The sequence below is a fragment of the Thalia democratica genome, chromosome 5 (assembly GCF_965202585.1).
Source record: "Thalia democratica chromosome 5, ktThaDemo2.hap1.1, whole genome shotgun sequence".
Taxonomy (NCBI): domain Eukaryota; kingdom Metazoa; phylum Chordata; class Thaliacea; order Salpida; family Salpidae; genus Thalia; species Thalia democratica.
Window position 1 is genome coordinate 47,762,099 of NC_139169.1, and position 123,878 is coordinate 47,885,976.

Consider the following 123,878-nt stretch of genomic DNA (forward strand, 5'->3'; position numbering starts at 1 on the left):
AAGCATTAAAACTTGAATGCTTTAATTTCACTATATAAATCAATTATATCAATACAATATTTTATATCAACTACAAATCTATAAAATAAAAGCAATTAAATATTCAATTTTTTTTTAGTTTATAATAAAAAAAATAATTATATTTATGTATTTATAAAGCTTGTTTGAAACAAAGTATAGTTTTAGAATAAACATAACATTACTCAAGTTAGACACACATTCGAATACAAGTTCTATATTCGACTTGCCCCTCCATTACTCACTTTAATCTTTGAAAATCCTTTTAATATTTCGTACATACAATTTAGAATTGCAATATAGAACTTGTGTTCAAATGTGTGTCTAACTTGAGTAATGTATAAACACAATTGGCTTTAAACATAGATATTTAGCCTAAAATTATGACTAAAATAGACATTGAAAATAATATAATTTCAGTTCTATATTGTTGCAACATCATGCTAGGTAATTACCTTTTTTTAATCAAATAGCTTTAATTTCTGTTGTAAACCAGAAGGTTACTTAAAATAGTATTTTTAGAATATACTTTACTTTTTTTAGTATGCTAAATATTATGTTTATGAAAAAAAAATTATTTCAAAAACCGATTGTTATTTAACAACTATAACACCTCTAAATTGAGATTAAGATTTCAATTTAAATTTTTGATATATTATTAATAGTATCTGTGAGTAAACCATAGAGCTTTATTTATTTTACTATTTTTTTAAATAAAAAGGTAACTGGTTGTCACAATAACTCAAATCACAAGAGAATACTACTTTAAATGAATCTTTATTTAATTAATAGTTAAAAATATTTCTAAGAGATTTTCACTTTTGTTAAGCTGCTAAGAAATGTGATTACTGAACTAAGTAATGGTTTTGTTATTGAGCAGAGCAAATGAAATTGTTAGGTATTCAAAAAGTTAAAAAAAACTTTTGTTTAAACAGGCTCGTATCTAAATTGATAACTAGTTTAATACAGGTAGCTTCAAAAACCTGCAACTAACTTGCATATATCAAAATAAGGTTTGATTTTTATATATTTTTTAATGTTAACTTTAAATATTAAGTGTTTTTATTTATTTGTAGTTTGTTTGGGTTACGTATGTTATGGTTAGAACTATAGACCAGGGTTTCCCAAAGTGGGCCAAGTGGCCCCTTTTTGGGACTATGACAGAAATTTAGGGAGCTATGAGAAGTAAAGGGGCCATGAAGTCATTATTTGAAATTTACACTAGATATTCTGCAATTGATGAGGAAGAGCAAAAAAGGTCTTAGGTGATTTTAACTGTAGTTTTTGAGTAATTTTGTTGGAGAGGGCCATAGCTTTTTAAACTTTCTTTGGCCTTTTGAATAAAATTTTAGGAAAACCCTGCTATACCTAAAGAAAATTGTAAAATATAAATATACATAATAGACTGTTTTAATGGGAACCGTTCAGTTCCAACCCATGTACAAATCCCACTCGATCGATTCCCTATGCATTTGTGTTTTAACAACATAATTAGCACAACGTAATAAACGAATATTACGTTAAATCTACAGCTGTAATATCTATGTTGTTTTACATTAGACCTTCCGGCATCTAAATTATTACTAGGCAAGGTACATCCTGCATACACAATGATCTGACGCGTGACGTATTTTCCCTTGAATCTAAATTTAAAAATATATAATTAAAATTTTGGACCACACATATTTTAAATTATTCTCTTAATTCAATTTTTTGTACAAAATTGTGATTATTTAATACTTATTTATATAAAAACTCGCTTTTAAAAAGTTTTCATTTTGTTTTTTTAACTAGTAGCGTATTTTCATAATGACAACACCCGCTGAAACACAATATAACACGTCCGGCTTGCAAAAGACTATTCTGGTAAAACTGGCTCATAGACAAAAAAAAAGTATTCATTTACAAACAGACTAAGATAAATGAAGACTAAGAGTTCATTTATCAAGATCTACAGACTAAGAGCGAAAAATTGTAAACGTTTCAACCACAAAATTAAAAAGCTAGATTTTTAATGACTTTGTTACAAACTCATAGTCACGACAGTCAGCACTCAGTAATCTGACTCAAACTGTTAAAATGTCAACAATTATAGGTTAATAAAACTTGGGTTTTGATCTAAAAAATAGTTTTAAACAATCTAAGATATATTTATACTTTTTTACTAGTTTTGTGTCTACATTTTTTTTGTGCAACTGAGTAGTCGTCAAATGTTTAGGATTTAGAAAAATAATCAAAAGTGTTTCATATCACTAGAACTTATTTTTGTTAACTTTTGAAATATATTTTTTTAACTACAAATATAATAAAAAGTATCTATTTATACACAAATTAGTTTCAACTCTATATATAACTTTCTCTTTTTTCACATTCATTCTGAGGAACATAAAAAATGTGTTAGAAACATAATAATTTTATCATCAGCTTTTGTGACTTTTAAGGAATTTGTTTAAATTTATAGTCTTTTTTTTATTTAGAAGTAGTTGTTTTTAAATACTTAATCAATTTTCTTAACAAAGTTTATAAATAAGTTGATTGCTATTTGTTTAACTCAGTTTCGTCTTCAGTTTTGAACACGAGTTTTAAAAATAAAAAATGTATAATACAATTAGTTTTATTGTTGTACTTTATTGAACGACAAAAAAAGACGCTAAAATATTTGGTCCTAGGACCTGGTGCACAGAGAACCTTTAGGTTATCGAGTCGCACACAACGGATACCTTTTAACATCTTGTCCAGGACCTGTCTTGGAACGGATACCCAGTAAAGGTGATAACTAAATTTTTGTAAAAGTTTAAACTACTTTGATCTAAAAGGCTTATAACTTCTTTAGTTTAGTAAATACAACTATAATATTTTTAGCAATGTTTAAGATAAACTGAATTTAAATACATATAGCTAAAATTAAGCCTAGAAGTTATAAACATCAAATATATATGAAAAAAAAAAAAGATTTTTTACGACAAAACATTTTCGTGTTTGTAATATGTCTTATTTTAAACTAAAATCAAAAGTTTTGCCTTTTAATATATGTTTTAAATATGTTTATTAAGAGATGAAATAACTTTGTACATATTTATAAAATTGATTCAATAAGTTATTTGATGGTCTTAGTTTTAAGCATAGCGGTGAATATGTAATGCTTGATACATATATTTATAAAGTAGAAACTAAAAGCAAATAAAATTAAACTTTAGTATGGAATTTGGTTTAAAAAATAAATAAATAAATTGAAACTTTTTTTGATGTACATTAATGATTTTAACTTAACTTGGTATTTTAAACAAACTATGTGGGTGAAACATATTTTACAAATGAATCGATTCAAGATTAAGATTCATGTATCAAACATTTTGATACTTACTGAGTTTCACCGGTAAAACTCAGAAACTATCTGAATTATTTAATGAGTTTATTTAACTGTTATTTCATTTCACATAAATACAGTTACACCTTCTATAAACTAAAATAAACACCAGTCAACCGAAAGTTTGTGGTGTGATAACCCTAATAGTACGATCAAAACTTAGTGTTAATTAAAGCTTGTCTAACGGTACATGAAATTTAAGACTTTAGCTCTGATGACTCTCGTCGAAGTTTTCCATGATTTCTTAAACTTTTACAGAATTTTCCCAGCCACAAAATAAAAATTACAGGAATATATCGGAAAAAAAAATCAAACTTTTTTTTTACTTAATGGCGGGTATTACAAATTATCTGCAGAACTGTCTCTAAAAAAACGAAACTAGTGTGTGATAAGATATATAGATGAATTTTATATGATTGATAATGCTTTTCAAATTTTATTCCCTTTTTTAGTCTACATGTTTTTAATTTGTAACTTAACATGTTAGGAAGTTTATTAAATAATTGACTTTATAACGTTAAAGTGATAATGGTTCTATAGTTATTGTTGTTAGAGTATAAATAAACTTGAATTTTTAATTTAAGTAGTAAATCTTTCTAGTTAAGTTGTAAAGAATAGTATGTTTTAAATGAATTGTTTTAATTTTATTACATGTTTACACAAACAAACTTCCTCATATAGGAAGTTGATGGATATTTCTATCAAATGCTTGGATAGTTATCTTTGTTGATCTGTAATTAAACAACTACTAAAAATAGGTGCTTTCACAGTAGTTATCATAGTAAAAACTAACAGTTAATTCAGTTTCATTTAAGAATAAATCAATCGGTCAATTATTGTTATTTTTTGTTTGTTGTAGATGTTCATTTTTATATATGCATAAGCTCCGTAACAAACAAGCAAAAATCAAATAAACCCTATAAATTTACCAGTTCTAAAACACATTACTACTTCGACCTTAGCTTGTTTAAATTACAACTATGACGATCTAAGTCTAAAAAGCCATAGCATTAAGAGTAGTTAGATTTACAAAAGTTCAAACTATTTATGTTTCCTAAGCTAAATTGAAAATATAAAAAGAGCGGTCTATTGTACTAAACTTACAAATAGATAAGCTGAAGTAATAGTGTAAAAGACAAATAGTGTAAATGTCAGTAATCTTAATTGATAGAGAACAATCTGGCCAAAAAAGGCTACTTTCTAACCCGATCATATTTTTAAAAAGCTATATTTAACTAGCGAACATATTAGTTTTAAAACAGTTTTCTCAAACATTTTATTGAAAACTTAAGTCTATACTTTTTTGTTCATCAGATGTTGCGTTATTAAATAGTTCACTGTATTTCATTCGTCTAAATATTAAACAAAGTTTATCATAGAAATTTGTATTATGACTACTTATTGCATTTAATTTAGATCAAGTCTTACAAAATGCAATAGTTTATTGTAGTAAGTTTCTTCCCTTCCATGTAGCTAATAACACAGTAGTTGTTTACACTAAAAACTAATAAGACTATTAGTAAAAATTGACTAAAGTTTTGTTTTAAAGGATCATTTTAGGTTTTCTAAAACAATTATAAACTGTAACTTTTTTATTAATTTCCAACCATAAAACAAACACTCAAGAAAAAATAAATTGTTTTCAATTTCTTTTTTACTCCACTAAAAACTCTTAACAAATTTCGGGTACCAATAATTGTAAATTTTCAATTGCTCATTATAAACTATTGAAAATTTACAAAAAGTTTTAATTTATACTAACCTTTAGTTATGCTACAAGACTACGAGTTAAGTATTTTTTAAATTTAATTATAAAATGAAATTTAAGAATTTAAATTTTTAACAAGTTAGTCAAGACACAAAAGCCAAATAAAACTGTGCAAGAAAATAATAAGTTTTAAAAACAAAAATAAAATCTTTTATATGTGTATTACATATATCTAATCATTAATTTCTAGAAATATTGAATATTTTAAATGTATAATGTGATTAGTAAAATATATCTTACAGTTGAAGTATATAACTACTTTAATTATATTTATTAATTTTAAAACTAAATCCCGACACCTTTTGTCTAAAAATATTATAATAAATAATTTTGGCATACTTCTACTACTTTTTAAGTTATAAAACTAATATTAAGTTTAAAACAGACAATTTTTAAACTTAAGTGCTTTGTTTATTAGAAGCAATATAGTGAAGCGTAACACACATTCCATAAAAAACAAGGTAACAAAATTTAATATTAATTTAAGTAAGGATAGTTAAATAGAAAAAAAAAACGTTTTAAATAATTGCAGTCTTTCATTCAGGTGAAAATAAGTAATTATTATTTGTACACAGTTATAAGTTATAAACTACAGTGGTTAACATAGTTTAAAACTTATAGATTTAAAGCAATATTTTTGTTAGCCTTAAAAAAAGATAAATTGAAAAAAAAAGTTTGACTCCATTACTATTATAGTAAACGATTTAAAACTTCTTTATAAAACTGTGATAAACCTAATTGATTTTAAAAACATGATTTATAAGAAATTTACATGTTTTTTTCTTATTAAATTAAAAAACTTAACATTATTTTGTGACATAAGGTAGTACAGTAATAACCTGTGAATCGGAAACATATCATACTGCTAAAATATTACAAAACAATACAAGCGCTAAAGCTAAACTTTATAATACAGATATAATATAGTTGACTTCAAAATTGAATTGCACAGAACGTTACTAGCCACTATCTTGAAGTGACCAATTTGTTAGCAGGACTCCAAGCTGGTCTTTCTTCCACGAACGAACTTGGTTTCTTATCTGGTTGCTGGTTCATTTTTTTATTCCACCATTTTTCGTACCTTTCAACTGCTATTCGTTCCTTCTCCTGCTTTTCTTTTTCTTTTTTCTTGCTTTCTTCTTCAGCTTTTAACTTTGCTTTCCGTTGATCTTCTTTCCACTTTTCACCTCTGGACTGATTCCACTTGGCTACCTCCTTCTTGCTTTCTTGACGCCTTGTTTAAAATAAATAGAAGTCAAAAAGTCTGTGATTTTCGAAAAAAAGGTAATCCTAAGAAAATTAAAACAGATTGCTACAAGAAAGTTTATAAACTTGGTAAAATAAGCTGGTATGGTTGTAAATAAAAATTTATTAAATGTTTTTCATTATATTTTTGTGCTTAAGTTTTAAGAAACATCTTTAAATCTTTTAAGTGGTCGTAAAGTTTTCGTAAAATTTAATTAACTAATTGCAGAAACAAATTTACTTATATCAAACAAAGTTTTATTTTAAGGTGTTTAATATTAATTTTGTATTAAAAAACATTTTAACTAGTAGAACAACAATATTACATCAATTTTTAATTGATGTTTTCGCAGTAATTTTAAACTGTTAACTATTATAAAATCAATACTCAAATATTAACAACAATTTCCAAAGTACTTAACTTACTGAAAACTATCGTCGTTTCTTCCTGTAAGTTAATAACACAGTTCTACAGAATTCTAAAAGATTTAAGAACTCTAATAAATACAAGACAAAGAGTAGAAGATAAATGAGTACTTTAAAAACGTATAAACAACAAGTATGGGTGTGCCGATGTAAGAACTAAAAAAGTATATAAAAATAAACATTATCTAAAGTTTTCTAAGACGAGTTGTCGAATGAATAAATAAAAGGTTACATTGTAAGAATTTAAAATTATTTTGATTGCAAATATATCGACTTTTGTCTTTTTAACACGCGTTAATTAATAAAACTCGCTGTGGTGTTCTTTACTTCTGGATTTCGTTAGGACCTATCTACACATAAGTCGAGTTCAAGTCTAGTATAATAAAAATAATATCTACGTCGTCTAGTGAACAATAATGTGTCTACATCGCCTAGTGAAGAAGAGAATATATACGCAACCAGAACATTTAGTTTCTGTCTATGAATATAGACTCTAAGATGCAAACACCAGGAGTACCTTTGTAGGAACTAGTTCGTCAAAACTGTTAGTCGTCTATCATATTTCTTACAATCGTTAACACTTTTAATAGCTATTAATTTTATTAATTAATAAAGTACTTGACAACGATACTATAATATATTATTTATTACTTAAGATTATAAGTTACTAGTGAGTAAGACAAACATTTTTTGTAAATTTATTATGTAAGCTACTCCTAGGATCAGTTAAATGTTAGTAGACCACACCACAGTATACTTTAAGGGCATAGGGGGGGGGGGGGGGGTATACACCCTTTTTTGGTTTTTGATCTTATTTTATTTAGTTTTTACTAAGCTACAAAATGCTTTTTACAGATTAAAAGAATTAAAAATAATTTTTGAGATATAGCCGGTCAAAGTCAGAGGCAACAATAGGTTCCTTATGGGAGGCCTAAACTAAAACGGCAAAAATAGACTATTTCACTAAAAATCTATCTTCTCCCACATTTTTTAAGATAACTTCCTCAAATTTTCAGGAAATGTTCCTTGATATATTTAGAAAATTCTGTCGGAAGGAATTTTAAAAAAATTAAAAAATAAAAATTTTATTTAAAAAATAAACAAAAAAAACAGTTTTTTTTTTGTTTTTTTTTGTTATAAAATTTTAATTTTTTAATTTTTTTAAAATCTGTTTTCGACAGAATTTTTTAAATATTGCAAGGAACGTTTCCTGAAAATTTTAGGTAGTTATCTCAAAAAACGTCGGAGAAGATAGATTTTTAGTGATTTCTAGTTATTTGCTGTTTTAGTTTGCGCCTCCTATAAGGATCCTATTGTTGCCTCCGACTTTGACCGGCTATATCTCAAAAATTAATTTGAATTTTTAAAATCTGTAAATGCATCTTGTAGCTTAGTAAAAACTATATAAAATATGATCAAAAACCAAAAAAGGGTGTTTACCCCCCCTATGCCCTTAACCCATAAATAGTCCTGTGTTTATATGGGCAAACAAACTAATTACTGTAAAGTGTAAACTGTATTAATTACATACAGTATTAAAATACAAACATTAATACTCAACTAAAAAACATGAAACAATGTATAACAGTAATATTATTGAACTAAAATAATTACTTATATTGTTTATAACTGTATTGTTTAAAACGATTTAAATTAAAAGTTAATATAAACTTGTTCTAATGTATTTAATGCTTGTGTGATAAGTTTGGAAAAAAATAATATTTGCGAGTCACAGTTATAGCTTTACTTTTCATTACAAATTATTATATATATAGTGTAATTTCAAATTTCCAAGAAATTGTACTCAAGACTTCTTTTTTGCTCTTTATTTCATACCTCAGAATATCTATATAAGTTTTCAAAGTTTTCTTTCGCCGGCCACATTAGCGTGCTCTTGAGCCTTAATCCCATTTAAAATAAAAAAATGCTTGCGGGCTGCACTTTTAGCCTTCATAGGCCGAATTTGGCCTGAGGGCAGTAGGTTGCTGACCCCTTTTCTTTACATTAATAACTAACAATTAATATTTAAAAATTTATAAAAAATTGGTTTCTATTCCTCTATTACCACAGAAGCCAAACTGTAAATCTTGCATTGAGCACACTACTTCAGAATTAAATAGCTAAAAGCGATTTTAAACTAGGCTGGTAGTTATAACAAGTATGTTGTGTATAGCTATACGTTTGTTTTCCTTATGTTCTGTGAGCATTGGCACGTTATCTCTCCTATTCAACTGAGGATTTTGTTGACAGAGAAACATGTTTTAAAAGAAGATATCGTTTTTTAAGCAGACTAAATTTTTTTGCTAATTTAATCACGAAGTAATTTTTTTTATTCGGTTTATTAATTAAGTAATTTCCTTTGCACATAACTGTAATATCTGATTTTTTAGTTTAAGGTTTATATATTGATGTTAAACTTTAGATATTTTATTTCTATAAATGCTCTACAGCTAAAAACAATCTGAACAACTTACAGTTAAAGATTATAACATGAGTATAAGTCAATATCGAACATAATAATGTGTCTAATAAAAAAGTAGGTCATAAAATATGTACTCATTTATTTTTATGTCCTTCTATTTTTTTCTATGGTGTTTCTAAATTTATTTTTACAATAGACCTTAAAAAACCAATATTATCTTTTTCCTTTTAATTAAGCTCAAATCATTCGTTTTAAAACGTTAAGAAGGTTTGTTTATAAAATTTCATTTAGTTTAGCCTGTTAATACTTTCTAAATATTCAAATGTGCATAATGAAAAATGTTTCTTCTTTTTTTATAGTTTTTAAATGTAAAGATATAAATGTATAACAAGTTTACATTGTAAGCATTAATTTTGTAATGAAGTTAAAACAATATTTATTATATTTTGATTTAAAGTCGAGTTAAAAATAGGCGCTTTTAGTCTTTGTCAGCTGTTTTTATATATTCTGTTCTTAGCTAAAAGAAAACTATTGAGATGAACAACCTTTTAGTCAGTTCTGCAATGACAACTGAAAACATATACAAGGTTACTTAAGTTTTTTGTCTTTAGAATCCTTCCTTTTCAACAAAATAAAAGTCAAACATATACAGCTTATTACAAACAGAGCAATTTGATCCAGTCTAGACAGTAGACTGTTTGACAAAGAATTAGATAACACTTAATATTACTTTAATACAGACAATTGAGGCAATTCAGACTAAGATGACTAGTTTACAATCTTTCGGCCCAGATCCTTTTAACAAATTTTAGAAATATAATTTTCATACTAGTTTAAATTTTTAGAACATTTTAACTAATTGTATAAGCTAAACGAAAAATTAATCTTTAAAAAATGGCTGATTTGTGTTTAAACTTCGAAGTAAAAGTAAGCACCAAGATTAAAACTTTAAAGAACTATTTTCTTAAAATTATTTATTTGTTTAAAAACTTAAATTATTTATAGTACAACTGAACATATAAAGGCAACTTACTTTTTCAATTCATCTTCTTCTTTTTGCATACACTCTTTCCTTTCCTTTTCTAATGATTTGAGTTTGTCTCTTCTTGCTTTCTCTAAGGCTTTTCTTCTTATTGCATCACATTTCTTTGAATTTCTCCATCTATCTTCCTCTTTTTCTAATATATCCTTTCTTCTTTCTTGCTCTTTTCTTCTTCTTTGGCGATCCTAAGTACATCGTTATTAGTAATTATCAAAGATTTAAACTGATTTGCTATAAACTACCCTTAAACACCAAAAATTAAATGACATAAAAATTAAAGCTGCCATATTGTTTGTATTATCAATATGAAATGAAATTATTTAAGAAACAAAAAATATAATGATAACCTTTCTTTGCTGTTGCTCTTTTTTTGTTTTCTCCCAATATTTTCTGAAAAAAATAAAGTTACAAAAGTAACTAAAAAAGTTTAAGACAAATATTCACATACCTAGCTGCTAATGCATCTTCATATTTTTCTTTTGCTTCAAGTTCTTTCTTTTCTTTTTCTTCTTTAAGCATCCTTTGTTCTTGGAGTCTTTTTTCTTTTCTTTCCTTCTCTCTTTTATCTAACCACTCTAAGTAAACTGTTTGCCTAATGTCACGTGTAGTGCCTAGATCGGTTGTTTCAGGTCTTGGGCTTCTAAGTGTTTTGTGAGCACTTAATGATCCTAAACCAGTATAGTTTTTAGGCAGTTTTGTTTTTCTCTTTTTAGACGGTTTAGGTTTTTCAGAAGTAGCTGTGCTTGCAGCTTCAAGCTCAAGTTCTTCGTCAGTTTTGTTTCTATTTATTTCGTTGGTTTTTGATATTGCTTCAATGGCCGTTTCATTACAGATGTTTTGAGTAGTTTTTGCAGTTGAAGTAGTCTGATTATTTTCAAAGTCTTTTTTGTCTTTTTTTATTTTAAAAGTTAACTGGATATCTTCTTCTTCTTTTACTCTTTCATTACTAAACATATCTAAAACATTATCAATTGCTGATTGATTTTTAAATATTAGCTTGTTTGAAGATAAACTACCATCACTATTTAACTCTTGACGTTTACTTGTAGGTTTTTCTTTTGATTTTAAGTTCTGACTAACTTGTTCTGTTTTAGTTAATGCATCTTCCTTCTGACTTTTAATTAAAGAATGATAAGATTTATTAGACTTGATAGATGATTTTCTACTATGCTGTCTAGATGCATTAATTTTAGGAGAAGACCCACTACTTTCACTTGAAGATTCTTTTCTTGCAGTTTTTAGTTCTTCTTTGTTTTCCTCGTTAGTTATTCCATTTAGTAAAGACTCTATCAAGTCATTTGTAGGTTTATTATTAAATTTGTTTTGATTTTTGTATAATTTATGTGTAGGTAAGTTAGTTCTTTGTTTAGGAACTGGTTTATTTTCAACTTCAGTATGCTTAATAAAGTCTAAGAGTGGAGATCTTAAAGTTTTATTAAAACTTATTTCATCAGTATCAAAATTATTTGAAGCTTGTAATTCGTTTTTTATTTTAGGCTTAGGACTTAAACTGTTTGAAAAATCATCATAATAGTTTAGTTTTTTCTTACTAGTCACATCTGAATATAACTTTTTTGAATGCTTTGAGTCAGAAAGCAATTCATCAAGTATTTTGTCATCGGAAAATTTAGCTGATGTCAATTTTTGTTTTTTTGTACTTTTTAAAATCTCTGAAAAGGAAGTAGGCTGTGCTTGAAAAGTAGGGCTACTGGCTTTTCTTGGCTCAACTTTAGAAGATTTTCGTGAAATTTTCCCACTAATTGATGATTTGTTACTAACACTTTTAGTTAGCTTGTTTGGTTTTGTTGATTTCATGAAAATAGAATGATCAATATTATCACCACTTTCACTGGAATAGTTATTTGAATTAGTTGCAAATTGTTTTAGTATATCATCACTTTCACTAGAAACTTCGTTATCAAAATCATCACTGTAGTTGTCTGTGATTATAAATTAAATTTATATAGAATTTGATGAGTTTGAATATGAGTGCTTATTAAATTAAAACAAATTTAAGTTCAGAGAGTTTTTGTTTTAAAATACTTAAAAACAAAATATTAAAAATTCCTAGACATTTTAGCCATTGCACAATGTTTAAATATAAAAGTGTGCAAATATTTATTTTCTATATAAAAATATAATTTTTTTATACTTATTTAATGTAAAAACAAACAAAAATTTAAAAAATATATACGTAGGAACAAAATACTGTTAATGTTTAAACCATCATTAATTACTGCTTCATCATCAGAAAACCCTGTACCATAACCACCTGATCTTCTTTCTTTTAGTTTAGCATCTAACTCTTTTTGAAATGAAGTTCTGCTATTTCTATTATACACTGTCTTTGTAGAAAACATTGTAAAAAACGTTTTATTACTCGACTAGAAATTAGTTGAAAACATTTAAGTTTTTTAGTTAACTACATAAGTTTATAAAAGAATGTTTACAAATATATTAGTAAAGTAATTTAGGGAAATTATAATACATTTTGGTCACATATAACGTTTTATTGTTACGAATTTTATTTTATCAGCCTTTAAATTAAATAAATATTTTGATAGTAACTTAATTTAACCCTATTCAAAAAAGTATGATAAAGACTTTTTTAGAGAAGAATCGGTGAGCTTGTGATGAATTGAAAAATAAATTATGACCATTAAAAATATATTCTAACGAATAAGAACTTAAGATTTTTTAATAAACAAAAGATCTCTTACAAGTGTTACTGTTTTAAGGATTGAGACTTTTTTTCAATAGATTTTTAACAAAATTTTATTATTTAGTATGGTAGAAATTTAACACTACATTTTCAAACTATGATTTTTTATTATATATGTTAAAAATCAATACAAATGTAAATTACTGAGTTGATTTTTTTTGAAGCAACAAAAAACCTAAAGCTAGCCTAAGTGACTACAAACTAGTCTGATTTGTCTTGAATTTATAGGTTAACTTAATAAAATGTTTAAATTGTTACTACAGTAACCTAAATGTTGAGCACGTATTTCTTATGTACAAACTTTGAGCCAAAAACTATTTGTTCAAAATATAATTTTCTATTTAGATTTGTACTTCTTTATACACACTTCCTGATGTGTACACATTTTTTGGCTATCTTTTAACTGCGTACTTAAAGAGGAAGCTTAACTTTTTAGTGATAGCTGCAAACTTACATTAAATTCTAAAATATAATACTATTAAATAATGCAGTTAACATAACTTATAAAAACTTAAACAAATTTCTTAACTTGGGTTTTATTTTTTAGAAAAAAAAAAAAAATAAAGTTTTAAAAAAACTGTTCAAGGATTTTCAAAGTTTAAAACTAGGATGAGTTTATTACAAACCAGTAGATTTAACCTGTGTGAGTGACAATCTTGCTAAATTTGTGATTTATGATCATCTTAAGTATTAAATCAAAAAGTATTTTTTTAAAGATTACATTATATATTTCTGTAATTTTTTTTTTTAAATGTCATTCAAAATAAACTAATAATAACTTTAAAATTAGACATAAATAGGGAACAAGTCAAATATGCATATAGAAATTAAATATAGCAAAAAGAAAAATAGATATGAAAATTTTTATAAATATGAGTTTAATGTAATTACATGGGAAGGTGTCAAATATGCACAGAAGGACACTTTACACAAAGATCAATATTGCACTAGAGGTCACTTTTTCACAAAGACATTTTTGCACTAAGGGTCACTTTTGCACAAAGGGACATTTTTCCAGAGAGTAAAAAAGTTGATAAAATAAAAGAAAAAAAACAACAGATATTAAATTTTAATTAATAAATTAAAAAGTTACAGACCAGGATAAGGGTTAGGGGTAACAGTGATGGTAAAAAAAATATTAAGAACTTATTAAAAAAAAAAAAGAATAATAAAAAAAAATAAAATAAAAGTTACCAACCAAGGGTAATTGGGTAACAGGGAAAAAATGAAAAAAAAAAAAACAAAGAAAAATAAAAACAAATTTCATCCCGTGCAAAAGTGTCTTTGAGCAAAAGTGACCTCTAGTGCAATATTGATCTTTGTGTGAAGTGTCCTTCTGTGCATATTTGACACCTTCCCACATAATAACATTGAACTCATATTTATAAAAAATTTCAACATCTAATTTTCTTTTTGCTATATTTAATTTTTTACACTCTCATTGTAGATTTTATGATAAATATATCGAAGTGCTGTATTACACAATAAATAACCAATGTAAAGTGATCATTAGTTAAAATAAAATAGTATTAACGAAAAAAAAAAAGGATGATTTAAATAAAAAAGACATTTTGTAATCAAACTCTTTTTGTTTGAACAGTTCTGGTTTCTTTAAAATATAGAGATAGCCTCAGATAACTTAACGAGATCAAATACACTATTAAATCTAGATATCTCATATTTTCTAGCACAATCTCTATTACTTATCAAACGTTCTGCAACTGAAAATCTTTTAGCTGCGTTTTTGGTTGACGTTGTCTTAATTTTAGGTTGTTTTTCAATAAATTTTAACACGGAAGTAGACAAATGTTCCTTTATCCTGATTTTAAAATGCCTTGAAGTTTGACCAATATAGCTTCTTTTCGCAGAAACAATTAAATTTGTATACTACACAACTTTTGTTTAGATCTGGTATAAAATCATTCAACTGCACATTTAGTAAAGGTTTTGAGAGAAATATAATTCTTGGACTAACTTGATTGTAAGTTGTTTTTGTTAAACCTTTTACTTTATTCTCAAATACACGCGATGTTACTCCAATATATGGTAGTTTCAAAAGTGCTGGGAACTTCTCTGGTCCGCATATCTTAGGTTTATTTAGGTTACTGTCATGTAATTTTATAACCCTCTCAATCAAATCTGGTGGTATCCATTTTTTATTAAAATTTCTTTTATTCTCTCCACCTCAGAATGTAGGAGTTCTTTAGAACAAATCTTGTAGGCTCTATGGTATAGTGTTTTTATTAAGTTTACTTTTGTTTCTTACTTTACTTACTTCACTTTTTTATTAAAATCATGTTGTCTACTACAGTTTCTAAGCAACTGTTTTTATAAACCTATATTTGTTCTTAATTTGAAAGAATAAACCAGGGTTTCCCAAACTTTTTTTAAATGGCCCTCTTTACCTCTTTAACGAATTTAAAAAAGCTATGGCCCCCTCCAACAAGATTACTCAAAAATCTACCACTAAAAACACCTAAGACCTTTTCTTCTTTTGCGCTTAATATCTAGTGTAAGTTTAAAATTATGACCTCATGGTCCCTCTGTGACCACTTTACTGCTCATGGCACCCTAAATTTCTACAATAGCCCTGAAACCCTGGTATAAACAAAAGTAAAAATAAAATATTTTTTGATTATTTTTTTTAAATATAACAATTATGTTATTATCGTGGTCATAAAACTTTAATTTTTTAATTTTTACAGTATTGTCTGTCTATTAATGCAAAGAATATTTTCAGAAAATTTTATGGTAACTGTTGTTGTAAACAAGGTAGTTAGTTAAGAGTTGAGGGAAAAAACTTTAGTTTATATAATATTCTAATAATCTAATAGTAATATTCTTATTAGTTTTGAGAAAATTGGAAATAATTTTTTTTTCTATTCACTTCTTTCTAAAAATCTATACTTAGTGAAAATATTCAAGTTTTTTATGATTATAAAATTGTTTATAGTATACAATTTAAGATTTAAAATTACAAACAGTATTAAGTTTTGCAAAAATTTGGATCCACGTATGGCCTTAAACTGGTATTGTTGTGCAAATCATTAGTATGGAAACAATAAACAGTTTTGCTGCTCCTGAAGCCAAAAAATCAGCTGGAGTTAGCTTGAATTTATTTGAAAATTTTCAAATAATGTATCAAAAGTAGGCACACTTAAGCCACTCAAGCATTTTTTAGCAAATACAAATAAAGTTATGTTGATTTATAATTTAATATAGTGTTATATTAAATTTAACTTGTTATCAACCAGTTGATTTCCACTATAAGCTTAAATTATAAAAAAAAATGTTTAAATTTGGGCAGTTTTTATATGAATATTTATATAAATATTATATATAGTTTATATATTTATTTTTATTAACAGAATAAAAAATATTTGTTACAAACAGTATTGTATATATGCATGAACAACATTCTAGTAAATTATTGTGATATATAAGATAGGCTTCTTGAATGCTTTTAAAATTCTTAATTCAAATTTTAGTCACAAACTAACATCATAAACAATTGTTAACATAATTAAAAAATGGTCTAGCATGATAAAAAGTAAAACCAAAATAATACTATGATTTTGAATTTTTTTTATTTTTATTCAAAATAACCTGATGATTTTTATGTAAATTTTAAATTTCTAGTGAAACCCATGAAAAACAAAGAAAATTCAGGGAAGGTGGTTTAAAGAAAGTTACCTTTATATACTAATTATTAAATTCATAATAGTGTTGATAAATTTAATGGTGCAACATAAGTTTAAACAAATGTATTTTCATGAATATTTTTTAAGAAAGGAAATTTTAGGTCAATGAACTGGTGTAGCAAAAGACGTTTCTGTAATCAAGCAACAAACCATTTAATTTGAAAACATAGTTTAAGAACTAATAATTCAAACTTTCACAAGTGTTTATTGAAAAAAGTGTTTTGAAAATACACAAAATTAGAATTAAAAACAGGTCCTCCCACTAACACAAGGATTTAAGATAGGAATGGGCAACTTTTACAATCTGTTGAACAGATTTAGAAACATCTTGTTTTATGCTGGTTGTGTTTATTAACATTTATATTATAAAAATTGAAAAACACTTTTAAAACAAAACTGTAATGATTTTATTTTTGTTTTTGTGTTGTCAAAAGAGTTTAAATCTTGCAACTTTTAAATCAGAGATTTTATTATAATCCCTACACAACCAGGCCACCCAATTAATAAGAACTACATTGTACTTTGTACAAAATTAAGAACAACTCTAAAATATTTGTTACTGAAAAAATAACAATTTAGTTGCATAAGCTACTTTTGACCTAAAAGACACGTTGTGGATCAGAAATCTATGATGGCAGGCCTTGGTTGCCTACCCCTAATTAAAACTTTAATCTCTAATTGACTATACATTTATTAGTGCTTTGAAAATTTGCTTATGTAAACAACTACTACTTAGCTTCTTAGTTACTGATCAAATACTACTAAGACAAACAATTCCCTATTAAGGTTCTTAAATAACAACAATAAGGAGAAGACTTGCGTTTAATAAACAGTATTCTAAATTAGGGGTGGGCAACGTTTTTCAATTAACTAGCCGGATCTGGAAATATTTTGTCTTTTGCGGGCCGGAGCATTTTGAATTAGTTATTTACCGGATCCAGTCGAATAATGACTTTTTAGAAACGAATCCGACTAGATACTAATTTTAAGTCGAGATCCAGATCCGGTCGGATTCCAATTAAAATATAAGCTTTGGATCCGGCCGGAATCTAGTTACAAGAAAACAGTGGATCAATTTTTTGAATCCTTAAAATTCACAAATCTTTCTCAAGTCTGACAACTTAAGATATATATTGAGATATGTCAGATGTTAAAACATTGTCTACAAATATAATTGACATTTTAATTGACAAAGGTACGTATGTAAAACATCATACTTAAAAAACACTTTGCTTGGGGTATTTTGACAAAATGATATTCCAACTAAGTTAAAACAACACAAAGTATTAGGACAAAATGGTATATTTATTAGAACACATTAATTTACAAAGTCATTTTTTAGCATGTTTTTGAAGTCAAATTCTTACAGTTTTAACTTTTAAAAATATGTTGGAAAGTTTTATAAAAACTTAGTAGTATTGACCCTTCGCGGGTCTGTACTTTCGCTTGCGGGCCGGTCATTTTCATTTACGGGCCGGATCCCATTAAAGTTTAAAAAACGATTGGGGCCGGTCATTTTCACTCTGCGGGCCGGATCCGGCCCGCGGGCCGTACGTTGCCCACCCCTATTCTAAATCTAAGGTCGGTAACTGCTCTAAAACTGTTTTTGACAAAAACTACCACAAAAAAGATGTTTCTTTTTTTATAAAAAAAACTATCATCCTGTGTCCTGGACAAGACGTTAAAAGGTATCCGTGGTGTGCGACTCGGTAACCGAAAAGTTTTTAGTGCACCAGGTCCTAGGACCAAACATTATGAGCGTATTTTTTTTGTCGTTCAACAAACTATATTATATCATGATCTAGAAGAAGTAAACTATAAGCTTTATAAATTTTCTCTTTGTTAAAAAAATTGGTCAACTCAATGGTGTAAAAGAATTGAACCATATTTTTTTGAAGAACGAAAAAGACTTACGATAAAAAGTAATCATTGAACACATTAAAACATAAATTACTTTGGTTATCGCTGTACTTTTGAGTAGTTTTACATTTTTATAGAAACTGTAAGGTCAATCTTGTGATAAAGTTTTATCAGCAACAATCTAAGCGAAAGTTTGCGACCTAGACTCGGCAGACTCTTCAGTCAGACATAAGGATTGACATATACATCTAATTATTGCTTAATATAGCCGATGTGTTGCTAATATTAAACTTTATATATTAAATACAATGCCTTTAAATAGTATCCAAGTGGTGTATGACTCGATAACCGAAAAGGTCCTTCGTACACCAGGTCTTACAACTAATTATTTTGTGCGCTTATTTAATCTAAATGTTTATCAATTAGTCAAGGAACATAAGTTTACAAAGTCTAAAGATATAGAGAGGTGAGTTAGCATTTAAAAACATATTTAAATTTAAAAATATACATTAAACCTAATTTGTGCAATATTAAAAAAAAAATTAATTCTAATTTTTTAGAATTTTTTAGAATTCTAAAATGCGTATCTAAACGAGAGTGCGTAACGTCTAAAAAGCGTAAAGATGCGAGAGGTTACTATACTGTAAAACATTTCTTTGTTTGCAATATATTTTTACTAGCTTTGAACGTTTTATTTGATATTTTTTATGTTACCTAGTAGTTTCAATACCCTATAATTTACTTAAACATAAACAAGTGTACGTTTAATAAAACACGCAATAAAATATTAAGTAAATTTGTTAAAAATTAGCAGTTCAGGATCAACTTCTTCTTAAAAGTGTTTAAAATCAAATTTCCAAAAACATACATATAAAGCTTTATATAACCTACATACATAATATATATAACATATACATACCTTTTTTATTAATAAAGCCCTTAAGGTGGGCTCAGTGTGAAAGATTTAATTTATCAAGTTAAATAACTTAATTCTATAACATATATGTATAACATAGAACATACATATAACCTGTTGTTATTATTGTTTACATGATTAAACAATAATCCATTTTTAAAAGTTTACATATTTAATAGTTATTTGTTTCAGGGTTTATACTTTTAATTAAAAAAAAACATAGTTGTTTTGTACAATAGAAGTTTCAAACTAAGTTAAACGCATAACAGAAAAATAAAAATAAGTATGTCGTAAAGATAAAGTAAAAACTTTCTTCACAGGTTTTAAGTAGATATGAGAGATACTTATCTGAAAAAAAACTAAATAAAGTTAAACAAATTGCATGGGATTATCAGCTCTATACATTTTAAGATAATAGTAAATAGTAACTAATAGTTTCGACTTGGTTAAAATAGCATAGATCTAATATATATAGCAGAGTTTAGTATAATGCTTTTAATAAGTATAGACTATTAGTAAAAGTTATATTTAACAAACTAAAATTTGATTTATGTAAAAAAAGTTAGTAACTACTGATATAGTTTTATAAAAAAAACTTAAACATTTATTGTAATTTTTGATAAACTAGTTATTAATTGTTTTTTTTTTGTGTCTATTTACATTTGTGATTTACTAGATCAATAAACAGTATTTTTTAAAGTTTTTCTATTCATGAAATTTTATAAACTCTCCTAAAATACGCCTAGGACCTTATTTTTAAAACATTAACCATTAGTTAGTAAATCAATAAAATTTAATAAAACTTAACGACGCTGAAGGCAATAAAAGTCACAGAAACTCGATGTAACATGTATATTATATATTGAATGTTTGTAATGATTGAATCAAATTTATATAGAATTAGGAAGCAGATTTAGTTAAAATGTAAAAATCAAAAATGAAAAAATTAAACTTTAAGGAAAAAACAAAACACAAAAAACATAATTGTTATTGGGCTTACAATGTACTAACCGATAATTAATTTACAGCGACATACATAAAATCATAATGACCTAAATTAAATATATATTGTATTTTATAATTAATAAAATAATTAATTGGTAAAGTAGGAGTCGGCTGTTTAATTTAAATATCCCATACAGATATTTTATATATTTAATAAGTAAATTGTGTTATATATGAAAGGTAAAATGTAAAACAACAAGGTAGTCATATGCTAAGTATAAACCTGCAGTAAAAAACCTACTAGCTCTCTTGGGCGTAGTAGGTAAAAAAGCACGTTTATCTGTGATTTGAATACAGGCTTCCAATTAAACTTGGAACTTAACATATAAAGGTGTGAAGAATTATAGTCGGAGGGTAAAGTGAATATATGAAATTTCAGAGAAAAAGATATGAAAAAAAATATGAAATAGAAAGTGACTTGTAAGAAATAGATATAAATAATAAATGAATAAAACTATATGTTACTTAGGATACATAATTATATTAATATATGTTAAGTGAATGTGTGTGTGTATGTGGAAGGTGAATGAAAAGTATGAAAGGTGAGAAGGCGCCATGGTGTTATTTGAAGAAGAACCGTCGGTTGTGTGCACAGTTGTTTGAAATATCACGTCTTTTATTTAGTAATTATTTACTATCTTCTGCTAAAATTGCCATTCGTTCAAGGTTGCATATTTGGCAGATCTTGCTCGCGTTTCTGATGTTATTGTTGGCGTGGTGGAGAATGCTCTATTCCATAGTTAATTTTATAATTATTTACACAGTTCAAAAAAAATGCTTAGATTTTTTAAATTTAGTAGCACAATAGTTCAAACTTTTACCACTTTATCGATTTTTACAACTTATAATAAGTTAATAGGCGAAATATAATAGTTTAAGCTTTTTTTAAATCACTTTCATACAATACATTTAATATATTACCGAAAGATCTTCCAATACATCAGGTCTTACGACTGTATTCTCAAGCGTCAAATACTTTATCGTGCTTAATAAACAATGCTTATTAAATATTATTGTAATTAATGTTTTTTTTTGTAATTTAGTCTTATTAAACAAAATAGTTGTAATATCAAAAAAAAAAACCCTTTCCTTTATTAGACATTGTTTTATGAAAATAGTTTAAAAAGCAGTAAAACGTAACTGCCTGTTAAGTTAAATGCTTTTAATACAAGATCAGCTTGTTAAGTAGTACCTTACTCCCATTTCCTTAACTTGATGCATATAGTAATTTACTACTTAAATAATACTATGAGTATAAAATATTATCATAATTTTACAGTTAGGGGTCGGTATGTTAAAACACGCAAAATATTGGTCTGGAATTGACTAATTATTAATATATGAACGATAGTAACCAGAAGAGGCTTTTTGTATAGTTTAAAACGGTCATTGATAAAATACGCTACTTGAACGAAGCTATAAGTGCATACCTTAAATGAAATGCACAACTAACAGTTTGAGACAAATGTCTTTATCTTCATACTACATAATAATAACTAATATTAATTATATTAGGTACTAATATTAGTCATTTTCAAAAAATCGATCTGTTTTACAGTTCAGGAACCTGTCACCTAAGTACGCAGCGAAAGTGCGTATCCAACTGGCAGTGCGTAACTAGGAAAACTTAGTATTTAATTACCTTCTTAAAGCCTGATACAAAAATATTAAATAATGTAATGTTTATTGAACGATAAAAAAAAAGACTGGTGCGCAAAAAAACCTTTCGGTTATCGAGTCGCAACCACTTGGATACCTTTTAACGTCTTGTCCAGGGCTATACTAATAAAATACACTAAAATTTACAAACTACTATTTAAGCAACTTCTTAAAAAACCAAAGCATATTTTTGAAAGTGTATTAGAAGTCTTGAGTATTTATTAATTATATGTACTTATGTGTAAATATTTATTTATGTATATTTGCATTTAACCCAAGAAGTTTTTTAATTTATTTTTTATTTTCTTATACTATCAAAATTTAAACAGTACATATAGTTGATAATTACTTTTAGATAAATAAAGATTTATTAAAACATTGATAATTTTTTAATTAAATTGTTTGATTTTTTTTAGTTTTATGATCATTAAATTAATAAGAGAATATTACATCAGATGAAGATGAGCCAAAGGATGTTTGAATAAATAGCCAAAGTTTACAGGCTAACAATATTCTCGATAACATTTACTCAAAGTCTGTCATTCCAGAAGGAGAGCTGTCTTCAGCAGAAACGCAAATAGTTACTGGTAACAACTATGGAAAGCTACAATCATCTTTTACAACTTTCAAAATATTTTTTAAAGAACTAACAAGCAAAAAAAAGTGTTTTTCATCCCTAACGACAAGCTACACTATAAACATATTTTAAATAAATATTAATCGAAATGTCTTTTAATTTCATTAATACCACTTTTTAAACTTGAATCATAAGGTCTGTTAAGTGGTTTATTGAACAGAAACGAAAAATTGGTCAAAATTTTTTGGTTCAAGGACCAGGATACGCAAAAAGACCTCTCGGTCATCGAGTTGCATACCCATCTTAATCAAATTTATAATGAGCTACAAATGAAAAAAAGAAAAAAAAACTTTACAGTCAAAATTTCAACTCTAAAACGAAAAACTCTATCAAAATGAGACTAATAAACTTTACAACATTAAATATTAAAAAAATATATATACACAACATTTTTGACTAAAAAGTAGAAAGACACACTTAATTTGCCTACTGAGTATACAACTCTTAAGAAACGTTGTAGAGTTCTGGACAAGACGTTAAACTGTATCCAAGTGGTGTATGACTAGATAACCGAAAGTTTTTTTTGAACAACAGGACCAATTATTTTAAGCCCTTTTGTTGGCGTTCATTAAATAGTAACTAGATAAAATATAAAACAGTGTAGCTGTCTACAAGTATAGACTTTAGTACTTAAATCTTAACTTTATAGTATAGATACATAAAAATTTACTCAAAAAGATGTATACAACTATATGAATCGCAGTTGTTGAAATTCAACATTTTTTATTTTGCAAAAATAAACAGCTTTAAGGTTTTCTAAATGTAGTAACATTTTTATTTTTAAACTTATTTTTATAATTTGAGTAAACAACTTAACAAACAATTGTTTCATTTGTTATCAATGTCAAACCTATTGACCAATTTAAAAGGCAAAATTTAAAACAGTAAAAAAATATTTGTTCCGTGGTTTAATATTCCTTTAAATTTTTTTTTTTTTTAATAATAAACAATGAACTTTACCGCAAGATCAACAACAACAGCATCCGAGACAATCCTACGACCGGTTTCGTCCTTATTAGGACTCATCAGGCAGGAATAGTCGCGAGAAACCGCTATTGTGATCTTAAACAAGCGGGCTTAAGTACGAAGTACTGAAGCGATCGTTTGTGGGTAAAGTTTTAGAAACTTTTTTTAGAAATTTTTTTTTTTTAGAAACTTTATAGAGCACTAATTAACTATCATAGAAATTAAGAATAACTGGAAAAGACTGTGAATAAACAATTAATAAAAGTATATTATACCAACAACACAGACAAAATATATCAAAGTAAATAAGAACTGTCATCACTAAAATAAATTAATTTAATAAAATATGTTAAAAATTAACCTATTAAAATTTCCTAAAAACAAAAAATATTAAAAGCTGTAAACATTTACAATTTGAATGATGAGTAAACTACTGGTTTTAAATTGTGCTAGTTAAAACTATTAGTGTTCAATTCTTTTTTAGTGATTCAAGTTCTTTCACTATAACAATTTTAGATTTAATACTTTACCAATATTTTTTTAGAAATTCAATTTTAAAACTTTTATAAATATTTGCTAGTGTATTCTAGGAGAATTTTATAAAAAAACTCATAAACAATATGAATTTTGTGACCAATGATGAACAAAATTTCTACAAGTAAATCGTTGGCTAAAACTATACAGATGCTTTAGTCTTTTTTAATTTGAATCAGCCTTTTTGTAAAAAGTTCTTTCAAAACAGGAACAAATTCTTCACATTCGACTTTGGTGAACACTTCCCTGTTGTTGTGGATCTTTTTCAAAAACTGCAAAGCTTCTATAGGGAAAACAATTCTTGGCAACTGTTTTAACAAATTGTTTATGTTTAAAATCAATGATAATTTTCTTAAAAAAATTCGGCTTGACAAAATTGAACATGCACTTGCATTGGTCTTAAATAATATTTTTAAAATAGATATTAGAACTTTAGTTTAATACTTTTCATATCACTATAGTATGATCTTTAAACAAATAATTTAGTGATAAAACTTAACTTTAAATGAAAAAGTATAAATAATATACTAGCTACTAACCAAATTTTTTTCAGAATTTTTTTTTTTCATATTTATCATAATAATGAACTGTTGATAAAACAACTTAAGCTAAATCTCGCAGAAAAAAAAGCTTTTATACTTTTGGTGAATTTACAAAAATCTTATCAACAAAACAAACATGTTCTAGCCGCTTAGTTTTAACAAGATGAGTCGATCTGTCATTGGACGATGAATAATAAACAACAGATTTTTCTTCTTCGTCTTCACTTTCCTCATCACTGTCGCACTCGCTGTCTGCTGCTTCATCAAACTTCATTATCAATATATGATTTGGATATCGAAATCTAACTTCGCTCTTTCCACTCAGTTCCAAATCTGAATAGGTGTCAAAAAAGTTTAAAATTTCACTGACTTTCAAACAATGAAAAATTATTTCTATACTAAAATATATTTTATTATTCTAAATTAAGATTCGTTAAACGACAACTACGCAGTTACTTTAATATTTTTTTGCGGGTTGCCACTTATTTTTGAAAATTTCTTCCAGGTTTTTGGGTTTATTTTTAGTTTAAAACTAAGTTTCAGGTAAAAAACTTTGTTAAATAGTATAAGATTATTTAAAAGATACTGTAAACCTACTTTAAATGTGTTGTTAAATAAATAAATAAATAATATTAGAAAAGTTTTTTGTCTATATGATAGTTTTTCGGGTCTAATCGAAATTTTACTACTTAACATGTAAAAATAGCTTAATATTCCAGGTTTTTCAAGGTGTTTTAGTGATTTTTGTTCAAAGTTTTAGGTTTTTCCAGGTTGATTTAAAAATTTCTTAAATTTTAGGATTTCTTTAGCCTAAATTTAGGTTTTTCCAGGATTCCAGGTTTTTTGGTAACCCCGTGTATTAGTATCACAAATTGACTTAATAAATTGATTTATCATTAAAGTAATTATTTACGATTATTTTATAAGGTTTGTTTAGAATATTTGTTGAAGAAATAAAAAAGTATAAATATATTACATAATAAAAAAGGTAATCATACTCATGAGATTTATAAGCAATAGATTTATAAGGATGTAATAATTTTTGTCATAACTCATGAACTAGACTAGATGAATGCAGATTAACTTGTAGATATTTTATGAGGGGCTTCGTACTATACTTAAAAATAACAGTTTTTTTGCGGTTTAAGACTTATAAGTTTATTTATAAACTATTAACTTTTTTACATAAAACTATAAATTTGAGATTGGTTTTATATAAGTAATAAGTTTAAACTAGAATAAAATCTTTAAATTTAAGTTGAATCAAAACTAAGAACTAATATTCAAAACTAGCTAAGAACTTTTCAAGAAATACAGAGATTCAGTACTATTATAGGAAGTTTTATATTTAGATTTCCATACATTTATTTTTGGATTTCTATTTAAAGAACAACCTACAACAACGCAATTTGTTAAAAAATCTACATTAAAATAGATACTTTAATTTAAATGATCTACTTTGCACAGTTTGAAAAACTTTTTTATCAATTTTTATTAAAACCTACTCTTTGTGTTGTATAAAAAGTTTAAAAAAAAAAAAACATTTTAAAACAGCAATAACTCTAAGGAACATATTAAAAGTTGTTTTATTCTACTTCAGCTAAATTTGTCTAAGAAGCGATTAAAAATAATTTGACCCAGGTTTAATTAAGTTGGACTTCTTTAGACTTATCATAAGTAATTTTCTTCACACATTTAGACAAAATAACCGAATGATTGTTTAAAAAAATATACAAATCTATAACAAACATAAAAGTTCAAACACTTTCAGGAGTTCTACTCAATTTTTCAATAAATTTTTAATAACATTTGGAAAACTAATCTTAAAATTTTTAGAACAAATGATTTTAGTGAAATCAAATAAAGGTTATGAAAAGAATCTTATTAGAACTATAAAAATTTTTAAATGTCAAAAGAAATCTGAAACAAAGATAACGTTTGTATGAATATACAAAATATGTGCGTAATTAGAACTTAATACTTTCCCCTACCAAAACAAGCTCAGAAGCAAGGTATTTAATTATATAAAAAACACTTCTACAACACAAACTATCATAACTAGAAATGAGGCAAACCTCCATGCACATTAAAATAAAAACTGACTAATTTGACTTCATATATTATTTTTCATCTGTTTTAACAACAACATAGCGAAATTTACAAAAACATTTGAAATATAATTTGATGGCTATGAATTAAGTGATGCAAACGAGCATAAGATGGTACGTATTTGGAAGTGATTAATAAAAAAACCTAATTAGGTTATTTTTGTACTTTTATATCAAATGTTTTATAAAAAAAAATACCTTTTACCATAAAAACCTTAATATTTATTAGTTAACTTCGTCTAATATGTGTTTAAGTAAATTATAGAAATCGGTGTTTTTTAATAGCTTCAGGATAAAATTAAACTACTTTTTGAATAAAAATTGTTTTGTTTAATTAAGTTTTTGATCTATAAATTTTTATTTTGCAAAACCGTAAACCTTATCCATAAAAACATTCATAATATTATTAAATCTATTTACAGAGCTAGTAAACTTTTATTACAGTTACCGACCTAGTTTATCTTCAGATTCATCATACCAAGGAGGAAGGCGGTTTGAAAAGAAATCTATAGCAATATCGTCAAAAGGAAGCTCTTCATGGCTAATTTTCTTTCTCACTAGATCCATTGCTTGGTCAAAACTTTTAACAACTTTGTTCCTGAAGGCTGCTTCGTGGCTAGGCTATTTATATTTTTTAGCACAATAGTCTTTTTTTTGAACTCAGTTATTAAAACAAAACTGTCAAAAGCTTTTAAGAACTAGTAAAAAAAGATTTTGAACTGTTTTACAACTATGAAATTAAAAAAAAAATTATTGAAATTCATTCTAACAATGAAAAAATAAATTAATGTTTAAATATTAAGGATGGAAACTTTTGCTAAATTGTATTGCTATTCAAAAGTAAAACAAACCCCACAAAAACGTTGTATGGGTAAACCATTGCGCATTTCATCAGTCACATTATGCAACATATCAGTAACAACATCTTGCAAGTAGCTTCCACAAGTGTTGTGCTGAAATGTGCTAATGGTCACGTGTACTGATGTCCCGGCACCTACAAAAAACATGTTGCCAAACTACTAACATGCTTAGGTAAGTTAACGATAAACTACAAATAGGTTTTATTTTAGTTTTAATTTTCCAAATACATATATATATATATAGAAATAACATACACAAAATAAATTTTTGCTTGGTACAGCTGTTTCTGCGTTTAATACCCGTCTTCAGCCAAGTTTTATTCAATGAAAAACAAAATTGTAAGTACAGCAATAAAATTATACAAAATTAGGTATTACGTAATAATAGATAGTTGATTTTAGACAAAATTATTAAGAAAGTTTTTAGATGAATTGTTTTCGATAATGTATGCAGCCAGTTTGTAATTCGTTTCTTTTGTTTAGAGATTCAGATTTTTTAACTTTAAAAATTTCGATTCTTTCCGCATTGCACAATTTACATCCGTTTTTAAAACTGTATTTATTTTTCGTTCATGTTAATATTTCCCTTTTAATTTTAAAATTAACTTTATATGTATATAAATAAAGGTTTATTTCAAGATTTAAAACTTAAAGGAAATAAACCTTTTTATTAATAAAGCCCTTAAGGTGGGCTCAGTGTGAAAGATTTGATTATCAAGTTAAATAACTTAATTCTTTATATATATATATATATATACCACAGTGTGTCAACACTTTATTCCGACTAACAGCGTTTCACTGCTCTCAAATAAATTTAAGAACAGATTTACGGAGTCTATAAAATATAAACACACATTAGAAAAAAAACATAAGAAAAACTTATTGATTAATTTGTTAAATTTATTATGACGTAACATTTCTGCACAACTTAATTCATATTTCATTTTAAAATACTTGCCTATTCTTAGAGCTTTTTTGAGGTTAGTATATGCTTTTATTAAATTTGTAGTTTTGGCAGACAATTTTATATTTTTATGTTTTTATTCTAAACTTTGTTTTTAAACCATAAAGTTCGTTTATAGTTAGTACTCATATAAATATTATACATAATTACACATGCTTTTTTTCTAATGTGATAATATTTTATAGACTCCGTAGATCTGTTCTTAAATTTATTTGAGAGCAGTGAAACAACGTTAGTGGGACATAAAGTTTTGACAATTTGTGGTATGTATTCCGATAAGCCTAGCTTATCAGGATCTCTAGAAATTAACGCCTTTTAACGTTACATCTTATATATATATATATATTGTTTATTAAAAAAACACGATTTTAAAATACTAGTACATATGTTTCATAAAGCTAAACGGTTTAATCATCAGCTAGTAAAATTTAAAATTACAAGCGCTAACTAAACAGAGATGCAAAAGTTATACAAAAAACAGTATGACGTAATATTGTGCATTACAAAAATTCGGTACAAAAATTGATCTTTCCATCTAACTAATCAAACAACTGAAAATTCACAAAAACCACAGTTAAGTGACTATAAAATACTTCGGAATTTATTGTATTTTTTCTAGCTGATGATTAAAGCGTTTAGCTTTATGAAACATATGTACTTGTATTTTAAAATCGTATTTTTCTAATAAACTATTTAAAAGCCCTTCAAGTGGGCTCTTTAGAAGGTATTCAAGTTTGAATAACCACGATATTATATATACATATATTGATAAAACAAAAAAAAACAACTTAAGTTCGTATTGTTTACTATAGTCTCTTCACATAACGCGCTTTATCAAAACAATATCAAAGCAGACAGCAAACATTTTTTAAAGAATCACAAAAAAAAACACATTATGACGTTTTAAATAAATTTCAATTAGCTAATCTTAAAAACAACTTCTGTACAAGTTAACTTATGTTTTTTTTTGAATAGTTTATTCTTATTTTTTAGTTTTTTGTTGTTGCTACTTTTGTTATTGATTAATGTTTTTTGTTCTTTTCGAATACATGTTTTGGTTGTGGAAACAGGGTTGCTGTCTTTCTTTTCTATTACTAAGTGATAACTATTACTTAATTTTTTCGATTTCATACTTTTCTAGGCTACATAAATGACATCCATGTTTTGTTGCTTTTCGGTTTTGTTTTACTTTTGCAGAGTATTTCCAATTCAAATTATGGTCTTTTTTTGCGTCTTTTAGTTCCCATATGTAGTTAAATAACACAGTATTATATTTTTTTAATTTATTATTAAAACTTGCTATATGATTTCTGTATCAATTTTTGAATGTTGTGCCTGTTGAACCCACGTAAAATTTTGTTATGTTGTTTGTTTTTATAGTACCTCGGTAAATTATACTATTTGCTAGACAGTAATTGTCTTATATATATAAGACAAAATTTTAAAAACTTTATCCAAAGTTGTTGTTGCACATTAACTTAGCTTCCGAATACTAGAATTGACTAGTAATAAAAGCTTTTCTTTGAAAAATAATTTTCAAGTGAAAATACAAATAAAAACATTTAATTTTCAAAGGTTTAAATCTTTCAGTAAAACAATCAAAAGTTTGTATAGTTAGATTTTTGTAATCAATAAGGAAAATATTATACTAGGTTTTACTTTTAATATGCTAACACTGGAGAAAATTTATTTTTAAAACAGTTGGAACAGCTAATGCATCCAATATACATCTTAGATTTAAAAAATTGTTATATAGGTCTTGTTTTTAAAGCATGGCATTTAAAAATAACTGCTCGTTTAAAACGAAGCTGCAACTTTTTAAAGAGTGAGCAGCCTAGCTTTTTAATCCAGTCTGTGTGACTAAAAACTAAAAAGTTTGTTGTATAATTGAAAAAAGGAGCGCGGGGTAAAAATGGAAAGTTTTTTAGTCAATCATACTTTAAATATACAGTAAGATAATAACTTATCATTTATATCAAGAAAAAAGTCATAAAATCTAGCCAGAGACCAAAGTAAATATCCAAACTAGCTGGAGTTAAAAAATAAAATACTTAAATTTTTTAACTAGCTAGAGTTTTTGGAAACCCTGAAAATAGTATGGTTGGACAATAAAATTAGCTACACACCTGGCAAGACTCTAGCCTCATGTACTAGACCTCGGGGCATGTATAAAATATCTCCCTGTTCTAATGTTACTTCTTTAATTAACTCCAAACTTTTTCGATCGAGATCTCCACTACAATCAACAGGTAGTACTTCAACTGGTTTATACAGTCTCCACACCTTACTTCCTTGAAGTTGAAGCACAAACACCTGCAATCAATATTGTAAAATAATCAGAAATGATTTAAAAGTAAAATTATATACCTAGGAACATTTTGGTGTTTTGTTATTTAAAATAAGTATTTTAGGAATTAAAAAAAACTTATTTCATACACAATATCATTGTATTACGTTTCAGTAATCTATAAGCTTAAGGTAACAGCTTTTAAGTTAAATTAATATAGTCAAGAACTAAATACAAAAAGTTGGTTCCAAAAAAAATGCATTTAATGTGATGTCAAAAATAAAATAGCTGACCTACTAATTTAAATTTAGGTATGATTGGAAACTTAAAGCTATAAAATAAAAACTTTGAAATGTTCTAAATTTTAAATGATTTAGGTGTAAGGGAAATAAAATACTATAAAAAAAGATAAGTTTTAAAAAAATTGGCTCTTTGGGACGATCTTGGCAAGCCAGGAGGAGATATGCTGTAAAGGTTTAATTTAAGTTACTTGAACTGGATATTCTGGGGTTTGTAATGAGTAGGGACAGTCAGATCATATTTATAATCTTTGGGATTGTAAAAAGGGGAGATGGGAAACCCAGGTACAAAATATTTTCTTAATTTGATTCTTAATTAATTTTCAAAGCCCAACTTTAAGGTGTCTTTTAAAAATATTATTGTCAATGTCTTTCTAAAAAAACATTGACTTTTTATCTAACCTTCATGTTTGTGAGACAACATTTATTTATTTGAGTAGTATGTTTATAAAAAAATTGTAATAATAAATTATCATTTAAAATTTAAGCTGAAGAGTTGTAATTGTATTTTTTAATTAAAAACCAATGAAGTAGAAACCCTGTTTAAATGTTAGATCTATTAAATGTATTAACTTTACCCATAAAACTACAACTTATTAACTATTACTAAAAACTATAAAAAATAAATAGCTAAAAATGTTTCTACAGTTTTTAAACTTCAAGATTTGATTTATCAAACTATTTTTACAACTAAAAAAATTGTAATAAGAAAATAAATTATAACTTAATTAAACTTTATAAGTAATGAAACAAACTTCAACATCATCATGATGAGGAGCAAGTCCCTGTGAGTTTTGTGGAGTGATATAAACATTACTGCCAACTAATGATGCAAAGAAACATTCAAGATGATGCTGAATTTTCCATAACTCATTGCAAAAACGTTGTGGCTGGTGTAGTTGTATAGTAAAGTTTTCATTCAGAGCTTGCTGTATCCCTTTGGCACTGTTTATTGTAAATAAAAGGTTGAGTTTCAGGCAACATTTATTAGTAAGGCCTAATGTTTTTGTTAAAAACTTATACTGTAAACACAACTTTAACATACAACTAATTTAGCTATTTTTAATAAATTGTGATATTTAGGGTTGCCACTCTAATTTTAAAAATATCAGTGTTGGAAAACAATATCCATTGAAAGTTTTTTGAATTGGAGAGACTCAGATTTTTTAACAGATTTTTAATTATTTTATGTGATTTAATAATTTTAATTATAGTGACAAATACAAATAAATTATATTAAAATAGATGATTTAAAACAAATGTTTATTATCAAATATCTAGTGATCATTTTCTTCAGTAATCTGCTGTGTACAATGAATTAGTCAAGCACTGCCTAAAACTACTATTCATATTTAAATTACACTAACTTTTAATAGTAGTATATTAGTTGATACTATTGTATTTTCTCCATGCTAAACTTAAAGACTATTTTTACAAAAAACAATTTTGCTTTTTAAGAATTGTTGTGAATACTTTAAATAGATTTTAGCAGGGTCAGCAGCATTTTAGGAGGGCCAAGTAAAAATTTCTCATCAGCCGCACTGTATATAAAAGTCTTCTGCAGTAAGTGATTATTTTAAATCATTCTAACACAAACAAAAAAATCTAGTAACAACAAATCAGAAATATGTTAAAATAAGCTATAATAAAACACTAGTAACAACAAATCTTCAAATTCTAAGCCTAATTGTAATTAATTTCATAATTCTTGCTGAAATAAACAACGCAGCCCCATTTTTCTGGGATAGGTGTCAAAAATGCACAAAGGGTCACTTTTGCCTAGGAGTCAATTTTTTACACAAAGAAACTTTTGCACAGGTTTAAAGTTTTTTTTCAAGTTTTTTTTAAAGTTTTTTTTTACTATCATTGTTAATCTTGTTCTGTTTTCTTATTAATATCTTTTTTTACTATCACTTTTGCCTAACCCTTGTTTGTTTTTTTTTGTTCATTTCTTTTTTTCTATCACTGTTTCCCTTAACCCTTGGTTGGTAATTTCTAATTATTTTTTATTAATTTTCAACTCTTATGCAAAAATGTCACTCATGTAAAATTGACCATCTGTGCAAAAATTTCTTTGAGCATATTTGACTTGTACAATAAAACTTACCTAATAAGATTATACACAAGGGTTGCCACTCTTTGAGTCAAAAAAACTTTCATAAGTGACTAAAAACTGGTCCTGATTGACCTTAAACTGTCTTGAGTTTTTTAAACCTTAAAAAAAATATTTCAAAATCAATAAAAATCAAGCTCTTCAACAAAATTAGTTATAAAATAAAAAAAATATTGAAACTAAATTTCATTTGAGTTCTAGAAAAAAAACTGACCTTAAATTTTCATAAATTTAAAACTATCCTGAGTATTTTATAAAACAACCAAACTATTCAGAGTCTGCCTTAGGTTTAAAAAATCACAATACCATGAGTTATCCTGTAAATTTAAAAAAATTAAAAGTATCCTGAATGTGTGGCAACCCTACCATGTACTACCACTAGACCAAAGTATTTTCAGCCTTAAAAATCCATCCTCAAATATGCAAACTTTTGCAACTTTTTTGAATGATTCAAAACAATGACAACTTTCAAAATTTATTATTCACAAGTAAATGAAATTTCTTTATTTCAAAGCAGAAAGCATACAACTAAACAAGAAAACATCTTTTTTAACATAGTAATAAATAAAAGAAAAAATAAAGTTACACACTGAGGGTTAGGGGTAAATGTGATAATAAAATTAAAAGATAAAAAATAACAAATAGAAAATAAATATTATCAATAAAAAAATTTAAAAAAGTTACCAACCGCGGATAAAAGTTAAGGGTTACAGTGAGAGTAAAAAAAATAAATTTTGTTTAAAAACATTGAAAATTGTAAGAGTAAAAGATTTTTGAAAAGAGGCTTATGCTCAATAGAAGAAGTTTATTGAAAAAAATAGTCTAGTTTTTAAGTTAAAAAAAAAATTCCTAGCATTTTTATTTGAAATAAAATTTTTATTTATAATCTATAAAGCAATCTCAACCATTTAACATGCTTTTTGTTTAAAAAAATTGAATAATGTAAGTGTATAATATTTTTGAAAAGAAGCTTATGCATAATAGAAGAAGTTTGTTGAAGAAAAACAGTCTAGTTTTTAAATTGAAAAAAATATTTTTCCTAAATTTTCTATTTGAAATAAAGTTTTTATTCATAATCTACAAAGCAATCTAAACCATTTAGCATGTTTTTTGTTTAAAAATATTGAAAATACATGTTATTATGATTTTTTTTTTCATTTTTGAGGATAGAATTTTGAGGCTGAAAAGAGCTCAGTCTACCACTAGAACTTAAATAAAAAATACTTAAAAGTAAAAAAACTATTTTCATATGTTAGAAAAAAAGGTATTTCAAAATATATATACAAATTAATTTCATACTGCATTTTATAAAACAAAACATTAATAAAAGCACAACCTGAGCTTTAAGTTGTTTTTGATAACTTTCTTATCCTTAGATATTTTGCATGCACATGCATCAATATCTTTTTCTAATGAGTGGTTTGAAGCTATTTCCTTTAAAATTTCAACATTGAACAAACTTGAAAAATATTGCTTAAAATATCCTTCTTTCTGGGAAAATTTTTTCTCATAGTTAAAAACTAATAAGTTTGCAAATAGAAAAGATTATATAACTAAAGATCTAGTTTTAAACTTTTTATAAAAAACCTTTTTGACTTATTTAGTAATATAAAAAAATAGAACCTTGGTAGCATTTTTCATTACTAAATGTTCTTTTTCCCAGTAACATTCAAAAAACTGTTCCAGCGAGAGGCATGAGTTCACAATTAAAGAAGTCAATAGGCTTTTAGGACTTGAAAAGTTTAAACTGCATTTTGTACTATCTGATTTAATGATAGATTGAATTTTAGCTTTCTTTTTTGGGGGTTGATCTCCAAGTGTTTTCATATTTTTACTTTTAAACCTATAAAACAATTAAACAAAAATAATATGAAATAATTAAAAAAATGATAAATATAATTTAAAATATGTAAGTTTAGGGTTATTCAAGAAAATTTTGAAAATAACACTTAGTTATGAACAATAAGCTGATGTTTAATTCTATTGCATAATTAAACTATCTAAATTTGTCTGAAAATTATAAGTCAGGTAAAAAAAAAAGAATATATTAATTTTGTTACAACAAAAAATAAACTTTTTTATACTACTCTATATTAAAAGTATAAAAAACATACGAGCATAAAGTTAATTTTATAGGAAAATTTATTAATTTTTCAAAAAACATAAAACTTTAATGTCAATTATTTTCCTTATCTTAAAAGCTATCTAAAAATTTTATTTTTATTTTAGAGAACTCACCTTTGTCTTTAATTTAAAAAAAAATTATTTGGTTTGGGGTAGGAATTATTTCATGGGGTCCCTCCAAAAATAAAGGTTTTTTTTTTGGTTTTTTTCATCAAATGGTATTTAAACCAAAAATAATTTTTTTTTTTTTTCTTTTTCCCTTAGTTTGCATGTTATTTAAACTCTTAAATGTTTATTTTATAAATAATGTTAATATTTTTTACGATTTGGCCCCAAATCAAAATGATGTATACTACACTATCATTTGCCTTGGCCATTTCCTAGATAAAAAATTGATAAAAGGAAAAAAAAAGTTAATAAGAATGTGAATTACAACAAATTTAATTAAATTATTTTATTTTAATTAAATTTGATGTAATTCACATTCTTATTAACTTTTCTTTTCCTTTTATCAATTTTTTATCTAGGAAATGGCCAAGGCAAATGATAGTGTAATATATTACATTTTGATTTGGGGCCAAATTGTAAAAGATATTAACATTATTTATAAAATTAACATTTAAGAGTTTAAATAACAAGCAAAATAAGGAAAAAAGAAAATAAAATATAAAGAAAAAATATTTATTTTTGGTTTAAATACCATTTGATAAAAAAAAACAAAAAAAACCTTTGTTTTTGGAGGGACCCCATGAAATAATTCCAGCCCCAAACCAAATATTTTTTTTTTTAATTAAAGACAAAGTTGCGTTTTCTAAAATAAAAAAAAAATTTTTAGATAGCTTTTAAGATAAGGAAAATAATTGACATTAAAGTTTTATGTTTTTTGAAAAATTAATAAATTTGCCTATAAAATTAACTTTATGCTCGTAAAAAACATACATATGCAACTTTTGGACAACTTGAGTAATCTTAGTATAAATTTAGATTCAAATGCTCAGTTTACTATTTCACCTATTTCAGTGTTCATCATTCTTAACAATAGTATTCAATTCATACAGAAGAAAAGCTAGAAGAAAAAAGAAAGCTACAGATAGCTTTTATTACTATTATTGTTGTTATATTGATTTTAAAACCTAATTGAAATTTAAACTTTACCTTAAACTCAATCTTAATATCAAAGTTTAATTTGTTTAGTTTTTTAAGTAAATATTTTGTTAATAATGTAACTTGTTTTAAATCAAACAATTTAAAGTTCTCGACTTAAATGTCTTTAAGGAGATTTATATCCAATATTTATTTCAAAAGTTTATTACAAACAAAACAATGTTTCACTCCTATACTTGCATATAGGAGATCCTCAGTTGTTGTAAATAGGTCTGAAAAAATTTTTTTTTGAACAAAATAAATGGAAGTGAAACAAAAATAAAAACTAAAAAACTAATGGTTTAAGAGTAAAAATAAATCTTAAGTATACTAAACTTAAGTAAAAATTTTTTTAGTTTATGTTACGCTTTTAAGAATTTTGTTGGTAAGATAGACAAAAAAAATATAGTGCTATATACGTTAAAATAGTAAAACATGACTCACATTGAAGTTAGTTGCCAGAAAAAACAAATAGAATACTAAACACAACATTTGCAATTGATAATGCTATAAATTGACTGTTTAAACTTAAAGATAAAACACTTTTAAAAATAGATGGTACAACCACAACAACAGTTTCAAAAATTATAAAGATAACGGGACCGAACTAGCAAAATACATTTGGCATTTTAAACATAAAAAAATCACCTACGACATAAAATGGAGCATCCTTCACCACATTGGGGAAATTAAAAGCATACATAGCATCTGCAAAACCTGTATTTTAGAAAAAATAGAGATAGCCAATGCTAAGAAAAAAGTCAACTTAAATAAGAGGTACGAACTATTTGCAAACTGTCCACATTTCCAAAAGCTCTGCTTTAAAACTTAAACTAGCACCCGCTGATTAGTAAGTTAAATTATTTGTAATTCTAAAGAGTTTTTATCGCCCATGTAAAAATTGTTTCCTTTTTTATTTACACCAAAGCACGATACCAAATTAAAACTTTTGATTACATAATCTTTATTCAATAAGGCAATTTAACAAAAATTTTCTAACTTTGTAACTAAAGTATATTAATTCAAATTGATAGTTACGTCATAAACCTAACTTTGAAATTTTTATCTTTAAGTTTAAACAGTCAATTTATAGCATTATCAATTGCAAATGTTGTGTTTAGTATTCTATTTGTTTTTTCTGGCAACTAACTTCAATGTGAGTCATGTTTTACTATTTTAACGTATATAGCACTATATTTTTTTTGTCTATCTTACCAACAAAATTCTTAAAAGCGTAACATAAACTAAAAAAATTTTTACTTAAGTTTAGTATACTTAAGATTTATTTTTACTCTTAAACCATTAGTTTTTTAGTTTTTATTTTTGTTTCACTTCCATTTATTTTGTTCAAAAAAAAAATTTTTCAGACCTATTTACAACAACTGAGGATCTCCTATATGCAAGTATAGGAGTGAAACATTGTTTTGTTTGTAATAAACTGTTGAAATAAATATTGGGTAAATATTTTGTGTAAAAATTTGTTTTTATTTTAATTTAATTGTTTAAATGCTATTTTTATGACTGTCTCATATTTTTTTAGATTTATTTAAGCACTGACGAGGTCATAGACCGAAACTTAGTTCGTAAAACAAATTTTTGAAAGAACAAATTTATTCTTAATAATAGTTATTATATCATTTAGCAAAATCTTTAATGGATTAAAAACTCGACAAAAATAAAAAATATATATGTTTTCAGACTTTTCTAATTAGCTGTTTTTAAAGTTAACAAATTCGCAATTTTTTAATTATCTAGATTGAATTTTTTTTAATTGATTTGATTTTACTAAATTTAAGTTTATCCATAAAATTAAATACTTTAATTGCAAAACTAAAACTACTTTTTGAAAAACTCCTTTTGTAAGTATTAAATTTGAGTCTGACTTATACAATGATAAACAACACAGTTGCGGTTTCAAAATTAATTGTCAAACTTAAATTTTTTTAAGAGTCGAGTTGTTACAAATGAAGCCTACCTGACTAAGTCTATTAATTTTAAAGATATACCGTTTTCAACGAAATTTTTCAGTCCAAAGTAGGGTTACCAGAATACTATTTTACCATGGCAATAGAAAATAGAAAAGCAAAAAAAGTATAAATGCAATAACCCTGATAGTTGATGACTTCTAAGAACTTAATAATAATTTGTTTACTAAATATGCAATAGGTTTTTTTTATAAACAATTTAAAAAAATAATTAAACTTTAATATATTCGAAGTATATTGACAATTATTTGTCAACAAAAGTTATGAATAAGAAGTCAATGGATTAAAAACACTTATTTTTACAAGATTTTAAATCAATGCAACATACAACTTGCTGTACAATCGCGTTATTTATTACAATGGAATAGATGATTTTACTGTTAAGAAATAAATAAATCAGCAGTAAAATCATTAGTCTTTTGAAAATCAAAACTTGTGAAAAAGGATTTTATGCTATAAACTATTTTTACTAATAATTAGTTCCAAACTTTTTGTAACTATATAAACCACTGCATTAGGTTACAATTTATTTAAATAAAAATACTTGTTTTTCATCTAATTATTAAAATTAATTCAAAATTTTTATTTTTTAAGAGTTTTAACGTTTATTGGTTCCAATAGATAATTTTAAAAATGGAAAAATTTTCTAATTAGCGGGTCAGATTTACCATTAAAAGTCATTCCCAAGCCGAAATTGTTTCAAAAAGTCTAAATAGACCACGTAGTTTGTCAAAACAGTACCATAAAAACTAAAATTCTTTAGAAGTAATTTGTTTTAGATCGTAGATTAGTTAGGACTTTACGGTTTAATGTGTTACACTAAGTTTTGAAAAGGTGAGTCATCACATAGTAAGTTTTTAGACTTTTCATGAAAAAATTTAAACCTCAGAATTTTTATTCTAACCTTGATAGTTGATGACTTCTAATAAGTTAATAATAATTTGTTTACTAAATATACAATAGGTATTCTTTATCAACATTCAAAAAACTTAATGAACTTTAATATACTCGAAGTATAATGACTATTATTTGTCAACAAAAGTTATGAATAAGAAGTCAATAGATTAAAAAAACTATTATTTTAAGTTTTTAAGGATACATAGTAGTAATTAAAAATGTATAAGTGATCATCGATGGAATTAATAACTTTTTTTAGAAACTAAAGTGCACTAAATTACAAAGTTTTAAATTAGCAATTAAAAATATGACTAGACATATCAAAAACTTTTGTATATGGTCTTGTTCTATGTAAAGTTATTAAAATAAGCATATTAAAAATTATTTTTACTAGTGTTTAAAAATTACAGTAGTTCTTAAATAAACAAAAGTCACAAAAATAATGAATGCTTTAAGTTTAGCTAGTTTTAAAGAACAATTAATTTGCTAAAAAACATATATACATTTTTAAGATATAACTTAGGTGGTAACGGAAAAGTTTGGAATTTTTACTTTTAAGACAACACATAGTTGATACTTGATAGTTATAAATTAATTACTTTTTTTTAATAAAATTCAATTTTTTGTTCAAAAACTGTTGATATTAGACTGAAGGCATGTAAGTTTGCTATTAAACTAACAAATACTAAGCTAGACCTTTATTAAGTAGTATTGCTTATGTTTAATAGTACTAACTAAAAATATAAAATTCTTTAAAACTATAATTCAAGATAAAGCTTTACAAATTAAGACCAAACTGTAAAATACGAGTCGGACCCTTGTGACCTTACATGATGAAAAATTAATAAATAATTATTAGTAGCTCTTTGAAGCATTTAAAAAAAATATTATTATTCTATTTTATTATTCCAATTACTCATTGAAAAATAAGTTTTGTTAGCATTCTTCAACTTAACTCATATAAAAACAAATTCAAAATTTTATTAACAATACAATGTTTCACTCGCTTTAACCTAGTCAAACGAGATCCTCAGTTGAATAAAAATAAGATTTTATTCAACTGATGATCTCGTTTGACTAGGTTAAGCGAGTGAAACATTGTATTTTTAATAAAATTTTGAATATGTTTTTATATGAGTTAAGTTGAAGAACACACAAGTTTAACAACATAATGTAATTAAGTGTTTTAAAAAGTAGAATGACCAATGTTTACAAAATAAAAACACGCATAAATTAAAACTGACAATCTAAAAGGTAACTTTCAAAAAAGTGACAATAAAAATAAAAGAGTTCAATAAACTACCTTTATTAAAACTAAAACTTTCCTATATTTTTACAATTAAAGATCTATAATTTAGATAAAAATTGTTGAGCTTATATTTTATAGCATACTATTTGTCTATAAAAGTATAACAGAACAAAATTATGAACAGATCTACACAATAACTACAGGTGACACAAACAACTTTTATATTTGAGACTTCTTACAAAGTTGTTCCAATAAAAAAAATCAATAATAAGTCCGACTCTACTATATTTTACATGTTAAAAACGTTTCTTTTTCTTAAACATAACGTTTACTTATAAAAATTTACTTTTATGCATTGTATAGTTTTTGAATTTTAGAAAGAAAAACTTTGCATAGCATTTAGGACTTTTTTGTAATTTATGTATTTATTTACTATATCAAAACTTGCACTAAATCAACAAGTTTATACAACATCAATAAAAGTAGTTTGTATTTAAAATCAGTTCAATAATTTCAGTAGACCAATATAATTAGAATAATACTTTAAATGTCATTTGAAATTTTTGTTTTAAGTACGATGCTAATTTTTTGTAACTAGAATACTTCAACTTTTTCCTCGGCTAATTACAGTATAAATTGTTCAGTTAATATACACACTGCTTAAAAATAGTTTATGTATTGAATATTAAAGCGTCAAAGTTGTATTAAATTTTATTTGCAATGACAAGTGGAAGCAGTTAGTGAGAGTATATGTTCACGTTAAAAATTAAAATAGTATGATTTAAAAAAATCAAAACTAAAATGATAAAAAAAGTTATTTTTATTTCGATAGAAGTTGAAAAGCTGTATGCATAAAAATATAACATTTACATTAAAAATACAATATGAACACCAAGTACTTATAAAATAAAAACTTAATGGAAGCAGTATCAAATAAAAATACTGTTAAACATTTATCATGTCTTTGTTAGAAAATAAATATATAAAAAAAGGAAAAGAAAGTGTCTTGCATTTAAACTATGTTGAACTTTATTGCACTGTTATTTTCAAAGAATTTTGAAAAGTCAAGGAAACGTTAAATCAGTAAAGTTGGTGCTGAAGCTGTTCTTAAACTGGTTACTGGTGTCATTTTGAGGAGGGACAGAGGTTGGTAAAATAGGGGTGGTTGGTATGAGAGGAGGGGGCATTTGGGTTGGTTGAGTGGAAACAAGCAAACTTTCAAAGAAATCATCAGCGAGAGTTTCAGCTGACTTGGGTCCTTGTTGCGGCACGTCAATTAAGTTGTGAACAGAAGGTTGAACTGAAGAAGCTTGAGGGGTTCCCCCGTGCTTTTTACTGCCCCTCCGCGACGCAGGAGGAGGCGGAAGAAACACTGGGTTATGGCAGCCTCTGTTCAGCGGAGGAGTTTGAAACTTTTTGACTATGGTGTTTGGAGTTGGGGGCTTTGGAGGGGCGCACCTGACTGAGTTCCTGCTGATGGGTTGAGCCGATGGCTTTGTGGCAGCTTTCGGAGGAGGTGGTGGTGGCGCTTTTCGCTTATTCTTCTGTCGTTTCGGAGGTTGCGGAGGTGCAGCAGTGATCTGAAAATTGACATTTAAGTTTATAAACGTCATTAAGTTTGAAGCATGTCGAACCTTGTTTTTAGAGTTTTATCTTAACTACTGAGAGATTTAGGTGTACGACTATTTATATTCGGACAACTCAAATTAAAAAAAAATGTTTAAAGGGCCAAAACTTAAAAAGTAATGTAATATCAAAAAAAAATATAAATAGGTATTTTAGATCTCATCAATATCTACAAGCTATAATTTTTTGCAAACTTTTAAATTTTTTTTTGTGATATGTTTAAAATAAGTTTTAAAATATAGATATTTTTTAAAAGTATTTTAAGTTTTGCAACTAACAAAAAATGGTTTGTAGATATTGATAACACTTAAATACCTATTTATAGTTTTCTCAATACATATTTAACTTTTTGAGATATGGTCTCTTAAATATTATTTTAAAAATTTAAATTTTCATGTAACCGATAGATTTAGATTCTACAAATATTTCAAATTTAAGAGTTATTGTATACAAGACAAAAAATCAACAGTATTTTTAAAATATAACCAATAAAACCTTATAGTTTAACCTAGTAACAATTTCTAAAAACATTAAAAGAATAAAATTTTAGTTTTTTGTTCTCTAACTTTCGTACAACTTTATAATAAAAATAGTTACTCTCAAGGTCATTATAAAAAATTCATTAGCGAAATTTAAATATTTTTTGATTTGTATAAAGTAAGGAGTAATAATTATTCTTCTTGATTCAGAGTTTTCATAAACAATATACGTAAGTTAATACTAAAAGGTAAATCATAAACTTTCTAACAAATAAAAAACTTTAAATAAATATAGTTAAGTATTATACTCCCGTCTAAGTAAAAAAAAGAATTTAACTAAAACCTTTTTTATCGTAAAAAACAGATATTTCATCAAAAAACTAACTATTTGCGCAATTTATAGTCATCGTTTAAATATGAAATTGTAAGTATTTATCTAGTATTAGAATATGATTTCAAAATTTTATTATATATTAAACTAAGATGTTATTTATTTAGTAACTTATTTTCATCATTACAAAAGTTAAATTATGTTGTAGTATTTCTAGGATGTATTTAAATTATTTTTTCAAAACTTTTTAAATGAAGAAAACTTTCCTAAACATAAATTAATAAACAATGAACTTTACCGCAAGATCAACAACAACAGCATCCGAGACAATCCTACAACCGGTTTCGTCCTTATTAGGACTCATCAGGCAGAAATAGTCGCGAGAAACCGCTATTGTGATCTTAAACAAGCGGGCTTAAGTACGAAGTACTGAAGCGACCGTTTGTGGGTAAAGTTGAAAACAGGCCGAAATAAATACTGGCTAAAACTGAGCGCAGACTATAATCTCACAACAAGCTGACAATGTCTGAGACGTTGGGCTGTGAATGATTTAGCAGTGTCATTTTTTCAACTTTACCCACAAACGGTCGCTTTAGTACTTCGTACTTAAGCCCGCTTGTTTAAGATCACAATAGCGGTTTCTCGCGACTATTCCTGCCTGATGAGTCCTAATAAGGACGAAACCGGTCGTAGGATTGTCTTGGATGCTGTAGTTGTTGATCTTGGGGTAAAGTTCATTGTTTATTATCGATTGCATAAAACATCTCAACTTCGTTGATGATGGCCGAAATAAATACTGGCTAAATATAAATTAAAAGTTTTATATTTACTAAATGCATATAAGATTGCTAAATCGAGAACTAACGATCAAAAACCATATTGTAAACAAAATAACAGATTCGAAAGATTTCATAATAAACAATTATTTTTTCAAAAAATATAAAAATAATTACGAACTGAAACGAAAAAATATTAGCAGATATTTGTTTCAACTATTACCAGAAAACAACAACTGATTGAATTCCAACATTTGTTTTAATTCTTAGCTAATTTAGGACTACTTTTTAAATACTAAAATTATATCAAATTAGTTATATTAAAAAAATACGAAACTTCTATACATAGCATAAAAGAAACAAATATTCATTAATAAACATAATACTTAATTATCATTTAACTAATTAGCAGTAATCAAAACTAACTTTTTACGTAAAAAAACGTCATTTGGCAAACAGTTAAAGCTTAAAATACCAACATTAAAAATTACTAGTTTACTAAAACAGGGTTGCCACGCAAATTTTGTAAATTTAGCCTGACTTTTCAAGATTTAACCGACTTAGCTTGACTTTTACCTTCCTCTTAGGTACGCGTTCAAAGTACGCAATTCCAGTTAAATACGTACTCTGCCTACGCATACTTTGATAAGTACGTATTTTGACAAATACGCACTTCTTATTCAGTACACATTTTTGAACCAAAATAAAAATTTTCTTCCAGGTTTCATTTTTATTTAGACTAGTATTTCTTAGCTACAAACTTTCTATTGAGTAGCTGCCCTGTTCAGAATGTGTATTTCAGCGAAAGATAACTGTAATAATAAGCTATTGGAATGTATAAATAAATAATAAAATCTTAATTTAAAAAAAAAATTGCACTGAACTAGTTATATTTTTTCTTACTGGTTATGTCTTTGCAAAAAATCTCTAAGTGTCACAAATGTGAAATAAACTACTAGCAAAGAATTTTAAACTGAAATACTCAAACTAAGTTGTAATTAAATCTGCAAAACGAAAAATGGTTATAAAATAAAATTTTTAATAAACTTCGTTAAAACTTAAAAAAAATTATATCGGATATAGAATTATAAATATATTTTTGTGTATAATCAAAGTTTCACTATAGAAGTGTCCTTGCCACAGATCATCAATACTAAAAAAAAATACATACAACAACTACTTGTTTAAATAGGGTAATATTTCAACATGTTTCAAGGAAAATTTAGCATTTTTTATCTGACTTTATAAAAGATTTTTTTATTTATTTTTACCAGTTGAAAGCTTTGGAATATAATGATTTTGTAAGTAAATTTTATGGAAAATTTTGCACTTTTAACTTGGCTTTAAAATATTTTTGTTAATTTTTTACCATTTTAAGACTTTAAGGCTGAAAATTAAGGAATTTTATAAATTACTGAAAAATGCTGACATTTTGTCATTTTGACGTAAAAAAACAGTCTTTTGGTCATTTTGACCCCAAATAAACTGTCTTAACTTGACTTTTTCCTAAAAAAAACTAACTTAGCCTGACCCGTGGCAATTCTGTAAAAATTTTTTAAACTTTAGGAAGAACAAAAACTTACATGTATGTTAGTTGTGTTAAGCTATTTAGATATCTTTCTTTTTACGTTAGTTAAAAATATTTTAATTAAACTTTTCTCTTGAATTAAAATATCAAACTCGGTTTACAGGCACATATTTTAATGTCACAGTTTTATTTTACAAATCCTTTTTTCCTTTTAATATAAGTTTTTTGCCCTTATATAATGTGAATACACAACTTGAGAAAAAAAGGATGGTTGTATTTAAAGCTTTAAGTCACTAATAAAAATATATTGTAGTTTAAAATATTTTATTTTTAACATAATTGTATACTTATTAATTTCAACTATATATCATATTAATGTTGATATTCCAAGATAAAAATGTTATTCAAACTTTAAATAAAATGCTTGTATTTAAGATTCAGCAGACCTTGGCTTGGCAAATTTTTGAAAAGCTAAAAAAACTACAAAAATACGAAGAACAATAAATACTATTACACTCTATTTGTATTAGAATCCTATTTTGTGTAAGAATTTTTTAAATTTATAATAATCAAAAGACATATTAGACTAATTAAATTCAAGCTGCATATTACAGTTGTAGAAACGATTAAACTTTTAAATTTTAATAAAAAGAAAAAAATAGGACATGTTCCTTGAAAAATAAAAATCATTTATTGAACACAAAAAGTAAACGCTCATAAATATGGTCAAGGTAAAAAATACCTTTCGGTCATTGATAGATACACTACACACTGATCAAATCTTAGACTTAGCTTGTAAGCTTTTCGTTCAAAATTTTTGATTAATATACTTTAACCTTTTTTAAACAATTTTTAAGAAAACTATAAAATCATGAAATCTTAAGTAACTGCTGTTCATATTCTATGATAGCCTAAGCTTTTTCCTAAATGTCCCAAATCCAATGGTATTCTTTGGATTTTCTTAAAACTTTCACCTTTCAATGAACTTACAACGGTATTTCAAAAACTAAATTTCAATAGTAAAACTGAGAATTGTTATGGTTTGGTTATATATTTTTGTAAGTTTGTAAAATGTTATTTTAAGCTTATCAAATATTACAAGCTTTTGTTGGCGCAATCTTAAGCCCTGCGCATAAATTCTTAAGGGAATGTAGAACTGACATACTTTACTACTCCAACAAATAAAAAGGTATACAATTCATTTTGATACAGCGCTTATAACATAAACCATTGTTTCTACTTCTGAACTAAAGACATAGTGTTAGATTAAGTTCATGGATGGTACTACAGAACTTAAAACAATTGCCGATAAAACTTTACTAAATGTTGAAATTGCTTTAGAATAATTTGCACACACTGTGTTTTATGAAGACTAAATAATAAACATTACTTAATACTTTTATTATAAAGATTGACAAACTGATAATATGCAGAGTAACATTAGTTAAACAATTGTTTTAATAACAATTTTGGTAAGTACGTTATGAAACAGCTGTAGCAACTTCAATACAAGGTTACTTAATAAAATAATAATTTCACGAAAATCTTAAAGTCAATGCAATTTTACAGCAACCAATTACTTTGCTACACAACTAGTACACTCATGTTAAATGTTCATATTTTAAATTGTTTAAAACTTTAATTAGTAGTTACTAAACATATTAATAAAAAAGTATTTAAACGAAACTCACGTGGTCACCAAAATCATTTTCATTTTTCTTTGCGCGTGGCTTCAAAGGGGGTGCGGGTCTGGCGGGGACAGTCTTTGTAGTTAATCCGAACGAATCGTCCAAACCGAAATCAGAGGGAATTTCAGGAAAACTCAAATCAGAGAAGCTGGTGGCAGACTTGAGAGGGGGAGGGGGAATTTGCGGAGGGGAATTTTCTTGGGGTGGACCAGGTCGCGATGCTACTGATGGTGGCGGGGGAAGGGGCGGGCGGACTGGAATGACAGATGATTTTTGTGAAGTAGCAGCGGGAGGGGCAATTTTCTTTTCAACTACTTCTAACCATTCAGATGTTAGATTTCCTATAAAGTCATTAGACATAAGATACTCGTTTTGTGAAAGTTTTAGTTAATAATTTAAAAGACTATCAAAAACTATGTTATTAAAAAAATATTAACTATTTAATAAAAACAAAATTCTTAAACTTCTAGGTTTAAGGTGTTTGTAAAGAAAAAAATATACAAATGTTGTCATTAAGCCAACAGCTAATATGAAACAACATAAACCAGTGTATGGAGAAACACGCATGACGTCGTTAAAATAAACACTGTTATCAAGTTGGATGATTTTGTTATAGTGTTCATTTTCTTTGAAAGCAACCAGAACACCATAGGGAAACGATCTATAAAAACGAAGTATTATATATTACAAACAGTGTAAAAGTTTTATAGAGTTTCGTACAATGTAATCTAATCAAAATATTTAACAATTAAACAACATAATTACTTAGCTAGATTGGGTCTTTCAATCTCACTGTGCTTCAAAAAAGAGTAATAAAATGAATCGTCTCTGAATGCTGATTGTTCTTTGATGTGAATGAAAACAGCTTGGTGGCTCGGTTCTACTTCATTTGTCACTTCTTCGTAAACACGACATCTTTCTGATTCACTGATTATTGATTTCAAATGTACATCTAGTAATGCCATGACCGGCCTGAAATTAAAATAAGTTTTATAGAAACTAAAAATTCAGTTTTAAAATTAAATAACTAAATATTTAACAAAAAATAATTAAAAATTCAAAAATTACTAAACATATAATTTCAAATATTATTTATAACAACTCTTTTAAACTAAATATTACTTCATACTATCTTGGTTTAAATAAAAATTTTAATTTTAATTTTTTTAAACATTAGAATTACTAGTAGTAGTAACAAAAAGAATATATTTCTTAAACCTATGATCTGAAGTTTTAAGCTCGGCTCTGGTGTAACTAATAATTTTGTCATCAACCTGACTTGAACTAATTTCCAGTAAAGTAGAGTCCTAAAAATGTTACTATAAAAAATAAACTATAACTTTACTATCATTGGGTCTTCGATCAGAATCAAGTTTATAGTGTAAAATTGAAAAAACGTTGCTGAAAAATTTATAGCAAAAGTTTTCAAACTAAGGAGCAATATCGCCAATTTTGAGAAACCCAGGTTCGTAGTAATTTCATGCTCTTTAAATGTTATAGCTTAATAATTTCAGGGTAGGTGTCAGAAAAGAACAGCTTTACTTTAACACGGTGTGACATTTTAGCACGGAGTGTCACTTTAGCACGGAGTTATATTTTAGCACGGAACAATTTTAGACAGTATAAAATGTTTATTTAAATGATATTCAATTACTTAATAATTATTAAGTTTAATAACAAATTAGTGCAAAAATAGTTCTAACACTTTTAAAAGTTTTGTCTTAAAAAATTATAAATAAATTTATTACTAGTAGCACATCAAATAAAGCTGTTTGTAAAAGTTTCAAAACAATTAAAATAATAAAAAAGCTAAACAGGTAGAAAAATTGTTGAATTAAGTTTATATACCCTTGTAGTAGTCTATGTATAATTTTCATAACACGTATGTATAAAAAAAAATTGCGAGACGCGTGCATGTAGAAATAAAAGGAGCTTTACATTTTTATGTATCATGACATTAAAAGCTTTATGTATTTTTTAAATGAAGTAAGTAAACTTTTGTTAGGCTATAAAGTTATCAGAGATTGTAAAAAAGAAAGGTAAATTGTTTATTAATACTTATTAACCTCATATATCTCACCTTTTATTTGAAATTTACGCTTAAAGTTTAACCTAATTAGAATTAATTTAAGCTTTTTAAAAAAGTTTAATGAAACCTAGAGCTTGTGTGTATTGCTAGGTTTATAAAAATAGTTCTATGTCGAAAATATGAAACTAAAGTGTCAAAATAACTATTCAAAAATATAAATTTAAGTTTTTGTTAATAAAAGATCCTAGTGAAACAAGTTCAGTGGAATATATAATAAAAACAAACTATACAGTACTTCTTTTATTATACCGACATATGTTTCTGTGTGTTAACGGATAAACACACTTCAATTAGGTTATGAATGAAAGAAGTTCATAACCCAGTTGATGTGTGTTAATCCGTTAACACACAGAAACATATGTCGGTATAATAAAAGAAGTACTGTATAATTTGTTTATATTATAAGTTATATATTAAAATAAGTTGATAAACTTTGTAATTTTTTATTTAAAGCTTAAACTTGTAACACATTTAAAGCTTGCTAACTTTGAATTTACATGTTGCATACTTTTTTTTTCTAAACAAATTATTACAAACGTTATTTAAGCATAGAAAAAAAAGCAAAGTAAATTCTGTGCTAAAGTGTCACTCCGTGCTAAAATGTCACACCGTGCTAAAAGATCACTCTGTGCTAAAGTTTCACTCTGTTCTAAAGTAACGCCGTGCTTTTCTGAATCGTTCCCATAGTTTCATATTTAAAAAGGATAAAGTTATCAAAGAAAACTATAACTTATTATTTTTAAATTAAAATTGAAACACAAAAAAGTTAAAAAAAATTAACCTGACATTCAGGGTTATTTTTCCAATAAACAACTCTGTCAGTCCAGGCAGGACATCTACATTTTTCACTAGTATCATACACGTCAGAGAACAAGTCATACTTGTATGTTGGTGCAAATTCTATGTCTCCTTCCTTAAATCCCTATTAGAAGTATAATACTATTTTTAAACCGGTTTGCGAGAATAGAAAAATATTGTTAAACTTATTTATAATACTTTTTAAACACAAAATTATTAGAAAACGGAAATATCTTTATTTCAATTATGAAGATTAAAACGAAAAATTTCTCAAGCATTATATTAAACAACAATAACTATTTGTAATCTCAATTTAATAAAACTTTAAAAGTAACAAAATCAAAATTTAATAAGCTCTTACTATACTATATTTTTTTATGATATTTACAAAAATAAACTTGTTACCTTAAGACAGGGTTGCCCCACTAGTATTTGAGAAATTTCTTCCAGGTTTTTGAAAGTACACGTTTTTGGGTCTATTTTTAGTTTAAAGTTAAGTTGAATGTTAAAATATGTGTTAAGTAGTATAACAACATTTAAAATTAAACAAAATTAACTGTAAGGCTAAATTAAATGTGTTTTTTTATAAAAAAATGTTTGATGGTGACAAATAATTTTTATCTTTATGATAGATTTTTGGTCTGAAATCAAAATTGTACTACTTAAAATGTACAAACTATTTAAACTTCCAGGTTTTCTTAGTGATTTTTTTTCAAAATTTCAGGTTAATCCACGATTCCAGATTTTGTGGCAACCCTGTTAAGATCACATCAGAGAGTTTTTAGTTTACAATAGAATCTGAACTTTATACTAGCAATAAAAAAATAAAACTAATTCGAAAATTCAAAGAAAAGCTAGCGAAAATGTTTAAAACCTTAAAAACATTTCCTTGTGCCTTTTCCTTGATAAGTTGGTCATGAGCCTTTAATTCATTCCAGTTTTGTTCAACTACAAGTTGTTTAGCAGTATTATTTGGTAAATCTATCCTATAATTGAAATCTCCACACCAAAACACATAGTCATGATTAAAAAGTTTTCTTCCCTTAACATAAGTTACATTATATTAGTAAACTTCGAAAATGTACAACTAAGAATTTTTGAATGCCAATGGAAACAAATTAAAGTTCAAACGACTTATAAAAAATGCTTGACATTAACACAAACGTAAATTGTAATTAAATTAAAAATCAACGTTTAAAATTTTTTTAAACATTGGTTTACAAATGTACCAAAAACTTATTTCAAACCTTTGCAAATGTCAGATTGTTGGAGATGTCAGAGTAGTCTGAGTTTCTCTCACTAACTTGCGACTGACCAGCTGCTAAATGTGAACAAACAAAGCAAATTGAACTATTACGTAACAACAATGAAACTGCAACTCCACCCTTGTTTCCTGTTGTTCCCCCTAATCCAGTTTTTCTTGTTGATATTGAAATATCTCTGTTAATTATATAATTATGATAAAAGTCCCCTTCAAAACGTGAATAAAAAATCAGAAAAAAAAACTTTTCATGTAACGAAAAATAAAAAAGTAGTTCAAACTAAAAATATCTATAACCTTTTTTATTCAACCATTTATTTTTGTAAAGGCTTAATGATAACTTTGAAGTCTTTACAAATACTTTTTTTTAAACTTTTAAGTAATTTTTCTGACTAAAACGCTGAACAGCTTTACACTTTTCGTAAGCAAATACGAGAATAAGAAATGTTACTAACCTGACATGAGGATAAAGTGGTTTACTGATAAACACGAACAAGCAAACACCAACAAGTTGTTCGGATGCCAACAACGAATACTCGTCTTTAGTTTCTGATTGGATAGTTTTTAATAACTCTTCCTCCCAGTCTTTCTGGTTGGTTAAACTAAGATATTTTTAAGTTTAAAAAAAAAATATAAAATATTTCATTAAAAACTTCTACGTTCATAAGTTCTGATTAAAACAGTTATGATAAATACACATAAGACATAAAAAAATAAATAATCTTTAAACAATGAAAAAATTTGTTATCATTACGAATTAAATTAACTTTAATTGATACTATATTAATATTTATACTGTGACAAAAGTAAAAAGTAAGTGAAAAAAATTATGTTCTAATAAAAGTAATTTGAATAAAATTAATCAGTAACGGTATATTAAACAATGTTCTTAGAATCTAACACTTGTAAAAATTGTTGTTTTTTGCACTTAATTCGTTAAGACTAGACACATGATGACCGAAATGAAATATATGTTAGTACTTACAACCGCTACATTTACAAAACGCAAACTATGAAAACTATGCTTGTTAATTAAACTACCTCACAACTTTTTACCAAGGAAAATATTTGCTGAATTTAAATCACAACTGTACTAGGTAGTTCATATAACGCGAAAACAAAACCACTACCTGTCAAAGATCGTACTGTGTTGAGATTTATCTAGAACAAGTATCGGCAAACTGCGGCCCGCGAGCATGTTTTTATTAAAAATGGGATGCGGCCCATGCAAAGTATACCTGCGGCCCGCAAGCATGCAAATTCGGCGTACGAAAGAATTTTTTTGAAACTTACACTAGATATTCCGAGGTTTGATGTGAAGAGTAAAAACAAAATAAAAAATAAGTAAAATTTACGGGAATATTGAAACTTATTTTGAGTCTGTTATGTAAAGTAAAAACTTAAACTACGACTGCGGCCCGCGAATATTTTCATTTCCGAAATTTGACCTACGACCACCAAATGCCTGCCGTACCCTGACCTAGAAGATAATGTGCAGCAGATAGGAAGTATAAAGATCTCTAAATGAAATCTCTTCAAATCTGAAGCTTGCAGAAAGTGATCCGTATGATTTGGATGAAGAAAAAGCTACCGGTTATTTTTATTTAAATCTTATCCAGCAACTTGTTAGTAAAATAACCTAGACCTAGATTGTGCAGTAATAAAATCTAAAACTCATATACATTATGTTTAGTTTACTGTGAAGGATGTATCTATAAAAGATTGGCCTTATCAGCGCTTGCAAAAAATATTATTGAAATCAAGAAACAAAAAATGGTTTACTTTTTAGGCTTGTTTTTATTTCTTCGTAATTTTACTGTCACTTTTAATGTTGATGAGTTTTGCTTTAAAATGATAAGGTTTTAATTTGTTATAAATATATGTAAAATTAACTAGCTTAATTTAAAATACTTTGAACATTAATACTCTTTAAATATTAAGTAACCATAATCATAAATATGATGGTTTTTATTAAAATACATCAATTGTCTATTTTGTTGTTTAAATATTTATTAAGTGATTGTGCATATTTAAATTTGAATAATGAATAAACTTAAAGTATTGCAAGATTCGTTTTGCATGTGTAATCCTTAAAAATATATTAATATTTAAACGTGTCGTTTTCAAAACTTAAAAATTATATTAACTTTTATGAACTACTTGCAGAAATATATTTAATTTAAATCATAAATTTCAAAACCCACGTATCAAAACTTACAACGTAGAAAATAGAATAGACAATTAACCTGCTTAATTTCATTAATATTTTATTTATTATGTTTTAAAATAAACAAAGCATGTGATTAAAATCGCATAAAGCATACTTAAAGAAACTTGTTAAAATTAGGGGTGTCACCTTCAAGTAATTCTAAACTTAAATAGCATATAACAGTATAAAACCTCGTGTTGACAATATTACCAGCGTTGAGTTCTACCATTTCTTCAAATCCAAGTGCAAAAATATCGATTGAAGGGCACAACTGAAATTTGTTTTCTTTTTAATTCGTTTGTATGGCGGTAAAACTAATATTCAATTTACAAAAATAATTTTTTTTACTGTCAAAAAATATGAAATAGAAAACTAGAAGATTAAAATTTACATTTTTGACGTGATTAGCTGGAAAAATGCCTGTAATTTCAGCATCTTCACGCCAAATTTTCCCGTTTAACCAATCATCATGCTGGCTTGTAACATCTACAATCTAAATTTTATTTAAAGAAAACTAATTTCAATGAAAAAAAGCAAATATTTATGTACACTGAAAAAAAAAAACGAATTTAACAATATATAGACTAGTAACAGGATATTAATTTTAAAACCTATAAAAAATGATATAATAAATTTTTTCTTTAAACTGTAAGAACAAAAAATAACCGACCTTATAGTTGTAAAGTTTTCGGAAAAATGTTGTGTTTACTTTAATTTTCATATGTAATTAATAAAAATCGTTTAAGTAATACTTAACTATAAAAAAGGATTAAGTATTTAAGATGCAAAATATAATTAAATTACATCAAATAAGTTAGTTTATGGAAGAGGAAACGCCGATAAAAGACGCTTGCTTTAAATATTATAAAAAATCAAAGTTTTTTTTAATGTGTATTTAATGCTTTTATCTTTTTGTTTTTATTTAATAGTATATTCTAAAACGTTAAACAATTAAGTAAAAATCTAAGGCTATTTTATCTAATAAATAATATTCGTACTTTACATTTATTAAAATTTTAACATGTAATTATTTATTTTATCCTTTAAAATTAATCCAGCAGAAATAGTCGCGAGAAACCGCTGGTTTTGACTTTACCCACAAACGGTCGCTTTAACGCATAGCATATATACCTAACCCCGCTTGATTAGACCTCAGCGGTGGTTTCTCGCGACTATGCATGCATGATGAGTCCTAATAAGGACAAAACCGGTTATAGGTTGTTTCGGATGCTAGAATTGATGGTAGTGTGGTGGAGTTCATTATTTCTCAAAAATTATTAAGAAACTTTATTCAACGACAGCTTAGAAAGGTAAAAAATTACTATCTTTTAAAAAAATGTATTGATTTTTTGGGAGAGTACTTTATTGAAGTAAAACTATATATAAATCCTGAGTATAATGAGTAACTATTTTTATTAATCATATTACGTGAAACTAAACTTTTATTTAAAGATAAAGCTACAAACATTCTTAACATATAAAAGTAGTTTATGATAAGTAAATTTAAATAATTACTTTAAAAAATTTAAGAAATTTAAATACATATTTTATCTATAAAAACAGTAGTACTCTACTTTATTAAAAGTAGAAACAAAAAGTATATTTATAATCCTACTATCTATCTTTTTGAAAACTTTGACTTATTTCTAAAAACTGTGTAGTAAATACAGTAAAGCTACTTTTTGAGAACTAAGTTGGGGTTTTACAAATAACAATAAATTAAGTAAAGTGTCTGTAACACAATAAAATGCGTTAATTTAAAAAAACACAAAAAAAGCAGAATGACAACATCAGAAACACTTCTGGCAAATACAAAAACCGAATACAAACTTTACATTATCTCTAACTGAATTTTAAAAGTGCATTCTTTATTTTTACTGTACTTTTTAATTTATTTAAATTTATAAATTTATAGTTTATGTATCTGAATTAACTCCTATAAAATAGTATAATAAATAATAATTGAAGGAGTTAAATCTAAAACGATAAAGATTACATTCACACTTTAAGGTTTTAACTAGTATTTAATTTTAGTAAATATAAACATAATAGTAATAATAGTTTTATAACGTATATACAAACCAGTATCTTATTATAGTTAACCGAGTTGTACTTTATAAAATGTTTAAAATAATAACATAAACAACCTACCAGTCTTAAAACTGTAACTAAAATACTTCATACATATTTCTAAATAATTATAATATGAATCGTATATATTATTATCAAAAACCTGATATACTTAGTTGGATTTTGTATAATATATTATTCAAATATACTAACATTTATCAAATACATCAAACGTAAGATCAGACCTTACAAATAGGGTGCTTAGACATCAGTTAACACAAATTTTTACAACAAGACTGCTTACATCTCCTTCGTACAACTGAAGATCGTCGGGCTGTTCTGCATCGAATTGATGAAGAACGACGTGCGGTGACGTCATAACTTTTACGTACGCCGAAGGAAATATGCCACTTTTTTCATCTATAACGAGATTGCACGCATCAGTGACTTTTCGACCTCGCAACCAATCGCCACCCTCCAAAGCTTCATCAACTGTAAATAACAAAATAAAGATTATTTCATATTTGCGTTTAGGTTAAAAAACGACAGTGATTAAAGAATTACATTTATATTTTAAATAAAATTCATTCAAAATTTAGTATCAAAAGCTATTGGGTTATTTAGAACTTTAGAAACAATAATATTTAATTTAATGAAGTTTAAGTAAGTTGGATTAACTAACTTATAATTAGTTGTCCAACATCAAATTCAAGATCATCATCTTGTTCAGCAGAAAACTCAAAACAAGCAACACAATATTCACTTTCTTTTAATGGAAATAGCCAGTCCGTTAGATTCTTTAAATTAAATAACTGAAACTTAAATTGAAAGTGTTTTACAATATTATTTAACTATTTAAATAGTTATTTAAAAAATAATATTAGGACTAATAAAAAGTTACACTACGTTATACTAAATTAAATTTCAAAACATAAACAAATGCAGTCAATAAAGTCAATAGCAACTTAGTATGTAGTAATAATGAAGACTTGTTCAAAAAACTTTTATTATCATTACTTTTGTTGTCTACTGTGCAATATCATCGACAGTATTTTATCAACAGTTCACAAAAACTAATTTGGTCTGAACATAATTGAATATAGAACTTTTTTATTACTTATTTTTTATTTAATGACATTAAAAACTACAAAAAAACGCTACAGAGCTGTTTAATAAACAATTTTTTTTTAAACTACCTGATCTTTACATGTTGGCAACCGGAGCTGCTTGCCTCCGTTAACATTCCAAGTACCAACAGCAACGCGAATTTTCTTCATTTCAATAAATTCCTCAGCACGATATACTATTTCCTTAAGTATCTTACCTGAACCTGAAATAACATTATTGTATCATAATTTGTAATGCAAAACTAAACAAAAATAAGTCTAACGGTATATGCACTCGACGGGTGGGTGTCACTTTTGCACGAGCGTCACTTTTGCACGAGCGTCACTTTTGCACGAAGGGACACTTTTGCACGACTGTTACTTTTGCACGAAGGGTCACTTTTGCACGAGGGGACACTTTTGCACGGCGACTCTTTTGCACGAGCGTCACTTTAGCACGAGGGGACACTTTTGCACGGCGTCACTTTTGCACGCAGGGTCACTTTTGCACGAGGAGACACTTTTGCACGGCGTCACTTTTGCACGAGCGTCACTTTATCACGAGGGGACACTTTTGCACGGAGGGTCACTTTTGCACGAGGGGACACTTTTGCACGGCGACTCTTTTGCACGGAGGGTCACTTTTGCACGAAGGGACACTTTTGCACGGCGTCACTTTTGCACGCAGGGTCATTTTTGCACGGCGTAATTTTTGCATGAGGAGACACTTCTGCACGGCGACATTTGTTACGGCAGCATTGTTGCACAACGGTACTTTTGCACAACGTCACATTTTTACGATGAAGATTTTGCCCAGCGACATTTTGGCACAATGATTTTTTCGCACGGAACATCAATTTTTCATTTTGGTAAAAAGTTCTTTAGCTAGTACCAAATTTTTAACATACTTATATTAGAGGCAAAAAATGAAAGATTTAAAATCTTAAACAGTAAAAGTTAATGTTAGAAACAAACTAAGGAAAGATAAAATATAATTACTTATAAAAAAATCATACCAGGGACAAAAAAAAATAATTAATTTAGAAACTAGGATAAAAAATACTTTGAGTGTAAGTAAGTTGTTCTAGTTTATTTTGAACTTTAATATATAAGTCAACAACTATGTCATATTATATATTTTACTACACAGTTACAAGTTTATTGTCCATATGATGGACCTGGGCATCAAAACCTAGACCACTTAAACTGAAAGAAACATTATAAAAAAATAAAATTAATACAAGAAGTTTATTTATTAAAACAAAGATAAAAACATAGTTTGATATAAAACTTATAGGTTAACATAAAAAGCAAAATGTTAAGCACAAACTTATACTTATTTACACTTTGATGTATAACGATGAACGTCAAATATTAAAACGCATTGATGAACAACAAGAATAAAAACCTAACGCTCCAAAGACATAAAAAATAGACTGGCTAGATGAGTAATCATTAAATACATTGAAAAAGAACTCATTATTAATAGAGTAAAGGTGCTGCTGATATAATAAATTGAATTATAAACTAAGCTTAATCTTAAAATTAAATCAACGGTTGATAAAAATTACTTATTAATTTTACTAACACAAATATAATTTTGATAAAAAATTTTAACTTCAATCAAAATTCTTTAAAATTTTTGCAAGAAACTAATTCATTTGTAAGTTTGTTCAATATTTCAACTGACCGATAAAAAAAAATTCTGCCAAGCCTCATTATTGAAATGTTGCAGCGGTTGAAGACTAATATGGTATATTTTCTTTTAACATAAGTTCAAACTTCCAAATGTTACTTTCTCTTTGGCTTATCATGATCATGCAAAGTTATAATGCTGAAATAATCCAAGTTCAAATCATTTTATTGCTCTTTTTATTCTCACGCTAAATTAAAGATTAGACTGAAAAATAAACGTCAAGTAAAATCTGAAATACCTTTACAATTCAAAAATTAACTAAATCTTTTGTTTTATTTTAACAATCGTTTAAAATTAAAATAAATTTTAACCATTTGTTTAACAACTATATATTGCTAATTTTAACATCAAGAGAATATAAATAAAAAATAATACTCAAGATTCGTGTGTCAAAGCCTTACTAAATTAAGGTTATCTTTCTCTTTAAAATTTAACAAGATTCAGATAATTTTTATTTAAATTATTCAAAATTGTTTGTTATTCATCTAGTTTATTTTGATTAAGATTATAAATATGAATAAATGAATTGTGGTTCGTAATTATATTGTTCTCCGTAAAACTTAAGACAAAAACTTTTATTTAAGAAATTTATTTAAGCACTGACGAGGTATTAGACTGAAACTTAGTTTGTAAAATAAATTTTTGCAACAATAATTTCATAAAAACTTTACATTTTAATTTCATTAAAAAACTACAACATTTTATTGATTCAAAACAACTTGCGTTTAAGAGCGAATATTGACAAAAAAAAAACTATTTTTATTTTTATTTGAGAAAATAAAAATTAGAAGCGTGCAAAAGTGAAGTTCCGTTCAAAATTGACTGATTATTTAAAATTTTGCAGTTCATAAGTATACCCGTGAAATTATAACGCCGTGCGAAAGTGACGCTTTGCAAAAATGTCGTCATGCAAATGTAATGTCGTGCAAAAGTTTTGACGTGTATAAATGTCGCCGTGCAAAAGTGACGCCGTGCAAAAGTGTCCTTCGTGCAAAAGTGACCCTCCGTGCAAAAGAGTCGCCGTGCAAAAGTGTCACCTGGTGCAAAAGTGACCTTGCGTGCAAAAGTGACGCCGTGCAAAAGTGTCACCTCGTGCTAAAGTGACGCTCGTGCAAAAGAGTCGCCGTGCAAAAGTGTCCCCTAGTGCAAAAGTGACCCTGCGTGCAAAAGTGACGCCGTGCAAAAGTGTCCCCTTGTGCTAAAGTGTCGCTCGTGCAAAAGAGTCGCCGTGCAAAAGTGTCCCCTCGTGCAAAAGTGACCCTTCGTGCAAAAGTGACGCTCGTGCAAAAGTGTCCCCTCGTGCAAAAGTGTCTTCGTGCAAAAGTGACGCTCGTGCAAAAGTGACCCGTTCCCGCACTCGACATAACAGTTTTATCTCTTGGATGTAGAGTTATAGTTAACACAAAAAAAAAGTACGAAAGTTTAAAAAGTAATTATAAAATATAAAACTTTAAAATAGCCCAGAGAGCGGAAGTTTAAAATGAAAATAAAATTCGTTATGGGCATAGAGGAGGAAATAAGGGAGTACATATGATATTTTATGGAAGCCTAAATTATAAACTATGTCAGCTTTCAGAAAAACAAAAGTTAAGAGATATTGAAATTTCTGTAAAAGTTTTCAATAAACGTATAGATCGCAATTGTTTAATGTCAATATTCTTGGAAATTTGAATTTATGAAAAACTTTCTACTTTTTATTTTTTAAGCTAAAGATCTAAAAGTTTAAGCAAACATTTGTAAAACAGTTTAAAATATTTTGAATGTTGGAACTTTCAAAATTTTGAAATATTAAAATTTTATAAATAAAAAGAAGAGTTTTTTGACAATATGTTTTTTCAATTGAAGAATTTCCTGTATTGAAACGATTCAAATATTAGTAATGGACTTTTAGAAAATTAGATAAAAAATGGAAATAAACTTTTAGTAAATTGGTTTTTTTCCACCCTTTAAGTTTGCGCATTCCATTAAGAACCTATTGATTTTACCGACTTTGATCGCTTATATCTTAAAATTTGCATGGAATTTTTATAAGCAGTAAAAAATATCTGATATCTAAAAAAGGCTCTACAAAATAAAATCAACTTGTAAAACACAACATGTACCCCCCAAGGCCTGTACTAATGTTTTTAAACAAATACTTAAGTAGATTAATTGTTAGAAATAAGTAAAAGCTAAATAAAACTGTCAACACTTTAATTATCAATACGAAATTACACATGAATTTACAACAAAACAGAACTGTTGAGAAACTGAGGGGTAGTAAGAAGATCCCTGATGAGAAAAAGTTGGTTGACATCATGTATTGAATCTTCATGAATTTGTAATTTAAGTAGCTGGTGGATTGCACCCTGCTTTCCCTGGTCCAAAAAATTGTTTTGAATTGCCCGAGTCATGGACTTAGCACCATCTTTTATCCTGCCAACCTGACATATGAAAGGTTTTATGAATCTTTTATTTTGAAAAGGCGCAATCGGTATACAGAGCCAGTTATGTGCACATAATTAGAATATAAAACAAAAGTTAGTAAAATCAAAACCAGCGACTTGATTATTTAAAAATAATACAAATAATTAGTTTAAGTGAACTTTTATAAATTTAAAGCGTATATAAATTAAAAAGAATAGAAGGTTACTTAAAACCAGGGTTTCCTAAAGTGTTCACCTTGGGGGCCATTTTAGAAATTTAGGGAGTCAAAAGCTGCAAAAGACAAAGGGGTGCTGAGTCGTAAAGAGGCCATTATATAAATCTTACGCTAGATATTTTGGAGTTGATGATGATCAAAAAAAAAGGTCTTAAGCGATTTTAAGGGAAGGGTTTTGAAACTTATACTAGATATTACGGGAAAATTTAAGAAATTCCGGAGCCATAAGCTGTTAAAAGGGGGGCGTAAGGACATAATTTGAAACTTACACTAGATATAGATAACAAAGATAGGCGTATTTCAAGGTAGTTTTTTAGGAAATGTTAGAGGATTATAGCTTTTTTAATTTCTTCAAAGAGGCCACTATGAAAAAAGGAAAAAAAGATTTGGGAAACCCTGCTTTAAACTATCCCTAATATAAAACTTGTTTACTATGAAAGTAAATATTTATTTTATACTAAGCAACAAACTTTATCATCTTTACTTCCATCTAAAGCACCTGTTCCAGCATACATTTTGCTAATAAGATCTCCTGACTTCTGCCAGTTCTGCTTCAGTATTTCTATTAGTTTTGATTTTTCACTTTCATTAAAACCGATCATCTTCAACTGGTAGGCCGATTTCTTAATATTTTTTACGAAATTAATATAAAAATTTATAATATAAATTTTCATTATAACACATAAATAATCTTAAGCAATCTTAATTATTTTATTTTTAAGTTAATGGTTTATTTTGATTTTTGAATTAAACCAACTTTATGGAAAAAAGAAAACGTTTTTCAAAGCATTAACATTTTTAATAGTAGTTTTTTTAACTATATTTATTATAACAGCGTATAACAAAAAGTGTGAAAAAATTAAAAATACATATAAAGTATACATATAAAAATAGATACTAACTTACAACTAAGTCAATATAAAACAGTTATATGTATCAAACTTGAAGATAACTTTTGCAGAAAATACTAAAATCAAGTTATAATTTAAAATTTTGTACTTTATTTAAACTACGGGTCAACTGTTGTTTGTTTTCAAAAACAAAAAGACAACTAAAAACTACGATATATGGGATATAATCAGAGTTTGAATCTATACACTTATGTGTTTACATAGTTATGTCACAAAACAAACAAATTGTAGTAAACAATAAAATTAAACTCAAACAAATGATAGTCTTTAGCAAAGAATTTAAACATTTAGATCTTGTTCTGTGTAAAAATCTTAGTAGATAAAGTATGTTTTGGTGCATGGTTAGGATTAGTTTAGTAGTTGAGCTCAATTGTAGAGTAAAATAGAGACTTTAAGTAAGGCCATAGAGGCCAACTTGTTTTTTAAAAGTTGATTGTTTTAGATGGCGTTTTACTTTATTTATCAGACACTTTTTATTGCTAAACAATAGTCAAAATATATTTTGAGAATTAAGGAATCAAAGTCGATGGGTCAATGTGTTCTTTAAGGAAGGCATTACCAAAAAAAAAATCCTAAAGTAAGGGGGCGATATCGCCCCATTCGGGAAAATATTCAATTTATATAAAAAGTTGGTTATTCGTCAATGATTATTGCTCCAAAAAGGATTAATTATTCTGTCTTCCTGCAACTAGGATTGGTATGATTTGTTTTTCAGCAAAGTTGGAGAATATTTAAAACAATAAAGTTTTATAAAAAGGGGGCGGATAAACTCTCCTAATCGCACTCTTACTTTGGAAACTATCGGCTTAATTTATGTCAACCTTGGCTGGAAAATCAATGATACCAATACTGGTTGCAAGAAAATAAAATAAGTGATTCCTTTTTGAGCAATAATCAATGAGGCATGACTAATTTATTTTACAGATTGAATGGTTTCACAGAGGATTTCTGTCGCCCCTTACTTTGGGAAATACGCAAAAGGCAAAAAAACCTATTTCATTCAAGATCTATCTACTCCTTCAATTATTAATTATTCATCTTAAAGTTTTTACAGTTAATCCATTACTAATACTTAAATAGTGCTCCTATATATACTATTTTTAATTTTGTAAAAAAAAGTTTGTTTTTGTTTTTATTTTTTATATACAAGTTTCTTTTTTCTAATGTTTTTAAAGTTCATACATGTATTTTTTTAATTATTTAAGAGGTGGTTCCTGAAAATACGAAGTCTCTAGATCAAAAAAAAAGTACATAAAACTTTAATGAACTTTTTTATTTTCTAGAGACTTGACTGTAAAGAAAATTGTGGTCCATACGTTTGTATCAGAAACGTTTTATAAAACCTAATATACCTCAAATTGGTAATTTTTATTTTATCAAAACCAATTTATAGTTTATACTTAAACATATTAACATAAAACCAAATTTTTGTAAGAAAAATGCTTTCACCCTTATAACGCTATAAAAACTTTTCTAGTTAAAACTACGATCTTAGGAAATTGACTAAACCGAAGTATGGTCTTTTGTTATAAAAATAAAAAATATTTTTAAATATATCAACTAACAAGTACACCGATGTAAGTTTGAAGTGAATTAGTCCTGTCTAGACAGTCCAAACAATTTACTCTTAAAACTCCATTTTGATTTGTACTTTCTCCATTTGAACTTGCTAAATAAACACCAAATTCCTCAAGATACGGAAGTAATAAACCTGTATACGTTTATTTAAATAAGTTTTCAAATATACAATAACATATTTAAAAATAATTGGTAGAAAAAAACCCTATTATAGAACTTTTTGTTAAGTTTATTTTCATTAAAATTATTTGACTTTTATTTTGCTAAGAAATACATTTTTGTCTTTAAAGTTAACCTATTTTGCAATAGTATAAATTGAAAAGAGTGGTCTACAGGATTTAGGATCCGGACTCCCGGCCAGATCTAGTATTGTTTTTTTTATCCGGATACTGATACACCAACTTTATGATACAACCTCCGTACAACTAATGAATTAAAGAACTTTTTGCAAAGAGGTGAGTATATTTATCAAAAAAGTACAACTATGGTAAGGAAATTATAATATCTACTCAAAAGAAAGATAAATCTAAAAATACTTTCTGAAAACATAAGTTTTAAAAAACATTTACTGACAAATACTTGCATTTTGCCAATATTGAATTAATTTTAGTAAAATTAAGGATACAAAAACCAAATGATCACACCTTATAATTTACTCAAAAAAGAAATTCTCATATTTTCAAGCATTTGAAATGAAAAAAACTGATTTTTCCAATCAAAAAGAAAAACAATTTAGCCTGGCGCGCAAAAACTCTTTTAAAAATTGAATATTACAATCATCTTAGATTAATTTTATGCCAGTGAGAGATTTTTTCTATACAGTGCCGCCGACAAACAACTTTTTCAAGGAAAATTTGCCTAAGAACTATAAAATGCTGCAAGGCTGCAAACTTCTGATGCAAATATATAAAATCATACAAAAATTAGTTTATTCCTAAAATTTGTAACTAAGCATTTAATGTATCTAACAAGTTTAATCATGACGTTTGAGCAAAATCGATATACAAAACATATTTTGAAACGAAAAACATAAAAACAAACAGTGGCTTGCGTTTTTACACTTTCATTGCATTACAATCTATTGAAGTTATAATGCCAAGTGGTCAAAAGTCTACAGATTTTCTGGTACAATAATAAAACGAATGGACGAGACAATTGGGGCGATTGGCCAATCTAAAAAAAGTTCCTAAAGTAGAAGAAAACTTCCCAAAGTTGATACTGAGGTTTTATCGAAAAAACTTTGAAGATCCAATCGACTTGACTGCGCGAACGAGGAGAATCTTTTAAAAGAGGAGAAGGTGATAGTGGAAATAGTCGCTCCTATAAGATCTCCAAAGCGGTGAGGTCAAGTAAATCGTCGAAGAAGTAAAAGTCAGATCCGACGAGATCGTCGTCAATCTGGACGACGTTTTGTCATTCAAATCGACGTTCAATTCGACGCTTTCAAATCCGTGGTCAAAGGAGGAGGTGTCGCGGCTGTGCAGGCCCCATTACGGGTGCGACCCGGAGATTATCTTCGATGCAGATTTATTTTCGGACGCGGAGCTCTTCAGGCCGTGCGCGACCACCACGCAAAGCGCGTATCAAAGTACTCCAAACCAAAGAAGCAGGGAAAAAGAAAGCTGTGCAAAATGTAGCGGTTTCTTCAAAAACTCCGATTGTTGCAAAGCGTAACATTTGCGATTTCAACAGGAGCAAAAAGAGCCTTCGAGAGTTTTTTGCTAACAAAACTGAATTTAAAAATTCAACACCAGTAGAAGTAAAGCTTGTAACAATTTGAAAGTTTCAACTACAGTGAAAAGGCAGCCGAATTTCAAACACTTTCAGTCGCCATTCAGAAAACAAAGTTCCAATCAAAAAGTCTTGGAAAAGATATACAAAAAATGTCGTTTTTTCAAAGAATAGTACAATCTGAACAAACAGATGACGAAATATACGAGTCATTAAAACCCTAGCCAGTCTGATTTCACTTGCCGGGAAAAAACGAGGCCTAGCGGTTTTAGCCCACGAAAACAAAAATGTGAATGGTTAGAAGAAAGAGCTGAAATAAAGCGTGCTGTTTAAAATAAGTTCAATTCCCAGGCAAATGTCAAACAAGCTTTTACAAAACCGATCGATGCAAACTATTAAAAGAGCTTGAAAAAGTTTATGGATAACACTGAAGATTATTTGGTCAAAGACCAGAAATCCTCGACAAAATTGATCGGATTCGTTCCTCTGAACAATTCTCGCAAGCGAAAACTTGAGTCTAAGATCTGGTTCAGAAATCACAAGTTAGTTAACGTAAGTTTTTATTAGACTTAAGAATAAATATTTCACTCTGCAAATACAATTGTTTTTTTATTCTAGTTTTTTGTTCAAAAAAATAGTTCTTAAAAAAACTCAGGCATGTTTAATGGTAAGCAGTTGTTGTATATATTTTCAAAGTTGATAATATTTTAGAGTTAGTAAATTACTATTCTTTACTTATCTTATAAATCTTATTTGGCTAAACAAAATACTTTGTAGTTAAATATGCTATTTTGTTTTAGATAACCATTTTTTATGCTGTAAGTACAAGAAAGCACATCAGAGTAGATTTTAGGCTGGGTATTTTTTTTAGCCGATCAAAACAAAACTTCTTCTTCAGACTAACTAATTTCCTTTTTTTATAATCAAAGTTTGTTTACTATATATTAAGTGTTTTAACAACCACAACAACTTAAAACTTTAATTTAAACTGAAATAGTTCTCAAATAGCTTAACTAATTTTATACAATTCTGCAAAGAAAATACTTTATCTAAAACTGCTTGTTAAACACTAGTGTTTTATAGTTTATATTAAAGTGTTTGTATTATTTTTAAAAAATATTTTTAGTCATGCTATAAAGAACTGTAAAAATATTCTATTTCAGTTTTGAGTAAAACAATTAAGAGAATTTTTTATTTGTGATATAAGTCTTATAAAATGTAACGTTAAAAGACGTTAAATCCTGGAGATCCTGATAAGCTAAGCTTATCAGAATATATACCACAGATGTTTTTGTGTCAAAACTTTATTCCGACTAACGGCGTTTCACTGCTGTCAAATAAATTTAAGAACAGATCTACGGAGTCTTATGTTATATAAGTCTTATGTTTTTTGTTCATCAGGTTTTCTTTAAATCTTTGTTTGTTTTAGAAGTTTTACCTAAAGTAAAGTTTACTATTGTTGATTGTTTTATTGAGAGGTAGAATGAAAAATCAGTTATAAATTAAAAATTGAATCGTTTATTTACTTATTAGTTGTAGAACTAATATTTATGAAAGGCATAGGGAGTGTCCACCGAGTAAAATACTTTTTATGTTAGTGTCAGGTTTAAAATAACTAGTTTATGTCAATTTTTTCACGTTCAACTTTTTAAACTAATATTGTTTAACCTTAAGGTCAGGTTTAAAATTTTTGGGCTTTTTTAAGTAATAACTTTATAGTTACTGTCAGTTTTAATATAAGAGGTTGTTGTAAGTAAAGTATTCGATACTAAGTTTCAGTTTAATTTTTTAGCTCAGGTAAAGTCAGGTAAACTTAGGTAAAGTCAGGTGGTGAGGTTTACAGCTTTGAAATACAATTAAGGTATTAATTAATATCAATTAAGGTATTTAAAACTGTAAAAATGCAAACTGAATAACAACTGAAAATTACAAAGTATGTATCAAGTAACTTTAATAATTTGCAATTGTTATTATTTCCTTCACGTGGTTATTCGTTGTAAGTAAAGTGTTACAAACATAAACTAAAAAGATCAAATCTAAATGGTTAATGCTTTTGGACTTGAAATAACATTTAAAACTAAAGTGCACAATTATTTGTTTTTAATTCTTTAAGTACTAAGTTTAAAAATGACTTTTCTTAAAGTGTTATTTTAAACTAAAAATGTACTAATTATGAATAAAACAAGTTTTTATCATATTCAAATTCTGGTAACTATAGCTTAGGTTATCAGTTTTGGCTTTCATAAGGTCAAACTTTTTTTTACAAAAATAATGTTGGTTCTTAAACAAAATTGTTAATTTTTAAATATTATTCTGTTTTTAAAATAATAAAAAATTCATGAAATTTTGAGATATACAGGTTTTGTGCACAAAATTTTTCAAAAAAAACTTATTTAACCTGACGGGCAAAAACTTTGAAAATAGATTCGAATCCAGGCAGATCCTAATTTCAAAAATAGATCCGGGTCCGGAAATAACCAAATTCAAATTTAAAAAATGGATCCGGATCTGGACTGGCCAGATCCTAATTTTGTGAGTTAGGTAGATTACTAATTAAAAAATTAGAAAAAATACGAACAAAAATTTTTGTATGAGGTTTAAAACTATTTTATTTAATATCATCAGGGTTGCCAAACGTTTTTGGCAAATTTTCTTCAGATTTTTAAAAGTACTTTTTTTTGGGTCTATTTTTAGTTTAAAGATAAAATTAAGGTAGAAAACTGTGTTAAATTGTATAAAAACATTTAATAATAATAAGCTACTTTAAATGTGCTTTAAAAAAAAACTTTGATGATGACAAAAGTTTCTTATCTACATGATAGATTTTTTGTGTCAAATCGAAACTTTACTACAGTAACCTCTCGGATCTTTACGCACTCGTGACGTTACCCACTCTCGTTTAGTTACGCATTTCAGAATTCTATAAAATTCAGAAAATAATTTTTTTATTTTTTTTGATATTGCACAAATTAGGTTAAATGTATATTTTTAAATTAAAATATGTTTTTGAATGCTAACACACTTCTCTATATCTTTAGAATTCGTAAATTTATGTTCCTTGACTAAATGATAAACATTTAGTTATACCTCAGTATATCAGAAATTTTGTAAACAATAAGAGATTAAATCAAAATTCTGAAATAAACATGACTTTTTTTAATAATGAAAGTATAATGAAATAATGAGAGTTTAAAACACAAAGAAATAATACAGCAGTCTTGCATTATATATTAATAAACACCATTTTATAATTGTAAAGAAATGCTTAATTATAAATTGAATTTGCTAAGTAGAATAGAATATAAATGTCACATATGAATAAAGATAAAGAATATTTCTACTTATTATTAAAATAGTAAAATTATTTCTACTCGTATTATTATTTTATAGAAATTCAAATCCTTTTTTTTAATATATGTATAGTTTTATCTGTTATTTTCATATTTATAAATAAAGTAAACAAATTGTTAAAAGTGGGAAAGTGCCCAGTCTGCTTTTAACTAGAAGCAATATTAAAAAACAGCCATTTTAGTGAGTATACTTGGTACCTCTCGTTTCTTTGCGCACTTTTTCTGTGGACACAATGTGCGTAAATAAGCGAGAGTTTACTGTACTTAACATGTTAAAATTATTAAAAATTCCAGATTTTTTTCAAAATTTCTACAATTCCAGGTTTTTTAGCCTAACTTGTCAAATTCCAGGTTTTTTCAGGTTAACCGGTTTTTTGGCAACCCTGTATCATACACAGCTTACAAACTTTAAAAAATTTTAATTTTAGTTTATCAACGAAAGAAAAACAAACTTTCTATCGTTTTATAACTAGGATTTTTTTTGCTTCTTATCTCAGCATGGTAATCATAACTAATGAGTGGAAACGTTTGTTCATAAGATGACTTTTCATGGTGTCCCTGGAAAGTGTTGTTTGATAAAATTAAATATACTTAATTTAATCACAATTCAACAATACTTAAAAAACAATTGTATACTTCTTATTCAGCTTAGAAAATATCTTAGAAATTAGACTTGATACTTACTTGATACTTGTTACTTTAAATATTTAAGTTTGGCGAAGTATGCTAAACTTTTTAAAGATACTTCATATAAAACTAATGGTATTTTATAAGCGAAATTTGCATAAATTTTATTATCAGTTTAAATTTAAAAGTCATTATTTTCAGAAGAAATTTGTAAAACCTGGAACGACTTGGTTAATTCTGACTCTCCTCCTCTACCTCCAAGCAAATTAACAATGCAACATTTTCCATACTTGTCTTCCAGACTCATCATATGTCTAAAAAGAATTAAATTTAGTTATAAAATACAAACACTCAGCATTAAAAAAGTGTTGATCATTGTCTAACAACAATTTTTGTTAAAACTTATACTTAGTATACTTTTGACAGATGTTGGCTTATGTGTAAAAAGTTTTTAGTAATATATTTTATTCATACAACACTACATTGGCTTTGACTTATCCTTGAGTTATTTATTAAAAAAAAATATTGATTCTTATCAACAGCTGTACAACGTACGTACATACTATATACAATTTTTAAACTATTTTTGCATAAAACATGCTTTAAACCTTTATCAGTCCACTAGATATAGAGTTCTTATAATACCACTTGGATCATCAGACTACAAGCTCCAGGTAGTCTGAGACAAGGGTTTCACTTAAAACAAAACCCTGGTCTAAGTCTACCGGGAGCTTGTGGTCTGATGGTCTTAATTGGTATGATCAAAACTTTATGTAAACTTGAGCTTGTCTCACGGCATATGAAAGTCCAGACTTTGGCTCAGATTACTATTGGCAATGTTTTTTTTTCTGATTAGTGTATTTGAGAGCTATTTGGAAGTTAAAACTATTATAGATAAATTAATCATTTTATTTTGAATGCTTACACAGATTTACAACACAATAATCGTCTCATAAATATTAGACTAAGATTGTTTTTATTTTTTCTTAAGGTATTACAAAGCAAACAATTTTAAAATTTTAAACAACTATTCAAATATAAAATATGGGTCACTATTATGTGCTCAAGACTAATATGCACGAAGACGCTTTTGCACAAAGGCAAATTTTTGAATGAAGACACATTTTCACTGCTCCAATTTTGCACGAAGACACTTTTGTAGGGGTTGAAAAATTTTTAATTTTTTTTTTAATTTTTAATTTTCATTATTCTTTTTTACTACCACCCCTTACTCTTACCCTAGTTCAATATATAATTTTTCTTATTTTTCTTTTTTTTATCAATTATTTTTTTATTATTATTGTAAGTTTATTGTCATACGAAGGACCCAGGCATCAAAACCTAGGCCACTTATACAGAAAGACATACAACAAAAAGACAAAAAATTATTTTTATTATTTTCTTGTTTTTTTATTAAGAAATTTTATTAGGTATATATGTTTTTTTTCTATCACTGTTACTGCTAAACCTTACCATCGGTCGGTAACTTTTTTTTCTCTTTTTATTACTTTGTTTATTTTTCCTTTTTTTTTTTTTTTTGTTTGTTATTTTTTATTGTTTGTTTTTACTGTTCACTGTTACCCCAAACCCTTACCCTCGGTTGGTAACTTTTTTTTAAAATAATTCATCTTTTTTTTCTTGTATTTTTTTAAGGTTATCTTTTTTTCTTTTTTTTTCTATTGTGCAAAAATGACCCTTCATGCAAAAACGTCTTTGAGCATATTTGACACAGCCCCATAAATATAGTTTATTTATCATGCTTTTTTCACTTCTTTTACAGTGTATACAAAATTTTTATTATTACGTCATTACACAATAAAAATTATATTTACAAAACATTGCTTATTGGTGTGAGTTTAAAGTTTTGATTTAATTATTCCACCAGCTTTATTACCATCTAAATCAATTAGTTGATAGGAATTTAAAGGATGAGAAATAGCTCAGATGATCGCGAACTAAAAATAAATGGCACCCTTTAATAGCATTTTTTTCGAATTTTTTAAACGGAAGCAAAAAAACTACTAAATACAGATTTTTGTGCACACTAGGTAAAAATTTTCAACAAAAACTACTATTGTTTAAATCTTGACGTATACTTACATTAAAAAAAAAAAGGACAACATTGAAAAGAACTATGAAAACCAGTTTTTGTATAAAGATAATTTGAACAAAATATTTAATTATTTGAAACATAGTTTCACTATTCTTCTGTTCAAAAAAATATGTGTACAATAAATTAGTTTATGACACAGGTAAGGACTTTAAAAAACATTGATCTTGCTTATTAATAAAGTTTTTTGGCTTGACAGAGTTCTTGTTAAACAAATTTACTGATCTTTAAACATGTATGAAAACAGAAATATCGCGAATTGCAAACATTTAAAATAATCCATTAAACACTCCTAGACAACACCGTCATAATTGTATATTAATATAAATTATAAATTAATTTGATGTTTGATGAAGTTTGATCAAAATCAATCACATAACTAGCTTAAGTCATTTACGTAATAGCAATAGAGTTATAATTTTTAAAACATTTATGAAATAAGAGTAGTAGAAGATAACAGTTGGTCAAGTTTATTTTCAATTCTAACTAATTTTCCCTGAGATATTTGAAGAAGATCTTATTTTATAAAAAATTAAACATTCACAGCTTAATTTGAACAAGTTTGGTTATCCACAATATATATCTAATTAAGTGTTAATAGAGTGACTAAATAAAATATAAACAAAACCTAATTTTTGCTTTTAGATGAAATTATAAAAAAATTTCCACTAACATTAAACACAAACAATCGATTTTTAAATCAAATGTGCTTCAAGTATAATTTACAAACTTATCATAAACAGATTGAGAAATATTCCGATCGAGAGATATTTTAACTTTGTGAGAACCGACATTCAGTCCTGGCTGCTCCCACAGTAATGGAACTGAACCTCTTATTTGAGTAAAGGAGCAACATTTTTCATTGGCTATTATGATCTTTAAAATTAATAATTTCTATTATAAATAAAAAGTCTTAATATTTTATTTAATAAGTATCTTAAAAAGATAATACTAAATTATTTTATGAGAAACTTTATATGATTTTAAATTTTCAACCAACTAAAAAACAGTTTAAGAAACATAAAAAATACCCAAACTATTTGTAGTGTTTATTTAATTTTACTTTAAATAAGAAACAACTTTATTAGTTTAGCTTTAAAGTTGATACAAGTTAAAACTGTTTAACAGAAAACTAACAAATAAGGTGCTTAAAAAGAGTTAATAAGTTAGTTTTTTTAAACTGAAATTAGCAAAAAATAAAAACAATACTATGAAAAGAGTTGGCTACAAATTAAATAAGAAAATGCTTTGAGAAACTATTGATTATAAATGAGTATAACATTTTAGTTTGGTTTGCAGAGAAGACATTTTAATAACACGTAAAAACAATAATTAGAAATTTGCTAAAATTAAATAAATTTTTTGTTCAAATCTTAATAGTTTTTGAAATATACTTTAAAATTATATCACAATATTTCAACTAACTTGTTCACTTTCGACAAAATTCGCAACAAAACCATCATGATCAGCTCCTCTTGTGTTAAACCTTGTGCCAACTCTGTTGCAACTCAATCTTGATATAACTAATATCCTAGCCTGTTTAAATAAGATTTTATTCAAAATAATGCAAAATATTGTACAATAAAAAAAAATTATCAAAAAATTATTTACAATGTACCTTCAGTAATCAATTTATATTTAGCCTATAAAAAATATATATCAAGCTATGAACAAAGGATTTTGTTTTACCATTTTTTCAAATGAAAAAAACCATGAGAATAAAATTAATTAGCATAAATTTTAAAGAAAAAATTTCGAGTAGTATAAAAACACTATAGTGTTTTTTTTTGCTAAATAACTAATTTTAAAAATAATAATTGATTAAACACCTGCTTGCCACCCATCAAGTAAGCAGTTTTTATGCTGATCCCACCACACATAACATTTATACACCATTTGGAAGACTGAAGCCCTCTTGATGTGAAATACTTAAGTAATTGTCGATTCCTAATAAAATCATGTTATTTGTTATTGTAGGATGGTTTTCGTAGTTAATAAAAACAAAACAAACAGCATGGGTAGTAATTTTATTTATATGATTAGTTGCAAATCTGATCACTTTTCACTTATAATTTTTTTTTTATAAAATGTTCAACTATATATATGATGTCTTAACAGTCGTAAACTTCAATAAATTGCTTTTTAAACTAAAACTACTAATTTAAACTTTTGTATTTAGACACTCTTATTTCAACATAAATATTGTTTTCTGGTCTTTCATTAAAATAAAGTCTTTGAAAAACAACATACTTGAGTAAAATTAATCTTAAAAATTTACATGTGATAAAATTGGTTTTTAAAAAACATATTCAGATATCAATCGTTCATATATAAACATTTTCAGTTATGTTGAAAATTATTTGCATTTAGAAATAATTAATACATGCGGTTTTAGTTTGGAAATGTTTTATAAAAAATTATAACTTAATTTTATTAAAGATAGTACTTAAATATGTAAAATTGTTGAACAACTCACTGTAATTTATAGCTTATACCTATATATTCAAAAATGAATAAAAAGTTATAATAAAACATCTTTAAATCTAAGTAGACAAATTATCACTTGAAAGTAGTACTTTACTGTAACTAAGGTAACTAACTATAAACAATAAATGTTAATAAAAATTAAAAAATCCCCTACAACCTAAATAAATGAAAAACTTTGTATATTGCTTGAGTTATTGTTTAAAAACATTGTTTGAACTTATTGTTGATTTAGTTTTCTGAATCCACAGAATCTAAGTTATTTCTTATTGATATCTTTAAAAGTTGTATATTACATGTTTCTTCTTTTTTTTTTTTTTGTATGTTTTCTTTGAGAATTATTTTATAATCAATTACCAAAGCAAATTGGTCTGTATGTTCATAATTTGTTTTGACTACATAACTTTTCCAAATGTTTCTATTTGTGTTCCATCGTTTAGTAAAACTGTTTATTGTTTGGCCTATATATATTTGTTGCACCATATATTCCATAACTCTTGCAATTTAATTTTTGTTTTATTTTCAAATTTTTCATAGTTTTATTTTTATTTTCAATAATTGTTTTGGTGTCTTATGCATTTTTTACACTTAATTATTTGAATGTGTCATTTATTTTTTTTTTTCATTGAAATTTGATTTATTAAATTTGGTTTTCAGGTTGAACATTTTCATAGCCTTCTGTTTTATCATTTAATTATTTGGTCTGTTGGCTCTGAATACATGTGGTGGGTGGCCAAACAATAAACAGTTTTACTAAACGATGGAACACACACAGAAACATTTGGAAAAATTGTATAGTCAAAACAAATTATGAACATACAGACCAATTTGCTTTATTAATTCATTATAAAAAATTTCTCAAATAAAACATACCAAAAATAATTGAAGAAGCATATAATGAACAATTTTTAGAGAGGCTAATAAGAATAATTTAGATTCTGTGAAATAATGGTGGATTTCCGAAAACTAAATCAACAATCAATTTATACAATGTGTTCCAACAATAACTAAAGCAATATACAAAGTTTTTCATTTAAGTTGTGTTGTAGGGGATTTTTTTATTTTTATTAACAATTATTGTTTACAGTTACCTTAGTTACAGTAAAGTACTAAGTTTTAGTGATAATTTGTCTACCTAGATTTAAAGAATTTTTATTGTTTTTATTTTATTATTTTTAAATATAAGCTATAAATCACAGTGATATGTTCAACAATTTTACATATTTAAGTACTATCTTTAATAAACTTGAATTTTAATTCAACATTAAAACATATCCAAACTTAATTTTTTTTTATAAATTATCTCTAAATGCAAATAATTTTAAATAAAATTGAAAATGTTTTTTAATAAACTAAAGATCTCTGAATCTATTGTTTTTTTTAAGAGTTGAGACAGTTTTTTTTTATGGTATTTTAAACAAATTTTATTACATGTAAATCATATCATTCGAAGCTACCCAATTTCTACTATAAAAAAGGCAGACTACCTTCAAACATTTCACTTTAAACTTTACAGAATCAAAAACTATAAGATATACTTTTTTTGATAATCTTTTTCATTATCATTATTGCACAATTATAATAAAATCCATAAACAAGCATAAGGTTGAAAGAAGATAATTTTTATACACAAAAAAAAAACAACAAATAACCAGCAAAATTGATTACAATCTACATCATGCTGGTATTGCAATCCTCTTGTTAAATTGAAGTTAGTGTGATATTGATTTGCTACTTGTGATAGAGCACTTGCAAAGTAAAAACTTCCCGAAGTTAACAATTTTTTTATCTAGAAAAACTTTGTTATCAGGTTTTTAATATGACATCGATTAAAATAAAAAATCTTAAAGTTTTATTAAATCTAAGCAACACTATTTGAAAAAAATTAGTTTGTTCTTAAACTATAAAAATATACAAACATTGTTTTTACAAGAAAAAACTCGAATGTCATCGACATTAAAAACAATCAATATAATTTTTTTTCAATTATATCTTAGTCGTTTATAAAATATTTCAAAACATTAATAACACCATAAAAAAGTCTCTACTAATTATTTTATAAATTAAAATTTAAAACAAGGAAAATACTTATCTAGTACATACAGATTTATAACAATTTTTCATTTATTAAAAAACTAATAACTAAAAGTTTTGAAAAGATTTAAGCTGCATTTAAACTTGTTGTTGTTTTGTAGGTGCTTAGAATAATAACTTGAAGACATAAGTAGCACGTTCTCTAAAATATGTTTACTTATTTAGTACTACTCTAACTTTTTTTTAATAGTGTTGTTCAATTAGTCTATATGATTTTAGAAAAAAGTTTCAATTTAAAGTTAATATCAGGGTTGCCACTCGTTTTTTCAAAAGTTTTTCCAGGTTTTTCAAATTTCTTCCAGGTTTTTAAAAGTACACAATTTTTGATCTATTTTTAGTTTAAAGTTAAATTTATGGTAAGAAACTGTGTTAAATAATATAAAAAGATTGAAAAGGTACTGTAAAGCTACTTAAAACGTGTTTTTTAATAAAAAAATGTTTTATTATGACATAAATTTTTCACCTATATGATAAATTTTTTGAGTGAAACTGAAACTTTACTACTGAACATGTTAAAATTCTTAAAAATTCCAGGTTTTCCAGGTTTTTTGTTCAAAATTCCAGGTTTTTCAAGGTTTTTTTCAAAATTTCTTAAATTCCAGGTTTTTCCAGGTTATTTTTGCCTAAATTGTCAAATTCCAGGTCTTTTCCAGGATTCCAGGTAAAGTGGAAACCCTGTAATATAGAAAACTCCACTAAATGTTCATAAATTACAAAATAAGTTAAAAAATATTTTTTTAGGAAGATAGTATTCTTTAAAATTAAAACAGTACGAAGATTATTCATCAAATGAAAACAGTTTATCAACTTATAAAACTCTTTAAGGACTGACATCACAAATGCAGGGTTGCCATGCAAAATTTTGTAAATTTAGCTTGATTTTTCAAGATTTTGACCGATTTAGCCTGACTTTTACCTTCCTCTTAGGTAACGTTTTATGTAAACAATTCCAGTTATAAACGCATTATGCGTACACATATTTTGATACGTACGTATTTTAGTACGCACTTCTTATTCAGTACACATTTTTGAACCAAAATAAAAACTTTCTTCCAGGTTTCATTTTTATTTAGACTAGTATTTCTTAGCAACAAACTTTCTATTGAGTAGCTGCCCTGTTCAGAATGTGTATTTCAGCGAAAGATAACTGTATTAATAAGCTATTGGAATGAAAAAATAAATAATAAAATCTTAATTTAAAAAAAAATTGCACTGAACTAGTTATACTTTTTCTTACTGGTTATGTCTTTGCAAAAAAATCTCAAAGTGTCACAAATGTGAAGTAAACAACTGGAAAATATTTTTTAATTGAAATACTCAAACTAAATAATAATAAAATCTGCATAACGAAAAATGGTTATAAAATTTAAACATTTGTATTAAACTTTGTTAAAACTTTTTTTTTTAATTACATCAGATATAGAACAGATATACAGATTTTTGTGTATATATCAAAGTTTCACTCTGGAAGTTTCCTTGCCACAGATCATCAATATTTAAAAGAATACATGAAACAACTAATTACTCAATTAGGGTAATATTTTAACATGTTTTTAGAAAAATTTTACAATTTTAGTCTGACTTTATAAAGGATTTTTTATTTAATTTTACCATTTGAAGGTTTTAAATTTTAATGATTTTGTAAGTAAATTTCTAGGAAAGTTTTGCAATTTTAGTCTGACTTTAAAATATTTTTTTATAATTTTAAGGCTTTAAGGATGAAAATTAAGGAAATTTGTAAATTAAAAATGAAAAATTCTGACATTTTACCATTTTAACCTAAAAAAAAACTGACTTTTTGTGAATTTAACCTAAGAAAACTTACTTTTGGTCATTTTGATCCAAAAAAAACTGAATAAACCTGACTTTTTCCTATTTTTTTCAAAAAAAAACTGACTAAGTCTGATTTATCCTGACTTAAACTGGACCCATGACAACCCTGCAAATATTACAATAAAAACAAAGTTATGAAAAACGTTAAGAAAGTTTTTTACAAATTTTATAGAAAATTTTAAGTAAAGAAAAGTAAAAAACTCTTAAACTGTAATTAAATAAATAGTATCAACTCAAAAATACATCTTACCTGTTATTATATTTTCTGTTAGATCGTATAAATACGAAAAATAAGACCTACCTCACTAGTCAATGAAGACGAAATTTCGTTACCACTGAGAGAAATAAAAGTAACATCAGTTATTTGATATATTTCACTGTCAAACAATTTACCAATGCTTTGACAAGATGTTACTCCAACCAAACATTTTTCATCTATTCAAAAATATACTTATATAAAACATTTGGAGTAAAAATATTCCTTTATTCAACTTTAAAAAACGCTGAGGTCTTTTTAATAAGGTTTCAAGTTATCGTTAAAGTAGAATATAAGATAAAATTTAATAACTAAATTTTTATTAGTGAGTGTAAAACTTTTATTTTTACACGTACAGAGTAATGTTTAATATTTTAGTATAAAAAATATAATAGATTGAACTATTTAAATCTAAAATGTTATATAATTTAAATGCTCAGATATACTGAAATTTGTAAGCAAGAAAAGTAAAAATGAAAGATAAATCACTAGTGCATAACGTAAATAAAACATAAAAAAACACAAATTAAACTCTCAACAGAACTAGAAGAAATAAAAAAGTTTCTTTATTAACTAAAAGTAAAAATAGTTAAAATAAAGGGTTAATAATATAACAAATTCTTATATATATGTTGCAAAAAAAAAATTTAAACAAGTCCAGATAAGTAAACGTTTATATGTATAAAATATCATTGAGGTGATAACTGATAAATGTTACTAGATATTAAATGAAAAATTAAAAACGTATATACGTTTTCCATTGTAATAAAAAAAATTAGACTTGGTAAGTAAGTATGAATATCAAAAAAAAATGTTATTCTTAATTTTTATAAAAATATTTTTTTATAATGATTGAAGATAAACATTTTGTTGCATCAAAAAATCTGATAGTGTTTAAACTTATTCTAGAGTATGTTTTTAGTCTATTTTATTTTTGATATTATTTCCTTATAACTCAAAGCATTTAGCGTATTCTATAAGAATTTTAAAAATTTTACAATACCAATACTTATTTTCATAAGATACTTAGTTATGATTGGAGTGACTAGAAAGTTAAAACAATCTGACTAAAAATATTAATAAAATCTATTCTTAGTTGTGTGGAGCTAGGCTTTTTCTTTTCAATTTCTTTTTTGCTGATTGAAGCATTTCAAGTTTAGCGGCAGTCAGTTTTTTATATTTCATTTCAAAAATTACTTATAATTCTATACAATTTTGTAATAAATGGCTTGCAAGTTATACAAAAAATATACCAGAAATACTTACATTTTGGTATTTTTTTTATTCTTCATTAACAATTAATATCTGCTTTTTAGAAACGTTTTATAAAATTCTATTTTGTTATTTTTAAAATTTAAATCATAAAAAAAGCATATACGATTTAGGCATTGCTTTCAATGACCTTAAAAAGAAATTTAATTCTTCAAGTTAAAAACTTCTAAAAGATAGTTTGTAGTTATCTAGCTATTTGATAGCTTTAAGTATCAGTAAAATTATGAACACAAACCAGTGGAAAAGATAATTTAAAAATATATATAGCTGTAATATAACTAATTCAATAATTGTGTTGTTTTTCTCAATACTGCTCAGTATAAAATCTACATAAAACAAAATTTCAATCATTTTAACAAACCAAATTATATTTTTATTTCAGCATTAAGATTTGATTATTTATTTGAAATTTCAATTTTTATTAGAAACAATATAAATTATAAAAGTACTTTAGCTAAACTTTTGGGGCTGAAATATACTAAGTTTGTAACATTAACTTTTTAGTCATAACCAACAAAATATAATTGTATAAAACACAATTTTATAAAACAAATATAAATAGTTTAATTAATGCATACCATATATAATATAAGTCGAACATAAAAAATAATTTTGTTTAAAAGTAAAGTTCATAACAATAACTAATTGAAAATGGTGAAATAAAAAGAACTAATAAAGATGTTATATCAATTTGAAATGAAAATTTTTGAAGCACTAACACGAAGTTTCTGATCTTTTTTTAAGTTTTCTTTCATTTGCTACATTAGCATTTCTCTTTTTATTTTCTATACATGATGTACAACGAAAAATCATTAATATCATTATAAAGTAGATTTAAATTCAAAGTTTATAAACCTTTATAGTTAACTACACATTTTAATGAAACTTAACAACAATGTGGTCAGAAAGCAATACTATATTATAGTTTAAAACTTTTAATGATTTATTAATATTATAAAAATTAATTCATTTTAAGCTAAAAACTAAATAATTTACCTTTAATAAATATAAAATATACATCTATATAAATTATAACAACCTTTCTTCAAACTAAGAACACCAAGACACCCATAAAGATCAGCTTCTTTTGTACACTTTTTTAGAAGTTTCTCTTTTTCTTTTATTCCTTTTATTTAGAAAAATAGTTATTTGAAATAAACGTTTTAATAGCAACCATACTTTAATTATACTTCTAAACTATTAGAATTGTTTTATTTATATTTTTATTCTTGTTTTCTAAAACAGTACTAATGAAAGATTAATTACAGTTAAAAAAAAAGTTTTTAAGTATACTATGAAGATTATATCACATTTTTGACTATATTTCTAAGTAGGTTATATTTTTTTTAAGTTCAACCTAATATTGTTAATTTTTTTTAATTATAATTATTTAAGTTTTATAACTTTATTAAATAATATACAAAAAACTACATATAAACATATAATTTTTTTTGTGTAATTTGTGTATTAATGTACTGCATAGTTCAATTCAATTAGAACTTAAACTTTAAGATTGCAAGCATAGCTTGAATGAAACAATTGTACTGTTTTTTTTTTATTCAAAAATTTGTAATACACTATTGTTAAGCCCTTTAAGTTGTGCTTTGTGAAGTTTGATTTAGTTTACCTTTTTCTATACTTTTATTTCATACAAATATATATATATATTTTTTTTTTTATGAAACATATGTTCTGGAACTTTTAATATTACATTTTCCGAATAAATTATTTAAAAGCCCTTCAAGTAGGTTCTGTAGAAAGTGATTACTGTAGAATAACTAGACTATAGCTCATTTTAGTGTTTATATTTATACTTGTTTTCGTTTCAGATTTTACACTGTTAATAAATTATTAAACTAAATTGACAAGGATTTATTCTTCATGTAAAATCTTATCAACAATTTGAGAAAAGTAAAATGGTTGTAGTAAAGTGCCCAATCCGTGGATGCAAGTTCCAGACGCCAGATCTATCCGGTGATGTAGTGAGTAGCCTTCTCAACCTCCACAAAGTGGAGCATCAGCAAGATTCTGCATTATCCAATAATGGAGTAATGCCAAATGCACCTCAGTTGATTCGACCAAGGGTTGACCGGGGGATCAGCCAAGAGACATGGCTTGCTTTCATTCGGAGGTGGCAGGCATTCAAGATTGGTTCGAATATAAGCAACCAAAATGCAAGCATACAGCTTTTTAGTGTGCGCAGGACAAGCTTGGCGATCTTATGTTAGCAAGTGATCCTTGACTGATGGCCAAATCAAAAAGTTACGTTGCTAAACTGATGGAGTCGATTGCAGTCATAAAAGTTGCTATTGGTGTAAAGAGAGCAGAACTTATGAACCTACATCAGGACCAAGATGAACCGTTTAGAACGTTTGCTACACGTGTACGAAGCAAAGCAGAAACCTGCAATTTCACTACAGTCAGTGAGTGTTACTGTGGAAAAAGCAATGTGACGAGCTACACAGAAGAAGCAATAAAAGACGTGATGCTCGCTGGCGTTGGGGACGATGACAAAAGAAGAGAATTTCTCAGTACTGAAGATATCTTATTCAGGTCATCATTTGTTATAATTTCCTTTATTGAAAGTAAAGAAATGGAATGCCATGCGACTAAGAATTTGCAGACTATATCTGCAGTCTCTTCCTTCCAACGTCAGAAGAAGGGACGTGTCAACATAGGAGATAAGTCCCAACATGTTCCTTGCCAGAACTGTAAAAAAGCTAAAGATTTTTGGCGATTGCACCTTTAACAAAATTCACAACAAGCGCATTTTTAGGCTCAAACAACGTACATTGCCATGGCTTTTTCAAGTGCATTACATGCCAGGTAAATCTAATCTAGCGGCAGATGCTGTATCACGTTATCCAAGCTTGATTAAGAAGTGAATTCACATGATAGTGATTTGACTGACAAATCACTTCTAATTGCTTCATTGAGTAATGAAGTATGCCATTCAATGGCAATAACTTGGGAGGAAATTGTAGAAGAGACATTAAATGACAAAGTTCTTTCAAGAGTATCCAGGTGTATTGAAGAAGGTCGAAGATTGAAACATGATGAACCTTTGTCAGCGTATTTTAGATGCAATGATGCATTGTACTTAAGTGATTGAGTTATACTTTACAAGGACAGAGTAGTAATCCCTGTCAGTTTACAATATCGGGTCCTCAACAAGTTACATTCAGCGCACCAAGGAATCACATCAATGCATAATTGTGCCCAACAGATTGTCTTCTGGCCTTGTATTACACAAGACATTGAAGCAATTCGGGCCAATTGTCAAAGCTGCAACCGCAATTCACCTTCTCAACCATCATTGCCACAAAAAGCATCTGATCCTCCTGCAAACCCTTTTGAAAAAATATTTGCGGACTTCTTCCAGTGTGCCGGAAACAATTTTTTGGTAGTTGGTGACAGGTTGTTGGGTTGATTAAGTAGTGCCTCCGAGATTTGTTTTTTAGTGTTGGAGTACCCGAGGAAATATCAAGTGATGGTGGACCGAAATTTACGTCTAGTGCAACAAAGGAATTCCTTAAAACCTGGGATGTTACGCATCAAATATCTTCAGCTTACTATCCAAGATCAAACGGTAGAGCGGAAGTGGCCCTCAAACAGGCAAAAAGGTTACTAAGATAAAATGTTGACGCTTCAGGAAGTCTGGACAATGACAAGTTTTTAAGTGCAATGCTCCATCTGAGAAATACTCCTGATAGCAATTGTCAAGTGTCTCCAGCCAAGATCATATATGGCATCAGCTGCAAGATAGTTTCTCATTTTTGAACAAACTTGACAAATTCAAATTATATTAGACTATCTATAATTACTAATTTATAATTAGACTATAGCTCATTTTAGCGTTTATATTTATACTTGTTTTCGTTTCAGATTTTACATTGTTAATAGATTATTAAACTAAATTGACAAGGAGTTATTCTTCAATTACGTTTAAATAAACACCTTATTTTCTTCATATATATATATATATATATATACAGGGTTGCCACTTGTTCTTTCAAAAACTTTTCCAGGTTTTCTAAATTTCTTCCATGTTTTCTAAATTTCTTCCAGGTTTTTCAAATTTTCTTCCAAGTTTTTCAAATTTTCTTCCAGGTTTTTGAAAGCACATCTTTTATTGATAATTTTTAGTAGTAAGCTATTATTTAGTTGTTAAAAAACTGCAATTCCAGAGATATAAGTTATTTAAGAGTTACTGTAAATGTTGCAATTTATTTTATTATGTTTGAACCTGTACTAAATTCTTCTAAGATGGTTGTTCAAAAATTTGTTGATATTTTGAAAGTTGCAATAACTAGTTAAAATAGTATATTTTTTAAACAAGAACTAAGTCCTAGAAGTAAGTGCTAGGACAGAAATAAAATTTAACAAGTATGCAGAAGTATTATATTAAATTCATCTTATGCAAAAATAGAAGAATGACAACATACAAAATGTGCAAAGTTTAGTTTACTATAATTTTTGTTTAAAAAATTGAAGAGTTTTGTGTTTACTTCATAGTTTTCTGTAAAAAATTTGTAACATTTTTGTAACAAGTACAAAGTAATGTTTTTATTTATTTCCTAATGACTTCCACTCACTAACAATATCAACAAAAAGTTAATGTTAAAACATTATTGTTTCCATAAAAACAAAGTTAGCTAAAATCAATAAGCCATAAAAACTATAAGTATTTTAATTTTATCTAATTTATAAAAAATAACAAAATTTCAAACTTAAAAAATTCCAGGTTTTTTGTCTAAATTGTCAAATTCCTGATTTCTCCAGGTAAAGTGGCAACCCTGTATATATATATATGCAAATAATCCTATTAATCTTAATAACACTTCCTAATATTTAACTTATTAGGAAAATGTTATTACAAAAATTTCAGAACATATGTTTCATAAAGACAACAAAATAAATTGTCTTTAATCTTCAGCTGGTTCAATTTTAAATAAATAGCTGTACTAGCTGATGATTAAAGCATATAGCATCTAAAACATATGTTCTGGAATTTTTAAAATCTACTTTTCTAAATAAACTATTTAAAAGCACCTCAAGTGGGCTCTGTTCAATTTAATATAAATAGCCGTACTAGCTGATGATAACAGCATTTAGCATTTAAAATATGCCTTGTAAATAATGTATAATAGCTAACTCTGACCTTGAAAACAATTAAAACTTTGTTTAAAACTTATGACAGGTTACTTAAGGCCATTCGTAGGGTTTTTCAGGGTTGTCAATGATTAAGTCAAAAAAACTATCTTGAGATTTTTTATCTAAAAAAAAGGTGGTTTTTAAACTTAAATTTTTTTTATTTATTTACAGTATTCTTTAAAACCCCTTGAACAGTTTTCATTAAAATTTTTATTTAATATAATAAATAAAATGTGAACTAAAACGAAAACTAAAACGGCAAATAACTAGAAATCTTTAAAAATCTGTCTTTTCCTCTGTTTTTTGAGATAACTACCTCAAATTTTTAGGAAATGTTCCTTGCAATATTTAGAAAATTCTTTTGGAAAAAATTTATAAAAATTGAAAAATAAAAATTTTATATTAAAAAAATAAAATAAAAACTGATTTTTTCTGTTTATTCTTTTTATAAAATTTTTATATTTTAAAAGCTAACTTTTAAGCAGAAAAAATATCAAGCTTTAACAAAATTTGATATAATCTTAGGCTAGAGTAATATACAATTTTTATAAAATATTCACAAAAAATAAAATTTACAAAAAATCTAAATTAATAAAACTCTTTTTTCTGGTTAAACGCATTCTAGGCCCACTGTAATTGCTATATAATCAATTTTTATATATTAAACTTATAAAACAAAAAATAATCTATACTTACAATGAGGTTATGCAAATCATTGTAACTGTAATATCATAAAATATTTTTAAAAAAAGTAATATCTAATTTTAAAACAATCTTAAATTTATCTAGATGAAGAGATTAAATAATGAACATTTAGAGTAATAAATATTGTCCATTATGTAATCTATTCTTTCAAATAATAAAATAGTTGTTAATTAATCAACTAATTCTTAATCAATGAAAAATAAAGCAAGAATAAATTTACTTGAACAAGTATTTTAAAAGTTTAATGTAATACTTAACTAATAGTACAATAATTTTAAAGAAAACTCAAAAAAATTAATTTAATTAACAAAATTTATATAAATGAGCAACTAAAGAGATATAAGTAAGGCAAACTAAAAATTTTAAGTATAGAAAATTAAGACTTACCAATCTGAAAAGAAAAAGACTCTTCAAAAAGTAAAGAATCATTACGATACTCAACAATTGTATAGGAAGGGATTGGTGATTTGTAAACTTTAATATTTTTTGACATTTCTCAACATAAATTTTTCTTTGAACTGACTGTTATAATTTCAAATAATATAATTTTACGTGCAACTGAAATGTAAATCTTTATTTATATAAATATATCTAAAAATCAAAATGTTGTGTTGTGTTTTTTCTAATATCCTCAATACACCTAGGTTGATAAAAGTATTAAAAAAGAGTGTTTTTAAAAGTAGTAATATGTTACTAAACTTTTCTGTAAAATTTTCACAAGCAATGTTTAAAAATATTTAAATGTATGAATAGAAATGTTAATTTACTTCAATTAATATTACACTAGAGTTGCCATTAATAAAGGTTTTTGAAATAGTACTCATTTAATCTAGTAAATATAACAGATGTCATAACTAGACCAACAACAATTTTAGTGTAAAAAATATATATATTAAAATAAATAGATTTCAAGTCTCCATTTAACAGTGATAGTAAAAAATAAAAGTTACTAATAAAAATTTTAAGAAAAAAAATGAATAAATAAAAATAAATTAATTTAAAAAAAAGCTACCAACCAAGGTAAGGGTAAGGGGTAACAGTGATAGTAAAAAAAAATATTAATTGAAAAAAAAAGTTAATTGAAAAAAAGTAACGACTGAGGGTAAGGGTTAAGGGTATCAGTGATAGTAAAAAAAATTATTAATTAATATAAAAGTAAAAAGTTACCGACCAAGGGTAAGGGTTAGGGGTAACAGTGATAGTTAAAAAAATAAAAATAAAATACATTAATTTAAAAATATATTTATATTAAAATTAATAAAAAGTTTAGAAAAAAAAATTCAATTGTTCAAAAATGTCTCCATGCAAAACTTTCTGCTCGTGCAAAAGTGACCCTTTGTGCAATTTTATCCCCTTGTGCAATCTTGTGCCCTTGTGCAATTTTATCCCTTTGTGCAATTTTGTCCCCTTGTTAACCCTGATTTGTGCATACTAGACATTAAATACCCTTAACTTTTGTACTTAGAAACAAGTATGAAAATTAACATAATTGAAAGAAAGAAAAATGTGATCGCTCACAACTAAGGTCAATGGATTGGTGTGTAGAAAGACCTTTCGGTCGTTGAGCTGCACACCATTTACTTGTAACTAATTATTTGAGCTAACTTTAAAACAACAGGGTTGCCACTCTTTGAGCCAAAAAATCTTCCCTGAGTGACCAAAAATTTCCCTGAGTAACCTTAAATTTCCCTGAGTTTCCTTGAGTATTTTTCAAATCTTAAAAAAAAAATTTCTCTTCTAACACAAATTATTAATACCTCATTCTCATTTTTCTTCTTTAATAATAAAAGGAAGGTTGTATGTGTATGCTTCTGCATTAAATCTATGAAAAAAACTGTTTTCAAAAACTCAATCTTAAAAGGTTTAAACCAATTAAAAATTAAAAACTAAATTTTTGCACAACTTTGAGTATGCAATTTCTAAATCAATAGTTTTAATTTTATTTTCAAGTTTATTTGCGTTGCATGATTTTTTGCAATTTCACTATCAGGAAACATGGTAGTGAATAAAGTGTTATTATTATCGCAAGAGTTTCCTGACCAGTTTTCTTTGGTACACTTGAGTACCCAATAAATTTCAGCAGCTGTTGAAGAAGTTGCAGCTGATATACTAGTTGAACTATTAGCCCCACCAAAATAAGAAGTAATAGCATTATTTTTACTCTTAGAGGCTTTCAATTTAAGATGTTTTTTTGACATACTGTGCGATTTCAATGCCCTTATACCTATGTTGGATAAGGCAATTGGTGTATCATCACCACACCACTTACATTTAAACTTCTCTTTGTCTACATCCTCAAGTAACCAATCTTTGAAGTCTTCATGGTTAAGCCAACTTTTTTTAAACAAGGTTTTAAACTGTACTTTACTCATAATACTTAAAAAAGCTTTTAAATTAAATCTGCAAAAAAGTTGTAAAGTATATTAAAACATTCACACTAAAAAATTAATTACCATTTCTGCTACTACTTTTGAAATTATTATTTATAAACAAAAATTTAACCTCTATTTTTTTAACAAAAGTAATACAACACTAATCTGTATTCATTTTAATTTTTTTTACTGAAAACAAGTAGTTGTAAACAAATAACAAATAACTTTATTATTTAAAAAATAAGAACTAATAGTACAACATAGTGTTTTTTAAACTACATAAGTAACTAAAAATAAAAAGTTTATTAGAACTTTTCAATGAATAGTTAACAACAACTTTCATTTCTCTAAACTGTTTGATTTTACTTAAGTAAATATAAATTTAAAACTTAAAAAAACTACAATGTTAATACTAAGAATATTGAAGAACTAGCCGCAAAGCTAAAAAAATTCTAAATAACCACTTAAATAATAAAAATTACTACTTTTGAACAAAATATTGAAACTGGATTAACTAAACCTCATTCTAGATCTAGAAAAAAATTTCCCTGAGATTTTCAAAAACTTCCCTGAAATTTAGAGAAAAAATCAAAACTTCCCTGAGTTTTCCTGAGTTAAAAGAAAAATGCCAAAATTCCCTGAGTTTCCCTGAGATTCCCTGAGATTTTCTACAGTTTGAAAATTCCCTGAGATTCCCTGAGTTCCCTGAGTGTGTGGCAACCCTGAAACGTTAATGAAAAAATAAAAACAAAAACTTAGAAAGTAACTGTATAAATAAAAAAAATTTTTTAAGTTTAAAAATGGTGATCACCATTTTTTAACCCATTACTGCCAATATTGACCATGGAAACCATAGTCTAACATGGGCTCCACACCGTCTCCTCCTTAGATTTCTATTTTTATGATCATGTACATTCACATTTTTCTTGTTGCCCTTTCTACAAGAGCAACCACAAAAAATGCAACAGATATCTCAACAGTTAGTAATGTCAGTATACATAAAATATTTAGTAATATCATAAAACTGAAAGAGCGCCATGTATTTTAAAATAGTGTCTTTAAATTTCTAGTATATGTAATAAAAATAGGGCAAAAAAAAATTGTTTAACTGTTTTATAGATTTGTAAACGATTCAGTCAGACAAACAATAAAATCTAGCACTAATTATTGATAGAATTTGTTTAAACTACTTAAAATAAAATCACTCCTAACAATAAACAGCTAAATTTAAAAAAACAAAATATTAAAACTTAACAAATATTCTGAAAAAAATAAAGTAATAATAAAAGTATTTAATTGAGTTAAATAAACTGTTTGTAAACCTAAAACTAATTTTTAACAAATAAAATTAAATAACCAGAATGTCTAAAAAATATCAAGTTTTTACTTCTAAATTTAAAATCTCTATCTTCTGAAACAAATTGACAATTAATATATAGTAAACAAAAAACTACAAAATAGAATTAAAAAAGAAAAATAATACATCTACTTGTTTAATCACACTGTCAATGAGGACAAAACAATACTATTAAACTTTATGTACAAGAAACAAATTAAAAAAGTATATATAATAAATAAAATAATAAAAATAATAAAACTAATAAAACCAACCTTTACCAATCCAGCTCTACCTTCACCCAGTTTATAAGACCAACAGCAATCAGCCAAAAAAAAAATTTAAGACAAACACCAATACAAAGATATAAGTTTAACTATTGGTAAAGATTAAGCTTGATATTATTCTGATTGTCTTTTAAGTAAGTTTTTTCTCATTCCATATTGAAATGCTCCAAGATAGCTCTGATCTATTAAGTTTTTAGGCAATTCTTCCCATAGTTTAGAACCAAGGTAAGATAATGTTTTAAGATCAAAGAGACTATTTACTCTGGGGAAAAAATAGTTTGTTTTGGCAAATCTTGTTAGATGATCATGCATTTTATTAACGTTTGTAAAGTAAGGCTTAAAGTTAACTGGCAAAGAATCTTTTTTAAATTTGTGCATAAAAACTCCTACCTCATACTTAAACATATTTTTAACATCTAATATTTTCTTTTCTATTTTTATACTTTTAACACTTTCATTCCAACCTTTGGAATTAATGCATCTTAATGCTCTATTAATGAGTTTATCGATCTCAGTAATTTTAGTTTTACTTGCCCTACCCCAACACAACAAACCATATCTTACATGACTCATCAGAAGAGAATTGAAGATGTAGTATAAGGAATTTTCATTTAAAAAGTACCTTGTTTTGTATTAAATACCTATTGTCTTCAATAGCTTTGTTTTTACTGCTTCAATATGGTCAGACCAATTGAGGTTACTATCAATTGTAAAACCAAGATACTTATAATTTTCTACCTTTAATATGGATGTATTACCTATTTTTATTTGTAAACTTGTGTTTTTCCAAACTTTTGTTTTACCAGAGTGAAAGAGCATGTACCTTGTTTTATCAGTATTTAGTTTAAGCCTTTTATCTTTTAACCATGTTGATACATTATCTAGTTCTGAATTAAGGTATGCAGTGTCTGTTTTGTAATTGTCTTTTTTAAATGTGGTAATAATAATGTATCATCTGCAAAATTTAGTACATTTAGACTGGTGTTGTTTTGAAGATCATTTATATATACCAAAAACAATAATGGTCCCAATACAGAACCCTTTTGTACTTAAAAACAAGTATGAAAATTAACATAATAATTGATGTTGCTCTGCATACACAAACTTTTACAAATTAAATACACTCAGACTTATTTATAGCATTTTAATGAAACAATTCTATTTGAGTAAATTATATTAAGTCTTAATAACAAACTCTATATAAGACAATCATAATACCAACTTAAAATATAACTGAACTAAAACAGAATGCTACGTATTGTTATATGTTTTTCATTAAAATATTTTATTTATTTGAAAACATTGTATTGTGTGAATGGACAGAACCATCAATTGTATATCTACTATGGTCAACATCTAATCTTTTTTTTATGGTAAAAAAACATCAGTCTCAAACTTTCTAAGCATCATGCATCAATTTAAAACTTGCAATAGGGTATATATTTTAATAACAAATTACAATATGTTTGGGTTAGGTGGATTAGGGATAAGGGTACAGATTTTAGAAAATTATAAGAAAATATTTAATACATTATTATTATTTTGATATCTGCAATTTATTTGTTATGCTTTATCAAGTCAGTTCATTATAAATATTGTCTAGTATTCAACAATGGTGAACCACCAGGTACCTTTTTTTTAATTTTTTCAATAAAAAGTCAAAAACTCACAATCTGTCAGCTGCAAATTAGAGGGGCTTTTGATAAGCTAACATTTTATTTATTTTTATTGTAAGTTTTTATTTATAAAACTTTTCTTAATCTATTTTTTATGTAATTTGGTGAATATTTCTTTTTTGTAAAAATGGCTAGAGAAAGGAGTTTAGATGTTGAATAATATACTGCTGTATTAAAACTTTACCTCAATTACACATTTTTAATTAAGAATGGAAAATTTTCCAAAACCTTACAACTCTAGCCGACCTACTCGCAATGTGAGCAAAAAAAAATTACTTTCATTTCTAACTCGGGATCATTTCTAACCCGATCACTTCTAACCTGACCATTTCTAACCCGATTACTTCTAGCCCTAACATTTTTAAACCGATCTAAGCAGATCATTTCTAACCCGATCATATCTAACCCAATCGTTTTTACCCGATCAGCAAAAATTTGTTGTGTTTTAGATGTTTTTTTAATCAGTGTTAATTTTAAAATTAAATTAATCTTAACATTGTTTATTGAACGATAAACAAAGCGCTCAAAAAGTTTGGTCTAAGGACCTGGTGTACAAAGAAACCTTTAGGTTATCGAGTCGTACACCAAAAATTTAAAATTTTTTTTTATATTAAAGCATAGTATACGTTGTCTTAACTAAAAATTAATGTTTGTTTAGTTTAATATAAATAAAAAATTTAATAATAATTTTATTTTAACGTAATTAATGTATAATTTCAAATTAATTTCCTGTTTTAAATTTACTACATTATTTTAAATCTTATTTCATTTCTGCTTTGTTAAATTCTTAAAATAAGCTTGTATAAATAATTTAGTTATATCTTATTGTCATTTAAGTAACAAGAGTATATGCTTAATACAAGTTAGTTTAAGATGTTAAACCTTTACAAATGTAACAATCAGAAATAAATATCTACATATCACAGTCTATAAGCTATGCTGTAAGTCTAGTGCAAGCGTGGTATATTTGTTGACTGATATATTACTATTTAACAGTCAGTAAGTTTTCACTTCAAGTTTAAAAATTTACCCAAATGTTTTACAATTTGCACAGACTGGTTTACTATAAACATTATCAGAGGTCTTGCTTCTTAATACTAAATTGTATATTTTGTAAGTTTGAAAGTTTGTATTTTTAGTGTACATAGTTAAAAATTTGGCAAAGTTTCATAAAAAATTTACTAAGCTTAGTATATGAAACAAAGCTATTGAAATTTGAAAGCGAATTTTTTATATAAAATAGCTAAATGTTTTTAAAGATAATAACAAAAAAAATAGTCTGACAAAACATATAATTTATAAAACAAATTACAATTGGTAACATCTAATAATAAAAAACATATATCTAAAACATGTCATATCTATCAAAAGCTAAAGTAGTTAAAAAGAAAAACCTAAGTTTGTCCTAAAAAAAAACTTAAATGATTAATTTCATGGTTGCCACTGATCAAGCTGAGAAGAATTTCCTGACTTTTTCCTGACTTTTTCCTGACTTTTTACCAAAATTTTCCTGACTTTTCTAACTCAAACTCTTAAAGTAAACTTATTCTAAAATACATAATCTAACAATTGAAATTATATAAAGCTTACAATCTAAAATTAATACAGGTTAAAAACAACAGTTTTTGGCTGAATTCAATCATAAAACTTCCAGTACATCACTTAAACCATCTGTGTATGATTGATGTTTGTAATAAACAGCTCTATCAGCAAAATACTTGTATTATTACCTTATAAACACAGCTTGTCTGTAAAAGACACAATTTTTTAGCATTTCCTAGCATAAATGTATCTAGATAAACAAACGACATATAAGGAACTTTTACAGTTAAAACCTTTAACTAATTATAAATTTTCACAACTCAAACCTTTAAACAAAAACGAACTTTTACAGTTAAAAAATTAAAACAATAAAGAACTTAATCAAATACTGTTTTTTTTTATATGTATGTACTAAAATTTATTTTCTCCGTTTTTTATTAGCACTTCAACCTCTTCATCTAATGAAGATATGGTTTCCTTCATCTGGTCTGCATTCCGCTTCAGTATACACATTAACTTGTTACATAAAATGCTAAACTAACACCTGCTTATACCTGTTATACCTGCTTAGTTTTAAAGAACTTTATTTACTTATACAAAAAACACTTTGATTCTAAAATTATGCTAGATAAACTTTTTTGTATATATCACAGTTTCACTATGGAAGTGTCCTTGCTACAGATCATCAATACTAAAAAGCTTACAAAATCTGCTTGTTTAAATAGGGTACTTATTTAATATGTTAATAGAAAATTATTGCAGTTTTATAAAGGATATTTTACTAATTTATACAAGATGAAGGCATTGGAAATAAAATTAAATATTTTTGTAAATTTCTAGGAAAATTTGGGAAATTTTTTCTGACTTAAAAGGACTTTTAATTAATTTTTACCATTTGAAGGCTTTGAAAAACTAGGAATTATGTAAATTTTAACTGACAAAATCTGACTTTTTATTTTTATTTTATCAAATTTCCTGACTTTTCCTGACTTTTTTTCAAAACCCCTTATTTTTTCCTGACTTTTGTCATTTTTTTAAATTTTTCCTGACTTTTCCTGATTTCCTGACTTTTCCTGACCGAGTGGCAACCCTGTTATACCTGTGTAATGAAAATATATCCTTCTCTCTTTATCACTCATACACTCAGTTATCCTGAGTGTATGACAACCTTGACATACTGTTAAAAATTACTTGTCACTGCAATTTCTGACAATTAAAAATCTTTAATAACTTTTAAAGGGTTAAATTTCTAAAAAGTTATTAAATTTTAAAACATACAAAACACTTATGTAGGTCTAAATAATTAATAGTATAATATTTTTTGTATTATGAAAATTACCATTTCTTGATAACTTGCATTGGTTGCTTTAAAATGAAGAAAACTAAATTTTAGTAAACTTATAGAATCTGTGAAAACTAACAATTATATTTCTTTTAATAAAGTTATTTTAAAAGTACAGCTTTTTAATAAATATGTCATTATCTGTTTTTGTAAACAATAAAAAGTTAATAAAACCCTTTATGACTCAACCAATAATATAGAGTATTGTATCTGTAAAATTTATTTAGTACAACTAAATCACAACTTTTAAAAATAAAAAGTATATAAGTTAAACAACAAATAATTGGTCAACTAAGTATAACAATTAATATCTCTAAACATATTTCTTTATGCAATTTCTAGATAATGTTCAATATCTATTTTATATCAATAAAAAAGATTTGTATTAAACTCAAAATAACTCATACCTTTAGTATGTCGCAGCTTTTAATATAATATCTTTATCTTTTAAACAAAAGTGTAAAATCTTCAGTATTAAAATTAAAAAAAAAATTTAAGAAATCTAAAATTCCTGTTTTTTTTTTTTGCTTTAATTTATATGTTTTTAGCTATATTAAAATACGAAACTGTAAAAATAAATCTTAACAAATAAAGAACATCTGAAATATTAAGAATTTTAAAAATAAAATTTTTATACTACTTGAACTGCAGTCTTGAGTAATAGCAATATTTGGTCTTGGTCTTCTTTTTTTCAATTTATCTTTTAAACTTCGGATAATTATCTAATCTGAAATTTTTTTAGATTTGCAACGTTACATACAATTTTACTTTGTATATTTATTTTATAACAATCAAAAATTAATCAAAGCAAATATCTATTTACTTTTTTAAATATTATAAAGCACATTTTACAAAAAAAAAACACAATTTACTTATATTGTTTATTGAACGATAAAAAAAGCGCTCAAAAAGTTTGGTCTAAGGACTTGAAAAAACTAAAACAAAAAACTAAATAAAACTTATAGTTTAAAGCTATCAATATAAGAAAATCTATGAAAATATCAATATAAGTAAATTGTGTTTTTTTTTGTAAAATGTGCTTTATAATATTTAAAAAAGTAAATAGATATTTGCTTTGATTAATTTTTGATTGTTATAAAATAAATATACAAAGTAAAATTGTATGTAACGTTGCAAATCTAAAAAAATGTCAGATTAGATAATTATCCGAAGTTTAAAAGATAAATTGAAAAAAAGAAGACCAAGACCAAATACTATAAAACATACAGTAAAGACGTCAATCGCACTTTTAAAACAGTTCTACCCATGTTGAAAAGTTAACAAACTAACTAAAATTACTTGTAAAATATAAAGTTGAAAATATCCTAGTAGACTTTTGTTTAATTTATCTTATAAAGAAACTATTATGTTGTACAATTCAAACTTTTATCTTTAAAGAAAACCAGAGCTAAAGATCTCAACTAAATTTTAAAACATTTTGAAAATAAAGTTTTACATAATTTTCTCCTTATCAATAAGTTCTGATCTTTAATTGTAATTCTATTTGAATAAGATTTAAACAACTGAAGATCTCGTTTCTTTAAACGAGTGAAACATTGTATTGTAATAAAATTTTAAAAATTCATCATTGAATCATTCTCCTTTTTAAGTCGAGAACTTTAATTGCAACCTTTAAAGCAAAAAGTACGCAATTGTAATCTTAAAGACAAAAGTATTAAAATATTGCTCTTCAAGTCGTGAATTGAGCACTATAAAATAAAAAAATAATACTAACATTAAGGAAGACATTAAGAGTATTAAATTTTGATACAGCTAAAAAGACCGTTTTAATTTAAGTTAAGCCTAATGTCTTCTTACATGTTTACCATATTTTTATCCAGATTTTATTATTAATTGATGATGTCTTTTTTTAAGTGAAAATTATTTTAAAGATAAAACCTTTAATTATTTAAATTTATAATATTCTGCTTATTAATACTATTATTAATACTTATCTATAATGAGTTGAGATCTTTAATTATTATCTTTAGCTGTAATAGTTTAACAACTGTTCATTTAATGATCGCTATTATTTTAGTCGAGAAAAAAACAAGCGTTGCTAGGGAAACAATTAAATAAAACAAAAAAATAAGACTATGATTTGTATAAAATATTAATAATAGCTACCTACGTCTTAGTAGTTATTGTTAAATAATGTTAACTTGAAATCTGTTCAAACAGTTAAGTCTTTCTAAATATGTGTTCAAAAAATTTAATGAGTACCAACAAAAAACAAACAACTTATTTTTCAGCTGAAAAAAATAAAGACTTTGTTTTTAAGTTCAAACAGTTATTTGATGGGCAGCTAAAGCTTCTAAATGACGATTTAAAAACTTTTTATGACAAAAAACCCGGAAGAGACCTTGAACTTAACAGATTTTTGTCTTTAGCAATTTTTCCATCAGCTAATGTTGAACGAAAGTCTCTAGTTAAAGAACTTTTTAAAGTGAAAGAAACGTCAGAATCGATTGCTAGGGATGTACGAAACTTGGTTAAAAGTAATAAATATTTTGGTTTCAGTGAAAGTCTCAGAAAGTCTTTGCTTTCTTCTACGAGGAATGTTTTTTGTTTATACAAAATTCTCGTTTCTTTGAATGAAGAAAACTTTTTGCGCAAACTAAAATTTGAAAAACGCTTAGTTTTTGAAACAAATGAAGCATATAACAGTTTGATAAAGCTTTTGAAGAACTTAGAGGATCACCAAAAGAAAACTTTAGCACTGGAAAAAATAAATTCAAATATAGATAAAGACTGTGCAATAAACTTTAAAAGGTTTTTGAAAGCACACAGAGTGTTTTCTATTGAAATCCAAAAATTGAATAAAGTAGCTTTTGAAAGTGAAACAACGGTGTTAAAATGTAACGAAAGTTCCAGTTTTAGCTTAAAGGAGGAGAGCAGTTCTTCTTATTCTGACACTTCATCTGAAAACTTAAACTCTAAATTTTATGGTAAAAAACTGGAGGTTTTGGCAGACAGACTTCACAAATACTCAAACAAAATTAGAAAGAACAGCAGTAATGCAAAGTTTGATAATGAAATTTTGAACCAGCTCGTAACTTCTTCAGAAGAAGTATTGTATCTCCTCAAACATGAAAACGAAATTCCAGTTAGAAGTTTAGAGCAAAGGATTTTAGTCATTACGGAAAGAACAGACATGATTTCTAAAAAACTTAGTTTTTTTGACAACAGCTGTGAGGCTAAGCCCAATCTTAGTTCTGAAATGAATTCGAGCAGAAAAGTTTCCTCCAAAGCTCATTTAGCGCCAGCTGCCTGTAATGAAAACATTCATCCTAACAATGAAAACAAGACTGAATTACAAGAAAAAGGTACAAACAGAAAAGTTCAGCAGAAAATTAATCATCTTAAGTTTTTAAGACGACTACATGCAAAATATCACGAATGCAGCAGCACTACTTTGTCTGAAAGTAAAACACCATTAAACCCATTTTCTGACACATTCAGTAAAAACCATGATCTTTCAAAGCAACAAAAAGTAGAAATTAGAGACATGCTAAAAGACTATTTGACGTCTGAAAACGTTATTGGTGTGAGAAATAAAAAGAGACTCACTAAAAAGAAACTAAAAAGTTCAAAACCTAAATAAAAACTAAAATTAACTAAAAAACTTCTTGCGGTAGTTTTAACATACTGGTTATCAATTATAGAAATATAAGAAAATCAAGAAATTTAGTAATTAGCCAGTATCACTTTTAGAAGTTAATACTGTATCTGACCCATTAAGCTTAGTTTGATACTTAAGGATGTCAAATATATCGTAGTATGACATTAAATCTTACATATACAAACAATTAAGACCTGTCGGAATATCAAAAAACTGTTCATTTTGTATAGCTAATCTCGTAAGCTTTGCTTGTCTACCTTTAAGATCTTTAGATATTTAACATTAAAATACGCTATCTCTGATATTCATATATTTTCAGATTATTTTTAACGTATAGTTGCAATAAAGGTAAAATGTGCTTAAATAAAAACAAAATAAATTCAAGCATACAAGCCAGGGGCATGTCTAGACTTTATTAAAAGGAGTAGCATCATTTTTTCTCATCTTTAGTAGAGCGTTTTGTGTAGTAACTTTGAACAAAACACTTCAAAAAATAAAGTAAGTGAATGTTGATATGTTATAGCATTTACAAATTATAATGTTAATGCAATAATGTTTTCATAAAATTGATATACTAAATTATGGAGTGGCCCTTCATCTTTATTTTTGTTTAAAATTTTCTTCAAATAGACGGCTTAAAAAAGAAATGTTTTTTAATTCTTAATTAAATACAGACATTAGGGTTACTAGCTTTTTATGTAAAAAGTTATTAATTTAAATAAGAAATCATTATTTAAAATGTAATAGTATTTCAAAACTCTATATTGATTATTGTCTATCTAAAGATGTTTTTATTATGTCTTTTAAAGTTTTACTTTAATTCCTTTAAATTTAAATACCTTTTGTTAAACAAATTGTTTAGATTAAACTATTTTAGTTTAAGTTTTTAAACTTCATTTTAAATAGGCTTAAGAACTAGACTTAAATATTAAAACTAAAGTATCTTTTAGTTTTAAAGAAACATCAAACATTTTTACTTAAAACAATTTCATAAAATATCGAAATGTCACTATTTAAATGTCGTGGTCGAATAGTTAGTCGAAGAGTTAGTAACATGTAGAGCTTAATTATAGTATAAAACATCGGTGAATTTGCTTTAATACATCCAAATTTTTAATTACAATAGATAAAAGTTGCTCTACAAATCTTTTTTATAGTTACTAACTGCAGTTAAACATTAGTAATTAAAATTGAACAGTTTTAAACTAAAACTGCAGTTAAACATTAGTAATTAACACTGAACAGTTTTAAACTAAAACTGTAATTAAACATTAGTAATCAACATTGAACAGTTTTAAACTAAAACTGCAGTTTAAGTGCAAAAAAAGTGCATAATGATCATTTATTTACTTAGAGTAGCGTTTTTCATTGAAAATTTATGCAAGAAATTTCTTCACGAAAAGGTTCTTAAAGGTTTTAATTCATTTTTACATCACGATGAAATTTTAATTAAAAATATTTTACATCAGATTACAATTTGAGCACCATCAAATCATGAAACTCTATTGATTTCAAATGATTGCAAGCTCAACATTGATTTAAAAAAGAATTACTTATGTTTAAGATGTGTAAAAATTTTTCTAAACCAACTTTCTGTTTTTTTTTTTCACGGATCGAATAGGCTTCAAATAATCATTCAAAACACGCTCCTGTAAAGCACAATTTTGATGAAATGTAAATACACTACGAGTAAAAAATCTGTTTGCAGTATGTAAGTACTTAACTCGTTTAAAGGTCCATATCTGTTAATTTTAAATACTCAGTTATATGACATTTGTAAAAATATTCATCTCGTAGATAAAATGTGCATAAAAAGTTTTGTATAACACGTGGAAACGAGCAAAATATGCACGGTGACTTTTTTGCACTACGTCAATTTCGCATGATTAAACTTTTTTAAACTAAATAAATCCAAATTCAAAAAAAATAACTGATAACTAAATTTAAAATTATCAAAACTAAACTAGAACTTTGTTATAAAAAGCAAGCTAAAACTAAGTTTAAGTAAAATCTAAACGAAACTATTTTATAAGATCAATTAAAGCTTGGCAGAACTTAAAATAACAAAAGTAAAACAACAGATTTGCCATTATTACACAGACACCTTAAAATTATACAGCTAGTATTTTAAATTTATTTGTTTAGTTTACTTTTGATATTGTTTTTTTGAAATCTAAATACCGGCAGTCGGCACTGTGTTATAAGTTGTAAAACGCAACATATTTTCATAAAAAGACTATGATGACATTAAATATTTTTATTGTCAATTTAAACTAATAAATACTTTTTAATTTTTTTAATATTTCATTTTTTGAATATAGTAAAAAACTCTTAAACCATACTTCAAAGTTAGTATTACTTAAAAACTTGAAAAGTTTGTTATTATGTTATACTTTTTCACAAACTTCTTTTAATATTTGCTTGACTCACTTGTTGAAACATAACTAATGTAAATCATTTAAAGATCTCACTGGTCTAGTTTTAAAAGGTAAACAAAAAATTAAACTTATAAATGCAATAAAACACGATTTAGGAAACAAAGTTATCTGAGAACGGATCAGATAAGCTCAACTTTTACACGCTTTTCACTTTTGGATGAAATTGGCTTCCGGTTTTTAAACTTTAATTTAAAAACTACTATAATTCATGTTAAAATAAAGTATCATTTATTGTAATCAACAATATGTTATTAGCTGTTTTCATAATGAGCCCTAGCTTAAAATAATCAACTTTTGAAATTGTTATAAAAGATTAATTTTATTTTTCAACTTGTTAATGTCAACAGATAAAAAAGTAGAGCTGTCACTAACTGCAATCGAAAAGACTAAATATAATTTATAAGTATCAAAACTAAGTAAAAAATTATATGTTTTGATTTTTTGAAGACTAATAAAAAGATCTCAATTCTAGAGGAGAAATTATTTTATTAAATTCTCTCAAGGTTTTTTAAAGCAGACTCAGTTTCGGTCAAAGACCTCTTCAGTGCTTATTCAAAAAAAATTATTTAAATAGAATGTAAATCTAAGTAAATATATTAATTTGAAACTTGTCAATATCCTAGTTTAAATTTTTAGAAATTGAGTTCTAATAAACTGAAATCTTATAATGTAAATTGTTATGATTTGAAGCTTTAGAAATATTAATTTTTGTAGTTTAAGCCGTCAGAGCAAAAATTATAAAAATTTAACTTTTGGAATTTAAATTGTTAAAGTTTAAATCATCGTGCACTCAAAACAAATATTATAGAGTTAATACAATTGAACTTAATATTATCTTGATAAAAATGTTATAAGATAATGTATATATATATATATCTATTGATAAAGACCAAAGGTCACACACAACACAATAACTCTCTTTGAAAAAATATAACATAATCTAAAATTGTAATTATTAAAAAAAGTTTTTAATAATTAGCTTTCTTAATATTTTAAAACTATCATACATGGTGTTATTTGTTTAAATCTTAGAAATTAAAAAAATTAAAATTTTAATTGAATTTTTCTTCTTATACATTACAAAATCATAACAACTACCAGCCATTTATTTCTAAAATTTTATTTGTAATTTTACAAACAACACTTCAAAATTTGTTTGTTAAGTAAATAATATTTAAATTTCAGGGCTTCAGGCTTTTAAAAAGTTTTTTAACTCTATAGCCTAGATCAGGGGTCGGCAGGCAGTTGGTTCTCGCGGGCCAAATTTCAAGTTTCCAAATTTTTTGCGGGCCGCAGTTTTAGTTTTTGTGACTTTTGAATAATCTCTTGGTTTTAGTTTTAGTCACACCAGAGATAGTTTTATTTTTATTTTTTTTTTTACTTTAAATGACTGTTAGCTACACATAGAATGCCTATCTATATTATAAATATGTTTCGAAATAAATTTTACATTGTTTAATATACTTTAGTCTTCATAAAGAATGTACTTTATTAAACACTTAATAAGTTATACTTAATAAGTATTTTTTTATTTTTTTACTTATAACTTAACTCTCAATAAAAACCGAGCTGGAAAAATATTTATGGGTCACTTTTATACATTTTTATATTTTGAACCACCTTTTGATATTAAAAATAATAACTTATGAAAATAGTACTTGCATTTTAAAAAGTTTGCACTCTTTAGAAAATACAGTAATTAGTTAATTAAATAGTTATTAATACCTATTTATATTGTAGATAAGCTTAATCAATTTTTTAAATAATTAATATTCGAATACTTTAATAAAATACCTTATAAGTAACTAGTTAGTCTTTTACATAGTTGCCATTTTAAAAGCAAAAAATTTCAGAGTTATATGAAAAGCTGAAATCACTCAAAACTTTCTGTTAATCAAGCTTAAATACATAACTAAAGTTTCATCATTATAAAAAAGTACAATATTTAAGTAAACAAAAATTACAATTAGTAAATTACACTACAGTCATTAAAACTATTTTGAGAATTCGAAGATTTATTAAAAGGTTTCTAAATAAAAGTTTAACACACCTGAGTTTTTTTTTATATCTTAAATAGGTTTAACCTACGTGAATATTTGAAATTTTAAAACTAGCATGTTTTTTCGGGAACCCTGTTTAAAATAAAGTTCACAAAATAAAGAAATATCAAAGGTTATTTATAATGAATTAATTATATAACTAAAAAAACAAAATGGTTGATCATTCCAATTCGATCATCAGACCAAAAGCCCTCGTTAGACTGAGACCGGTTTTGCCGATGTTTTTGTTGATAACTTAAAACATTATCACAATATAGCTTGAGTGAAAAATTAAGCTTTATAAACATTTATGACAAATGTATAAAAAATTATTTAGCTATTAATGAAGTAGAAAAACTTATTTTTTATTGAACATTATAGCAATTCTTTATCTGCAATAAAAATATTGCATTCGAAAGAGTAAATATGAAACGTATAACGAGCTATAAAAATTTTAAAAACATTAGTTTTTAGTTATTGCGAGAAACGAAAAAAAATCCGCTTAAGTAAGTTTCAATAACGCACATGATTATCTTCATTAACTACAGACTGATAAGAAAAATTGTCAAGGCAAGTTATAAAGTAGCAAAAGTAATTACTAAAAAAAAAGATACCGTTTAGAATAGTCTAAGTGTGTGGCAATTTTTAGTAGTTTATTAAATCGAATTTGAATTATTTTGATTAAAAATATACAAAATTAATACTTTAACATCCTTCAATCTAGTTTGTATTAAATAGGTAGTTCTAAAAAACATCAACTGTGTATAATAGTATGCAACGCATAAAAATTTACTTATTTTGCCAAACACATTGTTTGGAAAATTAAATTTTATTTATGTCATAAACATTGTTTTAAATGTGTCTGTACACGCTTCGATATTACATGTAGAAACAATAATATTAGAAAATTATGCATAAACTCAATTTTGTCTAACTTAAGTATTAAATAAAAATTTATTCTAAATATGAGCATATTTGTACATTGGTGTGCATAGAAATTAATTTAAAGTGCAAAGAAAACTTCTAAAAAATCAAATGTGTCAAAGCAAAAATAAAGTAAACCTTACTTTTTAATAGCACGTTATTTTAAATGTTTTTGTGCTCTATAGAATAAAACATTTAGTAAAAGAATCTTTGGTATAAAAAACATGTAAAAAAAAAATTAAACTGTAAAGAAATGACATTTTACTTAATTTCTGTGCATCACTTTTGTACAAAATGGAAAAAAAAATGCATTTAGTTTATTTACTAAATAGGTATTATACGACTATCTTACTTAATAAGGGCACTCTTTACAATCTTTTTTCAGATAATAACTTGCTGTTGTAAGAAAAAAGTTATCATGAAATTGAGAAAAAAACGCTTTTGGAATGCTAATCTGTCTTTTTCACATTTTTAAGCTAGTTCAGTAACGTCTTTTGATTGTTTTAAAATGTTATACAGGGTTCAAAGAAATCTAACTTATTATTTACATACTAATCAAACAAATCTAAGTTAAAATATATTTTTGCTCAGCGGGCCACATTTACATGCTCGCGGGCCGCAAAATTTTCTTGCGCGGGCCGCTTTTCATACAAAAAAATAACGTGCTCGTGGGCCGCAGATTCACCCTTCGCGGGCTGCAGTTTGCCGACCCCTGGCCTAGATAGAGCTTTAGTATCAATAACACTGAATCTTTAGTTGAGAAAGTAAGGTTTTAGTTAAACACTCAAATAATTTCAAATGAAATGGAAAAATTATTGACTTTTAAAAATATGATTACTTAAATTTTCTTTGTTAAGTGTTAAAACTCGTACTTTTTAAAATCTTTTTTTTCATACGTTATAATATTCTAAACTCTCTAGTCTCTAATTACTTAACAACTTTAAAATTTGGTAATAACTTAAGAAAAATTTTGTGTAGTCTCGTAAACGGTTGTAAAATTAAAACGAAAATTACTAACATAATCTAAACTCATATATTTTTAAATGCAAGTTGGAAGTTTTAAAATTAAGTAGTATTATTTTACTAAATGTAAAAATAAATTTTTGAGAAAGTGAAAAAATAAAATATAAAAGTATGTAGAATATTTTTTAGTTAGGTTTAAAAAAAAGTTATAGCTTGTTTTTATTATTATTAATAACTAAAGTTTAAAGTATATTTACAATTTAAGAATTATTAGCTAAAAAATCAAAATTTATAAGTTTTTCTTTCCCTGCTGTAAAAGTATTTAAATTACAAATTCAAGACTGTAACAAAACATAGTTTAAAAATCTAATAAACAAACACAAGAAATTTTGCCAATAATTTCTTAATACACTGTTGTAAACTAATATATAATTTGTTATGTTTGCACTTTGTTTATTTTCAGTTAGTCAATATTAGTAAATTCAAAATTTCAAAAAAATAAAAAACTTTATATAAAAAATAAACAAAAAAAACATTTTTTTGTTTAGTTATTTTGTTATAAAATTTTTAATTTTTATTTAAAAAAAGTTCTTTCCAACATAAATATCTAAATATTCCAAGGAAAATTTCCTGAAAGTTTGAGGTAGTTATCTCAAAAAATATAAGAGGAGATAGATTTTTAGTGATTTCTAGTTATTTGCTGTTTTAGTTTGCGCCTCCCATAAGGATCCTATTGTTGCCTCCAACTTTGACTGGCTATATCTCAAAAATTATTTTGAATTTTTTAAATCTGTAAAAAGCATCTTTGAGCTTAGTAAAAACTATATAAATAAGATCAGAAACCAAAAATAGGTGTTTACCCCCATGCCCTTAATTAAGCCTACACAGGATTTCCAAACACTAAGCCTACTCTAAATAACTAAGGATAGTTTGATTTTTTTTTGAAAAATTCAGACTAGTTTGAATATTTCCTAGTTTTTTATGATTATTTTATTTTAAAATTAAGTTTTAATCAAGTCTTCTTGATATTTTGGCATTTTTAAGCATTAAAAAGCTTGATTAACATTATTTTTTGTTAGCTTTTGGCTCATTAAAAAAAAAAGTCTCATAAACCTAGACTTAATTTTTGCTTCTAAAAATAGCAAATCTGGCTACATTCAGTAATCCTTAGCTCATTTAGAAGTATAGATCATTAAGTTTCAACTATTAATTACTAAAATAACTATGAACAAATGCTTTTATAACATAAAACTATTAAATGAATCTTATTATCTTTCATGACATGTAGTAATATTTTTTATAAATTTAATTTTTTGTGTTTCAAGTCTTTTGCAATTTAACAGTTATTTTTTGATTTTACAAGTATTTTGTAAAGTTAAGTTTTCTACCTGCTTAATAAATGAAGTCACATACTTTAAATAATAGAATTTTAGTTTTTTATTGTAATTACAGTGAAGCAGTTTTACATAAGAAATGGTAAATTTATGATACATTCTTATTGCTTACAATCATGGCCATCCTGTCATTCGTGTCAATCATTCAGTCTCTTACCTACCATTAGCTCTAAAAATAATGGAAAGGGAAATTATAAAGAAAAAACTTAATATATTTCCATTTGTAAATTAAAACCACTTAAGGTCAGCCAAACTCTTTGTTTTTGATTATTTAAAACATTAATAAACTTGCACAAAGCTTTTTACATAATCTCATTAGTTAAGGGCATATGGGGGGTCCATCTTGATTTTTACAAGTCGATCTTATTTTATGGCATTTTATCTGAGCTATCAGACATTTTTAACCCCTTGAAAAAATTCAAAGTAGTTTTTGAGATATGAGCAGTCAAAGTCGGTGACCTCAATAGGTTCCTAATAGAAGGTGCAAACTAAAAACGCAAAAAAAGACCATTTCACTAAAAATCTATCTCCTCCTTCTTCAAAATTTCACAGAAAGTGTATTATTAAATTTTAAAAAGATTGAATGCAGGATTTTTTTAATTTTGAAAAATAAATTTTTACAAAAAAAAACTACCTATGTTTTTTGTTTTTTTATATAAAACTTTTATTTTTAATATTTTTAAAAATCTAACATTCAAAGTCTTTTAAATCATAAAAGGAACATTTCCTGAAAGTTTGAGGTCTCTAGCTCAAAAAATGAAGAAGAAGATAGATTTTTAGTGATTTTTTGAATTTCCGAGAAAATTGACCCCAAAAAATTTGCTGTTTGTATTAGAAAATTTTTATAAAATTTACAATATCTCAAAAGTTAAATAAGATTTTTTGATTCTATAAAAACTGGCTTGTGGTTTGTACTTAAAGCTTTCATAAAACATCCAATGTTATTTTTAGTATAAGAATGTCGGACCCCCCACCCTATGCCCTTAAATATCTTCATGAAACTCAAAAACTTAAATACTAACATTACAATTCTTCTCAGCCTTAGCACCCATCTTCATACCTTACTTATGGGTGTACAGAAGTTTTATAAAATGTTCACAATAGATAGTAGTTTTGATAACTATTTTAAATATTAAGTCAGTTTTTAGTTTTATTTATGTAACTAGTTTTGATTGTTTTTATCCATCAATACTATACTCAATATTAAGGCTTAGGAGAAGTATAACTTTTTTAAACAAAAATTAACAGTATTATATATGAAATCTTAAAGTTTAAACTATAAGTCATTTTTGAAAAATATAATAAATACTATATTTATATAAATATATTATAATAAATACTAATATAATAAAAACAGTATAAACTATTTTTGTGGTATAGTAATTTTTGTAAACTAAGTTGATACAAATGTTTAAATTTATCTTTTTTTTTTGCTTTAGTGCGATTTAAGTTTTAATAATAAACTTTCTGTAAAAACTTAAAGAATATCTTTTAAAAAATTAAAATAGTCTTTTTCTGCCTTTTAAATTTCACTTTTTATAGGAACCTGTTGACCTTTTTTTTTCTTGTAGTAAAACATCAGAACTTACTCTCACCTCTGCAACAATAAACGTTTTCTGAAACTCTAAACTTATCAACTTTAGTACCTTATATCTCAGAAGTTTTGTTATAGTAAAAGTGTTAAATACATAAGATAAAACTTAACAGATTGAAATCAAATTTCTAAAGACAAGATTGACCTTAATAAAGATAACTCTACTAAAGGATTGTTTTTATGCTTAAAATTTATATAATAGGTATTTAAGTGTGCACAGAACTTTAAATTCATTAGATATTTTGCATAAATTTAATCAACCACTTATATAATCAAAATAAAAATGTTTGTAGATATAAAAGAAATATGAAGGTAAAGTAAAATTATTTTCTCACTATAAATTAGAGTTGTTACACACTCAGGCAGCTCAGGATATATTGAAATAATTGAAAATCTCTATCAACGCAGGCTTGATTTTTGTTATATTTTAGATGATTTTCAGTTTATTAAGATTTAAATGTTTTGATATTTTATAGACTCACATTATACTTTCTAATTTATTGTTAATTGTATAGTTTTTGTTTAAATTAATGCGTATAACTATTTTACAATTTCTTTTTTGCTAGAACATAAGAAAGAAATTTTACATAGTTTATTAGTTAGTTATTATCATAATAAGTATTAAATTTGAAAGTATTTGTTCACATTGTTGCTTTTATTCTTTTAAAAATAAAGAATGTATATGTATTTATAAATTAACTGCAAAAAAATATGTTAAAAAAATGTAACAACTGTTCACCTTCAAGATGTTCTGCTATTTAAAAATTATAATTAAAAGTTTCAAAGCATAGGGAGTAAATAGCAAAGTAAATAAGTTATGGGCATAGGGGGTAAATAACTTTTTTCACAATTTAGTATTATTTTAATGAATAATAACTTTTTTGTTTATATTTTTATGAAATTTTTATTTTTCAAAAATTCTTTCCAACATAAATATCTAAATATTCCAAGGAACATTTCCTGAAAGTTTGAGGTAGTTATCTCAAAAAGCGTAGGAGGAGATAAATAATTAGTGATTTCTTTTTATTTGCAGTTTTAGTTTGCGCCTCCCATAAGGAACCTATTGTTCGCTCCGACTTTGGCCTGCTGTATCTCAAAAACTGTTTTGAATTTTCAAAATCTGTAAAAACAATTTTGTATTTTAGTTAAAACTCTATAAAATAAGATCAAGTTGTGAAAAAAGGTGTTCACCCCCCTATGCCCATAAACAACACAAAAATATCATGACATAATTTGTTTTTTTTTGCAAAATTACACAAGAGAGGATAAATTAATTCCTTTTGATAAGGTATTGAACATAAAAAATCTTGGGAAGTGATAAGTAGAGCACATATTATAGTTAATGATGATAGCCTTTTGTGAAGACTATGCTTTAAAAAGTTATAGGGCATAAAAAGGGCTGTCTTAATAAAATGAATTACTTTATTTCATCTTGTAGTCATATTGAAAAACATCTTTCTCATAATTAAAAATTAATTTATAATTTTTAAAGTTTTGTCTAATTTGTTAATTTTGGATTTGCACGCTTGAGTTTTATATTTTAAGCTTTAAATAGCTAATAATCCAAGAGATAAAACCATTTTTTAAAATTCTTTCTCTTGCAATAAATTTTCATAAAAGCCCTTCCTAGAAGGGTTCAGTGTTTAAAGAAGAAATTTATTTACTTATACAAATTTTATTCTTTAAGCTTAAGTAAGTGGTTTACAACATCTTACAAGTTTAATGCACAATAAATAAACTAAAAAACATTATTAATAAAAATACTTTTTAAAGGTTTAGCTGACTTCATAGTTCCATAGCAAATTAAAACTTGTTATAACAATTTACAGTACAACAAGACTGACTTATGTTTCAATACATTTTACCTTAAATATTTCTCTGTACACACTGAAACATTTTATAAATATAAAATTGTGCACACTTGTATAAATGTTTTTTTGGAGCATTATAATAAACTTATGGCTAGTTTAAAGTGACTCAGGCTAGTTTTGTTTTGTCTCAAAAAGTGATAACCTTGTATAATGCAACTACATTTAATTTATAGTATTTTAACTTTTTTGATATGTCAAAATCTAATTACTCCTTAAAGTTTCTAATATCTCAGTTTTACCATATAAAATAATTTCATAGACTTACTGTATATAGTTTTCACGTATATAAATTAAATTACTAATTAAATTTTATAAGGAATTATAGTTTCATATATAATGATATAAATAAAAGTTGTTAAGACCCATCACAAAATTAAATTGTAAATAATGTCTTTTATTTTAAATAAGATTAATATATAAATTTCTTAGCTGAGACAATCACTTATTAAACATTTGAAGAAGTTATTTGACTAAGCAATAAGTTTTATTACATTATAAGAAAACAAGATTTTAAATTTTTTGTAGCATTTATTAAATTTATAAGTCAGATTACAAGTTTTAAATATTTGTTTAGTTTAAGTTATACTAGTTGCAAAACCCACTAAATAAAGAGCAGCAAAATGTATTTTAATATGTTTTTTATATAATTCAAAATTTTGTGAAGCATAATTGAAACTAGACATAAGTGTTTAATTTTGTTTTGTGTTTACTACTAATGAAAAAAAATATTAAATCGTACAGTTATGAACAGCTGTTATCACTCGGGCTAATTTGAATTTAAAACAACTTTTAGCTCATGTATGTTTTAACTTATGTTAGCTTTTTTTATGAATACTAAGTTAAATTTTAACATTTCTCTAAGTTGTTTTTGAAATATCGAAGCTCAAGAGTTCTAATGGTTCCTTGTTAAAGGTGAAAAGTAAAAAGCAATAGTTTTTTTGTAATAATTTTAACTATATTTATCTAAATTTTCATATTTTTGATAATGAAATTAAGACGTTTTACGGATAGCAAAAGATAATTTTCTATAAATGAAATTGGAGTACTTATATCTCCAGCAGTTGAATATTTTTTAAATATTCAAGTTTTCTGTACTCTTTATCAAGTTTTAAACATACTTAACATAATCATTTATTTTAAAGATATACAATTTACACTTTTATGTTTAACGTTTACATGTAAATACGTTTACATTTTTACAAACAAAAAAACTATATTGAGATGCAAGCAGTTTCAGTAATAATGATAACATAAAAAAAAAATTTTCATTTAAGTTTAAAGTATCTAGTTAAAATACTATTTTCGATTAAACAAAAATGACTGAGTCGTTTTTATAAAAATAAGTTTGAAAAACCGTAAAATACCGTAAAAAAATAAAGCAGCATAATTTTCAGAAACTAAATGATAGTTATTATAGCGGTGGTTTATATAGCCAAGGTTTTCTAGTCCAATATAGCTGCGATGGCCGAGTGGTTAAGGCGTTGGACTCGAAATCCAATGGGCATTGCCCGCGCAGGTTCAAATCCTGCTCGCAGCGGATTTTGTCAAATAACATAAATTTTGTTTGCGTGAAAAATCTTTTTTATACTTTTCTTATCATTTAGTAGTACGAAAAATATATCCGTAAAACTTCAAACAACTGTAAATGTTTTTAATTTTCCTATTCAAATTAATCAGTTTTGAATTTTTATATAAAAAAAAATTTCAAGCGTAATACACAAAATTATGTGCAATTTTCTATTAATCTAGTACTAAAATTTGATTATAGTGTAGATCAGGTTTGATAACTTAAATTTTCTTGTTTCTAAGTTCTAGCCAAAATCTACTCCTAGGTGTTAAATTTAATAATAAATGATTTTTTACTTTTAATATTACCTCTATGCCTTAGTTTTAGAACAAAATAGAAGGAGTTTTTGTAATTATCCTGTTTGTATTATAACATTTTCCTGTGCGTAGTAAGTATATAAGAAATATTAAGTTTTAAAATTACAAATAATGTTTAAGGTAGAACTTTTTATAACCTATTTATACTGACAACATATACAAGTAAAAGACATAACTACAAATATAACAAAAAAAATATCTTTATTAAACTGTAAAAAAGAATAAGCGAAAATTACTTGCAACAAGCTTTTTGTTGTTTAAAATTTTCGTTCTAGAATAAAAAAATAACTGTAAATAGTATGAAGAAAAAGTTAAACATTGTCTTTTATTATATTTGCATATTGTAAAGTTTTCCTAGTACGATTAAATTTGTTATTTTTGTTTATTTTTGTTCTTTTAAATTTAAGTAAAAATACCTAAACAATTGTAAGTTAAACGTAGTATTTTTATTAATTTATAATAATGTTTATAACGTTAATTTGTAAACTATTTCCAAAGCTCTTAAAGAAGTACTAACTTACAGATACTTAGTTATTAAAATTTTAACACAATAATCATTAGTTTCTACAAAAACGGAATCATATAAATTAATCATAGTTGGATGACAAAAGGTTAGTTGTTTTTAAGTAACGCTTTTTGTTGCCGATTACATATAACTTAATTTAATTTTAATTTAATGGAGTGTTTAAAAGTATTTACACTTCATCATTTTATGCTTTGTTTGAAAATAGTAAAACAGTAAACATTCTAGTTATAGATTAAACGGTATAGTATAGAATGAGAACAAAGATTATAGTTATTTTATCAAAATGTATTGTTACTAAATAATTGATTCAATAGTCTATTAAGTTCCAAAAACTCTGATAGTGTAAGTAAACATGAAATTATCAAGGAAGCTAGAACTTAAATAGCTGGAACTAAAAAAGTTATTAAACTAGTACAAAAACAAATATTAAGTGTTTCAATATACAAGTATTAATAAATAGTAATTAAAAAATTAAATCACAAGTTATTAAGTAAGTTAAAATTTTGCCATATAATAGGAAGCTACTATGTAAATTATCTTTAAAACATTTTATTAAACTCAAAGAAAAAAACAACTTTATTAAAATACTAATTAGAACATAAAGTTAACTGGATTTCTTTAAATCTAAATTTAATTTAAAATAATATAAGGTTTAAAGAGGTTGAAAAAGAAAGCATAGTTTATTGCTACATATCATCTAAAAAAATAGCGTCGTTATTCATGTAAAACTTTAGTAGCTATATGACATAGTAGGTTGACTGTTCAAAAGTAAAAAGTGTGATAAACTTATAAATTACTTTTTTTTTAAAACTTAATTGATCAATTATAGTTTTTTCGAACTCAAACTTTTACTTTATTAAAAAAACTTTTTGTTGCATTATAAGTCGGTGTTTATAAAAAATAAGTACATAAATACATTATAAATCTACAGCATATAGTTGTTAATGTTTGTCTTTTTAAATACTTTCATATAAAAAACTGATTGTACATTTCTTTTTCGGTAATGATTTCTACTAACCTCTAATCTTTCCTATTTTTAAGTTGGAGATATCGTAATGTAGATTTTATATAAATAATGTAATGAGTATTAATATAGAACGAGTAAAATTATTTTCTGTTTCTAAAATTTTAAAATGTTTATATGTTAATCTAAAATAATTATTAAATAAGGTTTTAAAAATTAAAAAAGACAAAATATTAGACTCTTTTAAAAATGTCTTCATTATGAATTAAAATTTTCTGTGCATTGTAAAAGTAAAATAATTTCTATCTATACTACTGTACAAATATGCACTTTAAAAAAACATCAATTTTGATAAAACATATAACTAATTTAGTATTTTAATAAAAAATGAAGTTTTACAGTTGTGTAGTAAGCAGGTGTTAAAGTCTTAACAATAAGTTCTTTGAAAAAAAATATTTAATGATACCATTAGATTATTAAACAAACTCAACATTATTTTTTTATTGTACATAAATGCTAGAATTGAAGTAGGGAATAATTGTAGAAGTTATAGACCTGTATTTTCTTAAACTTAGATCTTCAAGCGAATCGTCTTGATAAATTAAACAGAAAATGAGAAGTTTTAAAATATTTCTAGTAAAACTTAATTTATAACGGCTCTTATTTGCAAAATGCTCAGAAAAAATATCAAAATAAATTAAAAACAATTCGATCTAACAACTATGAAATAGAATATTAAAAGTATATACAATAAAATTAACAATTTAAAGTTATATCTAATTTTAATTGCCTATAAAAGTATATGTGAAACTAAAAATGTTTTTACTCTGTTCAGTTGTCTTTCATAATTACTTAAATTAAATTGTTTAGAACTTGTACTTGAAAATAACTTTGAGCAAAACATTATTTAACAATAATAAATTTTAGTGACAAAACAATTAAATAATTTTCAAATGTAACTTAACAACTTTTTTTTTTTTCAATTGTTTAAATTATATCAATTGTTAATTATTGCATTTTACAGTTGAATAATTGAAACGAGCTACTTACATTATAATAATACAAGAATAGCATTATCTAAACTAATAAGATATTTACTTAGGTATTTGATTACAAACGAGTTTTTATACCGATAGAAAATTAATAGCTTTTCTATTCATGTTTTGTCAAATATGTTTTATAGTTTTACCAGTAATTTAGTTCTATACATTAATTATCTGAGAAGTTTTAGTAATAAATTGTGGCAGTGTAAATATGATATATTCAATTTGTAAGCTTTTTAATTTATTATTTTTTACGTATTTTTTAGGAAATTATAAAGTGTTTTCAATAGTTTTGCATATGAAAGGAAAGATTTATTTTCAAATTATTTTTATGGTTTAGTATCTTTTAAAACTTATGTAACTTTTTAGGTGTAACAAGCTGCAAAAATGACAACAAGTCAAATGTTTGCCCAAATTCATTTTCTTATCAGCTTAGCTACACAAAAAAAGTATCTAACTTTAACCTACCAGTGAGCCTAGTAAAATTCATATTAGATTGTGAGAGCAACCCTGTTGGTGAACCAATAACTGACGAGCAGTACACTGATGTACTAAACATCTTGTCAACTGATTGGAGTAGGGCAACTCAAAAAAAGAAAATTTGTGATGTTCTAGGTAAATTAATATACTATTAAAATTACAAAATAACTTTGTAAAAATGTGTCTTTATAGTCATAGATTTTATAAAATGTTTTCTTTGTAGTTTAAATAATATATTCTTTGCAACCATTAGATATTTTCATTAATGACATTAATTAATTTACTTAAGTTTTTATCAACCGGCGGCAAAATAAGGTTAACTATTGTTGTATGCATATTTTTACTTTGTTATGTGACCATAGTAATCTACCAGATCCACAAATTTTGATTCGGATTTGTTTCTTAATACCACAGGGTTCATACGCGGTAGACTAAGACCTTTTTTTTGACAATACTGGCAAAACGTCAGTTTTTGTTACTTAAATTCTTAACGATTTTTTAATTATTAAAATAAATTAGGAATTTTTTTTTAGTACTCAATAAAATAACAACTCAGGTTTAAATCTCTATCATATTTCTTGAGTTTTCATCAGGGAAAGTACAATTGAAACGGCACACAATAAAAAAACAGGGTATGTGTACTGCAGAAAAAGATATTATTATTGTTTATTGTGCAATGTTGGACTCAGGCATCAAAACCTGAGCCACTTAAACAGGACACACAAAAAGAGAAAAAGAAAATAAACTTATATTCAAAACTTTAATATAAATTATATATATATAAACATAATTTAAATGAAAACACAATATGATATACAAATGAACTAAATTAAAAATTCAATTCAACAAATTCAAAAAATTCAAACTTATATATTACTTAGTACACACAATAAAAAAGTTCTAAAATCATCGCTTATAAAACAAAATTCATAATTACAAAATAAATAAGTAAACTAATAGTTTGAAGGGGGGAGGCGTAGGGAAACGAATATTTTTTCTTTTGTTTATAGTGGAAAATTAGTGAATTTTACTGGTATTTATTGTATTTAAATCAAATCTTTTTAGCTTTAAACGAAATTGTTCTACCCTCTCACAAGATACTATATCCTGAGGTAGTCTGTTCCACATAGCTTTTGCTCTGTGAAAAAATGCACCTTGCCACTGACTGTTTTTAAAATCATGTTTACATTTTATTTTCAAATTATTTCCTCTTAGTTGATATTTATTTTAGGAAAAATTAAAAAACTGGTTAAAAAAACTTTTATATTTGCCATTGATAATTTTGTAAAGAGTTAATAAATCAAATTCCCATCTTCTATATTCCAGTGATTTCAAGCCAAATTTAATCATTCTATCATTATATGATGTGTAAGATATGTTGCAACGACTACAAATATGACGGGTAAAACTCCTTTGCACAGATTAAATTTTATTGATATCCTTTTTTAAATGGGGTGACCAAATTTGGGTACTAAACTCAAGTTTAGGGCGAACGTATGTTTAAAATAGTTTTGTCAGAATTGAAGCATAATTAGTTTTAAAACTTTTTGATATTTGATAACATGTAGTTTTTGCAATCTTATATAAATAGTTGATATGTTCATTCCATTTTAAATCTTTGGAAATATAAATTCCCAAATCTTTAAAAACTTTAATTTCTGGTAACTTGATGTTATTGATTAAGAGGTCAGTTGGAAAAGTTTTTTTTTTTGTTAATGGTTAGAATTTTACATTTGCTAGGATTTAAGTTTAGTTTTTTTGTTTTTAACCATATGTAAATATTATCTAAAGATAGTTGTAATGAAGTATTTGACTGACTAAAGATTTTGGCATCATCTGCAAATAAGCTTAACTCACTTTTAATATCAATGTTTGAACAAATATCATTAATATAAATTAAAAAGAGAAGGGGACCAACTACACCACCTTGTGGTACTCCACTGTAGATTGTTAAAGAGTCAGAAAGCGTATTATTGATGAGTACTCTTTGTGATCTATTATTTAAAAAGTTATCAAACCAATCAATTAAGTTTTCATGTAGCCCATACTGATTTAAAATTTTTAATAATATTTTGTGTGATACTGAATCAAAGGCTTTTTGAATATCCGTATAAACTACTTTAGTAAATTCATTTTTGAGATAAGGAACTAACCAAGAATGTAAGCATGTTAACAGTTGAATGGTTGATGAGCGGTTTGGGACAAAACCAAACTGTTTGTTAGTTAATAATTTGTTATCAAAGAGGTGATTGAGAATTTTTACTGATACAATATGTTCATAAATTCTTGAAAAGACACTTGTTAGAGATATTGGTCTGTAATTTAGCGCATCGTGTTTATTACCTTTCTTGCGCACAGGAATAATAATAGATGTTTTCCATTGTTTAGGAACATCAGATAGTTCTAGAGAGCAATTAAATATTAATGATAGTGGAAAAAATTATTGATTGGATAACATGCTTGATATAATAGGGTGGAATGTTTTCTGGCGTTCTTATGATTTTATCTTTTAAGTGGTTAATTGAACTTATAATGTCTTTATAGGTTATGAAAAAATTTTGCATTTTACTACAATTTTTTTGGGGTAGCTTAAAAAACTGGTAACTCTCGTCTTTTTTAAAAACTTTTTGAAAATTTATGTTAAAAAGTGTGGCTATTTCAAAATCTGAGGTTACTATTTTGTTTTTATCATTATCATATAAGAGATGTATGGAATTATTTAACTTAAGTTTAGATTTCACGTAGCTATAAAACTTTTTTAAATTTGGGTTTTTGCAGAATTTGTTTTCATATTCAAAGTTGTATTTTTTAACAGCAATTTGATATTCTTTAGACTTCACTTGTTTTTGTATTTTATCAAAAGTGATTTATTTGTCTTACTTTTTTGTATAGATTCGCTTTTTCTTTTAATAACTTTTTAATATGAGATGGATATTTTTTACTTTTGTTATTTTTAGAATAAATTGGAACAAAACGTTTGATTGAGATTTGGATTAAGCTAATGAATTGATCGTAGAAATGCTGGAGATTTTCTGAATTTTTAAATAAAGAGGTCCAATTACTTTTTGACAGAAAATCATTGATGCTTTCAAAATCTGCTTTTTTATAGTCATATGAGACTTTTTTAGCAATAGGTACTATTTTATTTTCAATTTTAATTTTTAGTGAAAGCAAGTTATGGTCACAATTGTTTGTTAATGGAAAATTAGTTGAGTGTGATATGATTCTATCTAGACCAAAATGATTGCAAATTATGAGATCGAGAATGTTACCATTCTTATGGGTTGGATTTTCAATTACTTGGGCTAAACAATTGTCTGTACAAAAATTAAGAAAACACTCATGGGGTTTATTGAAATCTGTGCTAGGAATTCTCCAATCTATGTTTGGCATATTAAAATCACCAAGAACATAAAAAGAACACTCTTTTGGAAAAACTATTTTAATCATTTTAATTACATTTTGAACAGTCAGTGCGCATCTCGCAGACACTGGAGGAAGGTAGACACAACAAAATCTTAATTTTATCTTTTTTAAAATTACATCTACACATAGGTATTCAAAATTGATGTTGCTAGTAGAGATAAAATCGTTTTTAACTTTAATAACTTTAAGCGAATTTTAAAAAAGGATAGCAACACCTCCACCCCTACTAGACCTATCACTTCGGTAAATGTCATAGTTAAAAGGACACACTGTGGCATCGTTGACCTTATTAGTCAACCATGTTTCAGTCAAAAAAAATAAATCAATGTTATTCAAATTTATATAGTTCTCTAAAATATAAAATTTATTTAAAACAGATCTTATATTAGTGTAACAAACTTTTAAATAGTTGTTGTTACAATTTATACAGGAAAACTTGTTAGTGTTAAAATTAATCCTATCACTTAATAAATTTATACCCGTTGACTCACGATTTCCTCCACTAATCCCATGATTAGTCCTGGGATCGGTAACGAAAGGGCTGTCTTGTTAGTTCAACTATCTTGTTGTTCCTTATAACATATTTTAAGTTCAATTTTTTCTCATCAGCGATGGCTTGCTTTATTTTAACTTCTTTTCTCAATGTTCTGAAAGCTTCAATTTCCAAGAAAGTTCTGTCATGGTTGATGTAGATTTTTGATTCAATTTCACCATTAAACATTTTTAAATCTCTCAGTCTTAACAGTCTGTGTTTGGATGCTAAATTTTTTATTTTAACTATAATTGGTCTGATTTTGTTATCTGCAATTTTACCAACTCGTTAAAGTGATTTAAACTCTTCTTTTTTCATTTTGTTTACTCCTAATACTTGTTGAATATTTTTTAGATCATTTTTGCAACTTTCTAGTGCACTATGAGTTGGATTTTTACTTTCTGGAATGTTAAATATTATTACATTTAAAGCCTTTTTTTCTTTCAGTTTTTGTTCATTTTCAGCCTCAATTTTTCTGCTACTAAATTTAATTTGGTACTAATGTTTGTGATAATTTCTGTTGGTTCACTTTTCTGCATAGCATCAGCATATTTGGAGAATTTAGTTTCAAACTTGTTAAATTTAGAAGAAAAATCAGACTTAAATTCTGAGAAACTTTTTTGTAATTCTGTAAATATATTTTCTATATTGTCTATTCTCTTACTGCTGAATTCATCTTTTTGAATCTGATCAATGTTATTTTTAATGATTTTACTTTTTTCATTATAATCTTCCTTCAATTTAAGCATCTCAGCTTGAAAACAACTAAATTCATTGTCCTTCTTATTTCCAATGGCAACCAGTTTTTCTTTGAGCTGTTTTCCAATTTTGGAGGACTCAACCAATGCTTTGATTTCAGCTTCAACAGACATTTACTTTTTTATATTACAAAACCTTATTCAAATAGAAATTAATTATATGCACTAACTAATTATAAAACACAAACATTAAGTTTAATCAATAACAATTTTAGTTGATTTTAACACAGACTGGCTTTTAAGTAAATAAGAAATTGCTATAATCAAATTAATTCTTATTTCATAACTCAGGGTTGCCACCTGGAATCCTGGAAAAACCTGGAATTTGACAATTTAGGCAAAAAAAAACCTGGAATTTGGAAAGTTTTGAAAAAAACCTGGATAAACCTGGAATTTTGAACAAAAATCACTAAAAAAACCAGGAATTTTAACATTTTTCACATGTTCAGTAATAAAATTTCAGCTTGACTCACAAAATCTATCATATAAATAAAAAAAATTTGTCATCATCAAAAATTTTTATTTAAAAAACACATTTAAACTAGCTTTTCAGTATGTTTTCAATGTTTTTATACTATTTAACACAGTTTCTTACCTTAAACTTAATTTTTAACTAAAAATAGACTTAAAAATGTGTACTTTGAAAAAACTGGATGAAATTTGGAAAACCTGGAAAAATTTTTGAAAAAACGAGTGGCAACCCTAGCTTAGATTAGTTTAAATAGGTTCAAATATCTTTAAGTTTGAATAAATTTAACTATTCAAGCAATTTCTCAAAATACTAAACCTAAGAATTTCAAAAATATCAAGACATCGAGGATTGTTCACTGAGTTTTATGTTATGAAAGACCTTTTCGTTGCATTTCTGAATTCTAAGCTTTTCTTACTTGTATTACATATGTTAGATTCAATACATTTTGATACATGTGGTGCTTGGTACGGGTTTTCAAATGTCTTGAGGTTTGCCCAATGTAGCTACTTCAACAGTAGTATTGAAGTTCATAGACAACTAAATTTTTTTCTTGTAAAGTCGTTGGGTTTTTTCTGCTTGAGCTTAATATTTGTTTAAAAGTATAAAAATTCTAGAATTTACTGCAATATCTGTTTTGCTAGTCATCTCTTTTATCTTTCTTAGTTCCTTTAATTAGTACCGATGTATGGAAGTTTAAGTAATATTCGGCATTTTTCAGAATTAAATTTGTTGATTCTGTTTGAAAGTTTAGACTGTGACTTTATTACTCTATATAGTATATACTATAGTTTAAGAATATCCATTCTGCTTAAAAATTAATTACATTAATTCATCAACTATACATATAATAATCAGATTTTTTGGGGTGGCTTCGCGTTTAGCTACCAAATCCTTCGCTCTACTATGCACGAAGGATAGCTTTTTTAAGAGAGTGTTCAACATTTAAAAAAAGCTAACTGTTATTTAATATGAAAGTTCATTATTGTAAATAATTAAATAACGATGAAACCAATGCGAATAAGATAAATTAAATTTGAATATCAGTTTTAAACGGGCATATTTTAAGTGTTTTTTACTGTATCCTTTCACTATATTTTCTCTAACTTTTACTATTTATACAAATTAGTTATGTTGTTTTTTAGGTCAAATATATATATAAATATTATTTTATTTTAAAAATTTCATGTAAAAATAAACGTTATCTATTCAAAAAATAATTTATATATAAATAAAATATCAGGACAAAATGAATGTTGTAAAATAAAACTTATAATAAAAATTAAAAGTTTTAAACAATAAACTTTTATAATTTTTGTACGTTTAACGTAAAATAAAGTTACACGATTTTAAAATATATTTTGAAAAACCATAAATTAAAGTATTATATTTAAAAATAAATCTACTTACACAAAGGGATATTTTAACATAAGTTAATTTATTAACTGTATCTATTTTAAATTTAAACTCATAAAAAGTAGCATTTACTTACTTATAGTATAATAATAAATTGTATATAGGAAAGAATTTAGACTTTAAGATATAAGTTTGATTAAAACTGGTAGAAGAATATACTTTTACTCTTAAAACTAAAAAGAAACTGTTGAAACGTAATAAAACAAATTTATAGATTAAAAGGTTAGAATTTGATCAGTTTTAACTAAAAATTACATTAATAAAATTTATATTTAAAAATAAACAAGACATATGTTTAAACGTAATAACTAAAACTCATTTTTAGTACGGGAGCCGATCATTTCTAACCCGCTATCATTTCTAACCCGATCACTTCTAACCCGATCACTTCTAACCCGATCACTTCTAACCCGATCATTTCTAACCCGATCACTTCTAACCCGATCACTTCTAACCCGATCACTTCGAACCCGATCACTTCTAACCCGATCATTTCTAACCCGATCACTTCTAACCCGATCACTTCTAACCCGGTCACTTCTAACCCGATCACTTCTAACCCGATCACTTCAAACCCGATCACTTCTAACCCGATCACTTCTAACCCGATCATTTCTAACTCGATCACTTCTAACCTGATCACTTCTAACCTGATCATTTCTAACCCGATCAATTCCAACCCGATCACTTCTAACCCGATCATTTCTAACCCGATCACTTCTAACCCGATCATTTCTAACAAGATCATTTCTAACCCAATCACTTCTAACCCAATTAAACCCGATCATTTCTAACCCGATCATTTCTAACCTGATCACTTCTAACCCGATCATTTCTAACCTGATCACTTCTAACCCGATCATTTCTAACCCGATCGTTTCTAACCCATTTAACTTATGTTACGTTTTATTTTTTTTATCTGGATTTCATGCAAAAACAAACTAGTCTTAATGCAGTTATTAAAATAATAAAAAAAAATAAACTTTTAGTTACTTTAAAACATAATGGTTTTAATGTGTTACGTAAATTAAGTATACATTTTAATTTTAGTATTAACTTAACATTATCTAAATATATTTTTTTACCTCATTTTTTTAATTTTTTACCTACACATAATTTTAGTTTTTTTCTATTATTTTTTTTTTGTTTTTTCAATACACTTTAAGAGACGTTTTTCGTTAATCATATACAATTTACTAAATTGTTTACTTTAAAGTATTTTGAACTCTTCTTTGTAGGATTTTAAAATAAGCGGTGATAATTATATTTTAATTGGATCTTATTGTAATTAACGTGACTACATTAGTTTTTAACATTAGCAAATTTTAAAAAGTAAACTCTTACAATTGTAATATTCAGATACAATCACTTTTATATTACGGTTTAAAAACTACATTGAAAGTCTGACGTAAATGTTTTATTATTGCTTACTAATGTATTTACCTTTTATAGTAGGATAGTTTTAAGTTTCATGTAAATAACTTTTTCAAATTGTTATGCAACTTGCATAGGCCTATCAAGATAATATAATTTAAACAAACATTAGGAAAAGTTAAAAACTTTTATTATATTAAGTGGAAAAGCCTGGTTTTTAATAGAAAATAGCTATTAAAACAGTTATGTCATATAACTAAACCGCAAAAGTTGTTATGTCGATTGACCGTCTAGATTTCACATCATTAATAAATTCCTACTTAGTTTTAAGACAAAAAAAAATTGTTTAACACTAGTAGTTAAAAATACAAGTTTATTTGGATAACAAGTTCGAGGCTAAAATAATCTCGCTTATGTTTTAATTGCGACTTAAATTAGTACTTTAATTGACAAACATTTCTTTAAAATTACTTTATTATAAGCAGTTGAAATAACGAAAGTAAAAACAAAATAAGTATTAAAAATAAAACATTTTGAAATAGAATAATAAATTAATTATAGTTTAATTAAGTATTATTAAGTACAGAATTTTATAAAAACTCCATTAAGTTCTTTGTTTCTTTTAATCAAATTTTTTCCAGACGATTATTACGCAAAACATATTTATTTTTTATTCATTACTGTAAAGCCAGCTTGCAGTCTATTGACTTTATTTTCAGTGGTTTTTTGCACCTCTAAATTTCTATAAATATGATGAGATTTTTCTTTATTAAAAATAAAACCTATATAATAGATTTCACAATACAAAATGGTTTTATTATTTTGTTATAAGTTTTTAAGTTATATAGTTTATTCTAATAATTTATACTTACATTTCATATCAATGATCGCTAAATAATATAAAGTTTTTGTGTTTTTTAAAACCTGTAAAACAACAATTTTCAATAGATATCTAGAAAATTATTTTAGAAATATCTACTATTAATCGTGAGAATAATCGTCTTTTTGCAATTCTAAATTTTGAAAACTTTTAAATTTTTATGAAAAATGTAAATTTATTTTGCTCTACATAAATGTTATTTCAAAAGAAAAATGCGTAATAATAAGTTTTCGACACTAAACTTTCATAGTTAAGTTTATTATAATTATTTATTACTTAATTACAGTTAATCTTTATATACAATTTACCAGTTGATTTAAGAATTAAAATCAAATCAAAGTTCGAGTAAATGACAAGTTCTGAATATTTAAAAAACCTTTTACCACTACTTTTGGCTTTGTATTAAACAGTACACACTTTCGTTTAAAGAACTTAGAATTTAATGATATTAACTTTAAATGAAACCACCATTATAATTACAATAACTAAATTTTATTAACTGTATTATTTAAATTTTCATAAACGCTGATATTAATATTTTTAAAAAGTTGTATTTCTTATAAATTCTCCCTGAATTTGGGACTATGGAGGCAAATTGGTAATCTGGTTTCTACACTTCAAAATATATATTAACTATATAGAATCATTTCAAAAGAAAGTACAGAATAGACTTTAACCGCTGCGATACTCATTAATTTCTTACATTGACGACTATCAAAACTTAATATTTAATCCTTAGAATACAATAGACTTATACTTTTCCTAATGCTTTTTAAAACTAATTAACTACACTTAATTAATAATCCAACTTTAAATGTTATTGTCAAAACAATAAATAAACCAATTAATATCAACAATTAAATTTTAACAAAAGCTATCTGAATATTAAGTTTTATTTTAAACAAAATAAACTAAACTTCACAAAACAACAATTTTGTTGAGATTAATTTGTTTTTAAAACAAATTCTTATCTAAAAAAAAATATATATTAATATATTAATACAGATCGGCTAAATAATTTTCGGGTTAGATATGATCGGGTTAGAAACGATCAGGTTAGATATGATCGGGTTAGAAATGATCGGGTTTTATTGGGTTAGAAGTGATTGGGTTAGAAATGATCTTGTTAGAAATGATCGGGTTAGAAGTGATCGGGTTAGAAATGATCGGGTTAGAAGTGATCGGGTTAGAATTGATCGGGTTAGAAGTGATCAGGTTAGAAGTGATCGGGTTAGAAGTGATCAGGTTAGAAATGATCGGGTTAGAAATGATCGGGTTAGAAGTGATCGGGTTAGAAATTATCGGGTTAAAAGTGATCGGGTTAGAAGTGATCGGGTTAGAAATGATCGGGTTAGAAGTGATCGGGTTAGAAGTGATCGGGTTAGAAATGATCGGGTTAGAAGTGATCGGGTTAGAAGTGATCGGGTTAGAAGTGATCGGGTTAGAAATGATTGGGTTAGAAGT

At 25.9% G+C, this 123,878-nt stretch overlaps 3 protein-coding genes and 1 non-coding gene across 5 annotated transcripts; 1 reads left to right on the top strand and 3 right to left on the bottom strand.

Moving 5' to 3' along the window:
• Positions 1 to 5,746: 5,746 nt before the first annotated feature.
• Positions 5,747 to 12,666, bottom strand: LOC145835761 (uncharacterized). Of its 2 annotated transcripts, none has more exons than XM_082943474.1 (5): positions 12,513 to 12,666; positions 10,737 to 12,228; positions 10,636 to 10,678; positions 10,280 to 10,473; positions 5,747 to 6,387 (listed from the first exon to the last, which is right to left on the bottom strand). In XM_082943474.1, exons 1-5 carry the CDS (start codon positions 12,646 to 12,648, stop codon positions 6,120 to 6,122), a joined length of 2,133 nt encoding a protein of 710 aa, XP_082799600.1. In that variant the 5' UTR covers positions 12,649 to 12,666; the 3' UTR covers positions 5,747 to 6,119. The 2 variants fall into 2 exon arrangements, with proteins under 2 accessions (XP_082799600.1, XP_082799599.1); XM_082943473.1 differs by having other exon boundaries at positions 12,498 to 12,666.
• An 11,519-nt stretch (positions 12,667 to 24,185) lies between these two features.
• On the bottom strand, positions 24,186 to 35,296 carry LOC145836111 (ribosomal oxygenase 2-like). The gene is made up of 8 exons (XM_082943918.1): positions 35,085 to 35,296; positions 34,798 to 34,952; positions 32,104 to 32,293; positions 30,889 to 31,075; positions 27,790 to 27,932; positions 27,391 to 27,559; positions 24,967 to 25,163; positions 24,186 to 24,596 (listed from the first exon to the last, which is right to left on the bottom strand). Exons 1-8 carry the CDS (start codon positions 35,286 to 35,288, stop codon positions 24,444 to 24,446), a joined length of 1,398 nt encoding a protein of 465 aa, XP_082800044.1. The 5' UTR covers positions 35,289 to 35,296; the 3' UTR covers positions 24,186 to 24,443.
• Positions 35,297 to 41,594: 6,298 nt separating this feature from the next.
• On the bottom strand, positions 41,595 to 85,792 carry LOC145835388 (synaptojanin-1-like). Its single transcript, XM_082942954.1, has 26 exons — positions 85,650 to 85,792; positions 80,443 to 80,529; positions 78,177 to 78,310; positions 75,601 to 75,737; positions 73,294 to 73,411; positions 72,890 to 73,000; positions 72,195 to 72,340; positions 69,572 to 69,668; positions 69,180 to 69,285; positions 63,634 to 63,779; positions 61,628 to 61,780; positions 60,756 to 60,939; positions 56,911 to 57,044; positions 56,397 to 56,511; positions 56,019 to 56,206; positions 54,036 to 54,137; positions 53,836 to 53,915; positions 51,891 to 52,037; positions 51,422 to 51,614; positions 51,049 to 51,216; positions 50,158 to 50,298; positions 48,506 to 48,594; positions 48,053 to 48,259; positions 47,833 to 47,948; positions 47,291 to 47,628; positions 41,595 to 42,439 (listed from the first exon to the last, which is right to left on the bottom strand). The coding sequence occupies exons 1-26, from the start codon at positions 85,753 to 85,755 to the stop codon at positions 41,924 to 41,926; spliced, it is 4,059 nt and encodes a 1,352-aa protein (XP_082799080.1). The 5' UTR covers positions 85,756 to 85,792; the 3' UTR covers positions 41,595 to 41,923.
• Positions 85,793 to 110,117: 24,325 nt separating this feature from the next.
• Positions 110,118 to 110,199, top strand: Trnas-cga (transfer RNA serine (anticodon CGA)). Its single transcript has one exon. It is a non-coding gene; the product is annotated as a tRNA-Ser (tRNA).
• Positions 110,200 to 123,878: the final 13,679 nt, after the last annotated feature.

Coding starts and splice junctions, on each gene's coding strand:
- LOC145835761 (XM_082943473.1), bottom strand. CDS start 12,648: ATGTTTTCTACAAAGACAGTGTATAATAGAAATAGCAGAACTTCATTT. Junction 10,474..10,635: donor AAGAGCAACAGCAAAGAAAG/GTTATCATTATA, acceptor CGATGTACTTAG/GATCGCCAAAGAAGAAGAAA. Junction 6,388..10,279: donor GAAGAAGATGAATTGAAAAA/GTAAGTTGCCTT, acceptor ATTTTAAACAAG/GCGTCAAGAAAGCAAGAAGG.
- LOC145836111 (XM_082943918.1), bottom strand. CDS start 35,288: ATGAAAACACTTGGAGATCAACCCCCAAAAAAGAAAGCTAAAATTCAA. Junction 27,933..30,888: donor TGAGGCTAGAGTCTTGCCAG/GTGTGTAGCTAA, acceptor TGTTTTTTGTAG/GTGCCGGGACATCAGTACAC. Junction 27,560..27,789: donor CCATACAACGTTTTTGTGGG/GTTTGTTTTACT, acceptor AAATATAAATAG/CCTAGCCACGAAGCAGCCTT.
- LOC145835388 (XM_082942954.1), bottom strand. CDS start 85,755: ATGTCAAAAAATATTAAAGTTTACAAATCACCAATCCCTTCCTATACA. Junction 75,738..78,176: donor CGTCTTCATTGACTAGTGAG/GTAGGTCTTATT, acceptor AAGTTTTTCTAG/ATAAAAAAATTGTTAACTTC. Junction 56,207..56,396: donor TGTTGGACAACTAATTATAA/GTTAGTTAATCC, acceptor TGTTATTTACAG/TTGATGAAGCTTTGGAGGGT.